Source organism: Trichomycterus rosablanca, chromosome 27 (genome assembly GCF_030014385.1).
Source record: "Trichomycterus rosablanca isolate fTriRos1 chromosome 27, fTriRos1.hap1, whole genome shotgun sequence".
NCBI classification, from domain to species: Eukaryota; Metazoa; Chordata; class Actinopteri; order Siluriformes; family Trichomycteridae; genus Trichomycterus; species Trichomycterus rosablanca.
Genome location: NC_086014.1, coordinates 15,204,269 through 15,348,447, shown reverse-complemented (window position 1 = coordinate 15,348,447; position 144,179 = coordinate 15,204,269). Strand labels below are relative to the sequence as shown.

The 144,179-nt window shown below is 42.6% G+C and overlaps 5 protein-coding genes and 1 long non-coding RNA gene across 8 annotated transcripts in view; 1 reads left to right on the top strand and 5 right to left on the bottom strand.

Moving 5' to 3' along the window:
• Nucleotides 1-4,617, bottom strand: part of cxcl12b (chemokine (C-X-C motif) ligand 12b (stromal cell-derived factor 1)) — a 7,911-nt gene extending 3,294 nt beyond the window's left edge. Inside the window, exons 1-2 of the mRNA XM_062989622.1 lie at nt 4,536-4,617; nt 202-319 (exon numbers count right to left, since the gene is read on the bottom strand). Of these exons, the coding sequence (XP_062845692.1) occupies nt 202-319; nt 4,536-4,602 (185 nt within the window). The 5' untranslated portion in view covers nt 4,603-4,617. The remainder of the gene's footprint in view (nt 1-201; nt 320-4,535) is intronic.
• A 30,503-nt stretch (nt 4,618-35,120) lies between these two features.
• On the bottom strand, nt 35,121-38,472 carry LOC134304217 (uncharacterized). Its single transcript, XR_010007783.1, has 3 exons — nt 38,153-38,472; nt 36,366-36,524; nt 35,121-36,052 (listed from the first exon to the last, which is right to left on the bottom strand). It is a non-coding gene; the product is annotated as an uncharacterized LOC134304217 (long non-coding RNA).
• A 380-nt stretch (nt 38,473-38,852) lies between these two features.
• si:dkey-246e1.3 (uncharacterized) lies at nt 38,853-40,125 on the top strand. The gene is made up of 3 exons (XM_062989559.1): nt 38,853-39,020; nt 39,462-39,558; nt 39,755-40,125. The coding sequence occupies exons 1-3, from the start codon at nt 38,930-38,932 to the stop codon at nt 40,023-40,025; spliced, it is 459 nt and encodes a 152-aa protein (XP_062845629.1). The 5' UTR covers nt 38,853-38,929; the 3' UTR covers nt 40,026-40,125.
• Nucleotides 40,126-40,127: 2 nt separating this feature from the next.
• On the bottom strand, nt 40,128-51,583 carry xpnpep1 (X-prolyl aminopeptidase (aminopeptidase P) 1, soluble). Its single transcript, XM_062989558.1, has 20 exons — nt 51,485-51,583; nt 50,032-50,156; nt 48,931-48,994; nt 48,714-48,818; nt 47,278-47,370; nt 46,565-46,708; nt 46,382-46,477; nt 46,078-46,159; nt 45,741-45,951; nt 45,558-45,647; nt 45,423-45,473; nt 44,161-44,219; nt 43,403-43,480; nt 42,984-43,055; nt 42,824-42,884; nt 42,460-42,529; nt 41,488-41,661; nt 41,333-41,409; nt 40,620-40,718; nt 40,128-40,339 (listed from the first exon to the last, which is right to left on the bottom strand). Exons 2-20 carry the CDS (start codon nt 50,146-50,148, stop codon nt 40,220-40,222), a joined length of 1,863 nt encoding a protein of 620 aa, XP_062845628.1. The 5' UTR covers nt 50,149-50,156; nt 51,485-51,583; the 3' UTR covers nt 40,128-40,219.
• A 428-nt stretch (nt 51,584-52,011) lies between these two features.
• Nucleotides 52,012-88,381, bottom strand: cusr (Copper-only SOD repeat protein). 2 transcript variants are annotated; one of them, XM_062989575.1, is made up of 14 exons: nt 88,327-88,381; nt 87,609-87,651; nt 86,733-86,838; nt 69,774-70,305; nt 68,597-68,702; nt 63,748-65,833; nt 61,798-61,897; nt 60,134-60,211; nt 59,393-59,497; nt 59,053-59,182; nt 58,144-58,258; nt 57,666-57,790; nt 55,455-55,538; nt 52,012-53,304 (listed from the first exon to the last, which is right to left on the bottom strand). In XM_062989575.1, the coding sequence occupies exons 6-14, from the start codon at nt 65,793-65,795 to the stop codon at nt 53,210-53,212; spliced, it is 2,880 nt and encodes a 959-aa protein (XP_062845645.1). In that variant the 5' UTR covers nt 65,796-65,833; nt 68,597-68,702; nt 69,774-70,305; nt 86,733-86,838; nt 87,609-87,651; nt 88,327-88,381; the 3' UTR covers nt 52,012-53,209. The 2 variants fall into 2 exon arrangements, with proteins under 2 accessions (XP_062845645.1, XP_062845646.1); XM_062989576.1 differs by lacking the exon at nt 88,327-88,381 and adding an exon at nt 87,783-87,797.
• Nucleotides 88,382-90,124: 1,743 nt separating this feature from the next.
• Nucleotides 90,125-134,164, bottom strand: tox3 (TOX high mobility group box family member 3). Of its 2 annotated transcripts, none has more exons than XM_062989615.1 (7): nt 133,661-134,164; nt 110,958-111,023; nt 105,006-105,257; nt 94,022-94,285; nt 93,455-93,679; nt 92,545-92,625; nt 90,125-92,240 (listed from the first exon to the last, which is right to left on the bottom strand). In XM_062989615.1, the coding sequence occupies exons 1-7, from the start codon at nt 133,760-133,762 to the stop codon at nt 91,524-91,526; spliced, it is 1,707 nt and encodes a 568-aa protein (XP_062845685.1). In that variant the 5' UTR covers nt 133,763-134,164; the 3' UTR covers nt 90,125-91,523. The 2 variants fall into 2 exon arrangements, with proteins under 2 accessions (XP_062845685.1, XP_062845686.1); XM_062989616.1 differs by lacking the exon at nt 133,661-134,164 and adding an exon at nt 112,076-112,147.
• Nucleotides 134,165-144,179: the final 10,015 nt, after the last annotated feature.

The following is a 144,179-nucleotide window of genomic DNA, read 5'->3' as shown; positions in this document are numbered from 1 at the left end:
TACTTTACATCATAATTTAAACCTTTATTTAAATGTTTCACATAAAAAAAAATTTATTATTTAAGTGATGATAACATGGCTGAGCACTGTGGGTTGTTCTGTGTATGATTTGATCTGATCTCTTTGATGTGATTTTGTGTGTGTGTGTGTGTGTGTGTGTGTGTGTGTGTGTGTGTGGGGTGAACGTCGGCTGGTACTCACATGACTTGGAAGGGGCAGTGGGGCGTGTGGAGGAACTTGATCTCCCGGATGCTCCTCTGAGGAACCGTGTTGAGGGTCGAGCGGCACCAGCATCTCTCCAACAGACTGATGGGCTTAGCTACAGAAACAACACACACACAGACATGTGTCTCACTCTCTCATCCAGGTACAGGGGTACAGCCAAAAGTATGTGGACGACCCTCAAAGTGTGTGTTTATGTATTTGTGTATTTTGTCTCTTTGTGGATCCATAATGAATGTAAAAGTGTGTTTCTCTACACACGTGATCGTTTTCTGCTCCCTGTAGTTTGTCTCTGTTGAGTTTATTTCTTTCTTTATAAACTCAGCAACTCTAAACACGCCCGAATACACCAGCAATCAGTTATATAAAACGTCCAAGACGTGGAGTGTAAATCTATCCTTCTGGTGATCCCTGACGGCTGCAGCAGACACCCCCCCCCCCCCCCCCCCCCCCGCCCCCCTGACCAGTCACAAACAGGTGAAACCACTAATTACTGAAGAATAAAGAAGCTCGGGGGTTATTATCATGGAGCACACGTTCCCCGTCCTGCAGGAGAAACGTTCACCCACACGCCCACGCCGCTCATTAAAAAGAGATTAGAGCGCCGCTCGTACCCCGGCGTTCCCACATCAACAAACCCGCCTTCACACCCGCCGCACCCTCGAGGACCCTCGGAGTGAGCCGGGCTCTTACTGAGGGGCCCCGCTCGGCCGTGCTCCTGGGTTTTGATTAATGGGGTGAAGTGCATTCTTCATGTTCTCCTGGTGTTCCTCACCGGTTCCTCGACATGCTTCTCAGTCTCATTCAGATCAGGACGTGAACCTGCGCCTGTGATTGATGATGTTCTGGATGTCGGGGTCTCACTGCTGTCTGAGCCTCCATTACACCCCATTACACCCCAAACTGGGTACAGAGAGCAAACACAGGGCGCACTGTGGACCCCCAGAGCAGGGGTTCCTAACCTACACACCATCGTCCACTAACGTCCACTTCTACTGATGTTACAAGCACTGCACCACATGAACAAAAGTTTGTGGACACCTCAGCTTGGGAATCTTATTAAAGAAAGAGGAACAGGCACACTGGATTATTTTATACAGCAGAAGAGTCTCTGTAACACCAGCGCATTAAACAATAACAATTGTTATGCCTCCTGATACGAACAACAACAAAATCTGATTGTTCCTCCTAAGCACCGAGAACCGAACTGCAGCTTCTGCATCAGCTCCTCTAACACACACACACACACACACACACACACACACCAGCGTCTCCACCAATCAGAACCAGCATCAGATCAAACACAAACAGAACGTTTGGTGATAATTCAGCTGCTCGAATTGAATAAATAAGGACGATCACAAAAACACCAAACCTACAGTGAAGTACGGTGGTGGGAGCATCATGATATGGAGCTTCTTCACTACAAACGATACTGGAGGATTTAACACTATCAAGGAAACAAAAGTTTAAATAATCTCAGTGGCCAAGAAACTAAACCTGGACGTTTCAGTGAGACGACGAGTCCAAACATGAAGCCAGAAGATCTCAGGACTGGATCCTACACAAGAAGATGCTGCATGATCCAGCTGATCTCCTGATCTGAATCTAATATTAAAGATGAACAAATCAGAAGGAACCAACATAAAACCTTTAGGAACTAAAGATAGAAAATTCACTCTGAGGAATCAGACTCATTATTTATCACATTAATATGGACTTTTTAAAACATGTTTATGATTTATAGGTACGACGTTAAAATAATTCTGTGTAAATGTAAAATTAATTTTGCACTGAAAGAAGAAACTCCAATAATAATAATAATAATAATAATAAGGTTATTTTATTAATGCAGAAGTTAAAATGTCATTTCTTTTCTAAATGTAATGCAGAACTGAAATCCTTCAGAATTTAAACATTTCTGGTTTCTGAGCTTTATTCTAAATAAAACTTAACTTCAGTGCTTTTATATAATATATTAATATACAAAAATATACAAAATAAAAACTCTGAATAATTATAATCTCATTCGTACAGAAGAAATCTAAATTTTTCTACAAATCTACAAATCATACATTTAGCATCTTTAGTTTGGACCTTATTTTATGTGTTTAAACGTTTTACACTCTCAGTCCAACACACGACTGTTAAAATCATCAGAACTGTGAACTGATTTATTATGTTCTGCTTTAACCTGAGCACTGTGATGGTTCTCATTCATCCCAAATAAAACTTAATACAGTCGATGCTGCTCACACAGCAGGAACCAGACTGTTTAGAGTTCTGTTCAAAACCTAAACCTACGATCTGCACCTACACACACCAGCACCGAGCTCAACACAACGTAAAACAGCAGCACCGCTCCGAGAGAGCCCCAACACCCAACCACGACTCTGAACCACGACTCTGAACCCTTCACTCACCATGTCCTTCTATAAGCTCTGATTTACAGCCGAGAGGAAACGATTCACTGCAGGAATCTTAAACTGCAGAGAGAAATGAGGTGTGATTATACACACACACACACACACACACACTGAACTAAACGTGCATCAGTGCTACTATATTACTATATTATTTTTATTACTTTTACCTACATTTACAGCTTGTTTATGTGCTTTTTTCATTATAAATCTATATAAATGTTTTATTAAAGAAAATAATTTGAAGAGCGTGATGTATTTGTTTCTTTAACACAGATTAACATAGTCTAACACAGTTTAACACAGTTTTGTAGGATCAGACAGGACACCCGAGTGCTGATGGATTATTTGTGTCTGATATCCTGAATCTGACTGAACCTGAGCCAGCGCTCCACTGGGTAGATCTGGGAAGGTCGGGGTTCACACTGAAAGTATTTTTAAGAAAATTAATTTTAAAATCTAAAAGAAAATCTAACTAAATAATATAAATAAAAAATGAAATAATAATAATAATACCTTAATTAGTAATAATATTAATAATAAAGATTAATAAAATAATAAGAATGATCAATTAATTTATTATGAAGCACGTCTGAAGATTTAAAATAAAATAGTTTTAAAAGCTTAAAGCTTAAAATTGGTTTTTTTCTATATTAAACTATAATTTAACTGTATTTAACTTTAATTGCATGAAGCAGTGCAGACACTGTTGGGCCCTGGAACGAGGCCCCTGACCCTCAGTCATTCAATCTGGATGAAAGTGTCTGACAAAGACTCTTGTATATAAAGTATATAAAGCTGGAGGTTCTGAGTCACAAAAACATCATTTAACTCACATAAGTGCAGCTTTGAGTGAATTAAATAAATAATTTAATACTTATTATTAAAAAATACACAAATAAAACCTGCAGCTTAATGATATCAGAATTAATGATGAAGCAAAAGTATTAGGACACATTAGAATTAAATCTCAATAATCCAGAAACTAAATCTGGACTAAATCTTTCAGCAAGACGATAAATCCAAACATCTTAGAGTTATATATATATATTATTATTATTATTATTATTAAAACACCTAAATATAGATTTTAATATTAACAATTTACCCAACAAAGCAAAGGAACTCAGATCAATAAAATGAGAGAAGAATCTCTAATGTTTCACTAAAAATCAGATTAGAATTTATCGAACATTTGAACTTCTACACAGAAATTCAAATCTATAAAAAATTACAGTCTTATATTGGTTATAATCAAATCTTAAAGAATTGCAAACAATATTTAGAAGCTATTTTAAATAAAAATGACCAGAGTTTAAAGTTTAGATCTACAGATGCTGCAGAACAATCCCAACAATCTCAAACACAAGAAGCCGAGACGAGAGCAGATTCAGTCGTGAATAATAATATAATAATAATAATGAATTCACTAAATTAATAAATAAATAAAATAATTTTTAAAGGAAACTGTTTGATGAAAATGAGAAGTGAGAGCAGAGACGCTCAGATCATCTTACACACACACACACACACAATGACACCAGAACAGATCAGATTCTCATCAGGATCCACAAAACAACCAGAAAAAGCTCAGAGTCTCAAACTGCTGCTGGGTTTCTCTTACAGGCTCCAAAACCAGTCCGATTCTCCTCAAAGTCCCATCAAAACCAGAACAGGAGCATCCAGAATCCAGCTCAACCAGATCACTGCATTTAACTCTCTGGGACTCCTTCCAACCTCTGATCAGAACAGCACTGGAGAACCAAAACCTGATCCAGCAAAACCCTGGAACCAAACCCTAACCCCTGATTCAAACCCAGATCTAAACTTGGATCTAAACCCCTGATCTAACCCCTGATCTAACCCCTGCAGATGAATCCCTGGTCCTACCTTCAGTCTCCGAGTCCTTCACGATGCAGATGAAGAACATCAGCAGCACCACAACTTTCACATCCATAGTGTGTATCAGGCACGGCGTGTGTGTGTGAGGCGTGTGTGTGTGGGGTAACAGTTTGAAGCTCAGTGTGGTTCCTCAGTGCTGGTGCGGTGTTAAAAGGGCCGAGCGGCAGGAAAACACTCCCACATGCTCAGGAGGAGGAGAGAGAGGGGCGAGAGACACCCACACACACCGGGAGAGAGAGAGAGAGCAGGGGAAAGTGTGTGTGTGTGTGTGTGTGTGTGTGAGAGAGGAGGGGGGTGTGACCAGCTGCTTTCTTTGGTAAAACAAACGACAAATGCCCCAATTAGAATGTTTGGGCTGAGGGTGGAAGTGCCAGTCTGGGTCCAGCTCTCTCTCTCTCTCTCTCTCTCTACTGTTCTCACTAGGTCTCTCGCCCATCTCTCTCAAAAATAATCAGCTTCATATTTACACACAACCTCCCTCGACTCTGTACCTGTACATATCAACATAAAGCAGGAACTAACATGAGACAAAAGTATCTGGACACTATTATATTTTAAGTATATACAGTGTATCACAAAAGTGAGTACACCCCTCACATTTCTGCAGATATTTAAGTATATCTTTTCATGGGACAACACTGACAAAATGACACTTTGACACAATGAAAAGTAGTCTGTGTGCAGCTTATATAACAGTGTAAATTTATTCTTCCCTCAAAATAACTCAATATACAGCCATTAATGTCTAAACCACCGGCAACAAAAGTGAGTACACCCCTAAGAGACTACACCCCTAAATGTCCAAATTGAGCACTGCTTGTCATTTTCACTCCAAAATGTCATGTGATTTGTTAGTGTTACTTGGTCTCAGGTGTGCATAGGGAGCAGGTGTGTTCAATTTAGTAGTACAGCTCTCACACTCTCTCATACTGGTCACTGAAAGTTCCAACATGGCACCTCATGGCAAAGAACTCTCTGAGGATCTTAAAAGATGAATTGTTGCGCTACATGAAGATGGCCAAGGCTACAAGAAGATTGCCAACACCCTGAAACTGAGCTGCAGCACAGTGGCCAAGATCATCCAGCGTTTTAAAAGAGCAGGGTCCACTCAGAACAGACCTCGCGTTGGTCGTCCAAAGAAGCTGAGTGCACGTGCTCAGCGTCACATCCAACTGCTGTCTTTGAAAGATAGGCGCAGGAGTGCTGTCAGCATTGCTGCAGAGCTTGAAAAGGTGGGGGGTCAGCCTGTCAGTGCTCAGACCATACGCCGCACACTACATCAAATTGGTCTGCATGGCTGTCACCCCAGAAGGAAGCCTCTTCTGAAGTCTCTACACAAGAAAGCCCGCAAACAGTTTGCTGAAGACATGTCAACAAAGGACATGGATTACTGGAACCATGTCCTATGGTCTGACGAGACCAAGATTAATTTGTTTGGTTCAGATGGTCTCAAGCATGTGTGGTGGCAATCAGGTGAGGAGTACAAAGATAAGTGTGTCATGCCTACAGTCAAGCATGGTGGTGGGAATGCCATGGTCTGGGGCTGCATGAGTGCAGCAGGTGTTGAGGAGTTACATTTCATTGAGGGACACATGAACTCCAATATGTACTGTGAAATACTGAAGCAGAGCATGATCCCCTCCCTCCGGAAACTGGGTCGCAGGGCAGTGTTCCAGCATGATAATGACCCCAAACACACCTCTAAGACGACCACTGCTTTATTGAAGAGGCTGAGGGTAAAGGTGATGGACTGGCCAAGCATGTCTCCAGACCTAAACCCAATAGAACATCTTTGGGGCATCCTCAAGCGGAAGGTGGAGGAGCGCAAAGTCTCGAATATCCGCCAGCTCCGTGATGTCGTCATGGAGGAGTGGAAAAGCATTCCAGTGGCAACCTGTGAAGCTCTGGTAAACTCCATGCCCAGGAGAATTAAGGCAGTTCTGGGAAATAATGGTGGCCACACAAAATATTGACACTTCAGGAACTTTCACTAAGGGGTGTACTCACTTTTGTTGCCGGTGGTTTAGACATTAATGGCTGTATATTGAGTTATTTTGAGGGAAGAATAAATTTACACTGTTATATAAGCTGCACACAGACTACTTTTCATTGTGTCAAAGTGTCATTTTGTCAGTGTTGTCCCATGAAAAGATATACTTAAATATCTGCAGAAATGTGAGGGGTGTACTCACTTTTGTGATACACTGTACATTTATACAAATGAATCAAGCTCTAAAGTTTAACGCTGCAAAATAAAAGAGCTTCATGGATGGAATCATGACAATCATGACGCCACAAAATGATGAAGGAACTTGAACTGAACAGGAGCTGAGAAAAAACCTGCAGTTCGACCAGGAAGCAGCAGGAACATCAGCTCTGTGGTGAAAAATAAGAAACAAACTGAATACAGCACACAGAAAAACTCGTCTGAAGCGTACACGCCAGCATTCAGACCAATCAGAACCATCAAACCCGGAGTGAAGCACGGTGGTGGGAGGATGGTGATGTGAGCCAGTCAAGGAACTAAACCTGGACGTTACAACAAGACCAAGACAGACACTCAAGATTCGGACTTAAGTGGTTGTGAAATGGAGCGCCAACACCAATCCACGCGGTGCATTTGGGTCGAGCTGCACACTGAGGCATCCTGTAACGTTTAGGACAGGACCGGTTTCATATAAGATATCATTTTCATGGACTGGCGGGAGGATTTAAAATAGAAGAACTATAGAATGGAGAATCAGTGTGAATCCTGAGCTTTTTTTTTATGTAACAAGACGCTGCTCCCACCTAGTGGTGATTAGAAACAATAACACCTGAAGTGTGTTGGAAATGTAATTTCTCCTGTAGCGTCTCTAATTATTTATTCTTTCTGTGTGACCCCGTAATTAATGACCCACAGACTGGTACTGGTCTGCAGCCTGGTGGTTGGGGACCTCTGGTTTGATAGATTGTGTATGTAAAAGGATTACATTTCATCTCAAACATTTGAAAGTTCTGCACTACAGATCATCAGCGTGACTTTTTATTAGATCCTACATGTTAAGAGCTCTAATGGAATGATGTTTAATATCGATAGAAAATGATCCGCCCGGGTCATCTTAAATAAATAATAAAGTCCTGACCGTTTCCTTTCTTGGTTGTAGTTTCTTGGCGGTTCTTTCCAGCGGGGACTGAGAGCTCAACGAGAGGAAACGTGAACGCAAAACAGCGGCTCAGAACAATAATCATCTCATACGGCCGTGTTGTGATGTCAGAGATCATCGTGTTAGATACGCATCGGCGTCTGCGCTCGCTTCAGCATGGAGGAGGTGAGGAGATACCATCTGAGCTCCGCTGAACATTTATTTATATAGAACTGAGATTCATTTCTGTGAAAGTGATGATGAAATTCATACAAATAAAAGAGGAGGTGACAAGTTCAACCAATCCTGATGTTCTGGGTGGGAGCAGGAGCAGGATGAGGAGGACGCGGGTTCTGTGGACTGTTATGACATTTCTTCATTTCTACACTTTGCGTACAGACCGAGGAACGATATTTTGGTTCGGGCCCCCCCGTAGCCTCTCGGCGGGGCCTCCTATAGATTTGGGAGCTCCTCCTGAGTGGTGAGAACCTGCTGAAGGAGGAGAAGACGTTTACTCTGCAGCATTGTGTGGCGGAGGCTGGAAATCTCTCAAAAAAGCTCTCACACACAGTACTGGACCCTTAAAGCTCTGTAGATAAGAGCAATAACACCAGCGCTGTCTCTCTCTCACCCGTCTCTCTCTCTCTCTCACACCCGTCTCTCTCTCTCTCTCACCCGTCTCTCTGTCTCTCATCTACAATCACAGTCGACTCTTCTGTTTGTTAAGAGCAAAGTTTGTGCCCTCCTCGATCACCCTGGACCCTGGCACGGGGGTGCAGGAGGCTCAGAGGGGTGTCGGGGTTCACATTCAAATGCGCTACAGCGTGCTCACTGATTAATAATAAATAATATGATAAACAAAGGTGGCAGGAGGACCAGAGAGCAGCAGGAACAAGAGTTACACAGTCAGGAATAAACAATGAACTGCAGAAGGGTGCAGGAGACTCAGGTGGGCATCGGGGCTCATACCAGTAAACAATAAATGAATCATGATGTAATTACACCCCTACCACATCAATACCAGTCCAGATCCAGTTCAGTCCAGCTCCTGTCCAGTGTTTTACCACCTTCTACCACACAGGCGCCATGTTCCCTACAGCTAAATTCCCACAGACACACTACAAAATCCACAGTTAGAGTCGTACAGACGAAAACAATCTCCATATTAAAAGGATTTGTCTAATAAGCTTGTCGTCAGGTGTCCAAATACTTTTGGCTGTATAGCGTATATTAGTATAAATCATGTTCAATCATTCAGTGCAGGACTCATGACGTAGCCGTTCTACACGAGCTGGACGTGAAATGATAAATAAACCAGCCGCTGAGCTGGAGCGCTAGATTTCGGACCTCATTCCGGGGTACCAGAGCGGGTTCAGGCTGGTGAGGGGAGGAAACGGTTTAGGGAAGGTCTGCAGGGTTTATGTTGGCGCTGCGGCTCCTCTGTGAGTGACGCGGTGAAGACAGCCGTCCACGGAGACGCCGCCGCTGACCTCATCTCTCGGCCGGCGCTCTACAGATGTTTGGATCAGCGCTCGCAGGTCCTATAGCAACCGGGCGCGAGTGGGATCTGACTTTAATAAGACGGGGGGGCAGGGTGTGTGTGTGTGTGGGGGGGGGGGAGCGGGTCCATGATCCTGAAGATTAAAAGCATGAGAACTGAAGCTGCACGAGTGAGGAGGTTCTAATCATCTCAGGAGCTTCACAACAAAAACATACAGACGTGACGCGTTCATAAGAATCTGGACGCTTCAAAATCTTCAAAGTGATTACGGTCAGGCGTCCGAATACTTTTGGCCATATAGAGAACTTTCCAGCCCCCCACCCCGGCTCTAAGGTTTTCTGGTCCTACATGTCAACCACAATTACCGTTCCCTCGGTAGGTGCTGAGCCGGGCCGCCATGTCTCCTGCAGGTTAGCAGCTTCAGTTCTGGATCAGAGGTGTGGCGCGAGTGAGCCTGACCCCGCGGTCCAGGGTTCGAGCGTTACCCCGCCGGTCGTATCGGTGCTTCGTGTCGGATCTCTTTGATAATGCCACAACATGGATCTTATTTGTGAGAGTGAGGAGCTCCGAGCAGAACTGGATGCTGGGACGCGTAACGACAGTCTGATGAATTAACCTGGTCTGCTTCTAATTCAGAACCCCCCCACCGCTAAGCTCCAGCGCCGCTCCCCAGATCATAACACAATGTGCTTTTAATGGACCTGGTTGTATCTCCCGGCTAGTTCACGAGAGGAGGGAATCCACCGGAGAACCGCCGAGGAACGTCGGTGTGAGACGCGGAGTCAGGTTTACTGGAGCCATGGTGAGGAAACATCACCTCAGATCCAAAAACTCTACAGCCAGAAGAGACGGTGGACATGCCTGAACTTACTGAGCGCTGGCTGAAGCGGTGTAGAGCACAGTGTGGTTGGACTGTGGAGACGGATGAATCTGGGTTTGGTGGACACCAGGAGAACACAACAGTTTGGGGAAGGCCCCTTTCATTTCAGCTCTTTCAGTCCAAGAGGAACTCTCATTCAACACATCTGGAATGAATCGGAACTCCAAGACTTGACATGGCCAAAAGTATGTGGACACTGAGTTTAGGTCTTCGGCACCCTGACTAGCGGGTTCCTGCCTTGTGCCTTAGTGGAACTGGACCAGCAGCAACCCTGACCAGAATAGCGTGGTTGATAAAATAGACATTGGTGGACGCTGGTAGACGCTGGTGGATGTAGGTGGACGCTGGTGGGTGAACGTTGGTTGACATTGGTGGACGTTGGTGGATGTTGTGGATGTTGTGGACGTTGGTAGACATTGGTGGATGTAGGTGGACGCTGATAGATGTTAGTGGATGTTGGTAGACGCTGGTGGACGTTGGTGGACGTTTGTAGACATTGGTGGACTTTGTTAGACCGCAGCACACGTTCCGCTTCTAATCTGGAGCAGATTCTGGGTGAGGACCAGCAGCTTCCTCAGTGTGACGGAGGAATGAGGAATTTAGTTCCTAAATGAGGAGGACCTTACGTCTGATTGGAACTGTTAGGAGGATCGATCCCAGATGAAGTCCGACTGTAAATCCAGCGCCGCCGCTTTACATCTGATCAGACTCGTCACGCGCCGCTCTAACAACCAGGGCCGACGCTAAATCGCTCTCCTGCTCGCCGGCTTCACCTCACAGGAAGTGAAATTTGGGGGGTGGGGGGTGCGAGTGTTCATATTGCACACAGATGTGGGTAACGGGGTGTGGTGGGCGTCCGGCCTTCGACCAGGTCAAATCCCAGAAGGTTCCTGCAAGACTACTGATGAGTTCTTCACAAGGACGTGTTTCATCACACACCACCAGAAGAACAGATTCGGCTCGGTTCCATCATCATCATTCAGTCCAGGAACCTCTGAGATGAGATCAGCAGCTCTCCATACAGCAGGAATAATAAAACCAGGAGGTCAGTGTGGAGCTGCACGAACACGAGAACGTGTTAAGAACTTTGCTCAGCTAATTAGGAGAACATGAAAGAACATTTAGGACAGAACCCTGGGGGGCTGTTAAGGTGTCAAGGCCAGCCAGAGCCACCCCAGCATTTAAAAACTACATCATCATCAAAACACCTTAAAATGTCCATCATTACTCTGAGAGCAACTGTTCAAACAACCGGACTCAGACACACAGCGAGTAGGACTGTTATAGAGGCAAAAATCCACAAACATTACCCAGAGTAGATCCAGGGGACTGAGATCTCTTTAGATTCCCTGAATCTTTTCACCATATCAGTTTTTTTCAAACTGACTGATCCTTTGATGAAGTTTGGAACACAGTAGTGAGCCACGCCCCATCACTGCTTGTACAGACTGATCCTTTGGTGGATCCTTTTATTAATAATTTGACTGTGATGAATTTATCAGCCCAGCAGGTAAGGTACTGGACTAGCAATCGAAATGTTGCTGGTTTAAGCCCCACCACTGCTAGGGCAGTTGCAGCCTAGTGGTAAAGGTGGACACTGGTGGAAGTTGGTGGACATTAGTGGACATTGGTGGACACAGGTAGACGTTGGTAGATGTTGCTGGATGTTGGTGGACGTTGGTAGACGTTGCTGGACGTTGGTGGACGCTGGTGGACGTTGGTAGATGTTGGTGGATGCTGGTGGGTGGCTGTACTACTGGAGTAGTAATCAGAAGGTCGCTGGTTCAAGCCCCACCACTGCCAGGTTGCCACAGTTGGGCCCTTGAGCGAGGCCCTTAACCCTCAATTGCTCAGACTGTACACTGTCACAGTACTGTAAGTCACTTTAGATAAAAGTGTCTATTAATTGCTGAACATCTAAACATAATCTGATGATGAGGGTTCGAGGGCTTGACTGATGACCGTTTAAACCCCCCCGTCAGGCACTTTAGATCAGGGTTGTCCGGGTGGGGCAGCAGGTTCTCGTATCAGCCACTCATCCTGCGTTTGAAGACCTGAGCTGAGCTCCATCAGAGCGTTCTCCTCAGATGAACTCGTTCATCATCTCCTCTCTCTCTCATTGTGAGGAGACTTTCTCCAAATCCTCGTCCCTCGCAGAGACACCCCGCCCCGCCCACTCACCGCTCTCCGAGAGAGACGGGGTCAGCCTGGTCATGTCAAGCCTTTCTTTCTCTCTTTCTTTCTTTTTTTTTGAAGTGAGAGGGGTCGCGTAGCCACGCATTGTCCGCTGACCTCTGCAGTGACCCCGCCGGCCGGGATTTAGGGTTCGGGATGGACTGAATGCTAAAGCAGATGCTTAAGTGGTGGCGTTAGTGGAAAAGCAACAAAGAGAAAGCAACAGGACAGCAGGACGGTGCGGGACACTTCCTGTCTGGGCTTTGAACCAGCGGGACGGTAAACAAGGCGAGGCGCTTGGACATGACCGCGTCTCTCAGATGAAGCTGCTTTCAGTTGTGGCGTCACGGTTGGATGTTTTCAGTATTTTCTTAGGAGGCTGAAATGCTGCTGAGATACTAAGCACTGATTTTATTTCTGCGTTTTCTCCCAGTTTAATCATAGCCGGTTCCTCTCCCTCTGCTGGAGACCCCGATGGTGTATGAGGAGGGTATGTTCTCCTGACACGCCCTCCCTCCAACGCGACCCCTTCTTATCCCCCCGAACTTCGGTGGATCGGTGCGTGAGGTCGGTCTCACTCACGGAGAGTCACGCACTGATCTCCACGTTCCTCCACTTCTGTACAGGCACCTCGGGTTACTAACCAGGTTCCTTACACTGCGTCAAAGACCCCGCCCACATTTTAGTCTCGTCTTTTTCGCACCCAGCAGACTTGTGGATGATTTTGACCGCTGCTGTCTGCACTGCTGATTCTGTGACCGTATCTTGTCTAAGTAATTGAGGGTTAAGGGCCCAACAGGTGCAACCTGGCAGTGGTGGGGTTTGAACCAGCAACCTTTCGATTACAAGTCCAGTACTTCAACTGCTTGGCTACTTCTTAAATTCCACCAGATCTAGGTTTCCATTATTTTGTCCATCACCCTGCAGATTTTCCCATGATCCCCGGCGTGTGTGTACGAGCCGACTCCGCTGAACCCGATCGATCCCCAGCGTGCTGCGCCGGTTCATTAGCCTGCCCTTATACGGCGGAGCGCAGCCGTGCCCGTCCGAGCGATGTTTCCATCACATGTTTTCCCGCGGTGGCACCCGTAGGTCAGAACATCCTGTTTACCGACGCCGGAGTCTCGTCTCAGTGAGCTGATCCTGGATCAGCTGAAGCTCCACCTACAACACTGATCTGCCATTCATCTACATCTACACTCACTCATCCACTGATCTCAGATCAGTTTAGAGCGGTACAGACTGAGGGGCACATCTGAGCTGTTCTGGAGGCATCGTTTCTGATACGGGGGACTGGAGGCACAGTGGTCATGGTCTGGGCAGCTAATCTGAAGGTCGTGAGTTCAAATCCCAGTCCCCAAGCTCACACCAGTCACATCAGTCATTGTACGACGCCCCTGAAGCAGAGAGAGTTAAGGGCCTTGCTCAAGGGCCCAACAGCGGCTCAATGGCAGAGCTGGGATTCAAACTCTCAACCTCTCGCTTGACTAGATCATTAGAAGCTGGTCCTGTTTTTACTGTTCATGGTGCACTATAGGGCCGTCTGACCATGAGACGTCCTGGAGGAATGGACCTTAGGACAAAGGAACTAAGAACCAAGAGGGCCACAAGCATCCACATACTTTTGACCAGCGGCTGGTCGTGGACGGGGGGCTGAGGGGTGTTAAGTCCGAGCTAAGCCGAGCGTTTGTTTAGCGTCTTGGCCTGAGTCAACACAACGCGGGTGGGTTTCACCATCCGCTGACAGATAGAGTCATCAGCGTGGACTAGAGAGGGGTTACAGGGGCCAGGGGGCAAGGCCAAAGTGCCCACTCTCCCAACCTCCTCACCCCCCTCCAACAAATCCCCAAAACCTCTTTTATCACCAGCCAATTTCCACTCGGCCTCCCCTGTGCATCCCCTAACCCCCGACCCCCGGGAGGGGCTATTAAACCTGTAGGAAAGGTCCTGCTGAGAGATGACAGGAGGGGTGGGCTGCAGGGGGTAGAATTTTGCGGGGTAAACCTTGGCAGATGGAGAAGCTTTCTACTCCGACACCGCAATCAGCTCTGAAGAATCCATGACCTGCCGAAGACCCGCCACTGACGCTTCAGCTCCACATTCCTGAGCCCAAACTTCCTCTGTTACGTCCACAGAGCCACTGCGGCTTTGTAGTCCGCACCCCAAATTCCTGCACCCCTGTCCTTATCTACGTCCCCCCCGAAACCTAATCCGGAGCTCCGTCATGAAAGCCGTCGTGATCCTTATCGGCTCCATCGATGCTACTATCAGCCCAGCTCGGCACTTCAATGACTTCGGTCAGTGTAGGGTTGCAGGAAAAAGTTTGTGAACCCCTCGGAGTGACCTGGAGGTTCAGTCGGAGTCGAAGGTATGGATTAGTGCAGCTCTGGTGGTGCAGCAGCAGAAGGGGGGGGGGGGGGGGGGGGGCATAAATGTCTGTAAGAGCAGCACAAATCCCCACAGTTCATCTACACGCTCCACTGTCATGATACTGCTCTTTACTTTCGTTACACAATGCACAAGTTCCCACAGACACACTCCAATCACTGACTGAACGAGACCTCAAGATCCATCTATTGACTAAACGAACACAAATTCCCACAGGCACACTTTAATTACTGCACACACAGAGGAGTGAAGCCTGTTACAGCCGCAAAGGTGAACGACTCTATATTACTGCTCATAGTCAGGCTCCTACATACACTATATGGTCAAAAGAATTTGGACACCTGAACATGAGCATGTACTTCCCATTTGTGAATGTGTGTATGGGAATTTGTGCCCATTTGGTTAAAAGATGGCAGTGTTTGTATTTATTTAGCTGGGTGCTGATTGATCAGTCAATGTTCTGATTCATCCCAGAGCTGTTGAGTGGGGCTGAGTTTAGGGCTCTGTGCAGAACACTGGAGTTTCTTGTTTTGTGCACAGGAAAGAAAAGGGCCTTCCCTAAACTATTGCTAGCGACTGTAGTGGCTGGAACACATGAATGCAGTCGTTAGAAGGGGCGTCCACATACTTTCGACCCTGTAGGTTATTATTAGAACTCTATCCTGTGAGTGTATGAGAGGAACTGGACGATGGGACGCGTCCTAACAGAAACCACCGGGATGCTTCCAATTTGTCAGCCGATTTGTCCTACAGATCCTCGGGGGTGAGATCTTCATTTATTTTTAGCGCCCGTCTCAGGGGGGTCAGGGGGGTCGAGATGGTCTCTAAATTACCCTCAAGGACACAGAGAAGCACCAACGATTGATCTGTCCAAAATAAAAGCTGACTCCAGATCAGTGCAGAGGAGGGAAATGAAAGGGCCTGGACACCCCCAGTGGTTTTGGGTGGAGGGGTGGGGGGGGTATATGGGTGTTTGGGGAGAGATAAAGGGCAGGAGCGATGAGGGACCCCCCGTGACCCCCCCCACGCTGCTGTTCCAGCTGTCTCTGAGATGGAGATGGAGCGCTTCTCGGGTCAGGTGAACGCCGGGGGTGGGGTGGGGGGGCGTCTCTGTTTGGTTTGGTTAGAGGTAAACACATTTGGGGGACGCTGGAATACCTCAGCTTCACTCGGTCACTCAGCACCCGGCGCAGGAGCAGGATCGGTCACGCTCAGGAGAGTGCTCAACCCCATCACCGGCACCCATCACCGGCACCCATCACCGCCCGACAGGGGTGCAGACGCTCAGTATGGGAGAATAAAGAGGCGCCCAGCTAATACAACATACAACATAATAATAATAGTACAACATAACTGCACCACTAGCACAGGTAACTCACCGCACGCACGGAGCTTAGCGTGGCTCTGGCACAAACCCAGCACTGCCGGGGGAATAGAAGTGGTTGCTCACTGTAGGCGTTTTGGAGGAGGCGGGTGGCGATTCGGCTTTCCATGATCAGATAGAGGGTGGTGCGATCGGCAGCAGGTTCACTGTCAGGAACTGGATGTGACTAAACTGGAAGATACAGAGGGCGTAAAAAATTTAGAGGGACTATAATAATAATAATAATAATAATAATAATAATAATAATAATAATAATAATAATAATAATAATAATAATAATAATAATAATAATAATAATAATAATAATAATAATAATAATAATAATAATAATAATAATAATAATAATAATAATAATAATAATAATAATAATAATAATAAATAAAATAATAATAATAATAAATATAATAATAATAATAAATATTAATATTAAATATAATAATAATAATATAATAATACAACTAAAAATACAAATAAATAATAATAGAAATAAAGCACAATTATAATATAATAATGACAATTTAAAAAAGTAATAATAATAAAAGTAATAAAAATAATATAATAATTGAATAAATACAAATAATAATAATAATAATATAATAACAGAAAATACAAATAAATAAAAATATAAGAAAAAAAAATTATAATATAAAATAATAATAAAGAAAAAACACATATGAATAATAATAAGAACAATGAGAAACATACATTTATAATAATAAAGAAATATTAACAAAAACTGAAAATTTAAGAATAATGATTCAAAGTAATAATAAATGCAATAACTATTAATATATTAATTTAGAAAACAATCATACAGCTGCCTGTGTGCTGCAGGAATCACATTCATAATGACGTTATGTGAGTTTATAAAAGCTAAACGAAGCTTCACGGTTCCTGATGAAGCAGATTCAGGTTCAGTCTGAGGAACGTCTGGAATGTTAAATTCATCTGCTAACACACGTCCATGATGGGATTTCAGGACAGCAGTAAAATGGGATTCCTGGCCTGGTTTTCACCCCTGACTGGCTTTTATTTGAGAAACAAACAGAGGACGAGAAGCTCGATCCTCTCGAACCCATTCAGAACACGGGACGTCCATCACACTGAGCTTCACTCAGGCTTCACTCAGAGCTTCACTCAGGTCTGGGGCTTTGAACTGCCGAGTGTGAAGAGGCTTTCAGACGCAGCCGACCTTCACGCTCCTTCTGTCAGGCAGCAGTTTACTGATGAGCAGGTTAAAGGTCAAATTCAGCCCTGGAACAAATGCAGCTCTTTGTTGATTTTTATCTCTGAGGGCGTTTCTACACTTCGTCCGGACGTTCGGATGGATTTTGTGTCTGTTGGTGATCGTTTAAACACCCTAGAGTCTGAGTCTGAGCTCATTTGAGGGCAGAACTGTTACTGTCCAAAAGTATTGAGACGCCTGACGTCCCGTTCCAGAAACAAACTCTATTAAAACAGAGCGACGTGTGTGTGATCATTTCATCTAGAACAATAGCCGCTGTATTAAAAAGCTTCTCACGAGACTTAAGTACGATAGTGTGTCTGTGTGTGGGAATTTGTGCCTGTTCAGGATGAGTGGGTGTTCCGGTTCATCCCAGAGCTGTTAAGGTCAGGGCTCTGTGTGGTTTTTAAGCCGAGCATTTAGCAGACGCTGTTATCCAAAGCTACACCAAATAAGAGGGAAAATGCATTAAAATATAACCTCTGTAATTGCGCCCTCTGGTGGCTGATCGGTGGTGCTGCGCAGAGACGAGAGATACTGGAGATTAGTGAGTAACGGTAAACCTGCTTGATGCGGATGAAAAGAAGCGGTTGGTGCTGCACACGTGTCGGAGGGGGCGTGTGTTAGTGTTAGTCTCGACCCTCCTCGGTCAGGAGTGAAGGTGAAATACAATCAGGGAATTGGATATGACTAAATTGGGAGGAAAAACAGCAAAAAAAATCCTCTGAGGACCCAAGTTCCTTGTTACAATTTTTTGTGTCTATAATTAGTTCCTACAGTACTGAGACAGTATACTGTGTGAGCAATTGAAAATTAAGGGCCTTGCTCATGGGCCCAACAGTGGTGGCAGGGCTTTAACCAGCAACCTTCTGATTACAAGTCCAGTACCTTAACATCTAGGCTAAGATAACTGGTCTGTTATTTTTCTCCTCTCGTGTCTCTCTTCAGAACTCAGACTCGTGTTTCCCCTGCACTAAGTGCTGATTGTTACAGTCAGTGCGGGTTTACCCTCCTCAGGCTGACGGCGGGTGGAGATGAATGGCGGTTTTTCGGAGGTTCTCAGGGTTAATCTGTCTGATGACACGTCCTCTGAGTGCTCTGGCGTTTATCTGCGTCTGATCTGGACTGTTTATTCCTCCCGGCTTTAACATGTCAGCTTCTCCTGCTGTAACAGAACGGGAGCAGGAACCCACACATCCACCCTCCCTCAGGAGCAACACGCCCACTTACACCCAAATAAAAGTTTCACCGGTGCCCAAAACGTACCCCAAATACCCCTGGGTGGGTCCCCTAGCAGTCTGAAGCTCGTCTCATCTGTGTGATGGTACCAGAGTTCTGATGTGCTGCACAACATGCCGTGATCAATAATCTACATTAATTCTGCTCCATCAGTCAGTAGTGCCTCAAGGGCAGCAACACGACTACGATCCAAATCTCGGCTCTGCTGCCGGTCGGCTGGGCGCCCTCTAGCGGGTACGACTGCGGGTACGATAGATCGTCTGTCAGGAAGTATATTTAATAAACATAATAAAGAAAAGTGGTTGAATCGCCTGAGCTAACGCCTCAGATCACCGCTTTAACGATAAGGAATAAACGCTAATCCCAACATTAGCGCTAAGAGTAGCGGAGTTAGCGTTAATGGCGTCTGGAGGCTAACGGCGGAGGAACAGAGCTGATCCGAGGCTATAAACGCTAGCTCAGGTCTAACAGCGTTTGAAGGGTTTATAGGGGATCGGTGCTAACTGTTTCTGATGTTCCCGTCGGGTCTCTCTAGGCTAGCTAAGCCGCGCTGATCTTCAGACCGGTGAGTCAGCCGTAAAACGGGGTGTAAAAGCCGTAGGAATGTAAGACGTTAGCCGCCCGTCACTTCTGTCCCCTTTAACGTCCATCTGGGGGGTTAGAGGACACCTCTCAGAGGGGCTTTCATCCCTACAGCATCACTGAACCACAACCGGGGGATCACAGGGTGTGACCGGCCTCTGTGTGTGAGTGTGTGTGTGTGTGTGTGTGTGAGTGTGTGTGTGTGAGTGTGTGTGTGTGTGTGTGTGTGTGTGTGACCGGCCTCTGTGTGTGTGTGTGTGTGTGTGTGTGTGTGTGTGTGTGTGTGTGTGAGTGTGTGACCGGCCTCTGTGTGTGTGTGTGTGTGTGTGTGACCGGCCTCTGTGTGTGTGTGTGTGTGTGTGTGTGTGTGAGTGTGTGTGTGTGTGTGACCGGCCTCTGTGTGTGAGTGTGTGTGTGTGTGTGTGTGTGTGTGTGTGTGACCGGCCTCTTTGTGTGAGTGTGTGTGTGTGTGAGTGTGTGTGTGAGTGTGTGTGTGTGTGAGTGTGTGTGTGAGTGAGTGTGTGTGTGTGTGTGTGTGTGACCGGCCTCTGTGTGTGTGTGTGTGTGTGTGTGTTGACCGGCCTCTGTGTGTGTGTGTGTGTGTATGTGTGTGTGTGAGTGAGTGTGTGTGTGTGTGTGTGTGACCGGCCTCTGTGTGTGTGTGTGTGTGTGTGACCGGCCTCTGTGTGTGTGTGTGTGTGTGACCGGCCTCTGTGTGTGTGTGTGTGTGTGTGTGTGTGTGTGTGTGTGACCGGCCTCTGTGTGTGTGTGTGTGTGTGTGTGTGACCGGCCTCTGTGTGTGTGTGTGTGTGTGTGTGTGTGACCGGCCTCTGTGTGTGTGTGTGTGTGTGACCGGCCTCTGTGTGTGTGTGTGTGTGTGTGTGTGTGAGTGTGTGTGTGTGTGTGACCGGCCTCTGTGTGTGAGTGTGTGTGTGTGTGTGTGTGTGTGTGACCGGCCTCTTTGTGTGAGTGTGTGTGTGTGTGAGTGTGTGTGTGAGTGTGTGTGTGTGTGAGTGTGTGTGTGAGTGAGTGTGTGTGTGTGTGTGTGTGTGACCGGCCTCTGTGTGTGTGTGTGTGTGTGTGTGTTGACCGGCCTCTGTGTGTGTGTGTGTGTGTATGTGTGTGTGTGAGTGAGTGTGTGTGTGTGTGTGTGTGACCGGCCTCTGTGTGTGTGTGTGTGTGTGTGACCGGCCTCTGTGTGTGTGTGTGTGTGTGACCGGCCTCTGTGTGTGTGTGTGTGTGTGTGTGTGTGTGTGTGACCGGCCTCTGTGTGTGTGTGTGTGTGTGTGTGTGACCGGCCTCTGTGTGTGTGTGTGTGTGTGTGTGTGTGACCGGCCTCTGTGTGTGTGTGTGTGTGTGACCGGCCTCTGTGTGTGTGTGTGTGTGTGTGTGTGTGTGACCGGCCTCTGTGTGTGTGTGTGTGTGTGTGTGTGTGTGTGACCGGCCTCTGTGTGTGTGTGTGTGTGTGACCGGCCTCTGTGTGTGTGTGTATGTGTGTGTGTGTGTGACCGGCCTCTGTGTGTGTGTGTGTGTGTGTGTGTGACCGGCCTCTGTGTGTGTGTGTGTGTGTGTGACTGGCACTAACACACTGGTTATACTGGGGCGTCTGGCATGTTTATGTGAACACCACATTTGTCACTCTGTTAGTCAAGCGTTTCAAAAACACCTCGGTGCCAACTCAGTGCCCGCTGCTCTGTGCCAAACTCCCGACTGTCCACATTAATACACATACATACACAACAAGGCCAAAAGTATGTGGACACCCATCATAATGCATGTAACACTGTGCCAACATTTTGGGGAGGTCCCCTCGCTGAGCACAAAGCAGCTGTATGATGATCTGATGTGGACTGACTGGTTGTGTATAAGAGTAAAGACTCGTTCCATTGAAAAGTTTTTTTTGGGAGGGGGGGGGGGGGGGGGGGGGTCCGGGTACTTTATGTGTGTGTGTGTGTGTGTGTGTGTGTGTGTGTGTCTTCATACCTGAGTGTAGATGCAGTGAAACAGAAAGCAGCGGGTTGCTCTCAGCACTGTTATCTCAGCGGTTGGCGGTACGTGCTGAAGTTAGCATGTGTGGTTGGAGGTTACGCGGCGAGTATGTAGCGTTACGACTCTCATATGCTACACATTTATCAGCACAGCGCGGCTGAACCCGATGTGCTGAACTCAGGAGGGTTAGAGTAACCAGAGCAGCCAGAGTAATTAAGAGTAACCACAGTTATTAAAAGTAACCAGAGTAATTACAGTGACCATGGTAACCAGAGTAATAAAGAGTAAGCACAGTAACCAGAGTAATTAAGAGTAACCACAGTAACCAGAGTAATTAAGAGTAACCACAGTAACCATGGTAACCAGAGTAATTAAGAGTAACCACAGTAACCATAGTAACCAGAGTAATTAAGAGTAACCACAGTAACCAGAGTAATTAAGAGTAACCACAGTAACCATAGTAACCAGAGTAATTAAGAGTAACCACAGTAACCAGAGTAATTAAGAGTAACCACAGTAACCAGAGTAATTACAGTGACCATGGTAACCAGAGTAATAAAGAGTAATAAAGAGTAACCACAGTAACCATAGTAACCGGAGTAATTAAGAGTAACCACAGTAACCCAGGACTGAGACGGTCCTAACCCTGTTCTGTTCGGGTGACCCGTTTCGCCAGTGCAACCAGAAGCAGATCTGATCCCATCATGAGGGAGATGAAGAACATGGAACCATCACCATCATCATCATCATCATCATCTCACCTCCATCAGACCTGCTAACATCAGGATTTTCCCTCCACACTCAGCAGATCAGATTTATACTCACAGTCCATCATCCGGTTCTCCAGGGGAACAGAGCGAGGTTCAAACAGAACGGGTCTAAACGCTCACCAAATATCCATGAGGATCAGTTCTACACCGGGGCCTCCACTCTCGGGCCCCCGACGGCTGAAATCATCGTGTGCGGTGACCCGAATCGCCTCGGGGGTCAAAAGAAGCGGGTTTCAGTGTGACGGTGAATAAAGACGATGTGACAGGTTTAGGTGTGGAGAGGAAACGTCCACACAGAGCTCTGACAGTGAGACGGGCCCTGCTGGACCGGCCCCTGCCTTTCACTCAGTGTAAGTAATAACTCCCCACAGTTTGGTGCGTAATCCGTCACTGAACCTGATTTATTCTGCGCCGTAGACAGGAAGCTTTTACAGAGCGAGAGGACGCGGCAGAGCTGCTGGATTTACACCCGACGCCTCGTTACGTTTGTTTATCTAAGCAGAACGTACAGAGTACCGGAGTACCGTGGTAAAAATACTGGGCGATACGTGATCACGACAGAAACCAGACGTACGGCGTGGAAACGGCAACTCGGCTCAGATCCGCTCGACACAACAACACCAGTAATCAGGTTCTGGAATCAGGACGTAACTGCTGTGTGCTACTGTAGCTTATCTCCAATTTTCTCTTAATTTAGTCATATCCAATTCCCTGATTGCATTAAGCTTCCTCTCTGGATCTAGAGGAGCGATGGGCTGTTGATTCCAGTCGGTTCTGAAGGTTCTCCGGTTCGGTTCTGCAGTTGAAGGCGCTGAGGGACAAGTGCTGCTCTCCACAAAATACATGCTTGCATACACACAATCACATATCTGAGCAACAGTATATATACTCATTGACACCCTCACATCTCTAACCAATAGTATTCACCCCCCCCCCCCCCACACACACACACACATACTCTACGACTACTGAGCTGCAACCACACTTCTTCAGACCTGTACAGAATCTCCCAGAAGATCAGTGAGAGTACAGAGCGCTGGTTGTGGTGTGTGATGTAATGTGTGTGTGTGTGTGTGTGTGAGTGTGAGTGTGTGTGTGTGTGTGTGTGTAACCTCATATATCTGCACCGGCGTGTTTGTTGTTTTTCGGTTCTGAGCGCACACAGTGAGGATGAGTTATACATAGGGGAGTGTGTGTGTGTGTGTGTGTGTGTGTGTGTGTGTGTGTGTGAGTGTGTGTGTGTGTGTGTGTGTGGGGTTAGCTCAGACGTGAAGCATGTACGCTAACAGATTAGCGCAGGTCCAGGTCATTCAGTGTGTGAATTACACAACTGTTATCTGGGCTCGTTAGGCCGGACTGATAACGAAGACGTGCAGTTCATCACACGGCTCTGTGTGTGTGTGTGTGTGTGTGTGTGTGTGTGTAAACCAGCGTCTGCTAACTGAAAGGTTCCATTCAGAACTCCAGTAGAACCGCAGCGTGTGGGGTCATAAGTTTACATACACACGTGCAGGAGGAGTGGGGTAAGAGCGCGCCTCCTCCTGTCTAACAGGCACTTCACAACCCTGCCAAATACATGCTTGCATACACACAATCACACATCTGAGCACACAGGCTCATACTGGATTTTCCACGTCAGTCTGATAATGATCTGATCTCGCTTTGTTTTATCCTCCTAAACACATCAGAGCCAGAAGGTGGAAAATAAATCATGTTTTTTATGGAAGAGCGTTTCTGGAGAATTCTAGCAAACAGCCGAGTGTTCGTTCTGAACGTCTCACTTTATAAAAGCAGTTCGACTTTTATTTTATTCGCATTATTAATATTTTAGTATCAGGGTGCTTATGTGGTGCACTAAAATAAAAGTACGGTAGCCACTACTGCTGAGATCTGGGAGTCCAGGGTTCGAATCTTAGTGGTGCTATCGGCTGGGCTCCATGGACATGATTGGAACGGGCAAGCTGTTGGGAGATGCGCTCTTAGTGCAGGTCCCAAGTCTGGATAGAAACATGAGGGTTGCATCAGGACGGGCATCGGGCATAAAAGCTGTGCCAGGTCTGGTATGAGGACCAGAACCGCTGTGGTGAAGCATACATACAAAATATACTTTATAAACTGCAGTTTAAACATTTTCATTAAAACAAATGAAAACACGGCAAGACAAAAATTAAAATTCCTATAAAACCCAGTAAAACCAGCACTAGCTCACCAGTACGGACATCTAAAGCTCTCAAGTTCCAATATCAGCTGCACCTACACGGACAATAATTGGCTCATTTGAGGATGGGAGTGCTAATTAAGTGCTGCAGTTACTCCCTCTGCTGGCTGGTCGAGGTGCTGCACAGAGACGGGGGATAATGGAGCTCAATGCGTGACTCTACATACGTGATCCTGATCCCTGTGATGTGTCAGAAGAAGTGGTCAGTGCTGCACACGTGTCGTATGGGATGTGTGTTAGGCACAAAGCTGCTCGGTCAGAACTGGGTCTGCAGCACTAGAGGAGAGATATAACCAGGGGATTTGGGTATGACTAGACTGGGAGAAAAAGAGTAAACTGCTTGTCTTTGTTTCCTGTCTGATTTTAAAGATTTGAAATGTGTACATGAGGATTATTTTCTCTCAGGTTCAGTTCCAGTTCTGGATTTGTGATTAAAATAATACAAATATTTATGAAACCCCGTAACTAAGCGTGAGTCCCTCACCAGCACATCTGCTTCTGTTTAACCTCGTCACCACCTGATCCAGAAGCGTTCCCGGATCAGACGTTTACAGTAGTGTCCATAACGTGTCCGTAACGCGTCCGTAACGCCCGGAGCTCCTGATGTTTAAATAAAGCTGGGAGGTGTGAACACTGATCCTGGTCCCGGGCGGCTCTGGGTTCCTTGTAATCGGATCATCACGCCGCAGTCTGAAGGGTTTTGTAACCACACCGCACCGCTGTAAGAGCTGGGTAACGTCCCTGCAGGCCTTCCACCAACACACCACCCACACCCTAAAAACAGAGTAAAAGGGAAACCCGCCCCCGCCACGGCTATTAGTGATTTATAAACCAGCCCAGCGTGTCTGAGTGTCAGCGTTAATCACAGCCAGAGGAACGTCCACAGCCTCCAGGTCTGAACCTGATGTGTGTTTCATCGCCGGGGTGCACAGGGAACCGTTTTGGGTTAAATATGGGGTAATGCCACCCTAAAGCAAGAGGGAACCAACGCAAGTGTGCTTTCACTTCAGGACTAATCAGTTCCACCTTAAGCTTTCAGATCCACCTTAAACAGTTTCTTCACGGTGATGATTCTAATGATTCCTGCAACTGTTCCTCTTCTGAGTATCTGCTGGGTCAAAAATATAAAACACACTAGCACACCAGTGCTGAAATCTTAAGCTCATGGGTTCAAAGCTCAGCTTTGCTATCGACAAACGTTGATGCTCAGTGTTCCGGTTCATCCCAGAGCTTCTTAGTGGCGTGAGGTCAGGGCTCTGTGCAGGACGCTGGAGTTTCTTGCTTTGTGCACAGGAAAGGAAAGGTCCTTCCCTAAACTGTTGCTGCAAAGCGAGAAGCATTTAATTGCACCTGTTAGCAACTGCTGTGGCTAAAACACATGAATTCAATCATTAGACGAGGTGTCTCAATGCCCAGGTGGGCTGGGCGCCCCTAGTGGGAATAATTGGCAGGAGGATATAACCTCCTCATCCACCATCAAGGTCTCCAGCAGAGGAAGAGGAACTGGCTACGACTAAACTGGAAGAAAAAGGGGGAACATGCAGAAATAAAAAGTAAAACAAAGGAAAAGAAACATGTACAACACACACACACACACACACACACACACACACACATACAGTATATATATATACTGTATAATGTACACTTTGTTAACGTGTGTTAATCTGTGATCTTTGTGTTTGGAAACAATGAACGCCCCCCTCACGTCTAAATATTTACAATGACTGACGGGCTGTGCGATGCTTCTGATAGCCGCCGTTCACAGCGGCGCCTGCTCGAATCTCTCGGCGGATAAACGCGCGGCGGGTGGACGAGCCCTGAAACGTACCAGCATGAAATCAGGAGAGATTGGGATCAGAACCCGAGCTGTGAGGGTGATGGTGGTGCATTACAGCCTTGCACTGACTCAGAGCCTCTTCTTACACAATCAACAATGTAAACTGTGCAGTCAAAAGTTCCTGGACAGCGTTTCTTATTATCGGGGCCGCTCCTGTTCCTGCTCGACGGTGCACATGTGTATTAAAAAGCAAGATGAAACGTGTGCTTGTTTACATGTGCAGCTGTTTATCCACAGTGACCTGCTCAGGGGTCCAACAGGCTTGAACTGGCAACCTTCTGATTACTAGTCCAGTAGGGCGGCACTGTGGCTGGGTGGGTAGCACTGTCACCTCACAGCACAGGGTTTGATTCCCAGGCGGGGGGTCCGGGTCCTTTCTGTGTGAGTTTGCATGTTCTCCCCGTGTCTGTGTGGGTTTCCTCCGGGAGCTCCGGTTTCCTCCCAGGTGAACTGGAGATAAAATACTAGTCCTGTACTTTAACCACTAAGCTACCACTGACCGTGGGCACAGATTTCCACACACACACTCCAAAACCCAACACCGATGCCAATGATTTTGGAATGGCATGTCCGCCAGCACATGGAACAGTCGTCCGCATACTTTTGGCCATGTAGTGTGTTCAGTCAGTCAGAAGATTCCAGAGCGAGTGTGCTGTGTTTGATAGAGCCGTTAGAATAACCGAGCGTCTCAGCCTGAGAAACAAATGAGAAAATAATCATCCATCACGAGCCGTCAACCACCGGCGACCCGGATCATCCGGGGCCCCGGGACTACACACCCACTCTAATATTAGCCGAGGAACGCTGTCGGCCTGGCAACAATTTGGGGAGAATGATGGAGCGCGGATTACGTTTCATATCAGACGGTGTAGGTGAAATCCACTTAGGAGGCCGTCTGACGGGTCTCAGCGCCCGCTGCCAAACTAAATTCCCCAATTACATACCCTGTCGTTCATGGTACAGCGGGCGCGCTCGACCGGCCGTGGAGGAGCGCTGAGAACGGCACGCCTGCGCGTCCACAGCCAGGGGCGGGGATTATTCTCTGTGTGTGTAAGGATACGGGGGGAACGTTCCGAAACCTCTGTGTTTGAACTGGCACCATGAGGAGAAAAACAAGGTCCACCAGCGTGTCCCAAAATAAAGCGCTTCAGACTTCTCACGGTTTAATTGAAGCCGACTGTGACCCCGAGGAACACACGCCATTACTGCGTCACAAACGTTTCTCCTCCAGTCTTAATAATTGATGATAAATTGTTTAACATCCCTGATCGTGTTTCATTACGACCCCAATATCATTAATACCACATGCTTCAGAAAGCACTGAGGTACACAATATACTTCTACACACTGACAGGTTTAGGGAAGGACCTTTTCTATTCCACCGTGAGCCTTCCCTTGTGGAGGAAGCATCTCTACACACGTGTTATAAAAATATACTGTACTTAACACTATTAAGGAATGCTGTATTACTGGGTTGTCCCTTTTTTTTGGTATGGGGTTGTTTTGCTTTTCGCCGTCTCTACTTTCTATCTGTCGTTTATTCTTTGGACGTCACGGTACGTTTTAGTCTGATGGAAGAAAATCTCGACATCTGTAAAGAATGAAACTCCAGCGGCCTCACAGAGACCTGACCTCACTCCTACTGAACACTTTTGGGACGAATAGGAACGTCAAATGTAAGCTGGGCCTTCTTATCCAACATCAGTGGCTGGTACAGTGTGTTTGTGTCTTTGTTTATTGGTATAACACCATGTCAACACGTGGTTCCGGCCTCAGCGGGAAGAACGACTGCATATTAAAGCACATGGTTTAGGAATGAGATGTCTAATGAGCTCGTAATCAGGTGTCCACATACTTTTGGCTGTGCAGTTTGCACAGGATGTGATTTGAACCTTAACATGATGTTAAATTGCACACAGGCGTCTATATGTCTATATACAGGCATGTTAATACATTGTGCCCAGTGATTTTGTGGAAGCCGGACCCACTGTGACCCTGACCAGGATGAAGCGATAGTAAGAGAAATTGAAAATGCAGGTGAGATTTTCTCTCAGTGAATAAAACACACGTCCACACACGTCACAAAACCTACAGAATTAATATAAATACAGAAGATGGACCACTGTTACAAAAGCAGAGCTCTATTCACTGAGACGGGCACAAATTCCCACACACAGACACACTTCAGTACTACAGTCCTGTGAGATGTATCTCAGAAGATCAGCTGTTAGTTAGTTCTAGCTGAATAGATCACAACTAGATCACTCTGTGTATTTTAATACGGTTTGTTTGGGAAACCAGGCGCCCGACACGCTCACAATCAGGCGTCCGAATACTTTTGACCACACAGTGTATCTGGAATTCACCCCGAACCACCGGGACAAAATCGTTCCCCCAAATAACGTCACACAGGACCAAACAAAAACATTAAATCCGTACCCACTCACTACGCCATGCTCGCTACGCTTTATAAACGTCAGATTTATGGCAGGAACCCCACAGCTAATCCGCTCCACTCACTCGCAGGCGTCCACAAATATCTGAATCCTCAAAAACTTACAATTTCCCACAGGCTATATTTAATCTGCTCTACTTATTTAGGTTCCAGGGTTTTGAGGGGCTCTGGTGCCGCGCTACACTCCCTAACATATACACCATATGCTCAAAAGTATTAGGACGCCCTGTCTAATGACTGAATTCATGTGTTTCAGCCACAGCAGTTCCTAACAGGTGAAACAAATCAGTCATATAACGGACATTTTTATATGATGGATACTTTGCAGCAACAGTTTAGGGAAGGACCCTTCCTGTTCCAGCATGTTCTGCACAGAGCCCTGAGCTCAGCCCAACTCAACAGCTCTGGGATGAACCGGAACATCGACTGATCAATCAGTGCCCAGCCGTACAAATACAAAACCAGGCACAAATTCCCATACACAGACACACTGCAGCACTACAGTGTTATGAGAAGCTGAAGAGCTCACACACACACGTCGCTCTGTTTTAATACGGTTTGTTCCTGAAACGGGACGTCCAGCGAGCTCACGGTCAGCGTCCGAATACTTTTGGCTGTACAGCGTAGCAGAATGTGATCAGCACTAATTCCACTGATATGAGGTACAGAGTGAGTAACGCTCACCTAATAAAACACACATGAACGGATCTGAGCAGTGAGACCCGGCGGATCTGTTACTGACACTAACGTCACAATAAATCCGGTCAGAAATGTAAATAAAAGCCATATATGGGCGTCTATAATGTTTAAAGTGCACATATAACTCATATAACTCATACAGATCATACAGCTAAATACACTGCAGAGTATCGGCTGTGCTGTACTCTATTGGACTGGACTGTACTGGCAGACACTGTACTGGACTAGGCTATACAGGACTGGACTGTATTGGTGCTTCAGCTCTGTATATGTTGGCGTCCTTTTCCCTCCTGTCCAGAGATTTCTGATGCTGCTACCGTCCAGTCAGATGTTCAATCCTACAAACAAACAAAAAACAAACAAAACATTTAATTTAACACAGATTTAATTCTGCATCGGACCACATTGTGTTCACTGTGATAAACCACTTCAATTGGGAACAGTGGGAGCCTAGTGGGTGGAGCTTTGGGCTATCAATCTGCCACGGAGCCACTGTTGGGCCCTTGAGCAAGGCTCTTAACACTGTCTGCTCCATGGGCGCCGTACACATGCTGGGATATGTGAAAAAATTATTTTATTTTACTGTACACTGTATATGTATATATGAGAAATAAAGGCATTCTTCTTCTTCAAATTTACCCAACATGCTTTGTGTATATTTTTACTCATGCATTGAATTCCTGGCTGCGTCTCAAATCACATCCTGTGTGCTACATGGTGTGTAACTACACCAGTGGACGAACTATTTGCAACACAGCCAATTCAGATGTCTCAATACAGGATGCAAAATCCAGCCGAATCAATTCTATCCAGGTTTGATCCTCCGTAATGAGTCTCCACATGAATGCTCCCCACCCACGCTTAGTTCTGATTCTCCAGACTTTAATCACCTCAGAGTAAAAGTCCGACCTCGAGGGACCTAGCGACCGCTAACAGCGCTTATAGAAGGAAGCGGGTCAGTGGAGACGGGTCAGTGGTGATGGAACTGAACCAATCTCTCTGGTGTGGAACCAAATCCTGGAGCTGTGTCGAGGTTCCTCTGTTCTCTGGAGCCACCTGAGATCAATCAGAGCTCATTCTTGGATCCTCCAGCAGATGTGGAACAATGCCGGTATTGTGTGAGCGCAGTCTGAGAGTGTGTAGACGCCCTCATGAGCAGGTTTCCAGTGTGAAGGTTTATTTAAGAGAATCGAATGGCTGATGTTATCAGCGGACGGCGAGCGAGCGCTTATGTTTCCTCCTACGACTGCATCTGGCTCCACGACAGCTACGGATGAGCGGGAGCTCGTATCGCTCACGGTACAGCGAGAGGGCCGGGGAAAACCCCCGCGTATAGTGAGAACGTATACGCATGCTAGCACTCACATGCTCATCTCTCGCGTTATACATCAGAATCAGATGGTGTGGAGTGGAGGAGCGATAATCCAGCGTCCCATCCAGAACCTCATGTCAGAGAGGAACCGGAGAGGAACACTTCAACACCCTGCAGTCACTGCATCACTCATGACTGATGAGTGGGGATGAGGACTGGACTTGAATAGGCGATACTGGACTGGGCTGAACTTGGCTGTACTGGACTGAATGGTACTGGGTTGGACTAGGCCGTACTGGGCAGTACTCTGCTGGACTGGGTGGTACTGAACTGGGCGGTACTGGGCTGGGCGATATTGGACTGGGCTTTACTGGACTGGAGTGGGCAATACTGGACTGAGTTGCACTAGACTGGAGTGGACAGTACTGTTCTGGGCTACACTGGACTATACTGGACTGGGTTGGACCGGACTGGGCTGTACTGGAGGATATAGGATACTCTATATAGGACTGGGTTGGACTTGGCTGTACTAAACTGGGCTGGGTGGTACTGGACTGGACTTGGCTATGCTGAACTGTGTTGAACTGGGCTGCATCCCAGCAAGGTTCAAGCTTTTACTGGGAGGGAAATGTATATTGGAGAAAGCAACGACCCAAAGCAACAGTGGAGAGATTTGAACTTATTACATCACTGATCTGGTCCAGTGGTCCAAATAAAGTCCTGATCTGAATACCATCAACCGACTGTTAAGAGCCTTAAGGCACCTTATAGCGAGTGAACGAGTGAGTGACAGTAATGATGTGGTGCGGCAGCCAGAGGTCACCAAAGTGCAGAGGGGACTGGAGCATTGTTAAGTACAGCACAACTGCTTTATGAATTATTCAAATGAACTGACCATTATATCACTCCAATAATTTGATAAATAACACCAGGGTAGGATATTTTTAGATCTGCTGCTTTAATATGCCTGCAGAAATCTATTTGTGAGGTCTATCACTATGGTCGTTGCTCTCTGCTACACATTTTTCACGCTACAGATTTCCCCTCAGCTCGAATATTTCACCAAGTTACTCCAGCCAATTCCATTTGCACGCCAAGTTGATGTGAAATCGCTTATTGGCGCGAATTCTACAGAAATGGACGTAAGCTTTGAACGGTGTGAGAACAGCTCAGGACTTCCAGGTTCCCTGAAGCAGGAGCAGCTCCAGCGCTGGCACCAGGTCAGTGGAAAGTACACTATAGTGAAGCTCTCTGCAGAAAGATCCATCCATCACGGACCGGCCGACAGGGGTTCTGACCGATCAAATCTCAGTGGAGGGACGCAAAAGGAAACAGTTCGCTGCATTGTGTCAAGCAGAGCCTGTTCCTCACCTCCTCAGTTCCTGCAGTTCCTCTGGAGGAACATCTACCAACCCAACAGGTGCTACTGTATTATTATTATTATTCTTTTTGGGGGGATCTGTGGTGCACATGAGTCTGTATATTTATCCACATACACATGAACTCAGAGACTGGTGTGGGTGGCTGGTCTGGACTGGAGGAGGCTCATGGGATCTTTAAAGATGGCAAACTTCCCTATACTGTTTCATCACGCCGTCACTCAGCGTATTTATCCTGAGCTAATCTGTCACCGATAACATTCATCACTGTAACGAGACGTCCTGCAGGCAACAACAGAGCTTCTACATTCAGTACCAGACCGCTCTTCACTACTGAAGACAAAATACAAACACCAGTTCCAGAAAAGTTGGGACAAATCTGTGATTTGTTAATTCTCTTGAATCCTTGACAAACAGATTTAGAATTTAATGCCTGCAGCACACAAAAAGATATGGGACAGAGGTAAAATAAGAGTAAAACGTGATTTGGTTCCACAGTGAGCAGGTGAGTTGGTACCAGGTGAGGGAATCATGATCAGGTATAAAAGGATCAGTCTGTACAAGCAATGATGGCTCAGGGATCACCACTGTGTTCCAAACTTCAGGAGCATCGTCAGTCAGTTCAAAAAGAACATTTATCAACACAAGATTTTAAATAATTTAGGTATTTCACCATCTACTGTTCATAATATTGTTAAAAGATTCAGGAAACCTGAAGAGATCTCATTCTGTGTAGGGCAGAGTCGGAAACCACTACTGAATGTTTGTGACCTTTAAGCTCTCAGACAGCATTGTTACGGTGCTACTGTGATAAATATAGCCACATGGGCACGGGAGTACTTCAGAAAACCGTTGTTACTTAACACAGTCCGCCTCTGCATCAAGAAACTAAAACTCTAGTAAACAAAGAGAAAGTCGTACATCAATTCTATACAGAAACACCTATGGTCCTGAGCTCATCTCAGATGGACCAAAAGACAGCGGACACATGCTGTGGTCAGACGTCAAGTTCTCTGTGCAAAAAGTCTTATTAACAGTAAATGTGATGGAACTCAGGGGGAAACACACCTCAGTCCTAACAAAGCTGCTGATTTCATTCACCTGTTCACAGAGGGTGTGGCTGAAACACCTGAACTCAATAATAAGTAGAGGTATCCACATACTTTGGCCATACATACAAAATTTGGATCCAAATGGACGACCGCATCCCCTGACCGCTAACATGAGGGGTCTGATATTTTTTACTCAAGGCCAGAAGTAAAGGAGACGTCGTGTGTTTATGTGAAAATGACGTTTATCTCTGGTACCATGTGCAGAGGTCACTGTGGGTCACGAAGCCCCTGAACTGGTCAGGTTTACAGGTCACAGTCCATCTGTAACCCCGACCCCAAACTATCCGCTCGGACTTTTACACGGGCCGCCGATGACAGAGCTGTAAATCAGGCGTGGAGGTTTTATTTTGGACGCCATTCAGTCCTCCAGACCCGGTGCTTTTCCAGCTGCCGTATGAACCGAGTCACGGCGCTGGGAAGATTTACTCAGTCGTGGTTTACTGACGTTTGTGTAAACACGATAAACGACGAATCGTAAACCGCTAATCGCTGATCATGTTTCTCCCGCGGTATGTCCTGTGTTCTCTATCAGGATGAAGTGAGTTATCTCATCAGCTGCTTACTAGAGTTAATTTCTCTTTCTTCTGTTTAATAATACATTTAGAATTGTTTCACTATTATAAAATAAACAAAAAGTTAAATTTTAAGGCATAATGTATAAAATAAATAACTTATATAAATGCTTCCTCATGCCAACAGTTTGGGGAATGCCCTTTCTGTTTTAGCATGACATGGTTTGATTTGATGAGTTTGGGGTGAAGGATCTCCAGTGGATCTCCAGTGACCTGTGCAGAACCAAGACCAGGACTTCATGTCATCACAATATTTCAGTGTTATATCATACTGTGTTAGTTACTGTGTTAGTACTGATGATAGAGCAGACCGTGTCGGGTTGGTATGGGCGCTGGTATACTCGCCCGTCGCTCTGCCACTCAGTGTCAATATTGACATTTTTCCTAAATCAGTTTTAAAGCCGACGCCACCGTCTAATGTAGCATGACCAAGAATTTCCATCAGTGTTGGTCTACCCTACCCCCCCCACCCCCCCCCCCACCCAGCTCATTTATGTGAACTGACCGAGTCTGACGTTTTTATGCAGCACCAGGACCAGATCTGCAAAATAAATAAATAATAAAATAAACATTCAAATAAATTCATCTATATAGTCATTTATTGTCTGTTTTACCACTGCTTTATCCTGGTCAGTGTTGCAGTGGGTTCGGTTCACTGGACAGAAGGCAGGAAACACTCCGAGCAGGTCGCCAGTCCATCACAGAACACACACACACACACACACACACAGGGTAATTTCTAGTGTCTCCAGTTATCCTGACTGCATGTCTTGGTACTATAGGAGGAAACCGGAGCACCCGGAGGAAACCCACACACACAGGGAGAACATGCAAACTCCACACAGAAAGGGCAAGGGAATCGAACCCAGAATTCTTTGGTTCTTGCTGTGAACCAACAGCACTACCCATTGCACCACCGTGCCGTAATATTTAAATAAAGAACTAAATCAACAAGTCGTTCATTGTTCAATACCCACTTTTCTTTCACTCACAAAACTGGATTCATGACTCCCACTCCACCTTCTGCATCACCAAGCCCCCTTTGAGACTCGTTTAAACATGCAAAAGGTGGATTGGCTGCTCTACATCACCACTAAGAGACTTTATAGTAAACCCTAGTGTGTGAGGTCATGAGTGGGTTTGAGGGAGTGATGCCCTGTACTAGACTGGAGTGCTTTGCAGGATGAACATATACATGAATAAGGGGAGATTAATGACATTTTCTGTATTTATAAAGGTCAGTATAGTGCTGGGAGTTCTGGGAAACTAATTTATGTTCTATATTAATAAATTCATACAAACTATACGTGATTTAATGGTAAAACTAAAACGATGATTTGAACTTGGGTTGCCAGGTCACCCTACGTTTTGGCGCATCAGGATGCAATTAAACGGTTTATTGGTACCAGAGGGGATTTATGTTCACAATATCTGGTAACCCAACCGAAAACGGTAGCACCCGAGCTATAGTTAAATGTTTATGTAAATATGTACATGTTTGTATCTTGCTGCTTATTAACAGCTCATTGTATATTAAACACACAAGTAAAATAACTCACCATTAATGCAGAAACTATTATTAAAACGATTATTTATCCAGTGTGGTGGTGTTTTCTAATGTGTCGTGTTTGAGTCACCGCCATTATTGGGTTAAACCACTGAATGTTGACATGGGGGTCAGAAAAACAACATACTGAAAGATACAGAAAGATACACCGCTGTCGGGGTTTTCTATCATGTTATTCTATTTATTATTACGTTCCTGGAAATGTAATCTCAGTACATGAGAGTTTAATAAAGCTAGAATGAAATAAGGAACAGAAATGCTACAGTGCCTGTGTGAATAGCTCAGACTCCATCAGGCCTGAAGAGACTCACACACACACAGTGACCATCACATTTATTTGTTCTGGACTGAAGCTAAATCAAAGAGAAAAATGTACACAAATCATTACATCCAGTCCTTTCATTCCTTATAAACACACAGTTCAGTCCTGAAAAGCAAACACCAGTGCTAATTTCTACCACATTGTGCATTAAAAGTGAGAAATTAGATCATATGATGATATGAGCCCTTAAAACTGATCTAGGATCAGCACTGTGTTTGGATGTAGTGAAACAAAGCAAAAAGAAATGAATTCATTTGTTTATTAATTGTTTTTCCACTGTTTCATCCTGGTCAGGCTGCGGTGGGTCTGATTCGTTAGCCGAAAGGCAGAAAACACCCCGAACAGTTCGCCAGGCCATCACAAGGGCATTAACACACTTTTTAATATCTCCAGTTGTCCTGACTGCACGTCTTTGAGCTGTGAAAGGAAACCGGAGCACCCAGAGGAAACCCACATGGACACAAGGAGAACATGCAAATTCAACACAGAAAAGACCTGGACCACCGGCTGGGGAAACATTTACATTTTCAGCATTTAGCAGACGCTTTTATTCAAAGTGCCTTACAGTACTGTGACAGTATATTGTCTAAGCAATTGAGGGTTAAGGACCTTGCTCAAGGGCCCAACAGTGGCAACCTGGCAGTGGTGGGGCTTGAACCAGCGATCTTTTGATTACTAGTCCAGTACCTTAATCACTGGGCTACAACTGCCCAAACCCAAGACCTTCTTGCTGTGAGGTGACAGCGCTACCCACTGTGCCACCGTGCTGCCCTGCAAAAAGAAATGATGTATACCTCTTTAATAATTATATATTTGTTAATATTTACCTGTTATTATTTACACCTTACAGTTTACATATCTCATCCAATGATGTTTACCGCAATGACAGTTTTTTTTATATTACATACTACATTTCTTATTCTATTTATTTAATAACAGTGTTGTACTTTAATACTTGTGTACTAATAACTGACTCTCCCTATAGGATTAATAAAGTGATCGATCTATCTTAATAATAAATATCACCTTCTTCAGTATCATTTTACTAATTCTAATATTAGTATCTAGTGCAACAGATATAAACCTCAATTCCAGTAATGTAGGGTTTCTCTGGGTACTTTGTTCACCTCCCACCTTCTAAAACATGCAGAAGATGAATTGGCTGTATGAACTTGGCTGCAGTGATCGAATGTGTGAGTGTGTGTTTCCAGTTGGCACCAGACTCATTACAACCAGATTGAAACTGTTAGTAAAAAAAAGAATGAAAACACACTCAGAATGAGAAATAATATAAAAAATTGAAATGTTATTCATATATTACATTATTAGAATGTGAATGATTTTAACCCTATAAGCACCAGTAGCTGATTTCATCACTAGCAGATCTGGCACTTCATCAATTTCAACATTATTCATTCAGATGTTATGAACCTGAACTGGCATTTATTTCATGGGAAGCTGAAATGATATGATGCTGAACTTTTTAACAGAGTACGGATTATTAAACTCTGGCCCTAGTCCCCAGTCTCAGTCCAGATTATTAATCAGTGTGGATGGATGTTTAGACGGAGCGTAACACTCCCTCATTTTTGCACACACACACACACTGCTTTCATACATCATGTCCAGTTTACGCATTCAAGTTCTTATGAACCACTAATAATCTTTTATTTTTTAACTGCCATTTAATTCTTTTATAAGCACAATTTTTTCAAGTCAGTGATCTTATTAAATATGCTTACATTTTTGGAGACACTACCACAACCCGACTCTACTGACCTCATTTTTTCCTCCAGTGCATAAATGTAAAAATGCCATTAAAGTAAAAATAAATATTGGCTCCCCAGACGCACCTCTGGAGTCTCACAGAGTACATTAGCACACAGCAGACACTCACAAATGTGACCTGAAGAACATCTTTCTTTCTGCTCATTTAGATTTTGGTATCTGATATTTAGTTTTACTGGAAGATGTGGGTGTCGAGATAAGGGCAGCAGGGCAGTTATCTTAATTTTGGGGTAAAACGTATGGCTAGCTATTTCTTACATGACCGCTAAAGATATGGCAAGTGTCCACCTGCATTATGTCGAGCTGCACGACTCCTCTGCTGTCAGGTTTGTTTGGGTTTTAGGAACAGTGAATCAAAAGGCTTCCGTCTTATAAAGCTTACACCTGATTGGCTGAAACAGTATAGGTTTCTGGGGCCTGTAGGTGACCCTCATGTCAAATCGTTAATCCAGAGGAGATTTGGGCTTCCTTCAACCTCCTACACACATGCAGAAGGTGGATTGGGTGTTCCACAGTCAGTGAATGAGTAAGTGGGTGATGCTCTACAAAGCACATGTATCCATAAAGACATGGCTGGCCAGGTTTGGTGTGGAGGATCTCCAGTGTCCTGCACAGCGCCCTGACTTAAACCCAACTGAATACCTTTGGGATGAATTAGAACATTGTCAGGTCATGCACTAAGGCCTCATGGTCAAATTCCAGGACTGATTGAGCAGACATTTCCACTAACACGCTCCAAAACTTTGTGGAAAACCTTCCCTTAAGGCATTATGTGTGTGTAGGGGACGGGTACTCCATAATAATGCTTATGATTTTGGATTGGGATGCCAAAAAGCTCATGGGAACGTGTGTGTTGGTTCAGAGTGTGAGAACCACTGATGTAGGTAAGATGTGATCCTACTCAGTGCAGTAGTTCATATGTAAACGCTGCCACCTAGTTGTTTCAGTAATGGACTACATGAGCACCGGTCCACATCTGATGTTCTGGGAGAATAAGGGCTGGATTGATTTACGAGAGAGCGTCTGAATGGCCATGTTGCTTGTGTGTGTTTTTGGGTTTGCACCCGTGGTGAGGTTACTGACCTCTCATGCCCCCCTCAGAGCTGGCTGGGCTGAATCATGTAGATCTCTGACCTGATGTGGGAAAAAACAGAACTGGACGAGTCCCCTGGGTACAGAGGGCCAGAGCCAAAAGCCTCTTTTTTATGGGCAATGCTAAATCTCTCTGTGCAATTGGGTGTCCTCTGGTCCTCTGCAAGATAGCACACACGGAGGACCACACTACTCTCTCTGTATTCTTCAGTAACGGTCGATGCTTTAGTAAGGTGGTAAATCCATATCCCACTCCCCTTCCCCTCAGAGACTACTAATCACATCTGCTACCTGAATTTAAAACTCTTCATTTACTCTGCAGTGCCACTGAGCTAAAACCTGCTAAAATTCCTGGGCCTGCAGACGGGCATCACGAGCGGAACAAGTTGCATAATCAACAGGCCTCAGGGAGTTGCACGCCAGCTTTCTTTTCTTCAGTTTGTATCCAGACGGGTCACAATTTCTACTTCATTCTAGCTAAACTCGCTCCGAATCTTTCAATATTCATATTTCCTAAACATTTATAGAAAGAAACCACTGAAGCAGAATGAAACTCTAATGTGCTCAACACAATCTGGAATACACAATGGTGCCCCTGTTAATCATTCAACTCAGCTTTCTACAAAAGCTGCCAAGAGTTGGCACAGAAGAACGGGGGAGACGGGCGGGTAAGGGGCATTATCAGGGAAACCCCGTACGGTCACGTGGTGCAGACCTGCTCAACACTTCTCTCTCGGTTGGTTAGTTTTTGTCTGGTTCATTTTCGAGATGGCACTGGAGCCTAGTGCCAACCTAAACATAGTGAGCGTTGGCCTGTCACTCAATGACACAACTGAAGTGGCCAGAGGCACCATCGACGGTGAGTAAAATAAAACGTGCCTACGTTTAGTCTTACTGTTGGTGGTGGTGCCCTGTCCCAACTTTTTTGGAGCCATCAGATTTAAAATAAGTAAATAAATAAATAAATAAATAAAGCTGATTGATTAAAACATGGAATAGTTTGTTTTTGTAAAGTTTGCAAATAATTTCTGTCTGTTTAGTTTTGTCCTCACTGTCCCATTGTTTTTAAACTGGGGTGTAATAGATGCCAAGTGTAAATAATATTATGAATTCTTAATCTTAATATTTAGGTTGTTTTTTTCCTAATTAGATACCGTTTTTGACTAAAGAAGGTTCCACAAACCTCAGCTCATGATGAAAAGTAGTTTTTTTGGTGGTGGTGGGGGGGGGGGGGGTGAATACTATTAAGGCCTTGTATTTATGGAGGTGTGATACCTGTTGGTTCTCTCTCACTGTGTAGAGTGTAAGGTGTTTAATATCTTCATGCTCTCTCTGGTCCTGTGTGTCCTCACTGTAACCACCATCCTGTACTGCGTTTCCTACTTCAACCACAGCAGGTACATCAACCATCACATCAACTACAACTGCAAGAACCATTTACAAACGCTACATGGCCAAAAGTATGTGGACGCTTATAATTCCTGAGTGCAGGCGTTTTTATCTCCCATGGCTAACAGGTGTATAAGATCAGTGGTATAAAATACACGTGAGTTTGAGCCCTACTAGAGTGCAATAACACATTTTGTCCTGCAGGAGGCAGAAGCGAGCGGGCGCTTACGAGGCCGCGGCGGCGTGTGACCCGGAGGACGCGCCGGTGGACCTGAAGTCCGTACGAAGGTCACAAAGTGTCTGTAACCCACCAAACGACGACTCCTCCATCTACTACATCTACAGCAATCCACTTCCTGAGGGATGCCATGAGGACGAGGGCTGCTGTACACACGCTATACACTCCACACTAACACTGAACCCCCCTCAGAGTGGAACAGTCCCGGAGTCACCCACATTCCACATGCAGCTGTAGAGACTGGGCCGTACCAACCTAAAGACACCAGGGGGGTGGCGTGGACGGGTAGAAATGTGGGTGGTTGGTTCCAGATAAAATAAAGCATGCTTATCGTTAATATTTCGCGCAGGGTGGTTTATTGGATCAGAAAAAAGTGGGTGTTTGTGTTTAGAATTAGGACCGGGGGTCGGTAAAAAATCAATCACATGTCTTTAGGAGATCGGCTGGGTCTCCCTGATCAGCCAATCCAGCGCCTCCTTTCTTCCCTGCCGCTCCAGCTCGGCACCGATCGTATCGCGGCACTGCTTGTGGTAATCGTTCAGCCAATCACGCTGCGGAAAAAAGGAAAAACAACGTGTTTTTACATAAAGGATAGAACTTGGTCCTGGGTCCACAAAACAAGGAAAACCAATAGGTCGTATAATCTACAGGAGGAATCGGCCATGTCTAAAAGAGAAACATCCAAATCAGACATCTCCTTACATTACATACACGATTATGTGCTAGCCTGCAATAGCAAATTAGCTACGTCTAAATATGAAAATATAATAATAATAATAGTAAAAGGAACCAACACAAGACAAAAGAGTGCTGTGTGTAAATGTGAGGTACCTCCTTCTGGGTCAGCAGGTCTGTTTTTATCATCTTGATCTGAATAGGGACGAGTGTGAGAGGTTCGAAGGTCAGGCTGCCTCTGTTCCTGTAGTTATACTGAGAGACAGAGAGAGGGGAATGAAAAGTGGAACACTGTAAAATGTCAAGTGTGTCTTCTAATTTAAATACACAAAACCATGCAGAAATGTCTAAGCTTGGGGTTGCGTCTCTTCAATATCTCAAACATGATCCAAATTTCGAGCTCTTAGCTCTGCTACCTGTTGCCTACACACAGACATGATTGGCTAACGTCTCCTGGGTGGGAGGGTAAAGGAATTCATCATTAGTGCTGCAATAGCGGCCTCTACTGGCCGCTCGAGGTGCTGCACAGAGACTGTGAGTAATGGAGAGCGGTACGTGACTCTCCGTGCGTGATACGGATGTCCGTGTGAAACCGCCTCATATTGGAGGACTGCTCAGTCAGGGTCTGCAGCAGCAGAGGAGATACAACTGGGGAATTGGATATGACTAGATTAAAAGAAAAAGGGAAAACATGCATAGAATTAAATAAATCTGAATGTAACTATGACAAAATAACACACCTCTTACACTGACAGGTAAAGAGGCCACGCCTACACCACTGGGATTAATGGGTACAGAGCCTACTGGACTGTAACTGTACTGACAACCTATTTTGGCCTGAATACAGCTGATGCTGTCTGAGCTCTCACTTTAGTCTTTGCAGGAACCACCAGCACGACGTTTTCCAGCCGGACCCCGAATGAGCCGTCCTCGTAATATCCCGGCTCTGAAACACAGCAACAAAAGGGTCACATTCAACATCTACGCCGAACTACGTCCACGTGTGTGAGAAACGAGGCTGCACCATCACTGAGGATCATCCCGGCCTCCAGGGGCTCGTCGGCGAAGGTTTTGTAGCTGATGCCGCAGGGTCCTTCGTGGACGTTGAGGAAACAGCCCACGCCGTGTCCCGTACCGTGCAGGTAATCGAGCCCAGAGTCCCACAGAGCCGCCCGGGCGAAAGAGTCCAGCAGGTGACCTACAGTAGCACAGGAGCGTTAAACAGTCGTCCACTGTTCCTCCTACCTTCATCTAATCGCGTTATTTATATAAGATTATTAGATTCAGTATATCAACAGATAGATCAAATATCTTGTGTCTGTACAGCTTTTAATTTAATGCACATAAGAGACTGTACAAATACCATTTTTATGATTTTCTTAGCATCAAAAATATATATTTCATACACTATATGGCCAAAAGTATTGGGCACCCATCCTAACAACTGAATTTAGTCGTTCCTGCCACATCCGTTGCTAACAGATGTATACAAATGATAGAAGATAAATAATATGCTTTTAACATGGAGCAACAGTTTAGGGAAGTCCCCTTTTTCTTTAAGTATCATTATGCAGCTCTATAAAGACATGGTTTGACTAGTTGTGTACAAAGGAGCTCCAATGGTTCTACACACAGCCCTGGTCTCAACCCGACTCAACACTTTTGGGTTCAATTCAGCTTGGATTGCATTCAGAACGTCTCTTCCAACATCAGTGCTGCACCTCACTGACTCTATTGACTGGAGTGTGTCTGTGGGAATTTGTGCGCATTCGAAGTCTTGCAAGAAAGCTTCGCAGAAGAGTGGATCCAACAAGAAAATGGTCAGATGTCCTAATACTTTTGACCATATATTAAACCACATACTGTAAATGTTTTTTCACTATTCTTTGGGCTGATCCTGTATGTGCTTGGGACTGGCACTATAGGTTTGATCCTTTACTGTAAATACCACATGCATAACAGAGATACCCATAATAAAAAGACAGTATGAATGTACCTTTCGTTCCATTGGGGAAAACAGCAGCACTGACAGCGATGTGGCCCTTCAGAACGTATGTAAAGCATTCCTACAACACACAAAGAGGAGGCAGCTGGTGATCACACTGAGGTGCTGTCCATTCATCGTACTGCAGATGGAGCCAGAGACACTGGAGTCTCCGGAGAGGGACCGTCTGTGCTCTTGAGATTCAGCAAATCCTCCAAAAATCATGTCCTGTAACTTTAAATGGGGTTTTCTCTGTGCCTAGATAAATAGGGCTAGTTCTAAGGATGTCCCTTATCCGTACTGCCCCTGTTAGAAGAGGGAAAATTAGCCCACCCTGTGAAGAAAAAAGCCCTGCAGATTAAGAAGTCAACGTCACCTTCTCATAGTCTGTTGGCGTTCCGAAGTGAACCGTACGAGTCACGTCCGTCGTGCCGTCCCTGTAAATAAAGAACTCAAATTCATATCAAATACAGCATTTCTGGTGTAAAGCATTTATAAATGTGTGCACAGGGTCAGTAAAGTGTGCTTGTGCGTACATGTACTGAGCTCCCGAGTCGATCAGGTAAAGTTCATTATGAGACAGGGTCCTGTTGGTCTCAGGAAGAGGCCTGGAACACAAACAGAGAATGATCCCATCACATCATTAAGCCTGGACACCTCAGATCAAACTCCAGGTTTTATTAAATTAGACAAAACATCAACTACAGGGAATTTCTGCAACTTTTAAAGAACTGAAATAATCAGAATCTTAATAAAATAAAAGATATACATACACACACACTGATCAACACGGTTAACAATTATAATTTAGGGCAGATTAATCTATCGCCTTTATATGCCATATTTAAGTCTACACGTGTAAAGTACAACAAAATGCTTCATCCACGTATCCTAGCTAGTAATTCAGTACAGGATTAGGTAAATCTGTTGGATTAGTAGAAGGTGTAACACTCACCTGTAATGAATGATGGCGCCGTTTGGCCCCACACTCGAGATGGTGGGAAAACTGAGACCCACAAAGTCTTTCTGCTGACTGTAAGGAGAGAAAGACTCTAAAGGTTTGTGTCCAGATCAGTAGCACTTCTTCTTATCTCCAGTTATTTATACCAACCACCCACAAGCAAGTGAAACAGGTGGGACACAAACCTGCACCCACGCCATCAATTAAATTTAAATATAAGTGAATAACACAGTTTTTATGTCACAGGATGTAGGAGCTAGAGAAGCGCATTTGCGGCTTTAGCGATACTCTGCTGTTGCTAGGGTATTTAAGGTGGTTGCTAGGGTACTTAAGGTGGTTGCTTTAATGTTTTATTCGATTACACTGTGTTTCCAGGCTGTTGCCATTTTATAGCTGGTGGTTACCAGGGTGTAGCTAGGTATCATCTATGGTAACTCAGTCAGTTAAGAGGGTGTTACTGTAGTGTTCCTGGTAGTTGGTAAGGTGTTCCAGGTGATTGCTATGGTAGTTGCTATGGCATATTAGGTATTTGCCAGGAGGTTGCTATGGTGTAACTGCCAGGTAATTGATGGCACGTTCCAGGTAGTTCATAATTTCTTGCAAGGTGTTTGCTATGGTGTCCTAGGTGGTCGCCAGGGTATTCCAACTGTTTGTACATCCTAATAAATGCCAGTACAGTAGATCGATTGAGTAAATGAAAGTAATTTGAGTCAGGTTCGGGTAATGGATGTGGAGGAAGGTACGACACTCACCTGCGAAACTCCTCTGCCTTATCAGCGGCCGATATCTCGGTCACGGTACCGTCCGGAATCTAAAAGATAATAAACAATAAGAGAGTAAAGCAGAACACTCAGGTCCAGCGTCCTGCACAGAGCCCTGACCTCAGCCCCACTCGATAGCTCTGAGATGAACCGGAACAGCAGCTTCCCATACACAGAAACACTTCAAAGCCTTGTGAGAAACCCTCTCAGAACCGTTTGTACTGTTTGTTTTTGAAACATGTAGTCAGACAGGTTCACAGTCAGGTGTCCGAATACATTTGGCCATATAACGAATCAGGAATCTAACAGGCAGACGTGCTTCTGAAGCGGGTTAAACGAGGCACATGCTGCATTTACGCTTCCATATAATGAAGCTTTTCAGGTCAGAACAGCTGTGTTTGACGTGCTCGATACGCGACAGACGTGACCGCGGCCTCACGCTTATTTTATTTCATTTCTACACACAAACTCTGAATTTGTGGGATCAAATTCTAACGTAAATAGCGTTTAGGTTCAAATGACTAAAATTACAGATTTAGTATCTAAATGCACGTATCAAATATGTAGTTTAAAACAGGGTTTTTTTAAAAGTGACCCACATTGTGTCCATGATTTTTATTGTGACCCAGCCAACACAAACGATGCATCAAAACAAAACACAAAACGAAATATAATTAATTAATTAATAAAACTGGTGAAAATCTGCTCCCACTGTGGTTTACAAGATGTCTCGTAAAACCTCCACAAGGGGGCATTCATGTACAAGTTTATTTCACTTTTAAGTACCTGTTAAAATTATTGTATTTAATTATTTTTATTTGCAACCCATTTTTTGGCTCACGACCGACCCAAGCTTTGAAAAACGCTGGTTTAAAACATGCAATCTGATTGGCTGAAAAATGTAGTACTACCTGGTAATTACTCCCCGTCCTGCTTGCTAAATACCAGTAATGATCCTCTGAGCTTCAGCTAATAGTTTAATCATGATTAATGGATGGATTAAACAGTAAAACCTGTCTGTCGTTGTACAGTTTGTGATTCTGTAGAAAAACGTGACATTAGGAGGTACATTTGAGATCCGTCGCTGTTCCTCATTCAGCGTTTTAGAAACCCGACACGCTGTTTTGATATATTTTTATAGTTGGAGCCCTGTTCTCCTCCCAACAACCCTGCTGCACCTGCTACACGCAAACCTATACAACAAATCGTAATGACTCAGTGACATTAGGTATATTAATATGACGAGTTGGTACCTCTTTCTCCAGCCAGGCGAAGAGCTCACACAGGGCCACGGCGTCTTTGATCTGAAACAGCGTGTTACGTGTTAAACGTGTTCACGTGACATGATCTGAGTAAACCGTGTGCCAGCGGGGTTAAATTATACCCACGTGTGCCATCTTCATGCACTGTATCTCTGTGGGGTTCTTTACTGCTTTAGCCAGGCACAACGGTGTGTATGGGATCGGAGCTCTGTGGATCTGGAAAGGAAACGACACGACGTATCACTTATCATGTCATGCATACAAACGCGTATCATACAGTGACCCTGACCGGAGTACCATCAGACTGACCTTAGGGACGGCCTGGGTGAGGGCACAGCTGGCCTTGTCGCTGATCCACACCTTGTCCTTGGGTGCGAGTCCTGCACAGACGGTCTGCAGTTCTGAGTACACGCTCTCGTAGGGTAAACACTGCACGCTCAGCTCCGGCTTACAGGGGACGTCCAGCTCCAGGTGCTGCCGGACCGCCGGGTCCTGAGCACGCTTCTCTTCCATGAACAACCTGCGGGTACAGTTCAAGAGTTACAGACAGACAGATACTTTATTAATCATGAAGAAAGTGAAGCGTTATTGGTGGATTATCTGTTATGTAGGGCTGGTTATAAATGCTGTAATGAATCAGGTTTACCGTATGCTGTTGGTTCCGATGATGGCGTACGCAAAGAACACAGGATTGTACTCGATATCTGAGCCACGCAGGTTAAAAAGCCCTGTGAACAAGGATAAGTCGTTGAATGCACCCCTTCACCTGTAGGATTTACATACGAGAGCACCAGAATACACCTGCTGTGATCTGATCACTCTGGCTGTGGTTTTTGGATATTATTACCAGTCAGCGATCATTTTGCTCATCATAAACACGACAGAAATGTATCTTAGAGTGAATTATTCTTCTTCTGTAAGGTTCACCAGTGAGATGTAGTTATACACACATGCGATCTCGTCCAGGGCGGTCACCACGAACCAGGAGACTCTCCTCTCTGCCATCTTCACCCTCAGCTGTACAATCTTATCCTGCCAGCTCAGGCCTGAGAAGCACAGCAGGGTTTTAACGTTTACTCTCAACGGTACATAAACATTTCTGTGTGTGTGTGTGTGTGTGTGTGTGTGCTGACCAGTATATCTGAGCCCCAGAACGTTGAGCTGAGTGCTGGGTCGGGCAGGACGATCCTCCCAGACGGCATCGATCAGATTTTCCTGAAGAGGAACCAGCGTGTGTCCAGCTCTGCTCAGAGCTTTAGCCATGATCTTCCACTGATCTGAAACACAATATGTTTTTGCAATTTAATATTATCAGATTATACAGAATCTAAATCTGCTTTCTGAATTTTTTAATGTTTTGAATTGTAATTTGAATGCAGATGTCAGGACTGGACGCGTATCGCCGCTCATCGCTGAATTTCACACAATACACGGCAATACACACAGCTCCCTGCTGGCGGCGCTACTGAGCCAGTAAATGAAAAGTAAATCAATCTTATTAAAGAGCTATGAAGCTGCAACCAGCTCTTCCAGGACCAGGAATCCTTTCACAGCTAACAGGAAAGTGGAATAAAACAGATTAGGGTTCAGTTCAGAATCAGTTTATCTCCACTCTGTCTGTGCTTCACTTCCGATTCCATCTCAATCGACTTTGAGTGCAGCAGCAAGCGGTAAAAGCCATGCGTCAAAGAAGCAAATCTGCACAGCGCTCAGTGTAGTGCAGCAGCAACACAAGCAGCACCGCTTCACTCCATATAGGAGCAGTTTTACAGCTCATCATGTGACCGCAGACATAAGCGTGATAATCTGACATTTTTAAAAGAAACATTTTGATTATTATGCTAACCAGCAGCGATGATCCAGGGGTCGACTCCCACTCTGGAGTTTTCTGGCAGCACGTTGATGAGCCAGTCCTCCTGTGACGGTGTCTCCTTTAGACCTACAAATAGACAAGACAAATGTTTCACGTTAAATTATTAAACATATTAACAGGACAGAATATTAGTAGGGCTGTCAAACGATTAAAATTTTTAATCGCGATTAATCTCAGAATTTCATATAGTTAATCGCGATTAATCGCATAAATCTGTGTAAATGTTATAGAAAACAAGGATTTTTAAGTGAAATGTTACAATTACAATGCTGAACACATTTTATGCTAAATGTACTGATGTTAAAAACTGCTGGGACAAGAGAAAACTGTTTTATTCACTCACATACTAGGCAGTAATACTATCCAGTGGTTTAATGGACGTTTCTACACGAACTGGGTGTGTTTTGACTAGGGTGGCCAGATTCATAGTAACAAAAAGGAGGACATTACACCCCAAAAAGCCGGACATCTTATTAGGAACAGGGGGACATGCTACTGCAACACACAGAATGAATCCAGAACCCATATAACAGAGTTTTTGACCAATTTAAGCAAGAATTATATAACAAATGACTGTTTTACTCACTAAATGTTGTGTCTTTTCATATTTAGGTCCGTTCATCGCTGCCTCAAAAGTTTACTTTTTGGCATTTTCACCGCGTTCCTGATCATGTTTACAAAACAGAGAGGGCGGGCGAAATTCAACCACCCAATCACAGACTAGCATTTAGAGGGCGGACCTTCTCCGATTGGCCAGTGGTAGCGCTGTAAGCAGTGAAATGAGGCTGTTAAACCAATGATATACAAAGCATTTGTTTTGACATGTACCTGAGCCAATGGTAAATAATATTGATCAAAAATGAAACCAGTTCACTCCAAAAGGAGGATTTTGAAGTGTCCGTCCTAGCGTTACGTGAATGGAGGACTGGCAGCTTCTTTATTATGCAAGTGCATTATTACGACACTACCACGCTCAGTTACATTATGTGGCAAGTCCGACATTAAAACGTTTGTTCTACCAGTCAAGTCTCAACATGAACTAGAATTTGCGTTAACGGCACTATTTTTTATAATCGCGTTAAATTGAGAATGCGTTAATGCGTTATTATCGCGTTAACTTCGACAGCCCTAAATATTAGCATTGTGTTGAGTACTGTTGAGTACTGGTTGAGTACTGGTTTACACGTTCATGCTCACCAGTCAAGTGTGTTATGAGAATCTGGAGAGGATTCGAGGGTTTAATATCAACACACCTTATGAACCCAAATCGTGCAGGTGAAAAGAAGCGGTGGATAATGCGCACGTGTCTGAGGGGGCGTGTGTTATGTATGACGCTGCTTGCTCAAGGCGACAAGAACAAACCCCAAACAAAAGAGCAGCACAAATACATATTTTGTCCATATCCATACCCATCTTCATCAGATTCCAGTTGTTATCCATCTGCTGGCTGGCCTGAAGGAAGTAGCGGCCGTCTGTCCACATGGCAGCATGGTGCTCGGTCACTATGGCAGTACCTACAAGCACACACACAAGTGACGATGTACGTTATGCACTCTATTTTTGTCACTGTATAATTGGAATGCATTTTTATCACATAGTTGACTGTATCTGGTCACAGAGAGGTACCTGCTGAACCGTTGAATCCACAGATGAACTCGCGCCTACAGTCACAGGGAGCGATATATTCACTCTGTAGAGAACATGAGAGCACGAGACGAGCGCAACAGGTCAAAAACATGAGAATTAGGCAGCTAACAACACTAATCATGAAAAAATCCTAACTAGCTTCAATATATTTAGAACAGTGCAGTCTGGAGTCATATCTGCACATGTTTTATTCATAAAACAATACACACAGCGCTCGGTTGTACAAGTCGCTTCACTGTAGCACGTCTTTCTTTATTTTCCATGATGGTTGCTCTGGTTTTAGCTCTGCTCTTGATATAAGTAAGCAGTATGTGTTTGTTCCATCACTGCTACGTCATGTTGTTTCCTGGGTGGTGCAGAGGTCTAAATCACTAGCACACCGACGTGTAAAACCTCAGCAGAGCTGCTGACCCGGCTGGGCATCCACACAAACACTATTAGCTGTGTTTGAGGGCGGGATGGTTGGACGGGGTCTCCGCCCCCATTGCTGCTGGGATTTCTGGGACCTGTAACAGAGAGCCTCAGCATGTATCTGAAGGACTGATGGTTGAGGAATTAATGTTGGCCTCTAGTTCCAGTATAAATACACACTGCATGTTTAACTCTGATCTTCAGCTCAGATAATTCAGCAGTAATTCCATTTACAAAGCTTTAAATCTTCACTGAGGTCGGCCACAACCATGGGTGTAATAAATAAATAAATATGTGAGGATCGTGACGCCTCAGTGCCGAAGTACGAGCCACAACTCATGAGCAATCAGGACTAATTACTGATAATCCCAGACATGAAGAGGATGAGGTTCACCTGCTCTCATAGGTCACACACTGTCAGATAATCAGAGCTGATTTTATCATCACACACACACACACACACACACACACACACACACACACACACAGTGTAATGAGCGTGTTTTATTAATGTGTGTTTTAACTGCCAAAGGTTGTAAATAAAAAGAAAGAAACAGAAAAAAACAAATGAATGAAAGAAAGACATTTATAAACCCAGTGATCCGGCTCGTGTTTAACTCTATTTTAAACAAAACCAGTCAGCGGTGTTAATGGTGTAATGGTTCTGACCTGATGTGCGTCTCCTGAGGGGATGATGTAAGCGTGGATGGGCTCGGCAAAGTGTTTCCCATTCTTCATGGTCTGCCTCAGCTTCCTAAGCAGCTCCACCGTGATTTTCGGAGACATACTGATATCTACACACACAACACACACTTACTATAAACACAACTCATACTTAGAATAAATATGGACACCCGTACGGGCACCATGCACATCAGGACACATTAGAACGGCAGCAGTATAAAATAGAATTCGGTGTAAAGGATTACCGGAGCTCATGGTTCCTTCTCTGATGTTCAAGATGATTTTTGGTCGAGAAGCTCAAAGTCTAACTGAGCTCAGATCTTAAGCATTAAAGTGTCATAAAACTGCCACCTCTGACCAGCATGTAGTTAATGATTCATTTACTGTAGGTCCTCAGTACCAGTGGTGTATGATGATCTCAGGCCTGATTGCTTTCTATCTGCATAACTGTACAGCCAAACAACTCTGTGTGAGCCAGAAGTCCAGAAGGTGCCTCGGCTATCAGGGTTTGGTTCGTTCCTGCCCAGTGGACACGTTAATGAAGCGAAACAAAGTAAAAAATAATTTCTGTCTTTCTCTGCTCATCATGTTTTATTTATTTTTGACTGGTACTGGTGGGACGTCATCAGCAGATTCATCAGTTCAACACAGTCATGGACTATTTAGTGTCTCCAGTTCACCTCACTTGCACGTCTTTGGACTGTGGGAGGAAACCGGAGCACCCGGAGGAAACCCACGCAGACACGCGGAGAACATGCAAACTCCACACAGAGAGGACCCGGACCGCCCCGGCCTGGGGATCGAACCCAGGACCTTCTCGCTGTGAGGTGACAGTGCTACCCACCGTGCATGACGCTGGAGTTTCTTGCTCTGTGCACAGGGGGCCTTCCCTAAACTGTTCCATTGTTTTGTTAGTGGCGTCACTGTGCTTCGCTACGCTTTGCCCAATGACATGCCTGGAACTACAGTCGCGCGTTCTGATTGGCAGGATTCGATGACGACACTGACAGCAAGAAAACAAAACCCGTCCAGCAGAGCTTTCATTAGTTTATAACCGTTACAGTAACACACCACAGTAATGTACAACTCCTATAATACACCTACATACACTATATACCGTCCATTTACTCGAAAATCCACAAAGTCTTCACTTCACAGTACTCACCGCTGTATTTAGACAACACTAATGTGCCTAAAAACGCTCAATATTCGAAGAAATATCACATTTATGCAACATTTACGTGGTTTACATGTTAAGTTTATTATTAGCGGTTACTCTGACAGGCTGCTCGCTATAACCGCCTCTCTGAGGTAAACGTGCACGCGCATCGCACGCGCCACATCATTCGCTTCAAACTCCGTAGTTCTTTTGTGTATCTTCTCACCATAAATGACTTCTTTAAATCATTAACATTACAGGTGATTATAGGTGAGTTACCTGTAAAAAATAGTTGTCCTCCAAAACCCGAAATCGGCTCCTGTAAACCTTTCCGAGCCTAGACTTTATTTAGAAAACAGGAGGCCGCCATGTACAGCGCTGACGCGCGGTCACGTGATGCGCTCACCCAGTTGGGCTCCGGCGCACCAGTCTCACTTCCTTTCCTACAGCTCCGACCAGTTGCACAAACATAGACGTTCATTCAATATTACTTACTGTATTGCATACACCACGTCCTGATCAGGGTCGCGGTGGGTCCAGAACACACTCTGGACAAGGAGCCAGTCGATCCCAGGGCAGATAGGAAGAACCTAGCGGTTAAGGTACTGAACTAGTAAGCAGAAGGTTGCTGGTTCAAACCCCTCTACTGCCAGGTCGCTACTGTTGGGCCCTTGAGCAAGGCCCTTAATCGTCAATTGCTTGGACTGTATACTGTAAGTCGCACTGAATAAAAACTGCTAAATGCCAAAAATGTAAACGTTCCATCGGGCGAGTAAACAAATGAACCTGAAATGAACAGAAGTGTATTATATTTCTTATTATTTATTTCACATTGAATAAAACAGAAACTTTATTTTTGGTTTACATAATAAAACAAACAAATATGGCATGGACAAAATATTAGTACCCTTAACCTTTTGTGGCACAGCCGTTGGAGGCACCAACTGTAATTCACAATAAGCAACTTCCAGCTGCAGGTTTTGTGACATTATTAATTGTATAAGTAAAATCATTAATTGTATAATGTGTATGAAATGATTAAATGTACCATGTATCTCTGATTATGATATTGTGAAACTGAGAGCCAGGGCAGGAGATAAGCCAGGTCATTGTGAACTGAAGCAGATAGCTAGTAGGCAAAACAGAAAACAGTCACAAGTGTACACATGATAGCGAACATGTTTTTCGGACAGTAAGCTGACCAGATGAAACCAGTTTAAGAACAAAATAGGGATGTATATTCTTACGCACCCGAGGGAGATATAAGAAGGTGTGTGAGGGTTATCGGGGCTCGCTACTTTTCGTTTTGCATGAGCCTGAGGTTAGTTTTTACGAGCCCTCAGCTGAGTGACTGGTACTGTTGACTTTTACACAGTTTGTAATAAATCATTTTGTTGATTCGTAACTGAGCAGAGTGATCTTTCCAATTAATGAACACGATAAATCCAGGTCTGTCTACAAGGTTTAATAAGAATCAGATCAGAATCTATAGCGGGTCACTTCAGAATGGTCTTCATTAAATCCCGGGTGCTTTTAGATGAGGCTGGACACTGCTTCAAAATGTCTTGATAGTCTTCTGACTTTGCTGTGCCCGGCACAGATTTGAAGCAGCCAAGCAACCCCAAAACATCACTGAGCCTCAACCATGGTTCATAAGTACGGTACTATTTTCTTGAAAGGTTCATTTTCCTCCTGAAAAACCTACCAAAAATTTAGTTTCATCTGTCCAAAGCACGTTCTCCCAGAAGAGCTGTGGTTGGTCGACATGCATGTAGGCGAAGTACAATCTGACCTTTTTGTGTGGTCCATATCTAAATAAAATGCAAGTGTACCAATATATATATATACACAAAACAATAAAGTTACGTTATACTTTGTTTTTGTACTCTTTCCAGTGTAAAATCAATGCTGTCTGTTTTTATTTACATGTTCCCTACTCTCCTGAAGCTGGGTTTGTTTGTACCCCCCTCTTACATCATGATTCGGGTGATTTCACGGTCATGTTCACTGCAAAAGAAGAAAGTGGAGAAGATAAATTACAGCCAGAGAGACACTGTAAACTCGTCCACTGCAGAACGAGAGAAGATCAGAAGCACCACCTGAAAAAGAAGATGGAGAAGCGTCAGTCAGCAGCTTTTCACTTGTAGGGTCACAGTCAGTTATTTTACTAAATAATTAAATTTCATATCCACGCAGTTTATGTACAGTGCCTTGCAAAAGTATTCAGCCCCCTTAAACTTTTCAACCTTTTGCCACATTTCAGGCTTCAAACATAACGATATGAAATTGTAATTTTTTGTGAAGAATCAACAACAAGTGGGACACAATCGTGAAGTGGAACGAAATTTATTGGATATTTTAAACTTTTTTTAGAAATAAAAAACTGAAAAGTGGGGCGTGCAATATTATTCAGCCCCCTTGCGTTAATACTTTGTAGCGCCACCTTTTGCTGCGATTACAGCTGCAAGTCGCTTGGGGTATGTCTCTATCAGTTTTGCACATCGAGAGACAGAAATTTTTGCCCATTCTTCCTTGCAAAACAGCTCGAGCTCAGTGAGGTTGGATGGAGAGCGTTTGTGAACAGCAGTTTTCAGCTCTTTCCACAGATTCTCGATGGGATTCAGGTCTGGACTTTGACTTGGCCATTCTAACACCTGGATACGTTTATTTGTGAACCATTCCATTGTAGATTTTGCTTTATGTTTTGGATCATTGTCTTGTTGGAAGATAAATCTCCGTCCCAGTCTCAGGTCTTTTGCAGACTGCAACAGGTTTTCTTCCAGAATGGTCCTGTATTTGGCTCCATCCATCTTCCCATTAATTTTAACCATCTTCCCTGTCCCTGCTGAAGAAAAGCAGGCCCAAACCATGATGCTGCCACCACCATGTTTGACAGTGGGGATGGTGTGTTCAGGGTGATGAGCTGTGTTGCTTTTACGCCAAACATAACGTTTTGCGTTGTGGCCAAAAAGTTCGATTTTGGTTTCATCTGACCAGAGCACCTTCTTCCACATGTTTGGTGTGTCTCCCAGGTGACTTTTTATAGATATCTTTGAGAAATGGCTTTCTTCTTGCCACTCTTCCATAAAGGCCAGATTTGTGCAGTGTACGACTGATTGTGTCCTATGAACAGAGTCTCCCACCTCAGCTGTAGATCTCTGCAGTTCATTCAGAGTGATCATGGGCCTCTTGGCTGCATCTCTGATCAGTCTTCTCCTTGTTTGAGCTGAAAGTTTAGAGGGACGGCCGGGTCTTGGTAGATTTGCAGTGGTCTGATACTCCTTCCATTTCAATATGATCGCTTGCACAGTGCTCCTTGAGATGTTTAAAGCTTGGGAAATCTTTTTGTATCCAAATCCGGCTTTAAACTTCTCCACAACAGTATCTCGGACCTGCCTGGTGTGTTCCTTGGTCTTCATGATGCTCTCTGCGCTTTAAACAGAACTCTGAGACTATCACAGAGCAGGTGCATTTATACGGAGACTTGATTACACACAGGTGGATTCTATTTATCACCATCAGTCATTTAGGTCAACATTGGATCATTCAGAGATCCTCACTGAACTTCTGGAGTGAGTTTGCTGCACTGAAAGTAAAGGGGCTGAATAATATTGCACGCCCCACTTTTTAGTTTTTTATTTCTAAAAAAAGTTTAAAATATCCAATAAATTTCGTTCCACTTCACGATTGTGTCGCACTTGTTATTGATTCTTCACAAAAAATTACAATTTCATATCGTTATGTTTGAAGCCTGAAATGTGGCAAAAGGTTGAAAAGTTCAAGGGGGCTGAATACTTTTGCAAGGCACTGTATCATTTATATAAAATAGAGCCAGAGGACATGGACCAGTGACATCATTGTGTCTTGAGTTCCCTCACACCTGACCTAAATCTCCTTGTGTAGAAACCATAGGTCATAACTGTTCTGTTAAAGTAAATATACGCTAAAGTATGTGGACAACTGACCATGAATTCCAGTTCCTTGGCTTTTATATGAAGAACATTAGGCAGGTAAACCTGACCTGCAGTCACTGTTCTAATTCATCCCAGAGGTGTTCAGTGGGATTGAGGTTAGCGTTCTGTGCAAACTGAGTCTCATTTTGTGCACAGGGGAACAATCATGATAGAACAGGAAAGACTCTTCCCCAAACTACTGCCACAAGCACAAGCTGAAGCATATTATTTTTAACATAAGTGAAGAAGGCATGTCTATGTAATGTGTGTGTGTGGTTTGTTCTGATGAAGCTTACTGGTCGTGCACTCTTTAGTCTGCTTGTACGGACCCATCTTCTCGCTGTTCTTCACAGATGCCAGTTTAGTCAGATCTACCTCACCTGTGGTTCAGACATTTAAGATTGTTATAAAGTCCAGGGGTTTCCTCCGGCTGCTCTGTTCTCTTCCTACCTCTCAGAAACATGCGAAAGTTGGATTGGCTGCTCTAAATTACCCAGAGGTGTGAGTAATCGCCACCCTGTATAGGGTGTGTCCACTACCCAGTGATTCCGGGTGGCAGCTGACCTACTGTTACCCCCCACTAAAGAATAAAACAGTTAATAATAATAAAATGTACTCTTGTAAGGTGGCACGGTGGTGGAGCTGGTAGTAAAGGGGTCTGACATGAATTTAGGGCAGCTGAAACATGGGTGACATTTTAATGGGACTTAACTGCAATTAGAAATTAAAAAGCCATCCCAAATAAGGTTAAATAGTGGACTAGTAATCAAATGATTGCCAGGCCCTTAACCCTGGGGCCTTCAAAGCTTCTGCTAAATGCCCCCCCTCTGTCCTAAGGGTCAATAATGACCTGCGTGCACTAAACCCTAATTACATTTTAAACCCCAAATCTATTTACATAAAGAAACAACCTGTCATTTATCACAGATGTTGTGAATATCTGGGGAAACTCTAGGAAAAGTAATAAAATTCAGGTTGAAATAAAATTAAACATGAAATAATCATGTTAGTGGGTCATTTTTGACCCTGAAGCCAGTACAAGGGTTAATCATATCATATTTAAGTTGCTGCTTATATAGTTTTATCCCAGCATTTGTCTTCAGAAAACCTACAAGAAACGTATAAAGGAACACAAATTCATGATTTTCTTTTAAGTAAAGTACATGTTCCTAAAAAAGAACATTTAGAAATCACTGTAATACTCAGAAGGCCATGAAATACTCGTAGTCACTTACAAGCGTATGTGAACTTTTCCCTCAACTATTCCCCCTAAAAAGACTACACAGTTAGCTCTCCACGGTACGAGCCTCTCCTGTTTGTGAGCGAGCGATGAAGCGAGACTCTCACACCCACTGGAGCCAGGACTCGGATTACAGCGTAATTTTCTCTTTTCTCTTTTTTTGTTGCAAGTGAGACATGAATTGTTCATTGTACAGAACAGTGAGATCACAATGCAGCCGTAATGAAATAATTATGATAACCTCTGTGGGTTAGGAAATCTGAGTATACCCATGAGAACCCTCGTATTAATACTGAGAGAGGGAAATGCTGAGTCACGTCAGGTTTAAGGAGTTCAGCGCTACTTGTTGGGTAGTTACAGAACCACCGAGCGAGATGAAATTCACCCTGACTGACGATGTGTGTCCACTTACTCTTTTACTGCTCACTGATGATGGGTGTGTCTAAGGTTTGTCTGGGTTTGCTTCTGGCACCTGTTAATTGTTTATAAGCAGAAGTAATGGTGTGACATCCTTCATAAGTATAAGGTGACCATATTTTGGTTTTCAACAAAGAGGGGTGGTTCATTTGGCAAAATAATTTCATGTAATTGGTGGCACCAGGGCAATGTGTATAAAGTCGGGGTTTAAATATTTAACAAATGCATCAATAACCATGTAACTCTTATTGAACTTTAATAAATAAGCAGCTACCGTTTAACAAGACGACTAACAAATACTTTATGCTCAGATAATCGTATTACTTTTAATTCAGCGTTTAGCCCTAAATAATAAAAACAACAAATAAAATAGTTCATCAGTGGAGCTATTCTCGACAGAATGTGGCGCTATAAGGCAACAATAGGGAAGTAATTAAAGAAATGAATCCTTTCAGATGGTTATGCACTCACTCACTTAGACTGAAATAGAAAGACCACAGTGTGTGTGTGTGTGTGTGTGTGTGTGTAGGTAGGTAGGAGCCCCTAAAATGGTTTCACAGTCTAAATCAGGAGTTCTTGTAGACCATTGTGCTGGGGTGGAGCACAAGTTCCAAAGGATTAAAACAGCTAATCTAGATTCATATCTACATTATGATTAAAAGTGTTAGGAGGTCTAAAGACTTTCCTGAATCCACTGTATGTCTTGGGATTAAAGTGATTTAGTTCGTTTACTGAATTATTACTGAATTAATAATGTGAACTTCCTTGTTCACAAAAACAAACAAACGATAAATATTAACGTGGAAGATAAAGTGTGAGGATTTTTGCTGATCGATGAAGAATGAGTTACCTGATACTAGAAAGGTGACCTGCTGGCATTTTCCTTCAGGCATGGGCGTGAGGGTACCAGGTAGGATTGAAACCCTAGACAGGTGAACCTGTAGGACATCTGCAACCCTCTTACGGAAATCATACCTAGCAAATAAAAACATGATATATTACAGTTTTTCTATCTGAATCTTTTATTCAAAATAAGTGTTTTATGGTGTTGGATATCTCAAACTCTCAATCTCAAATTATAACCAATGTTACTGATTTAATCATTTGAACTTTGAACAACATTTTATGCCTGAAATAATACATAAATGTTAATGCTTGTTAAGAGCATTTAAAAGAAAAAGCCTAAAATTAAAAATTCCTAAAAGAAAAAAACTTAAAATAGTGGACAAAAGTCCTGTTTATGACCTTTGTACCCCTAAACAGTACTAAATGGTTCATCTCCTGCTGATCTTTTAAAGCAGTATAGTACAGGACTCTTAACGACAAACCTGCTGAAGGACGAGACGACTGGGAAGATCTGCTGAGCGGATGGTGATACTGGAAGGATTCCTGCACAGGCGATCGCTTTAGTCCCTGCTCTAAGAACCAGGGATCTGTAAACAACTGAACATAATAAAGTAAAAATAATGTGAAAACGTTGTTTTTTGTTACATCGTTCATGTTAATCCTCTAATAAATGATGGACTTTATTCTTAATACATGCTAGAGATACTTCATTTATTATTTCTATTATTGCTATGGAAAATAATCCAAACAAAACATGACTAACGACTCTGCAACCACTAATTGTGCAACAGTGCTTTTACCTCCACGTCAGACCTGATTAGATTTATCCTCATGCAGCAGCACTGAGTTAGGTGCTAAAGTAGAAAAAACATTCTAAAAGTATGTGCACCTTTAAGCCCCGAAACTCAGCTACAACAACATCAACAACAACGTCCACACCCAGACATGCATTTCCTGGCTTGGGATTGTCATGACTCCTGCAAACGTTCTTTACTTGTCAGTATAATTAAAATACGTATTTATACTGTAAGCATTTCTTAAAAACATGCAGATGATTAATACGAAGGTGAGGAAAGTCCTATAATGTCATATACGTTTGTGGCCTGGCCTCCTAATTCCTCATTATTGATGGCCGAGTCTGGTTGGTGACTTCTGTGCCCATGTAAGCGGGACAGTTCGATTAGCCTGAGCTACAAAGATTCAAATGGAAAAGTCTGTGCGTCTCAGTACAGATCTCAGGAAGGTCCGTGTCCATTTCTAAGCATTTTCAGGTCAGAGTGGGATCAGTATTAAATAAATCTATTTATTTATTGTGCTAAACCATCCTGATCTATACAGGTAACAAACACAGTGTTGAGCTTGTAGCAGAAAATGAAGATGTGCTGGTGTACCGGTGAAGTCTCCAGCTAGCTGAAGGTTTGTATCTGTGTAGAGCTGTCTCTCTGTTACACTGATGGATCCGTGCTTACTGGTTAGATCTCCAACCTCACAGGCCAGATGAGAAAAAGAACAGCTAGGGTTCTGAATAAAGAGAGGAACATGATTTATTAATAATAATAATAATAATAATATGTCAAATCTATTGCTTTCTAAAAATGTCGTGGTGTAATCTCTGTCTAAATAATCTGATTATGAGTCCATGTGTTATTAGAATCCTCTCTACTGAGGGAGCTGATCAGGTAGGTGGTAGGAAGTAGGGCAGGTCGTTGTGGACCGTTGTGTTTATCTGACCTGAGCAGACATGTTGAATGGGTTATAGGTTCCTCCCGTTCCTGAACACCCCACACTAGATCCATCTGCAGGGTCTTCTGTTATGTACCAGGACACTTTGGAGACCTGCACAACATGGACAATGGTGTGGAATGTTATGAAGGTTATCTGGATTATTAAATAACAAAGACTTGATAGTGAAAGTTTCAGAAATAGGCTTAGCATTTGATTCAGTTATTTTGATGCACTGCTGTACTTTTTCACATCATTTCTCATGCATAACAGCACTGTGTTTACCTGCATTACAAAAAACCCTTTAAAGTTTTACTCATATTAAATTAGAATGACCCTACTGATGCCTGCTGTGGACAGTCCCACTTCAAAACGCCCTTCAGACTGGACTGAAGTCTCTCTAAATTCTCAACACTCTCAACAGACCAAAATTTGACCCTACAAGATTACCAAACTGGAACCATTCTAGTCTTCAGCACAGACCGTTAACTATTTACACTTACGGCATTTAGCAGACGCCTTCACCCAAAGTGACTCACAGTTGGGTTACAGTATACAATCTAAGCAAATGAGACTTAAGGGTCTCGCTCAAGGGGCCAACAGTGGCAACCAGGCAGTGGTGGTGGGGCTTGAACTTTAACCGTTAGGCTACAGCTGCCCCGACCAGTTAACCACTGACCTACCAGTTCATCGTAACTCTTTCTCAGTGATTTATAAACTATATATAGTATAATAGAGATGAATACTCACATTAAGCTGTTTATTAGCATTAATATCCACCAGCAGGGTCACGTCACTGTAGCTGCCATCAGGAAAACTCTGCTGGAACTGATTACAACAAAAACACTGGGTCCAATTTCTTTTATCAGGCTAGTTTAATAGATTGAATGTAATAAACCTACATTTTTTTATTCCATTCCACAAGTAATTTTTTATCGAATTAATTCAATGAAATTTGATAAATGGAATAGATCAGAATGATTTCTTACTGATTGTCATGTTTGAACACATATTACAAAATAGGCGTATTTTTAACGATGCGTTTTGTACAAAATCACACAACGTCGTGTATACATGTGAAGTGAATAGAGGCGGCTCAGTCCTACACTTGTCTGTCCTGCACTGTATTCCAACAATCCTCCACCCATTTACTCTTCTCCTCACGTTTCACTCTACAAGCAGGAGAGAACACAGAGAGTGTCATGTTTTTTTGGCAGATTTAAAGAGACACCCTCTCTGTATGTTCAACACTGCACGGGTGAGCACGTGTGCTGGCTGGATGTTTAACAGCAGCTCTCTCTCTGGAACCTAAAGCCTACACATACGGTCATACATCATGTTCAGATTTATCTATACTGTCTCAATCATCTTACTGTATTATGTCTTTTATAATAAATAGAAAACGGATTATAAGAAGTTTGGATTTATAAGAAGAACCTTCATTTCTAGCTTCCACCTGATTCAGCTTGTGATTAATTCATTAATAGCAGTCAAATCTTTAAGGACGTCTAATTCCTCCACATTTGCTCCCTCACATCTGGATTAATATGTGAGTGATTACACAGGATCAGATCTATCAGCTCTTCATCATGCTCTTCATTCCATGTTATATTAATGTGACGTCTCATTTATCAGATACGCTCAGCCTTAATTCCTGTGTCCTTGTTTCCTTTCCTCACGTCCTTCCCTCGTATTCTAGAAAGGAGTCAGGAACCCAGGGAAAGAAGTGGCCTGTACAGAGCCCAGTCCATAACAACCATAGTCAACTGTTTTGGGATGAATCGGGACGCTGAATGCAAACCAGGCCTCACAAATTGTGACCTCACGAATGCTCCAGTGACCGAACGCACACGAAATCTTTTGAAATGCTGAGTGGAAGAGTGGACGCGGTTATGGTCTATGCATATCATTTTGGAATTGGATGTCTGACAATCTCTAGGCCACGTGTCCACATAAATTCAGCCGTGCAGTGTTTAAATACATATCTGAAATAATATAAAGGTTTTGGAGTGTACGCAGGCATTAGTGTCCATTTAGAAGTTTAGAAGCCCTGGCTCACGATCAGTGTTCCGATTCATGTCTCCACACTGAACTTGCCACCAAAAAAAATCATGTCTTGATGGACCGACCTGTTCATGCTGGAACGGGGTCCTTCCCCAAACTTTTTCCATATTTTTTCCATATTTATTTCTTGTGAGCAACTTTTCAGCTTACAGCAGCCTTGACGTCTGGGTACAGGGCACCTCCGAGATCCGGGGTTCGAACGTCTGAGGAGGGCGTGGCCGAACGGCCCAGCCTTTGGGAGGTTTGTGTTTGGAAGGTCACCCTGGCTGCCCCGCCCGGTCCCGGCACTAAATAAAAGGTCTTTGTGTTTCTTTGGTGCGGTATTAAGTGTAATATAAATAATACATTACCAGAGTTACCGTGCCCTTCACGCTGCTGGTAAACACGGCCCTGGCGGTGATCCCGTACCCGTCAGAGGGCTTAACTGCACTTATATTGGCACACTGCATCCTGCACGACAGTAAAACACACAGGTCTGGTTCAGTGCCCTGCGCTTACTCCTACGTTACAATAAATTCAGAACACTGGACACCCAGATTGTACCGGCGCTTACCGGTGCTTCAACCAGACAGCGGGCATCACTGTTCATCTGGTTATTTATTAATTTTATTAACATCATGTTTACACTTTGGTTCCATCCATGACAGGGCAGGTAGTTACTGCTTACACAAGATTCATCAGTTCAGGTTTAAGATCAAACACACTCATGGACTATTTTGCATCTCCAGTTCACCTCACTTACACGCCTTTGTACTGTGGGAGGAAACCCACACAGACATGGGGAGAACATGCAAACTCCACACAGAAAGAGCTCAGACTGCTCCACCTGGGGATCGAACCCTTCTTGCTGTGAGGTTACAGTGCTACCTTTGTTCCCCTGGTCATAATGATTTCACCTTTTGTCAAAGTCTTTGTGCTACACTTTTCGTGGTGGTCTTAATGTTTTGGCTCATCATGATACATTTTCTTTATAAATGTGCTTCTGCAAACGTCTTTACAATTTACATTAGATTAAATCTCACTTTCACTCAGCTCAGGAAAAAGGAAGTGAGACACAATGAACTGAAGCAGGTTTCTGGTAATACTGTAATAATGATGGTGATGATGATGATAAGAATCAATCTGCACTAATACAAAGTTCTGCTTTTGGAGTTTCACGTGAACGCGCTGATGTGGAGACGCTTGGTTTTAATGTTTTACAGGCTGCACGTGTATTTGCTTTTCATTACTACAGTAATCAAAATCATTTTCAGAAGGATTAATAAAACAGTCTTGGTCTCGTCCCCTTTAGTTCCTCTAGATTAGAACTGTCTCTAGTACTTACTGTACTGTTTCTACACTCACTGTCCATTTTATCAGCTCCACTTACCATATAGAAGCACTTTGTAGTTCTACAATTACTGACTGTAGTCCATCTGTTTCTCTACATGCTTTGTTCCCCCCTTTCACCCTGTTCTTCAATGGTCAGGACCCCCACAGGACCCCCACAGAGCAGGTATTATTTAGGTGGTGGATGATTCTCAGCACTGCAGTGACACTGACATGGTGGTGGTGGTGTGTTAGTGTGTGTTGTGCTGGTATGAGTGGATCAGACACAGCAGCACTGCTGGAGTTTTTAAACACCTCACTGTCACTGCTGGACTGAGAATAGTCCATTAACCAAAAATATCCAGCTGACAGCGCCCCGTGGGCAGCGTCCTGTGACCACTGATGAAGGTCTAGAAGATGAGCGACTCAAACAGCAGCAATAGATGAGCGATCGTCTCTGACTTTACATCTACAAGGTGGACCGACTAGGTAGGAGTGTCTAATAGAGTGGACAGTGAGTGGACACGGTGTTTAAAAACTCCACTCATACCAGCACAACACACACTAACACACCACCACCATGTCAGTGTCACTGCAGTGCTGAGAATCATCCACCACCTAAATAATACCTGCTCTGTGGGGGTCCTGACCATTGAAGAACAGCATGAAAGGGGGGAACAAAGCATGTAGAGAAACAGATGGACTACAGTCAGTAATTGTAGAACTACAAAGTGCTTCTATATGGTAAGTGGAGCTGGTTTTAATGTTATGGCTGATCGGTGTATATTGTGTTGTGTGTTGCATATGTACTTATATTTAGCTGAAATGACCGTAAAGCCGTAAAACTCTTGACCTCTTAAACTCGCTCACTAGCAGATTTCGGGAAGTGCAGGGAGCATCATGATACACATTCAAATATTGTAAATACGATAAACTTCCCACTTTTCCCCCAGTACCCACCACTGTTATTAAATATAATCATTTTCTCTAACCTTGTGCCATCCTTGTAGTGGATAACCAGAGAGCGTCCGACGATACTGTTGGCTCCGCTCAGGGGCATGTTACCGTCCACGTAACGGCCCTCAAACTGGTCCTGATCCTTCAGCGTTCCGAACTTGCCGCTGATATCTCCGACCTCGTACTGGTCCACAGTGCCGGCCCCTGGGAGAGGAGACGCCGAGGCGTTCACGCCGTGCGGGTTGAAGTGACCCATGACGTTGTCGTTGGAGCAAGCAAGTACTCCAGACTTCACTGGGAGCACATGGACGTGATATCCACCAGCTCTGGCATCCAGCCCACCCAGAGAGACGTGAACGTTAGTCGGACCCTGGGGAGAAGTCTGAAAGAAGTGGACGTGTCCCCTGGACGACCCCGGTCCCTCCCAGGATCCCGACTGAGCGGCGGGGAGGCGGAGGAGGCTGACGTTGGCACAGGCGATTCGCAGGCCGGCCTCGTCGGGACCGTGGATCACGACGGATCGGCCTAGCATGCCGTCCGGTCCGGTCACCCAAGACGTCGTGTCCGTGAAGAAGCTCTTGCTGGGTAGCTTCCCTAAGTTCGGTGCCAAATTGAGGGGCTTGTGTTTTGTGGACAGGTCTCCGATCTCACAGGCGAAAGGACTCTCGGGTCTGCAGTCCTGCTTATAGCTGCTGGCGCTGTTGTTGATCATGTAGGGATTCCAGTGTCCACCGGTGGAGCCACAACGAGTCTCGTCGCTGTCCGTCTCCGTGCTGATGGGGTAGGTGTGGATGTGCCAGTGGTGCTTCTGAGTCGCCGGCATATTCGGGCGTCCGTAAGACAGATCCAGGAACACGGACACGTCCGAGTCAGGGTTTGCTTTTAGCTGGGTGAAAAGGATGAACCCTACGACTGGGGTCTGAAAGACGGCCCGGGCTACAACCACCTCACCAGGGTAGCCGATGCTTGCACAGGCAAACATGGTTCCATCGGGCTCGTGGAGAACCACAGAACGACCCACGATGCTGTTCTGCCCGAACAGGGGCAGGTTATAGTCAAACGTTGAGAGATGAAGGTCTGATTTACCTTGTAAAGATCCATGCTTGCCACTAAGGTCTCCTACTTCGTACATATCGTCAGTAGATCCCTCAGGCGGTGGATATTTGGGAGCTTGGGTGTCCACCCCAAAAGGGTTCCAGTGACCCCCGACGTTGTCTTTGCTGCAAGTGCTCTGAGGGGGCGACTGTAACTCCGGGGTGGGAAACTGATGAACGTGGTAATGTCCAACGCTTAAGTTATGATTGGTTAAATTCACCGTCAGAAGTGTGGGGTGGAAGGGAGACTTCTGATAAAAGGCCAGGTAACCTTTCTCCCCCCTCACGTTTATCCCAGCGCTCACCGACTTCGCTTCCAAGATCCGAAACTTGGCACACGAATACCCCGAGCTAAATCCGAACAGAGCGAAGTGAGACTCATCGACGTGGGACGGGACCTTCAGACGGGATTTGACCGGCCTCTGGGGGGCGCCGATTTTCAACCGTCCCATATATTTAAGGCTGTTTGGGTTTAAGCTGGTCAGCAGTGCTTGACAGTCTGGAGCAGAACTTTGATACGAATAAACATCAGCAACAGACGAGTCGGTCCGATTCAGATCAACCAGGTCTGCCAGGAGAGTGGCGTCCGGTTCCCCTGATACCCGCCGGACGTAGACGTTGCCGGCCAGATTACCGAAGAACCGAGCCTGCAACGTGGTGACGTCTGAGATGGGTAGTATTCCCGCACAAGCCTTTGCACCACTACACGTCTCCACCAGTAAAGAGTAAGCATCCAAACTGGACATATTGGCGAGCGTAGCAGAGATGTCCATGTTGAAAAAGGTACTTTTTGAGGCAACAGGGAAGGACAGGACACGATCGCCTATGTGGGCATTCTCACAGGGCTGGGCGACATGCCCGTACATGACAGGAAACTCAGTGATGGACAGGTTAAAGGAACCACAGGTTGCGATGTTGATACCCATGAGGTTAAAGGTGGCGTTCTTCTGCAGCAGGTCAAAGTCGACCCAACCTGTAACTCCGGCCATGCTGAAACTGGCCTCATATTGAACACAGGTAACAGAACCTGGGGTATAAAGAAATTATAAGAGTTTATAAGATATAGTCCAAAACCTTTATACAGTGACCCACCCTGCTCGTACTACTACTGATCAGCTCCTCAGTAGAGAGGATTCTTATAAGACCTGGAACTCAAACAGTCTCAAACAGGAAATGGATGATGGGAAATGCGTCTGTGTAGAGAGAGAGCTGAGCTTACACAGACCGTCCGTGTTTCCAACATTCAATGGTGCCACGTTTATCAAAAGAATCTCAGACACCAGATTTGCATCCGAAGAGAGCACGCCGCTGCCCACGCCTTCTTTACTCGTGTACAGCCCTCCTCTTCTCATCCTGCCAATCAGGGTCCTTACACAGCGTATGAAGACCCCACCCACCCACATATAGTCCGGTCCCCACCCTGCAGACACGGTGGCCAATTAGTATCTGCTGCAGGCACTGCCAGTTATGCGGGAATATCCCGCTGTGCCACCTGGGCGCAAGAAACTCTTAGTTTGGGGATTAAATGGTTGAAGATGAAGGGCTGATCTTTACTCTCCGCCGCTGAAGGGTGCTGCTCACTTACGCTATAAAAGGAAGAAGTTGTGAGTCGGGAACGTGGGATTAAAGGTGCTGAATTTGGCAAAACAAGAATTTTAGACCCTCGTGAGTGGTGTCTCAGTGGTTAAGGTACTGGACTAGTAATCGGACGGTCGCTGGTTCAACCCCCACCACCAATTCAGCCCTGAATGAGGCCCTTAACCCCTTAATTACGGCACTATAATTAGCTATAATTGTAAGTCGTTTGGGAAAAATCATCTGTTAAATGCCATAATGCTCCTTACTTACACATGTTGAGTCTCCGCCTGTTATTTTACTTTTACACTTTTTTGTTGAGGTCAGAGCTCCTGCTGTACACAAAAAGCTCCGTTTTAATACCAATAATTAATTATAAACCTTAATAAACTTGATGATTTTAGGGTTGCCCACCTATAATCAAAGACTGACCCACAAATTAAGATAAAATTTGATTCACTCAAAGTACGGCTGCAGTTTCAGTTTTTTTAAATCTTTGCTAGTGCAAGCTATACCCTTCCGAAAAGTAGATTTATTCCACTCACACATGAGACTTATGTACCAAACGTAATCTAAGGTACCAGAGAGCCGAACATGATTGTGCTGCCCTATGGACAGCCATTAAAATATATTTACATTAACATATTTAACTGTACATAAATACATAACTGTTATACATGAAGGAGGATTATATATTACTAGAGTAAGCAGCTTTTACCTGTAAACATAACAACATCTCAGATTTCATCAGATTACTGAGTAAGAGTCCACCCATACTGGCCTTACGTGTTAGGTTCACTGCTTAATGAGCTACATCTACTATGATGATGAACTTTGCAGGTTTATAATAACTGACTGTGGCCCTGTGCCTGCAGGGGACTTGTGCTCGGCCCATTGTTTCCCCATGGACCCAGATCCGCCTGGACCCTGACCAGGGCAAGACAGTTAATGAAATGAAATAGTTATATAAAGGAACCTCGATCTAACAGACAAAATCTGCGTATCGAGACCGGTGGTTCAGTAATCGTGAGTAATGAGTGAGAGGCTTTATTTTGCCGGGAGGCTCGCTCTGTTCTCGCCTTTATTTTCAGTGTTTCAAGCTTCATTTTTGCAAGTTCTTGTGATTAGTTGTGACTTTGAAAGACAAGAGAAGTGTGAAGTGAAAGAGGACCAGCTAGGTATTGCTTAAAAAAAATACAACTCATTAAGTGGAAAGTGGAACGGCGTGATTCTGTGGCTCGTGTATGTATGAAATATGAAACTTTCCCCCAGTAGTACAGAACACTAATTTTAATGTTTATTTACATGTTTTACATGATAAATTTACATTTCTATTTACGTTGTTCGTTTTACTGGTGATCATATGTGCATGTTCAGCACTTAGACCTGCTGTGTTTTTGAATAATTATGCACCCCCCTGGAAAAAAAACTTTAGCATTTTACAGACCAGCGCTTCCCCCTTTAAGTCTGTTAAATCCAGGTTCCTCTGTGTATTTGTATATTACACAATATATAGCACAGTAGAGGAGTTAAAAATACATTTAAGTCAGAAAGTCAAATGATTTACTCAGCAATGCTAAAGTGAACAAAGTCCATTTTCACTGAACGGCAAATACAAGAAATAAAAAAAAAGTTGCAGCACTAATGATAACAATTCCGTATATAGGATCAAATATATACATTGTTTATATATTGTGCAATTAAAGCTTAAGTTGTTCACGTCCTTTGGTTTAGATCTAATCAATCTGTTATTATATTTACACCAGCTGGTTTAAAACCTTCCCTCATGTTAAATTTCTACCCATTAAAGCTTCCAGTTTAGAATCTGTACTGTAGAGGAGATGTAAATGTGATCCTGCCGTCCCCTGCTGTGACCAGACTGGATACGTTCACAGCTCAATACACCTACCGTACACATGATCTTCACATCCAGCACCTTCACACAAACTCATCCCAGTCAATTACAATAAAAACACAATTAAAATTCTACATTATAAAGAATAAAACTCTACACTGCTGCACTCCACTGACAGAACAGAAGTAAATAGGAACTCACCACATAGACTCAGCAGGAGCAGAGCTGCTGAGAGGCACATGTTGGCAGCTGTGTGTGTGAGAGAGTGTGTGTGTGTTTGTGTGTGTGTGTGTGTGTGTGTGTGATGACAATAGAGAAAGGTAAACTCAGAATTTGCGTGTAGCAGGGAAGCCCCCTCACCTCGTCCTGTGTGTACGATCGGGCCAGTTCCTCAATTTCTGGTAACTAATGTAGATTAACATGGTGTCTGGTGTGAGGGGGGCAGGTCCAAATTACCCCAGTGCTCCTGTTTAACCACACACACACACACACACACACACACACACACACACGTTAGCAGGTTTTTACTCACGACACACATTTTTGTCACCCAATCCAGGATCAAACTGCTGCACAATTAAAGCAACTCAGCTCAGGAAAACAAATAAATAATGCACATTTTACTATATTTAATATAATATTTACATTTACATTTAGATAATGAAGCTGTTTATAGCCTAGCAGTCCTATTTTGGGTAAGAAACCTCTTCTCTGAGGCTCTTGAGGAGAGCTATTTCAGTCTCTGATTGCACCCTCAAGAGCCAGTGACCACCAAAAGAGGAAAAATAGTGCTGTAATGAAGAACAGCTAAACAATAAGGACACAAGCGTGATTACTGAAGCTGATAAATGTGGAACTGTAATCCATGAAACCAAAACATTACATGCACATCGTAGCCCCTAAAACTCCTCACATTTAAACTTTACCACCCAAAATTACACAAACAATTCTTAACCAGATAGTAAAAGTGATTCTATAATAAAACATTATACATAAACATTTTTTTAAATGTATAGATGTGAAACTACCTCTGTGTTTTTCTGAACATGAGACAATATGCATGTTGCCCTGTATTCATGTTCTTACTGTGTCCATGCAGAAGATGGGTTGTGATTGTGTGAGTCACATGGTCCTACTTTATTAAATGTAATTTATCTTTTAAATCAATCTCAGTTCTTATTAATAAAGATAGATGTATAAGATCCAGATATGGAACCTTTAGAACTAGAACATTCTCCACACATAATAGTTATTGAGTCTTTCTTTTGTTATTTATTGAAACGGGAGCCTCGGTATACCTACATATACCTGTATAAATATTACGATGCTTGTGCGCCCTCTGGTGGACCCTTTAAAATGACATGCAATTACAATTACAGACCACCAGATGGAGACATCTTATAACTGTTCTATTTAACAAAACGAATAACCAAATAAAAGCAGTAAATTGCAACAATACTAGTCCTTATAATATTTATTATAAAACCATTTTATTAATAATATTTAACTAATTAATTCATATTATTAATTAACTTACTGTGAGACAGCATTCACATTGGGTCCTGTGCCGCCCAGAGCACATCTCTTGAACAAGGATCCAATTCATCACATGGCCAGAGAATTCTGCTTAGAGAAGCCAATCCACCCTCTGCATGCTTCTGGGATGTGGGAGGAAACCAGAGTACCTAGAGGAAACCTCAAAATACAGGCTTCAGAGGTGAAGATCTAATCCAGGTACAACACATGGAAGCTGTAAGTGCATTATTATTATCTTTATTTATTTATTATCTTATTATTATTGTGAATGTTCTGGATGTAGATGTATCAGTTCTGGAATTTTACTACTTTAAATATGAGTTTATTGTTTAAATGTTTATTTTTAATTTATTCTTATAATTATTATATAGTTTTATTAGTAAGTAGGATAATGTATTATATTATATAACCCTTAAATAGAAATACATGCAGGTAAATGTGTAAGTTATTAGTGTTTTTAAGACGTACTCACACTGTTTGACCAGCAGACGGCGCCACAGTGTTGTAAAAAATCGTGAATCATGGCGTCCCATCTAATAAAGAGTGTAATTCACTAAAATAAACATTTATATGAAGCCCGAGCTGCATGAATGTAATTTTAAATTATATTATTATCTGGGTGCAGTTAGTAAGTTTAAGTGACGTGCTGCTATGTAATGAACTGACATTCAGAACATGAATAATTCCTGCCTTGTGCACAATGATAACTAAAACAGCCTTTATTATATTAAAAGTATATTTTAATAAAGTCATATATTACTGTACTCATATCGTAGAACTTTTATTTTATAATGTAGTTGTAGTAGTAAATGTGATTGGCTAACTACTACAACTTAATATATCAAAATTTTACTTATTTTTTTAGTGTTTAACACGATACAGGCCTTACTTATTACAGTACTCATACTGTAGGACTTTTATTCTGTAATACCGATATAGTACCTGTCACTAGGCCACTACAACCTTTATTACATTAAAATTTACATTACTATACGCCTTATTTATTACTGTGATTATACTATAGGGCTTTTATTCTGTAACACAGGTGTAGTACATGTCACTAGACGACTACTACAACCTTTATTATAGTAAAATTGACATGCATTAACTTTTAATGTTTTTTTACATTATTACTTTTACTGTACCTATACTGCAGGACTTTTATTCTGTAATACAGGTGTCACTAGGTAACTACAAGCTTTAATACATTTTAAACAGTTGCTCTCTATGCACATTGCCTGTGTGGTAGTAAATGTTACTGCACCCCCCCAGATGAAATACATGTAATAGCATGTTGCAGTCCATGTTAACCTTGATCAGAATTTTAAATATGAAAGGACTGGTCCAGTGTTCCCAGTAAAAGAGCCCCTGAGTGAACAGGCTCTCTCTCTTTTGTCATCGCTGTTCCAATTAAATTCAGCTCAGTATTAAAGGCAGGAGAAGCTTTTAAACTTCAGAGCGGGGAACATGGTACCCTGTCAGTGTCGGGGTTGTGTGTGTAAAGAGGCTCAGAGAGGAAACGACAGCAGCAGCAGCAGCAGCAGCAGCAGCACTGAGATGATTGGAAATAAAAGCCCTCAATTCTTATCGACAGGAACACGCAACATTATTTCAACTAACACAAATTGTGTGCATACGACATCATTTGCATAGGTTAATTAAAAGCGCTGTCCTACTTTCAGATTCCACTGACGGCTACAGGACGAATACTAATGAAGACACGATTCATTTACATTCAAATCCGAGAGTGTTCGGGTGTTCGGGGCCTTTCCTGAGCAACTCCTCCAGATACTCACTAACTAAAACACTTCCACCCTTTAACCTGTAACACATTACACACACACAGCTGTATCGTTCACACACAACAGCATGATGCTTTTTAATGAAATGCCAGCAGTTCACAGTAATTCATGGTAAATATTCAATTTGATTTAAAAAAATGTTAATGATAAAACGAGTCCTACCACCATCTTACTCACCCAAGTGTTTATCTAGGGTTAGTGTCTATTTTAGTGGGGGGGTTTTCCCATAATATGGGTATGATCTAGGATATCTATTACTGTACTTATCATGCAGGACTTTTATTCTGTAATACAGGTGTCACCAGGTAACTACTACATGCCATGTACAATAATTTATTTAGTGTTTTTACACAATACAGGCCTGATTTATTACTGCGCTCACACCGCGGGACTTTTATTCTGTAATACAGGTATAATGTTAACTAGTACAACCTTTATTATATTAAAATGACATTATGTTTAGTGTTTAACATGATATAAGCCTTATTTATTAACTGGGAATCCGGCCGGGGGTAGCTCGGTGGGTAGCGCTGTCGCCTCACCGCAAGACGGTCCTGTGGTCTGGTTGAGTTTTGCATGTTCTCCCTGTCTGTGTGGGTTTCCTCCGGGTGCTCCGATTTACCACCGCAGTCCAGGATTATTCAAGCAAATGGACATGGTCTTTATCCAAAGCAACCTACAATTGAGAGTATGCATTGCAAGCAATTGAGGGTTGAGGGCCTTGCTCAAGGGCCCGACAGTGGCAAACTGGCAGAAGTGGGGCTTGAACCAGCAACCTTATGATTACTGGTCCTGTACCGTAACCGCTGAGCTCCACCGCCCCTGTAATGTACAGAATAATGAATAAAGGGAGCTGAATGCTTTTCTCTGTACTGTATTTGCTTTAATAGCTTATATTTCTATACCTGCTTTAATGTGGATCTTTCACATGAATGTGTGATTGAGTCTCTTGACCTTATTAAGAATCATCTCTGTAACCGTGGAGAGAAACAACCGGCGTCAGGGTTCATCTATTAAACTAAAGCACTGCGAGCAGGCTGCTGATTGTACTTTTAATGTGCTCCAACATAAAGGGCATGAAGAGGAGTGTGTACAGTGTATAGTCCCTCATCCAGAGCGTCCCCCAGACGGCCCATTTAAACGCCATGTGTAACGTGCTGCTGCCGCGCCCGTCCTTTATTAAAGCGGGTTGTAATTGTAATGGACCAGCTGCTCCGAACACATGCCTGTGTGAAACTGTAAAGCCGTAAAGCCGTACGTGCACATTAAAGCTACAGAACACGCCTCGTTACAGCCACGCGGGGACATTTTAGAGTAATACACATAATGTTTATATTTTATACATGAGGTATCTTTATTATAACCTGTCAACACTTTATTAGAACTAACACGACTGTGTAAAAACTGGAATTATTATACAAACGTATTGATTTTTCTTCATGAGCTGCGGGTTTGGTATTCATTGACCGACATAAGGCAGCTAATAAAACCAAACAGATCAGAGTCGCATGGGTCCGGCACCACCCTAAAACACTGCGTGCAATGCAGGAGAAACCCAGGGGCAGAAATGCTGAGGTGGGGGGTAACATTTCTCAAGCACATTCCCTGAGAGGGGCGAGTTGTAGCCTAATATCGCTGTAAAAATAATAACCTTTATTGTTAAAGACGCTATAGTGTGCCATCTACAGGCCGTCCTTGGTATTTAAAACAAGTTCTAGGGTCTGGGGGGTGGGGCGCTGGAGCCTATTCCAGCTTTTCAATGGGCGCAAGGCACACAGTAACACCCTGGACGGGGCGCCAGTCCATCGCAGGGCACACACACACACACACACACACATATTCACCTATAGGGCAATTCAGTGTCTCCAATTGACCTGACTGCACGTCTTTGGACTGTGGGAGGAAACCGGAGCGCCCGGAGGAAACCCACACAGACACGGGGAGAACATGCAAACTCAGCACAGAAAGGACCCGGACCGCCCCGCCTGGGCATCGAACCCAGGACCTTCTTGCTGTGAGGCGACAGCGTTACCTACTTAGCCACCGTGATGAATTATTAACTGTGTTGATGATAAATATTAATAAATAAAACCCCGTGACGTGCGTCTGTGTCTCTATAACAGAGTCCTGATATTTCAGTGGAGTTTAAATCATCTGAGCGAGAGAGAGAGAGAGAGAGAGAGAGAGAGAGAGAGAGAGGATTCCTAAACAGGCCTCCATTATTGATCTGTTGTCTCTCTGGCTGTCTCCGACTCTCCGTCTTTAACTTCAGACACGTCGTTTCATCTAAAAACGGTCCATCAGCCCAAATGGAGCAGATGAAAGATTTGAACCACACACTCTTTAGCGTGGAACAGCACACACTGGTTAAAATGGACTCTTGATGTGCAGCCATCCAGATTGCACTTTTCATCACGCTGATAGACGACGATAGGAGGAACGCCGACTCTCGATTGCTTCTTCACTCGGGTTTTTCTGCTCCCTACAGCCGGGAGTATCATTAAACACCATCTCTTTGTGCTTTTTCCAGTCCGTCTTGCTCTTTCTGTTTCGGGAGTTCTCACCCCCCCCCCCCAGCCTGACAGTTTCATATAGTCTAGGATTCATGACCTCATCAGAAATGCGAAATTGATTTAACCTGCGCTCTCCCGCCTGAATAGCGTGTGCAGCCGAGGGAATCGGTGGATGTGCTGCATTTTTACAGCGGACCCAGCCGGCGTTTAAACAAAATAGAAAAATAAAGCAATATATATTAATGCAGCAGTAATAAAAAACTGAGAATGATGAAGGACTGAAACAATGTGATAATGGTTTGTGTCTATAAATAATGAATGTTGACTTGATATGAGCTGAATATATTTCAGCCTGATGTGTATTTTGTTATCGTATTAAATCTGTTTAAAAAATACACAAACACACTGTATGGCCAAAAGTATTTGGACACCAGACCATGACCTAGTATAATAAACCAACAGTATTAAAACAGAGCGTCCTCTGTGTGATCCCAGGAGCTTCTCGCAAGACTTTAATACGGTCGTTTGTCTGTGTACGGGAATTTGTGCCCGCTCTGTAGTACAAATAAGCATTTGAGGATCAGTCAGTGTTCCAATTCATCCCAGAGCTGCCGAGTGAGGCTCTGTGCAGGAGACGTCTTTATAGAGCTCGCTTATGCTGGAACAGGAAAGGTCCTTCCCTAAACTGTTGGAAGCATATCAATTCCTTCATTCATGAATTTACGTTTTCAGCATCTAGCGGACGCCTTTATCCAAAGCGACTTACATTACTGTAAGGGGAAAGCCGTAGCCTAGCGGTTAAGGTACTGGACTAGTAATCAGAAGGTCGCTGGTTCAAGCCCCACCACTGCCAGGTTGCTGCTGTTGGGCCCTTAAGCGAGGCCCTTAACCCTCAATTGCTCAGACTGTACACTATCACAGCACTGTAAGTCGCTTTGGATAAAAGCATCCGCTAAATGCCGTAAATGTAAATGTACTGTGAGCAATTGAGGGTCAAGGGCCTCGCTTAAGGGCCCAACAGTAGCAACCTGGCAGTGGTGGGGCTTGAACCAGCGACCTTCTGATTACTAGTCCAGTACCTTAACCACTAGGCTACATCATTAAGTTATTGATTTATTACACCTGTTAGGAACTCTTGTGGTTGATACACATGAATCCAGTAATTAGAAGTGAGGGGGGCGTCCCAATACTTTCCACCACACAGTGCAGCCTTTATGCCAAAATTCAGACATGAAAAAGCAGATATAAAGACCAATCAGCAGAGATAACTACCATATATTGACAGTTCTAAACAAGATTCGATCCAAGCCCATACAGAAAGATGCTAATCAGTAAGTTACAGTCAGTACAGGACACACTGGCTGCACTGCCACCACACACGATGAACGAAAGATTGATTTCACGCTGGCAAAGGATTTAATTATCACCAGCGCTAAAAGCAACATCGATCATGTGGATAAGAACAATTTCAGTGAAATACTGGGACCTACTGGGACCTACTGGGACCTACCTAAACCTATTTCTTTAACCACTCGTTGGTAGAACAGCGTGTGTGATTAGGGTCGTTGTCCTGCTGCATGATCCACATTCTCTCGAGATGCAGCTCAGAATTCTTTGTTCCATCAATGATGGAAGGCCGTCCTGGCCCAGATGCAGCAAAATCAGGCCCAAACCATGAAACTACCACCACCGTGTTTCAGAGGTGGGATAAGGTTCTGATGCTGGAATGCAGTGTCCTCCTTTCTCCAAACATAATGCTTCCGATTTAAACCAGAAAGATCTACTTTATCTAGCTCTCTACATAGACAGCATTTTGCGTGGGAATCCGAACCTCATCACCTCTGTGACCAAAAAATGACTGAAGTGATAGATGGACTTCCTGAAAACGCTCAAGTACCCAACCCAACACTTGTGAAAACCATCTCCTGAACACCTAAAGCTGTTGATAAGTGGCTTCATCCCAGATTTCGCTTCACATCTGTACTGAACAGGCCTCCGGTATCGCGGCAGTGGGCTGAACTCTGACGCAGCAGAGCCCCGGAGGAATGTTCTGTCTCAAAGCGTTTTAAAGTGCCATCCTTCATGTGGCCCTATCTCAAAGTATGTCAGCTCCGGGGCCCGAGGAGCACATTAACTCACGCTAATCACAGCTATCAAAAAACGCTTCTTCAAGCAAAAGACACAACAAGCTACATCCATCTCACTTCTTCTCTCCGGCTTCACTGCACTTTGATAAACCGAGCGACAATTACAGACACGCTTTCCTGCCAGTGTATCGTATTCAACTTTAAGTGGGACTGCAGTAACAGCAGGGCAGCTCATCGCGTTCTGGTGATTGATTAAGACCTGCGTTCACTACAAGAGTCTATTCACTATTTTACGTTTGTTCCATTCCAGCAGGACAGCTATGATTCCACCTGAAGAGTTTAAAATACTCGACGTTTGTGTGACCGTCACTTTGTTCAGCTCTCAGCTTGAGCGGTAAAACATCATCAGCGTGTGAATCTGATCTGAATCTGCATCAGTGTGGAATAAGGTGCAGATCCAGGGTTACAGCTCCACATGTATCTGTGTTCATCTGGATTCTCCTCCCTGTTTCACTTTTAAACTTGTGTTACAGCTCCAGCTTCTGAGAAATGGTGAGAATCAGAATCAGCTTCTCCCAGAGTCTAAAACGCTTCTGGTTGAAAATAAAGCTTAACGTGGTTTAATGTAGTAAAAGAAGGAGACAGGAGCACTAAACTTCTCTTCATTATTACTGCTCATAAGTTCCTCCACTAATCACGTTCCTCACTCGCTGTTTTACTACAATAAGTCACGCTGAGTTTTGTGCAAAAGTGGTTTTGTCACTTCTCATGTGAATGCGCCGGTGCTGAAGGGAATACGGTATTCCAACATCGAGCATCTCCACCATTAAGAAGCGTCAGGAAACAATAAAGAAGTAAAACTAAAGTGCAGCTTTTATTGTATTGTTATTGATGTGTAACTGTTAGTAATTGTATTTCAGTGTGTTTATATTATATTTGTGTTATTTTCAGTGTTTAAGAGTCAAAAACAACCTCATTATTTTACATGAGACTAAAATATCTGCAGCTCCACGGGACCATGGACGCATTAACAGGTTTCACAAACATCCTTATGGGGAAAAATACCTCGAAACTCAACGTCTTTAAAACTCAACACCACTCCCAGAACCGACTGAGCTCCAGTACAAGGTACCGCTTTATCCCTGAAGTTCATAAGTATTAACCTTCGTATTTTCATATTTCTGCTTTGTGATTCATTCTTTTCACGATGACTTTAAAACAGTAACAATCAAGTTCACGACACAAGCAAATAGAATGCAAATCCCTAAAGTCTTTAGTTAACACGCCAAGAAGCTACCGTTCAGAAGAAACAAAGAGCGTCCCCAGCGCAGGCCACCTGCTTCCTACTGAACAATAACAGCCAGCGCATCTGCAGGTCAGACAGGGAGCAGATTAAACAGGTTTGGTGTAACAAACACTGCAGCGTGAGGCCCCACAGCTTAACAAAGCACAGTCTCCACCAGAATTAATCATGTAAGGTGGTAAAAGATCAAACAACTGGCTGCTTCTGGGTCTGATTCATACCTGTGGTTACAGTGGGAGAGAAAAGATTATAGAGGAGAAATTATAGTCTCATATCTGTACTGAATTGGTACTTTAGACTCACACGACTTTTCAGGTACTAGAGAAAGAGAAAAGTTTTAATGCACTGCTGTTTGGTAAAATGTACATTTAGTAAAATGTTTATCATATTATACAATAATAAAATAAATAAAAAATACATACATATATATATAAAATATATGCAATTTTTTATTATTATAAAAAATAAAATATAAAAAAATATATTATTATTTATTATTAAGTATGTTTATTCTTATTATTCATTATAAATTATATTTACTCTCATAACTTATTATTAATTATATGTATTCTTCATATTATTATTTATTAAGTACAGCTTTAATTTGTATTAATAATGCTTGCAGAGTATATATCTTATTATTTATTATTAATTATATTTTTTCCTATTATTATTTATATTTATTATTTTTTATTATCATTTATTAAATCTATTTAATTTTACTTCTTAAGTATATTATTCTTGCTATTTATTAAGTAGTTTTTATTGTTTTTATTATTATTATTATTGTTTTTCAAGTATGTTTCTTCCTATTATTATTAATTATATTTATTCTTTTTATTACTTATTATTAAGTATATTTTATTACTTATTATTAAGTACAGTTCTCATTATTATTGCTTGTCAAGTATATTTCGTATTATTTATTATTAATTAAATTTTTTCCGGTTATTATTTATTATTAATTATATTCTTATTTATATTAATATTATTATTGTATTTAGTATATTTACTCTTATTTTTTATTACTAGATATATTTTTTTAATGTATTTTTAACTTGAGTATTACCATATTAAATAAAATTGTGAGAATTCACCGCAGTATATGGGTCAGTGTCACCATGCTGCCTGTCACATCTGTGTTCCTGATTTTAACTCTGAGAAGCCTCACGTGTGTAATTCTTTCCCTCCAGTGTTTAATCTTGATAGGATTGATCAAATGATCAGAGTCTTCTTGGCTACCCAGAGACGATGGGTTTATTTTGGTTTTTTCCTCACCCCAGACTTCCATATGTGTGGATGTGGAGCTGTATAAGGAGACGGTTGTACCTAATAAAAGGCTCGGTGAGCGTATTGTTCCCCTCTTGTTTGGGGGGGAACATGAGAAAGCAGCTGGTCTCTGGGTAAGATGAAGCGCTGCTGATTACCTGTAGGCTCTCCAAGCACGGTCCTTCAGCTCCAGCTAATAATTGAATGCATTAGCTCTGAATGGAAAACCATTGCGAGTGGCTCTCTCACAAACAAGCCCATTCATGCTATTATCTCTCTCTCTATAGCTGCCTCACAGACATCTACACAACACACAAGTGAAGTTCTTTTTTTTTCCTTATTGGATGAAACTTTGGACAGATCTGTGTATATTCGGAGTCATGGCGTATCTCACGGCTCCCCTGCGAGATCTATTTCCTCGTAAAACGGACGATATGTGAGTTTCATTTGATGTGAGAATGAACTATCGGTGGCCTTCTAGATTAAACACACCCAAAGGAAACTTTTACACTTAAAGTTACACACAAACACTCGCTCATGATATCAGCTTATTAAAATGCAAGCTTCAATTTTCTGCATTCTATTTTTCTTTCTGAAGTGAGTCTACAGGAAACTTTCTGGATTCTCTTAGTGTCATTAGAAGGAAATAAATTCATTTCTGAAGAGCTGTTAATGTTTATGATCTCTCACTACAGCTTCAGCAGCTCGAGATTAGAATGCAGTCTTGGAGGAGCACAAAACTGTTCAGACTTTTAAGTGTTGAACAAATTACTTGGTGCTTCCAGGGCAGAATGAGGAGCACCGGAGCATGGAAAACGGCTCGTGCAACATCGTGCCACACAAGAACTGTAGCTGCAGCTCCTAATGTCACAATAAAGGTAATTATACACATTTGTATTCACAATAAAACACAACGGTGTATTACTGTACATCTCTGGTACACAAAATAAATACCTCAGTACACTCTATCTCTCTATGGATGTATACACTGATCAGCCATAACATTAAAACCACCTCCTTGTTTCTACACTCACTGTCGTCCATTTTATCAGCTCCACTTACCATATAGAAGCACTTTGTAGTTCTACAATTACTGACTGTAGTCCAAATATATCCGGCCAACAGCGCCCCGTGGGCGGCGTCCTGTGACCACTGATGAAGGTCTAGAAGATGACCGACTCAAACAGCAGCAATAGATGAGCGATCGTCTCTGACTCTGACATCTACGAGGTGGACCGACTAGGTAGGAGTGTCTAATAGAGTGGACAGTGAGTGGACACGGTGTTTAAAAACTCCAGCAGCGCTGCTGTGTCTTTAACTGCTTTACACTTCCACATCGTGGATGTTTTGACTAAGCGATTGCTAACTGAATTGGCGTAGGATTGCTAGGACGCCTCATAGTGCAGATTCACCAGTAAACGTGAGGCACTTAAACACTACATGAATGAGAAACGTTAAATTGCTAAACACAAGCCTTACAGTTTAAATTTGACGGCCCGTGAATCAGGTAGGACCTTAATAGTAGGGTGATGTGACACACTTAATACAAATTCATGCCTAGGAACTGAATCTAGTATCGTGTCTGGCTGTATTATTTGTCATTTTCATCACAGTATTTAAAATCAACTGAATCTGAAGTCTTATTTTGTCTGATATTGTTCTTACATACAGAAGAAAAATAAAATGCATGTTTATGAGTGCATGTTTCTTCTCAGCCAGGGCTTTTTCCTCCTGCCATCTCATACACTCTCAATTCAGTGTGTCGCCATTTGTGCTGCAATTGGGTGTGGTCACTGGGGAGGACAGGCTTGATCCATGGCAACTCAACCCATATTATATGATATTATCTGTCGAACACAGACACTCTCTTTAATATGTGAATAATATGTGAATCTGCTCCTGCAGCTGCGCTCATGTTGGAGCCGAGTGACTGATCTGCTGAGAGACGTGTTAATAAAAACGTTCTGGTGTCGGACATGTAAACCAGAACTGTCAGGTACGGTTCACACCACAAGGTCTCTAGGGTCAGAACAGGAGGCTTTACCTCTGTGTTAGTGGCATTCCGATCTGCTAAAACTGTTCATACGTGTTTCATCTAATCACTGCTCTGTTCTACAGCGAGTGAGGAATGTGATCAGTGGAGGAACTTATGAGCAGTAATAATGAAGAGAAGTTTAGTGCTCCTGTCTCCTTCTTTTACTACATTAAACCACGTTAAGCTTTATTTAGGACTCTAAGAGAAGCTGATTCTGATTCTCACCGTTTCTCAGAAGCTGGAGCTGTAACACAAGTTTAAAAGTGAAACAGGGAGGAGAATCCAGATAAACACAGATACACGTGGAGCTGTAACCCTGGATCTGCACCTTATTCCACACTGATGCAGATTCAGATCAGATTCACACGCTGATGATGTCTTACCGCTCAAGCCGAGCGCTCAACAAGGCGGCGAGTTTGCGCCGAGGCTCGTGGTGAATGCAGCCTCACAGTATGTAAAACTTAAAGAGAATAAGCATAACATGACCCTCAATGCAGGAATGTGCCCAAATTACACTAATATCACCTTTTGCCAAACCCATCAATACCCTAACCCAGAAACAACGGTTAATATAAATAAAGGAATAAATAAATAAAGCAATGCTAAAGCTACTTATATGTGAATTATAGCTATACTAATATTATAAACAGATCAAATGATTAAAATGCCTTTGTTACTCTTCATTATCTAGCATGAATACACAATGATAAAGAAGCTGGGTTTGTTTAGGAGGCTCTTCGTGCAGGTTGCTTTAGATTACATTGTTAATATCACAGTGGCAGCGTCAGTCTGTTCTCTGCAAAAGACTTGATTGTTGAACCACATTTAAATCGTGTTGCGCCAACATTTTACATTGTTGCATAGCAACAGTGAGCCGAAACGGCTCTGAATCATTGCCCTGCTTCCACTGTGTTAGTGTTCATCTCTCTCTCTCTCTCTCTCTCGAATAAAACGCTACTGACAAACCCCCGGAGGGATGAAGAAAGTAAAATCATGAGTAATGATCCCAGTGCAAACAAAGACAGCTTTATACCGGCAACCAGATGGAAAATTTTTACTGCGCCAGAGATAAAAAAATAACAATGCAATGATGTAAAATTGCATTTAAAGTGCGTGCACCTGGTAGTGAGAGGAGAACAGCTATTTGGCTTGAAACCATTCCCGGCAAATGTAAAAATGTTTGGGTTTATTTTCTCTATTCTCTATTCGTGCCACTACACATATCATTTATGCCTGGAGACAGATGCAGAGCGAGTATGACAATGAAAACGTGCACATTAAAAATGTATCCAGGCAGTCTGTGCAGTGTTTGTTTAATCTGTGATTTATTCAGCCAGCCTTTACACATTCTAACGATGCTGAAATAAAAATCAGTACTAGGGTATCTAAACTATGAGGAGGCTCTTAAGAGGAGGCATTAGGGACTTATAGTACTGCCATTGTTGGTCTCTACCTAGACACTACATAGTCGTATAGTGCCACCTTTCAAAAGCTTTTGTGAATGTTTGCACTAACACACTGCAAAATAACTCCAAGTGCAATGTAGTAAATCACATCACCATTAGACTCTGGAGCAGTGAAAATCTATATTTAAGTCCCTACCCAATTCACAGAGCGTAAAACAAGCCTTTCCCATGTGAAATGCTTCAAGGTCTGTGTTTAGCGGTTTCATGTTTTTCATTCCCGTGCCTCACGTTTACTGGTGAATCTGCACCATGAGGCGTCCTAGCAATCCTACGGCAATTCGGTTAGCAATCGCTTGGTCAAAACATCCAAGATCTCGACATGTAAGGCAGCTAAAAACACAAACCAAAACTAACAACCAATTCTGTGAAACAAGGAGGAGTTTTTTGGTATTAGAGACAGGACTTGAAGCCTCGCACTGTCACTGGATGTTCTAGGTTTACATTCATCTATTAAGGTAGCTGTGCTGTGTATCGTAGCTTCTATTTATTCTATCATAGCATAATTAGTCGTAAAATGTGGCACTTTTCTTTAAAAATTCCTGATTTAGTAGCGTGCTGGTTATAAAATATAGAATGATGAATGAGGATTAATTCTTATGGAAGTTAGAACTTTGGATTCCTCATTTACTTAACAGATCAAAAGTTCTAGGCCGTCATAATGGGTCAGCAACGATGACCACGATCGCTTTGCAGGCATACATGACTGTTAGAAAGATAGACGTGCACTCTACTGCAAACTGATTTCTGCAGGATGTATCATCCATTAAAATAATTTTTAATAACCATCAGGATGAACCCCTCTCTAGTAGGTGGGATGTAAACAGGACATCTTTATTATATTGAGGTTTTATCACATACTCTAGATATTTCCATCTTATTAGCAATAGAAGGAATGAAATATTGAAGTAAATATCGTCTTCTATGCTTTTAACAGTTAAATACAAATACCCGAAGGCAGACAGACCAGCAGGAAGCACGCTTTGGAAACACGTACCCACATACCACAGAGAATAGGCACTCTAAAAAGAAAATCTGCGCCCACACAAACGTACAGGCGCATGCACCCACATTCAAATAAATGCTTGATTATAACGTATAAAATGTTTCTGAGCAGTCAGCTGAAAAACTAATTTCATTTTCTCATTAGAGGCCCGAGCGCGGCGCCCATTCTGCTGTCAACGTTTATTACTCCGCAAACAGAAAATCAAAATCACCAGCTTGTTCTAAACCGCTGCACTATCACTGCGCTTTCATATACATACAAAAAAAAAAACAGGAAAGCAAATAAGAAATCGCTCGTGTGATCAGCAGAAAGAGAAAACATTCCGCTGTGTTTTTATTTCTTCTTTTTTTTCCTCATGGAGATGATAATAGGAAAGCAGCTCATTCGAAGCCAAGTAATAAACGTATAGCTACAGTGACCTTTTTCTTTGCCCGGGAGATTTGCTGCTATGCCTGCTCGAAATTTGTCCAACGTGGAGTAGTAGAAGCTGACAAAATACTCAGCACGTGATTGCGTGGTTATTAGAAGATTCAGAAAATGGTCAGAATATCGTTAACTGATGGATACTTAACGCTGTAATGGTCTCACCAGGAAAATAATGTTTATAAAATGATTTTCTTTGCATTTCTTAGTTTCTTGGGGCTATACCAACAACAAACAATGAATATTTGTTTACTAGTGCACACAGTATTTTTTAATGAGCCTGTAATAAGCAGTTGAGATGATCACACTTGACATAAAGGTTAGAAAAGCTGTTTTCTTAAAACCACAGGGTCGTCTACCAATATTTTTCAGTTTAACACACAACAACCAAGCAGCAGATACGACCCAAACAAGGTTATTTAAGTACAGCTTATTTTTACCCAAGTATTTAGACTCAAATAAGCCCAACAGACCATTAGAGGGTTAAAACACAAATTCGATTCATTAAAATACACGCAAAACAACAGATCTGTAGTTTAAAGTCCCAAACCAACCAATTAAACAAGAGGAGTCTGGTGTTGTTAAGGATTAGTTGGTACAGCCTGCAGCCTGTGTCCTGACCTTTGTTATTTATTTAATTATTAGGATTTTAACGGCATGTTTTACACTTTGGTTCCATTCATGACAGGACGGGTCGTTACTGCTTACACAAGATTCATCAGTTCAAGTTTAATATCAATTCACCTCACTTACACGCCTTTGTACTGTGGGAGGAAACCGGAGCACCCGGAGGAAACCCACACAGACACGGGGAGAACATGCAAACTCCACACGGAAAGGACCGCTGCACCTGGAAATCTAACCCAGGAGCTTCTTGCTGTGAGGCGACAGTGACCTTCGCAGTTCAAGATATGTCAAGTAATGAGCTGAATAATTATTCATTTGTGTTAATATCATTCAATCAGCGTGCACATGAAGTGATGGACACATTTAAACTGCTTGTATTTATGTGTGTTAATAGTGATTCTCACTCCTTTAATGGTCTGCTGAACCATTCGGTTGAGCTTACTTTGAGTCTAAATATAAGCTGTATTTAAATAACCTTGTTTGGGTTGTATATACTGCTTGGTTGACGTGAAATATTGCTAGATGACCCTGTGGTTTTAAGAAGACAGCCGTTTTAATCTGCATGTCAACTTGAAGCAGCAGCTGAAAAATCATCCATGAAAGTCGCATCATTTTTGTGATCATCTCAACCATTTGGAGGCTCATTAAAAATACTGTGTGCACTAGTACAAAAGAAACTAAGAAATGCAAATAAATTATTTTAAAACATAATTTTTTTGGGTTAAGGTGTGTTAATGATGTTAGAAGAAAACACTGTCACCTCCTCACATACACGCTCCAAGGTAATAAAGAGTAAACAGCGTTCGGATAGCACGCCCGTTTCTAAGAATACACGACCATCAGTTATTCCAAACATGAACATTTGTTCAACAGACGAACACGGAGAGGTCTCGTACGCCATTCTCATTTATCACGCCTGGCAGATTTAGCCAATTTGGGTTGATGGAGCGATCGCGGGTAATTCAGGCCACGGCTGCAGAAACAGAGAAAAAGAGGTCGTTATGCATACGGACAGCTTATGGAGGTGAGAGGTGGGGGGCCGTCAATCTAGCGTCGACTGACAAACCTGCTAAAGATCACCAACCGAGAATTAGTGCAGAAGGGATCGTATGATGAACGGAGTCGTCACAGCAAGCTTTAAATGCATATAGTAAAAAATACTGAAGCAGACTGACCGCACCAATCCGTGCCATTTCTGTTCCCAGGACGTTATATGTATAAATTTATATACAAATTAACTTTATAATGCATTTCTCAATTAAGCTAAGCGTCCTGCACGTTGATCTAATTACAAATGTAGGATATATCATTTAAAACGTTCATAAAAACCTCCCATAAGACTGAAAAATACTATCTGTTCACGTCCCCTCCCTAACACGACACTTCACACTGAAATATAAGAGTAAAATCTGTCAGAAATCCTTTTTTCCTGCAGTGTTTGGTGACTCCAGATGGTCCTTTAGCATGTTCTCCATGCTGCTATATTTCATGTATTTACTAATTCTAGGTTAAAATTAAAACTCTCAGTCCTGTTACATATACACTCATCTTCCACTTAGAAACCTTGTACAAATGAAACAAGGGAGCCTGAGATTCGACCCAAACACATTCTGAGGAGTTAAGTGTGTGTGTTACTAGATTCAGTGTTGAACAAAGATAAAAAATGTTCAGCCAGTTACTACACGCAAATGATATTAGCTACAAGGTTTGCTAAAACCAGAGAACCTGTTCTTTCCTCGTGTTGCCTCTACATGATGTAAATTTAGCCTTTGGCATAAAGACTCGATTTATTTATCCAGCGCTGCAAAAATGACCGTCTGTCCAATATGTTTTCCAATCTCTGCACAGCACTTTTAAAGTGCCCGGTGGCCACACGGCCTAGAAGAGCCTCGGTCAGAGAGGTAAGAAAGAAAGAACCCAATTTGGCCGGACAGCCAAACTCTAAAAAGGTTCAAGGTTGTGCCGAGCTTCTTCCATTTCAAAATTATTGAGGTCACCAAAGGTCGTGGAAACACTCAGAGCCTTAGATTAGGGCCGAGGATATGAAACAATTAATGTTCATAGAAAATCGATCAACTCTAACCGTCGCCTCTAGGAGAGCTTTCTAATACTCTAAGTTGACTTGTGGTATCCGCCTGGGGGGTCGGGGGATGCTAATCGCAGAGCTGGTTCTGCCGAGTTCTATTTTCCATTAGAAAATAAAGAAAGTATATTTGAGGCGTGGTAAATACACGTGTGTCCCAAATTTGTGCGTAACCTTGGTGTGCCCCTATTATTTGGTAACAGCTGTTGTGCTCTCATTCTATTTTCATACTGTTTTTTTTTTTAAACAGGACGACCAACAAGCTCATGGTCAGGTGTCCAAATACTATATGTGTGTGTGTGTGTGTGTGTGTGTGTGTGTGTGTGTACAAATCAGTATAAAATGGTACCTTGTCTTCATGCCCCAAGCAGAGTCCTGAGACCCACCTTCCACAAGGCTCAATTACTCCTTTCTTGCACTTCTTTCTTCTCCTCATGGTCCGTGTTCCGGTTTACCTGTAAATGTTAGTCTTTGTTAACTGGATGGAAAGACAATGTGAAATTACAAACGTCATTAGACTTTAATTCTAACAAACTGAACAGAATTCACTGCTCATAGGTGAGCAAACCTTTCATACAGCAGCTTCCTCTTGCTTATTCCTGTAGTAACACCTTAGAATATGTGACTTGTGTGCATAGAACAGGTAAACAAAACAGATCTTACAAACATAAGGCAAAAAAAAAAACAGATATTCTTATGAAACACTTATAAAATCAGCACTATACACACACAACATTTAAATACTGGTCGGTCAATAAATCAAGACCAGTACCATTGCAGGGTCAAGGACATTTTCATTACTAATATTAAAAATACTAATACTTATATTAGTTTGTACTATATTAGAAGATGTTAAAACATCTCAGTTATTTCCAATTTTGTGTAGAGAAATGATCTTGATTGAGACTGACATTTCTCTCTTGAAGTTTGGCAAAAAGGGTTTAAAGGTAATTCACTAGCACTGTCTGTCACGCGGTAATTTAATTTTAATTTTGGCCAACAACTGACCTGTCCACAGACTTAAGCTTTGATAAACAACTCAAGTCAAATTTCCCAGTGATCCCAATGGTCAGTCTGGGCTGGGTTGATGCACACATTTTATTGTTGTTCTTCTAGAGCAAATTTCTCTATAGAAATACAATCTTTGTACGGTTTGATATTTTCTCTGGTACCGTATGGAAAGCATTAATCTGGTATTGTGACAACAACACTATTCTGTTCTTACCTATAACAGTGCTGTAAGGAGTGCTGGCTTCTTTCTGCTTATCCTGTAAAGGAAACAAAAGTCAGCTCAGGTAAATGGGTGTTTAAATTATAATATAAGCCAAATGTACCATTTTAGTAAGATTTAACTAGATTAATTGACTAGATTACATTATGAATACAGATCTTGTCCTACCTTCAATACTATTCTACTTGGTGACTTGAAATACCTTGAGTACAATCAATAGCTTCCATAATCATAAATTATATAAATCATTTAATGACATATTTTTAAAAAGTTATTTTACAAGTTCAACTTGGATTAAAACAATGTCTAAAAAACAAGAAAATGTCTCACAGTGGTCATAAAAATGTACTATGTTGTGTTCTTGATAAGGTCCAGTCTTTGACAGTAGTGTCATCAGTTGTTTTATACTCAGAGAGCAGAATGTGTTTATTAATTTAATTATTTATTAATTTATTGATTCATAACTACACAGTTCAATGTTTTCGGTTTATTTTGTATTTATTTTAATTATACTTTACACGTAAACTGGACACGTCAAAAATCTGAGGTAAAACTGAGGTAAAACAAACTAGCAAAGAAAAGATACATTTATCGTAATAATGACAATAAAACTTCGTCAAATATTGTTGGCAGGCATGTTATATGTTAACTCTGGTCGTCTTAATTCGTTTTAATTGTATTTTTAATAATAAAACAATAAAATTAGATTTACCTCAGAGACGAACAATGACAGAAAGTTTGACGTGTTCGAGAGACCATTGTGCTCGTGCACTGAATCAGAGTGCAACTCACTGACTCGTGAATCGTGATTCGTGAATGAATCGTTTACTTGTGAAATTACCTTAAATTCGATGAATCGGTTGAGTCGGTTCACAAGCTACAGTCAAACATTTCTTAAGGATTTTTAATAACAGTGTTTAATAAATGTCGTTAAACTAAATAAAATTTTTAAATAAGATAAAACTACTAGTGGTTGAAAATAGTGCGAAGAGCAGTATTCTAAATCCAGACTAGTCTAAAATGACTGAATCGACTCGTTTAGAACCGACAGTTCCAAACATAATCATAATCAATATAATTATAATAAATCATAATAAATCAATCAATAAATAAAAAGTGGGTTCTTTTAGTGTTTGTTTACTTCTAAGTACTTATAAGTTACAATCATATTGCATTAAAATTAATCCAATACAGTTACATTTACTTTTACTATTTTCCTTTGGTTATAATTTTATTTTTGTTATTATATTTTTATTTTAAACTATTATATGACAAAGTGATTATTTTCTGTAATATAATGCAGTGAGCACAGAAAAAATGGGACACTGTACAGAAGGTGTTCTGTGGGCAAAACACAGACATTACTTGAAGGTTAATTACTCTATTAAACAAATTTCAGGATTAAAATATGTATAAGAATTATGTGGTTTGTTTTCAGTCACCTCAGTTAATGTATTAAAGTATATACTACACAAACAACTGGTCCATATAGAACACCTCATGCACATCAGTAAACTGTGCAGACAACCTTGGAACACTCCAGCTAATAATAAATAAAGCTTCTCTCCTCACAAACACAGAAAATGGTTCCAGTGACGATGCAGCAACTTAATAAATGTTTCCCTCTTTCTTTAAAACCACAATGTCTTCACGAGGGAGAAATTCTACCATTACATCTTTGGAAAGAGCAGCTAACTGAATAGCCTGCAGAACAAATGATGTTAAGTGCTCGCCAATATAACATCTTGATTACATTGTTTTATTTTTTCTAATGTTAACAAATGGTTGCAAACCTAAAAGGCTATTAAGCAATGCCAGATTTCTCTGTACATAATACCTTGTGAGTATTAAATCTGTTCAATTTCATATATGTAGATATGCAGAGAAAAAATAAAGAACTGTGAGATTTTGTTCCTGACAATTGAATTCTTTGAATAAAGGATTTGCTCAACATTGCTTATAATATTTCTTAAACAGTGAAGTCATTATGATCTGTATTAAGTTTGGTAAGACCGTCCTTAAGACCTTGATGTGCATAAACACTTGAAAAACGACCGTTCTGCTCCTTGATTTGTTTGTATTGCTAGTCTAGAGACATGTAAGATAGTTTGCATTGAATGAAAACATTGCTGGAAATGTAGTGGGTTTGTACTTTCTTCAGTAAAGACCTATGGGTTAAAGCGGACGCCTGAGCAGTGAGTGTATGATTATTATTCTGTACATGTAGCTCCCGATCTGAACTCTGCCCTTCATCAAGATTATTGCTCCTCATTGTAATAACAATCACTATTAAATTATTTCACTCGGTGGTCTGGCTTCTGTGATTGCTAAAGATAAAAGTGATTTTATAGTTCATTCGCTCCACATCAGTCAGTCCATATGAGCAGTTCTACACTTCCACAGCATCATATTCAACCACCACATTATACACACACACACACACACACACACACACACACACACGCACGCACACTACACAAATAAACCAATCCGTTTCCTTTTAGGTAAATATTTGTGATTGTTGTTTTAATTTTAAACACACAGAATTGTAATACTTTATACAAAAGTATGGCTAGTTATCATATTAATGATGGAATGTCTGTTCTCTGCAGTTCTTCTTCTGTGTAAGCAAACACAACGCTGTTTTAAATTAATTCCTACTCATGGTTTAATTTATGGACCAACGATTCGATCCGTAAGCAAACAATACAAACAAATTAACTTCTGCTACAGGCACACAAAGTAAAAAACGAAAGAAAAACAAAACAATAAAGCGGAAATGCACAACGTGATGTTAAAAATCCACAGGTCAGCTTATCAACTTCTGAATTTAAAGCCTTATTAAACTTATTAAAACTTCAACAGGTCTTATGAAAAATGTACACCTTCTTTGTTTTTCCTAGTATTTTACAACTGGCAAAAATACGTTCATAATTTTTTAATTTTTCATGTCCTTGTTTTAGTCCTTGTCTACATTTGCATTTACATATTTAGTAAAGAAAAAAATACATGAATCGTTAGAACACTGGCATGAGTTCGTAACTTTTACAATTTCCTCTTAAAATAGCCTTAAAATAAGCAGTTTCATTACACAAAATGAATACGAACTTAACAGAAACATAAGTTAAAGTTCTGAGGTAAAGACAAGTACATTTTGGAGTGCTATTTATACACACGTTTGAGGGGTTTTTTTGCGGAACGTTAAAACTCGGACGTCTCCTCAGCTCATGTGCAGCAGGATCTTACGGATCTGGAGTCTTGAACCAGAAACCACTCCGGTGCCATGCTCAGCGTTCTTTTCTTCAACAAACAAATGTACATTCTTCATGTTTATGATCTTTCTGGAGGTACCACAGACTCCGGCTTCAGAATCTCGTATACAAGGGTTTTAAACGTTAATGTAGGTAGCATTAATGTAAGCAGGTTCGGGTCTCCCTTCACAGCTCCACGACGCTCCAACGTCGTCTCCATTAAGACGGAATCCAAAGTTTATCCATTTAGTTTTGTGACGTTGCCAAGTTCTAAACCACAAGCATTGGCCTTGTGAATAAAGCTTTGCTCTTTAAAACATTTCAGAATCGGCTGTGGGTATTTCAACCCTCCCTCTGCCACTGATGTGCCCAGAAACAGATTAAAACATATTGAGCACACAGAATGATCAGCCAGGCACTGTGTAAGTTCATAGTTCTGCCTATTTTATAGACAAACTTTAGACAACACCGCTCTGCTCCTTCTCTAGTTTAAAAAACGTCCGTGTATCCATCTAAAACAAAGGACAGTTCTTCGTAAACCATTCTTAACATTCTCACACACTTCTTAAGTGCAACTTTAAGAGAAAGCACACTGAAACGGTGCTTTTTTATTTCTTCCTTTCTCCGGGTTGGCAGAGAACGCAGGGTGCAGTAGGTTTCAGTAGATGCTGACTTGCGAGAGGACTTGAATCTGCGCGGGCGGCGGCGGGTGCGGACTCCCGATGGGCGCCGAATGTGGCGTGCCGGGCGAGTGCTGCACGGGCGAATGCGCCTGCTGCTGGTGCATCGGGTGCATCTGTTGCATGTGCATGTGCTGCATTTGCATCTGCTGCTGATGCTGCATTTGCTGCTGCTGCTGCTGTTGTTGTTGCATTTGCTGCTGCTGCTGCTGCTGCTGCTGTTGCATGTGGTGCTGCTGGAGCTGCTGTTGCAGGTGATGCTGGAAATGCTGGTGCTGCATCTGCTGCTGAATCTGCTGGTGGTGCAGCTGCTGCCGTTGCATCTGATGGTGCTGCAGATGCGTCTGCTGCGAGTGCTGCATGGCCGCGTGCATGGGCGGGCTCATCTGCGACGCTGACGCCGGCATCTGGCCCATCATCTGTGAGGCCGGGACACCACCGGGGCCCATGTTTTGGTGTGACACGGCGGCCGAGGTTACCAGGTGGCTGTTCCCGGCACGCATCTGTAGGGGTTTGGGGGCGATGGCTCGTGGAAGAGCTTGCTGCAGGGCCTGGGAGGCGGACGGCATGGAGGGGTGCTGGGAGAGCGGGGAGGACAGTGGAGGTGGTAAAGCCAGACCGGGAGAGAGGCTGGTGGAGGCCAGAGTCTGCTGCACTGATCGGATGGTCTGAGCCTCGGCCGACTCCGCCGCAGCCTGAAGAGGAGAAAACACGTGGTTTAGAACTTCTGAAGCTTTAAATGTGTGGGATTATTGGCATAAATGATTCTGCAACCATAAAATAGCTATAAACGTGGATAAGAGCATTTAGAATCTGTTTGCAAAGTTCTTTAGGTCAAGCAGCTTTTTATACAAGTTTTATTTTGGAGTATCACCTTTGCTATGGTTGCTTAAATAAGTTTATTTTATTCTTTTGCCCTCCTGCTTTCACTGCTCTTGCAGAACCAATAGAAAAACACAATTCTAACAAATATATTAATCTGTTACAGGCTGATCTCACCTTGGACACCAGGCTGGCACGGTAAGCAGCCAGAGCTTTCAGGTACTCCTTCTTCGCTGCCTCTGTTTTGCTTTTGTAAACCTGCAAAAATCCAAAACAGCCGCAGGTTAGAAACACAGAACAAATAAACCTCATGTTTAACTGGAGTTCTAGACTAAGCTGCTGGAGAGAACGATGATGTGGAGCTTTTAATGTTCCTGACGTTCAGTTTCACTGCTGCAATCAGGAAGGAACTCTCTTACAATACTACTATAAAGGGACACAAGATAATTACTAATTTTATTTCATTTTTTTCTAATTGCATGTAATAGTTGCTATTTGAAGTGTTTTTTTACTGTCTTTAATTAAATTCCATAGATAATATATCTCAGATTTGCCATACAGGTGTTACAAGGGTTTTTGCTATGATTTTAAGAAAATAATGTAGATGATAATGATTTTGTACCAAGGCGGGTTGCACCTCGCTACTAAAACACCAAGTGAAGCACTGTATCAGCAAGAATGAAACAGAAAACAAGGCAGGATGCTTTACCCAAAATTAGAAAAGCACTGCGGCTGAAAAAGTACAAACAAAAAGGGGACGATGGCTAAATAAACACTGTGGCCAAAATAACGGAAACAATAGAACAAATGAAAGACACAAAAACATCTGCAGCGGTGACGGAGAAAGTGGACAGAACAGGCACAGAGCTGAACTGGGAACTGGCTGTGACAAAATGCCTGCTCTGGGTGTCTGCGACAACCCAAATTCCTACAGACACACTTCAAAGTATGGATGAGAGAGAGTGATTCAGTATAAATGCACACAAGGTCAGAACAGTTTGTCCAACCAGCTCACGCTCAGGCGTCCCAATACTTTTGCTCGTATACAGTTCCTACACATATAAACACGTTCCTGCTCATTCTTTACCTGTTTCTGCTCCTCTCCCAGACCGTCCCACATGGAGGCTACGATCTTGGAGACCTCCCCGAACGTGGCGTTGGGGTTTTGGCCCTTGATGGCCGCCTGGGTGTCGCGGAAGAAGAGGGCGTAGGCAGACACGGGTTTCTGCGGCTCGTTCGGGTCTTTCTTCTTCTTCTTTTTGGGCGTCTTGGGCTTCTTGCCGCTATCTGGGGCCGGCCGCTTCTCACCGATCTGTCAGGAAAGAGATTGGTTATGTACAAACTGCTTATCGTACCATTTTTTGGTTTAAATAAGAGCCAGTGGATATTTAAGAATATTTTGTAAGTGTGAAACAATACGATTCTGTTAATTTCGTCAAAATAAATGTGTGAACTATAGAAGCATCATCAGGGGTTCCTTCATGCTTAAGTAACGTTACTTTCTACTGTTTAGTCGTTTATTTTGTGTAATAAAGGAAAAGAGGCAAACGAGCTGATGAATTTGGCATCATCAGGGATGAATGAAAGCTTACTGATCATGTGATGAATCTGAAATTGCTATGGAGACGACGTACGTACAGTACGTAATACTTACTTTAAATCCGTCGTCCTGATCGTCGTCGTTTATAGAGCTGGAGGGCGAGGGCGTGGCCGACTTGCTGGCCGGTGGAGAGGGCGAGGTGTGGGCGACATGCGGCCCCGTCATGTTGAGACCCAGTTGGGCGTTCAGCTGCGATTGGTTGATGGTGGTCAGTTGGTTGAGGGGCATCATAGCATTGGGGTGGTTCATGTTGATGATTGAGCGCATGACCATGGCGGGGTTCGGCGGGTATTGACGCAGCTGAGACTGAGACACGCCCTAAAACACACCAGACAAACAAAATAGTTCCTGTTAAAATTGTAATGGATTCATTTTTATATCATTCCTGCATTCTGAGGATCAATAATTCTTAATTAAAGCAATAAGCCACGAGAGGCCGTACGTTACTGTGATTTTAGCATGGGGATGACGTTTTTGGCACGACGCGAAGCGGAGTGCCTAAAACTTCTTTCCCCGTGCTAAAATCGTAACAGTAACGTACGGTCTCGAGTGGCTTATTGCTTTAATAAAACGGCGGTCAACATAAAATATAATAAATACAACAATGTTTAATCATAAATGTATTTATTGTGTATAAACTTACAATAAAGCATTCTTCCGCGACGCAAGGTAATCCGATTAACAGTGTTGCTAGGCAACGTGAGGGCGAAAATAACATTAACTTTCTCTATTCAGTGGCGTATTAATATGGAATGATGTGAGGTGGTCCTAGGTGTTTATCGGGGATTTTACAACGGCTTCGGACGCGGCTCAGCCAATCAGATTTTAGGACCGGAACTATCCATTTTATAATAAGTGTTTGTTTATGGTGCAGAATATTTTTTGTGCTGAATTATGAGCAAACCAGCTGATCCCAAAACAAAAAAGCACTCAGATGATCTTTAAAAGTGAAACTAAATGAAGTGATGCATTTACAGTGTAAGAGATGTCCGTCAGAGGGATTTAGAACTAATCTGGGATGTAAACAGCACATAAATAAGCTGAAATTAGGTTTCTAAAAGCAGAACGTTTGTCTTTTATCAGCGGTACAGATGCCAGAATGAACTAGTGAGATGTTTCCTGTTCCGAGAGGAACGCTGGAGCCACTGGAGCTGCTCAAGCCACAAAATCACATTATGAGGAAAAACTATTCCAGTCGAGTCACTCAGCGTTTGAACAGCAGCTATTTAAAAACTGCTCACATTTTAGTGCAGCGCCGGTGATCACAACCATACGGCTCTTCGTTTGGGCTGAAAATCTATCAAGATCCCACACTGCCCAAAAAAAAGGGTGAAAAAATTGTGCAGGCTGTAATACGTCCATAAATCACTGAGCTGGGATTAGATCTGAGATTGCGACTGGATTCTCTTCTATTTTCTATTTTCTTTTCAGTGCCGGTCCCTCCACTCACTGCTTTTATCTCTGTAGGTCTATCCAGAGGAAACAATGCCACCGTGAGTACCAACTTATTTTCATTAGCGCAGCCTGGTAAATGAATGTCACGGCCTTCGTTTTACACACCGACGTCTCCCAGGCTTTTATTCTCTTCATTTATCCACGTCGATGGATTGAATTCTTTTCATTAAACATGTTAGTTGGGGCTGCAGGCACACGTAGGAAATACAGCCTGTACAGGGTGCCAATCCATCTCAGGAAAAACACACGTACCCACTCACACCCAGACGTTACATACATAATACTGGGGTGGTCACATGACTCCTGATTTTATCAGTGACGATATATACAGGTCAGTCAAATGACTCCTGATTTTATCAATGACGATATATACAGGTGGGTCACATGACTCAGTGATGATATATACAGGTGGGTCACATGACTCCTGATTTTATCAGTGACAATATATACAGGTGGGTCACATGACTATTATTACAGATTCTTTTTATTTTAGTGTCGTGTGACGTCACAGTGCAGGATCGTTTCTGTTCCTCTCTGTCAGTAAAGTGATGAAAATGATGGAAAAAGAAAAAATAACATCAGAATTGTATAAAATCCTCATGAAAATGAGTCGCTTGTTTAATAAACATTCAGTTTCAGCTCTATTAGTAGGAGTGAAGTGTAGGACACCCAGACTCAGGCATCCTGCAGCTCACGCAGCGTCAATGAGCAAATTAATTAACATGATTGATCGTCACTATTTTTAATAGGCGAGACAGAAACGCTCGTCCCTCCCGCCCGCAGCACAGCGGTGATTCTGCCCTCCTAAGCTTAAACCCATTATCCCCGGATGATGCTTTTTATTTTCAGCCGTCGTTGAGACACGATCATCAGAACGGAAGCGTGGAGGTTTTATAATTGTGTTTTAATCGCTGCGGGTCGAATTTGTCTTAGTGCTAATAAACGTGCATCTACATCAGAGTGAAGTGAAAGAGATTATGTGTGAACAAAGAAAGTGTGTGTGTGTGTGAGCGGTCAGATCTGCAGATAGTCCTACACTGAATGAACCGCAGGAGAAATGACATGGACTGTCGATCTGATACTGCGCCACGATTAAAGGGCACAAAAATACCCACACAAAACCAAAGCAAACAGACACGACGGAGAACGAGCCGCCGCTATTCTTCTATTCTTTCATATTTCCTCTCTCTCTCTCTATCTCTCTCTCTCACATACACACACACACTCTCTCTCTTTTCATTTGCTTTGCCTTGTTGCGGAGACGGCGAGTCAATCTCACCCCTGTGTCAACACATCAGAGCGTCTTGCACTTGGCCTTATTGCTGGGATCTGTGAAAGCTCCTCTGACAGAAACACATTCTCACACACAGATTGGATCGTGCCTTTTATTCCCTCTGAAAATTCTCATAACAGACTGAAACACTTGCTCGTGTTGGTTAAAATAATGTAGAACCTTTACGTTAAAAGAAATTCAATTATCACATCACCAGTACTGCAGTATGTAAGAATATATACATGTACATTTATATATTGGATCGATCAGCAGTGCCTGCAGCCGACAAAATCAGCCAGTAGTCTGCCGGGTGGGAAAAGACGGGACTAAAAGTGGGCGTGGTCTCAGATGCTGTGTAAGGACCCTGGTTAGTAGGCTGAGGCGCCTGTACAGAAGTGCGAGACCGACCTCACGCACCGATCCACCAAAGTACGGGGGGATAAGAAGGGGTCGCATCGGAGGGAGGGCGTGTCAGCAGAATATACCCTCCTCAGTACGCCATCGGGGTCTCCAGCAGAGGAAGAGGAACTGGCTACGACTAAACTGGGAGTAAAAGGAGAACACAACTCAACAACTCAACAACAACTCAAAAGAGGCACAATAAAAAGGTGGGCAGTGATAAAATGCTAGCACACCAGAGCTGATGTCTTAAACGCCTGGGTTTGAATCTCAGGTCTGCTACCGACCGACCGGGCGCCTGTACAGACAACGATCGGCTCGTCTGAGAGTCGGATGTCAGAGGGGATTCATCATAACTGCTGCAATGACGAACTCAGAAGTGAAGAACATTCACTTTCTGATGAACTGGAAGAGTTCTGTAAACACAACTGGGTCACACGTAGCATCCAGACGTACTGCATTAGCCGCTAGATGAGCTTCCAGGTCAGAAATATAAAAAATGAACTTAATTCTTTATAAAGTTACAGTGAGATGAGTTTTAGATACTGAGATATATCATTGGAAGCTGAATGTTTTTCCAAACACACTCCGATCAAGTGCACTCGCTTAAGCACCCTACAGTGAATCCTGGGATGTAAACCCACAACCTTCCGGTGTGAAGCACAGCCGAGGTTCCCTGTGCTGTTAGGAAGCCGGACGGTTTAGTTTCACGGCGAGCGAGTCGATAACCGATGTGTTTATTCCCGTCCCGGCTGCACTGCTGTTATTTGCATTTTGATTGGAAGTGTGTCTGCGGCGTGGAGCTCGGATCTTCAGAGATGCTTCTGATAGACTTCATAAATCTGCAAATAACTTCTTATCTGTGGAGCAAAGAGCCCAGATGTGTCCTGCACCCCCCCGCCATGTGTGTGTGACCTAAATAATCAGCCAGCCCTGCCTGTAGACCTGTCTACATTTCTCTGTGTTAACAACGTGTGTGTGTGTGTGTGTGTGTTTATATTAAATATTATATAAACAAATCTCATTTTCATCACTGCTTTATCCTGGTCAGGGTCGCGGCGGGTCCAGGTCCAACGGGAAACACTACACATCTGGAACGTCCACTATTATACTCTATTATTTTATTTATTTATTTATTTATTAGGATTTTAATGTCATGTTTTACACACTTTAAGTTTTTAATATCAAACAAAGTCATGGACGATTTAGTATCTCCAGTTCACCTCGCTGCACGTGTTTGTACTGTAACCCACACAGACACATTGAGAACATGCCAAACTCCACACAGAAAGGACCCACACCGCTTTACCTGGGATTCGAACCCTTGCAGTGAGCCCCCAAGCCGCCAGCTATAAGCTCTATTATGATATAAACGACGTCTAAAGTGTTTATTTGTATTAATTAAGCTTTGTAACGTCTGGCTCGTTATTAGAGTTAATGATGATGAGGGTTAAACGACCAGAATTATTCAGCACATTCCACCATCCTACGATTTATTTTATTTTACAAATGCACCATTAACTATAAATAACTTTTCTTTATTTTATTTAATGACTTTGACTGGAAATAATCATTAAAATACAACAGACATATTGTTAAAATGTGAATAATGTAATTAACTTTAATTATTTGTGGGCCTGTCAGATAAAAACTCACAATTACAACACAGACAGGCTTCTGTTCTGCATTATAAGGTGTTACATGTGTGTTACGTGACTTATTTATAAAATAAATGCATTTTTTTATTCATTACGAATTAAACCATTCTAGGGGTGGCACGTTCACGGTGGGAGAACTACTTAAAATTTCACAATCACTGTTTATATGAGCATCTTTACACCTTCAAATAATAATAATAACACGTCGCTGTGTGTATATTTTTCACCCTGTGTAATTATGCAATATATACTGTATATAAAGAATTGGTTTATAATAAACATTAATGTCATCAGTCGTGGTTCAGCTGAAACACACAGAATTCACACCTATTCACATAATTACATTAAAAATAATCAAATCAAGTTACTCAAATAAAATAAGAGTGCAGAACAGTTAAAGGAAAATATTCACATGCATTTTAAGCAGACTGAGTGTTTCATATCACTCTGAACAGACTGAAACTCTCAGACTCCTGTTTATTATGGTAACACACGTCATAATTCCATGATTACCAGTACAGATGTTGGTTTCTGCTCCAAACACACGCGGCGTTCCGAAGAACCCCGACATCACACAACACTCGACGAGGTTCACGTCAAACACAGAGTCACCTCTGATCGATGAGTGTTTGTGCTTCTACTTCAAACACCGAGCGATCCTCCTCTATCAAAGACCTAACCAGCACCAGAGGGGCGGCCAGGGCCCCGAAAATAACACGCCTCGGTCCTCCACCCTCACCCTCGTACACACACCAGATCACCTCCGAATACGAGAGAGGAGCTTTACAGAGCCACGGCACTCCAGAGTCATTCAGTAATAAAACATACAGAGGAGGAATCAGTGCAGGGTGAGAACAGGGCCGCAGATATACGGTACGAAACTGTTCCACCCTGAAAATAATGTGAACACAATTATCTAAAATCATCTATATGGTAATTATAATGACGATTGTGTCGGTGGGTTTGGACAGTGTGAAAAGGTCAGATCTGTTACACACAGTTTATCAGCTCCACACACACACACACACACAATAATGTGTGTGTAATTATTATTATTATTACTATTTTTACCCCCACCACTATTAATATAATTTTATTATCCTTATTATTATTATTTATTTTATCCCTATTATTTTTATATTAATATATTATTAATATTACTATTATTATTTTTATTATCATCATAATCATTATTTTATTATTATTGTTATTACTTATATTATTATTACAATCTTTTATTATTATTTTTCTATTATCTTTAATAACATTATTGTTATTAATTATTATTAATAAATATTAATTATTGTTATTATTAATTTTATTTTCTTATCTTTATTATTGACATTATTAAATATTAATAATTATTTTTGTATTATTTTCTTTATTATAATAATAATTATTACTACTATTATTTTTATTATACATATTACTATTATTACCATTAATATATTTTATCATATTATTTTATTATTATTATTTTAATTAAAGCTATTATTATCAGTATTATTGTATCATTATTATTATGTATATGTTGTATATAATGTTTTTTATTATAATAAGATGAAGAATTACTTATATCAGGTGACTAAGCCAAACTTTGATAAAGTAAAATTAATTATTTAGGATAAATATAAGATTTATAGGGAAATATTGAATTGCTGCTGGTTTGTTGTTCTCAGGTTGGAGGTGTAACGCCGTGTATCGGGGTCTGTAGTGTTTATAGTTAAATATCTCTAATAACAGATGCAGTGATTGTATACCCACTGTTATTTTAGTTCTAAATGAGACGCCGCTCTGGTTCGTCACACTTATTTACCCTGAACACACACACACACACACACACACACACTGCGCTCTCATTATCTCTCTATACATTCATTATACATTCCTGAGTAAATTCCACATGAATCCTACCGCCCCCATCCCCCCAAATTTATTCATTCATACCCAGCTACACATCCCACCTTCCCCCAAACACCCCCCACTTAATAAATAAAAAATAAATAAATGCATGAAACCCTCGGCTCCTGCTCCCCTGGTTGCATGAGTATTTAAAACGTGTTCAACGTGATTTCATTTTATTTCCAGCACCGGCTGAGCAAACCAAATTACAGAATCAATCCAGCAGAAGGTCAGGGCCGGACTTCATTACAGGTATTACATGCCTGCATCAATATCTTTCATTTACAACCGAGCCGGGACGTCACAGCGGCGGGAGGGAGGACGGGAATAAAAATAATAATAATAAGTGTGGGACATAAAACGTGAAGGTGGGAGAGGAAAAAAAATCTACTTAAAGAAATTGATGTACAACTGAAGTCAGAACTACTCGGCTCTAAAAAATGATAACAAAGAGAAGAGAGAGATGAGAGGAGAGATACTGTACTAACAGAGAGAGAGTGCATGATCGTACAGATTATTAAAAACCAGAAACAGAGTAGCCCTAATACAGTACAGACTGAGTGATGATAACCTGGTTATAAAACAGGGTTTTAATGTTATGGCTGATCGGTGTATGGGATAAACAAAGCTGCTCTACTGTATAAGTTGATGAATGATTGAGTCTTTACGCATGTTGTGTTTTGATAGTTTGCTGTAAGAACAGTTCAGCTCGACTCGAGCCTGAGAGCAGAGTAATGGAGACGTGGTGCGCCGGTGAGAGAAAGTCAATTAAATAAATAATGACTTCATGTTCGGAGCCCCCGCCAGCACGACCAGGAGCGCGTTCTGCTGAGCCGGGCTAAGTGAGGAATTTACTGAGTAAAGCTCACTTTAAAATACGGATTCAGAACCAAACAGCACAGAAAGAGGAGCTAAAAATATTCATCTGTTTTCTTTTAAACCCTTTAAAACTAAAGAAGGAGAAGAAGCAGCGTGATGTGAATGACTTTGTTGTAGTAGATTAAAGTATCTGGATGGAAATGAGACTCTAAAATGAGTCTGTGTTAGGACCTGTGAGCTAAAAGGACCTGATTTTGGCAGGAAAAACAATCTGCTGCTGTAAAAAATAAAAAACAACCTCATAAAAAGCTAAATAAATGAAAAACAGGAGCCGTTAGAGCTGTACTTCCAACATAAAAGCATTAAATGTCCATGAAGAGAATGAGATTTGGAACTAAACTGCTGGGATTTTGTTCTGAGTGGTTATACAATCACTAATGTTAGAAAATAGTCAATAACAGCTGCAGTACATGTTCGTTACATAAGTACGTTACAATATCCATCAATCACTGACCTACTGCAGATCGTTTTGGAGCTTATGATTGGTCAGATTAGATTGTAAGGATGGTGAGAGTCTAGTGGGTGGAGCTATCAATTGAAAGGTTGACAGGTCAAATCCCAGCTCTGCCAAGCAGCCGCTGTTGGTCCTTTAAGCAAGGCACTTAACCCTGTCAGCTCCAGGGGTCCATACAATGACTGACTCTGTGATCAGACCCCAGTTTCCGGGGCGGCACGGTGGCAAGAAGGTCCCGGGTTCGATTCCCAGACAAAGTGGTCCGGGTCCTTTCTGTGTGGAGTTTTGCATGTTCTCCCCATGTCTGTGTGGGTTTCCTCCAGGAGTTTGTTTGGGTTAGAACAGCGGTGCTTTGTCTAAATGAGTTTGTACGCCTATATAACAGTGATACTGGTTGGTTATTAGGTTACCGGTTAATCATTACCATTCCCAGTACATTCCTGATGGATCAGTGAGTGATGTGCTGTAACATCAGTCTGATAAGTGTGATAGACTGTAATTGGTCTGCAGAACATCCTTTATTTATTCATTATTAATACCTACCATGTTTACTGTAGGTGTTTATTTTACTTCCCTAATGTGTTTATTCGTGTGCAGCACTGAGACGTGCAGCTAATCACCAGCAGCTCTCCAGGATCTGGATCAGATTCCATTAAGAGCAGCTGTGCATCATTCAGCACTAAAACCACTGCAATAAGAGGACGAGGATTAAAACAACCCACGGACTGTGTAAGGGGGCAGGGGAGGGGTGGAGGGTTAGGGTGGGGGTGTGTGTGTGTTTTGGGGGGTACGTTTTACCCCAGTCAGTCTAAATATGCAAATATGATATAAATATATCAAGAGGAACAGACAGATCGAATCCTGTCTGAGTGGTGTGAACACGATGATTCTGATAATGATACCAGAGTTCATTCATTCATTCATTCACCTGATCATGAGCTTGTTGGACATCCCGACCTAAAACACTGAGCCTGACTCATTCATCTTCTGCTTAACCACCAACTTACCCTGGTCAGGGTCACAGTGGGTCTGATTCAATTGGGAAAAAGCAGGAAACATCCCAGACTGGTCGCCAGTCCATCACACACACACACACACACACACACACACACACTCTGTCTTATCCTGACTGCATGTCTTTGTACTGTGGGAGGAAACCGGAGCTTCTGGAGGAAGCCCACACAGACACGGGGTGAACATGCAAAACTCCACATAGAAAGGGGAATCAAACCCAGACCCTTGTGGCTGTGAGGCGACAGTGCTGCTCACCGAGCCACCGTGCCGTCCTGCATTAGAGAGCTGTTTTTATTTTATGTAGACTAGTTGAACTGAGCACAATATGAAATTTTATAATAATAATAATTTTTTTTTTTTGCCTGTGGTCGGTGTGTGACAGAGATCATTTCATAATTTACATTTTATGTGTCTGAGGCAGAAGGACGTACAATAAAAGTGAAACCACGAGGTTTTACACTGCTGGTGGATTTGGAAACACAAACAGACGTTTCACGTGAATTGATATAAAGATCAGTTTAAATAAAGTGCAGCCGTTAATGCTCAGGGTCAAACAGCACCGGGATTATAATAATAATAATAATAATAATAATAATAAAGAATAAAAACCTGCACGTCATCTCCAGTCTTTTGACCTTTTGTGCTTTTCTTTATATTTTCATATTCCAGCGGAGCAGGTTTCATTTCTGTAACAGCGGTTTCATCTAAATGGTCCCGGCGTGACATTTCCTTCTTCTGCTCCACAATGCATTTATATTACACTGGCATTTAGGGAGCTCTCATCTTTCTTTATTTTATTTATTTATTTATTTATTTAATATTATTTTGAATTAGCCGTCCTCACGACTCGATCGTAAACCATCCACATCATGTGGAAGCGATACGTCCATATACAATTCTGACCTTTATGAGCCGCTCTTGATTCTGTGTGTTATAGATAATGTTATAAAATATACATAAAATTATTCTTTTACACCCCAGTAAAATGTGCTCAGTGTGATTTGTTTACGCATCGTGGACTGAGCACCACCCAGACACACAGAGTCTGAATATAAACATCAATTATAAAGAGATTTATTTATTTATTTTTATTTATTTATTCTTTTTTTTATGCATTTTCTCCCGATTTTTGGTGCATCCAATTTGTACTCGATTCCATTATGCTTCCTCTCTACTGGTGCTGACCCCCGCCCCTGATTGAGGAGAGCAAACTGACACACCCCCTCCGACACGTGAGCAGTACCGACTGCATCTTTTCACCTGCACGAGGCGAGTTCATAAGCAGATCAGCTTTGTGCACAGACAGCCACAACCTGATTGCATTATTCCTCGACTCTGTGCAGCACCATCAACCAGTCAGCAGAGGTCATAAATGCATCAGTTATGAGGTCCCTATCCGGCTCCCTTCCCTGGATGAACAACAGCCAATTGCTGTTCATGTAGCCGCCCAGTCCAGCCGGATGGCGGAACTGAGATTTGATAAGGTGTATTCAAGATCCCAGCTCTGGTGTGCTAGTGTATTTTACCGCTGTGCCACCTGAGCGGCCTATAAAGAGATTTATTAACATATACTTCTTATTAGCACACTAGTCCATCTAGGTTCCAATCTCAACCGTGCCATCAGCCGGTTTGAAGTCTATACTGACCTGATTGGTTATATCTAAGGGCAGGAAGGTGGCTGAAACCTTGGGATGAACTGGCACAGGATTAAATGAAGTGCTTAAATGACTCCATCTGCTGGCTGGTCGATGGCACTGCACAGAGACGGGGGATAATGGAGATTAGTGTGCGCGACTCTCCATGCACAATACAGATCTCTGCAGGTGAAAAGAAGTGGCCCTCGGTCAGGAGTGGAGGTGAATTAAATACGACTTAAAGATAAGAGTATTAAAACTAAAATAAAACACTAAGTATTTAAGCTAGATAGAACAGTGTGTGTGACAGACGTGCTTTCCTTTCTAAACCCGAACCCGTCGGTCGATACGCTGCTGATGTTACACTCACCACAGGGAGTCCGTTGTTGATGCCCGCTGCTTCCAGGTCCATCATGTTCCTGGAGATGGTTATGGAGGGCAGATCCAGGCTCTGAGGGGGGAACTGAGGGATGAAGGGACCCCGCTGGAGGTTGGCGTGCTCGGGGAGCCTGGGGTACTGAGGGCCCCCTTCGTGGAGGCCGAGGCCGGACTCCGTCTCCGGGGGAGGAGTGATGGGAGGGATCTCGAACTCCTCGTCGCCCAGGCTGGGCGTGTGGAACGTCTGAAAGACAGAAAGCAGCGACGGGATCATGATCAGGATCGTTCAGTACATGAGTGGTGTTTACATCCTGTAAATTCTGCTCCTTCAAAACACTCCATCATTCACTCCACAGAACCATTAACTCTAACTGGGAGTGAATTACAGAGATGATCCGGGGCCCCGCTCAATAACACCACTGCAACTTCTGACCCCCATCACGTCTGGTGAGTGGCTGTGGGTGGGAGAACCAAACCCGGTCATTTAAATCATACAAAAGCTATTACTGCTGCACACATGCAGCCCATTCCACCCCCCAGACCCCCACCCCTTCCCCAGTCAGCCCTGACACTCTGCACCAGTCATACCAGCAAATATAGAAACAAATCATCAGCACCCCAACACAACCCTGACCACTCAGGTAACAACACCACACCAACACACCTCTCCCCATCAGTCCATCATGTCACTGGGTTCATGTTACTGTGTCTCACCCACTTTACCTGCTATGATGGACAGAACATCATTACATCTCAGGTCCTCAGACCCCCCCATCCTTATTTCTCAGACATAACCAATCATGTCTGCATGTAGATGCCTGATATCACCACTGGGGATTCGAACCCTGGAACCCAGCTGTAAGTGAGTAACGTCATTTACTGCCCTGCCACCTGATCACCTCATTATTATTTATTATTATTATTTATTATTATTACAATTTTTTATTATTATTACTATTATTATCATATTATAATTTGTTACAATTATTTTTATTATACACTGTTATTATTATTACTATTATTATTGTTATATATTATTATATAATTATATAATTTTTAACAATTATTTATATTTATTATTATAAATTATTATTATTTTTATGATTAATGTCATTATTATTTTCATTATTCTTATGATATTAGTACTATTTTTTATTACTTTTTTTTTTGCGAACACTTATATGTATTATAATGAATTATAATTATTATTTAGTTAATATATCAATATTATAAATTATTATTATTATTATATTTATTTTATAAAACCATTATTAGTATTCTTTTATAATTCTAATTATCCTTGTTATTATTATTATTATTAAATATCATTATTGTTATTATTCTTATTTTACAATTATTCATATGTATTATTATAAATTATTATTGTTATTATTATTAGATTACTATTTTATTATTATATTCATTATTATTAATGATTATTATTTTATTATTATATTATTAGCAGTATTTTTATTTTTTATTGTTATTATTATTTTTATAATTATTTACATTTATTATTTTAATTATTATTACTAATACCACTATTTTATTATTATTATTATTATTATTATTATTAAATATAATACTAATTTTGATATTGCTATTACTTTTCTTAACTTATTTATATTTATTATTATCAATTATTATTATTATTATTAGTAGTAGTAGTAGTAGTATTTTATTATTGCTATTATTATAATTATTATTATAATTATTAATTATAATGTATTAAATATTAATGTATTCAGTCATTAATGATATTAAAATAATGACATAATTCAGATTTATTTGCTCAGTAAAGTTTCTGTGTCTCAGAGAATCCATAGGGGGTCTCGACCCCGGGGTTAAGAAGCACTGAATAATCTAATGAAGCACACTGTTTCCATAGCAACCTAAATCATCTAAAAACAGCCGGTTCTGCAGAAACGATGGGATTATTAGTGCGAGTGTGGACGCACTAACTGTCTCAGCTCGCAGAAGATCCTGGAGTGATCACTGGTGTGTCTGGGCTTTATGATTTATAATGTATAAGATTTAAGAGTAAATAAAAGCTGGTTTAGACTCGTGGGTGATTAAAATCATCTGTTAGTGAGTGATCAGGACGTGAAACAACACACAGCTGTAACAGAGTCAGTGAGAGAGAATTAAAGGAGCGAATGCCAGGCTAAAACAATGGAGCGAGAGGAGAGGAGAGCTGGTGAGGGGGAGAGAGAGGAAACAGGGGGGTTCATTTACTCTGACCTCTGACCTTTCACTATGAATACAAGCTGCAGTGCCAGCATGTTTTCACAATAACAACCAGGACGAGAAACACAAAGAAATATAAAGAGAGAGAGAGAATGTGAGAGAGAGAGAGAGAGAGAGAGAGAGAGAGAATGTGAGAGAGAGAGAGAGAGAGAGAGAGAGAGAGAGAGAGAGAGAGAGAGAGAGAATGTGAGAGAGAGAGAGAGAGAGAATGTGAGAGAGAGAGAGAGAGAGAGAGAGAGAGAGAGAGAGAGAGAGAGAGAGAGAGAGAGAGAGAGAGAGAGAATGTGAGAGAGAGAGAGGGGCGATGAGGGGGTGGTGGTGCTGCCCCCTGACCTAAATCTGTCTCAAACACAACAAATACAAAAATATAAACGTTTCTGACCTTTTCGAATAAAGTACAGAGTCATGGAGCAGAAAGGAGGAGGAGAAGGGCGTGGCACGGGAGGGGGGGGGGGGTGATCGAAAAAAAAATGCAAGAGGGTGAGAGACATGAATACAAAGATCATAACGTCTACACTGATCCAAATTAGGATCTGTAACCATACACAGTGTGTGTGTGTGTGTGTGTGTGTGTGTGTGTGTGTGTGTGTGTGACCTAGACTTTACTTGACTTTTAGCATATTCCTTTTTTGTATGGTGTGTTTGGTGTCGGGGTGAAGTGAAGTGGGTGAGGAACATCAGGAGATGTAAACGAGTTCCAATATGCAGGTAAATAACAGAAACTGCTGCATGCAAATCTCAACCACATCGCTTCCACTCATCTAGAACCAGAGCTAAACACCAAACACTTCACAAGAGAACCAAGATCAAAGCACGCCTCGATAACCTGAACATTTCATTATGGGTAATGAAGTGTGACAATATATATTAGAGTACTTACATTTCACAATCCATCCATCCATATATACCTCCACCATCCATCCATCCATCCATCCATCCAATTACTCAATACTCCATCCACCACACTATCCCTTCATCTATACCTCCACCATCCATCCATCTATACCTCCACCATCCATCCATCTATACCTCCACCATCCCTTCATCTATACCTCCACCATCCATCCATCCATCCAATTACTCAATACTCCATCCACCAACCTATCCCTTCATCTATACCTCCACCATCCATCCATCTATACATCCACCATCCATCCATCTATACCTCCACCATCCCTTCATCTATACCCCCACCATCCATCCATCCATCCAATTACTCAATACTCCATCCACCACACTATCCCTTCATCTATACCTCCACCATCCATCCATCTATACATCCATTTACCAGTCAATCCATTTATCTATCTATACCTCCACCATCTATTCATCTATTCATCCATACATCCATAACTGCACTCATTCATTTATCCATCATCCATTAATATATACCTACACCATCCATCCATCCAATACTCCAACTCTTCATCTATCCATAACCACACCCATCCATCCATTCATTCATTCATTCATCCAATCATATATTTACACCTACACCATCTATCCATCCAGTTCCCCATCTTTTCATTCATCCATCCATAACTGCACCCATCTATTCATCTGTCCATCGCTTAATCCTTCCCTCTATACCTTCATTCATCCATTCACTACTGCACCCATCTATTCATCCATCCATCCATCCAACCAGCAGAACCTACACAAAAGTCATTTCATTTCATCTGAGGAGGAAAAACACGTCTTAATAAATATTTGTATTTAATAATGATAAAATCAGGAGTCGTGTCACACACTCGTATAGTCTGTTTGTGTTTTGCTCTATAAAATACGTCTCTCTATTTTATTTTCTTATTTTTCTTTCGTTATTTTTTACAGTGACATTTTAGCTCAGCAGGAGCTCGTCAACCTGTCAGATTACACAGCACAGACGAGTGAAGTCTCTCAATTTCTCTTCAGGTCAGATTTCAGGAAACCAGATCCACACAAACACAGGATTATATTTTTATCTTGGAGCTGCTGCGTCTCTACACTCAGTCCTTCTGATTACACACAAAATAAAAGCTGCGGTTCTGATTCAGAGAGCCGAACCACGCTCAGATCTTCAGCTGGGTCGCTCGATGTGCCAAACGAGCACCTGAACACGTATATAAACACACGTACACACACACGTACACACACACAGTATCGGTGCAGTATAATCAGATAACTGAAGCATCTTCTCACTCCAGTACAGCAGAAACACACTGGAGAGCTGATGGGGCGGTGTGTGTGTGTGTGTGTGTGTGTGTGTGAGGGGGTGTAATACAGTGTGTGTAGCGCAGTGTGTTACTGAGTGTAATACATGAGAAACATTTGCTCAGGCTGGAAGCTATAAAGCAGCTCAGCGTCTCATATATCAGCAGCTCACAATGCAATCACACAGCAAGATGAACCTGCTGCACTGGGAATACACACACACACACACACACACACACACACATCATATTTAAAACCAGTATTTCAGTCTTAAAAGCAATCTGAGGCACAACGAACGCACCAAAGAAGAAGTATAAATAATATATAAATGAATATATTTGGTTATTTGGTGCTTGAACAGAATCTAAGACTCACAATTCACTGGGTTCTGAACTAAACTGCTCTATGTTTGGAGGGTCTAGACCAGATATATCCAGACGTATATTTATGTTTACATTATATTTACATTTACAGCATTTATAAGATGCTTTTATCCAAAACGACATACAATTGTGACCGGATACAACACAAGCAATTGAGAGTTAAGGGCCTCGCTAATCAGAGGCAACTTGGCAGTAGTGTGGCTTGAACCAGCAACCCTCTGATTACAGGTCCAGCACCTTAACCACTTAGCTACCACCACCCCAAATTACATCCCATCGCCCATTTGCATCTTATTACCATTACTGAAATGGCTCGTGAGGTATTATAGAAATAAAATTTTTAAAAAAGTTGTTAACTAGCCCTATTTATATAGACACAGAGAAACAGAAGTCCTGTGGAAAGCTTCCATATCACACCCATGGTAAGAACAAAACAAAACAATAGGGTTTGGGTTTAGTTCCTAAGCTTGGCGAGACCTCACTGTCCTGTGTATTTCTAATAATCGCAGTCAAACTAGAGACACAGTGAAATTCCCTCAGAAACAGTCAGAATTCCCATAATACACCCATGGCGATGAACTAAACTGGGCGTCTACAAATCTCATGATGAGGTGTCCTAATACTTTTGACCACAGTGTGTAAACTTCGAACCCGACTTCTTATATCACTCTATAATCCCAAACATCAGGAAGAACAGGATCTATACAGAAATAAACACTATACTGGATGAATGGATTTGTTTGAATTCTGCGAGTGTAAATCATCTTTCACACCTTATGGTGAGCACTCGTCACGTCTGTGTGTAGATGAAATGAGTTCTCCACACTTTAATAAATATATATATATGTTATTTTCATGCCAGTGCAGTAGAACGGGTGCAGAGCACAGAAATAAAGAACAGAAACTGAAATAATAGTGAGTGAATATGAGAGAGAAATCAATACATGAATCCTCTGTGGTAACGGGGGGGGGGGGGGGGGGGGGTATCTGGAGTAGCGGTGCAGTAACAGAGATGGAATTATTACTGAACGTGATCTTCAGCTGATGAAAAACAATAGAATTACATCTAGAGATGAACACATGAATGAAGTGGTGATGTGGAGCTCGGTGCAGGTACTCACATCTCCTCCAGCCAGCAGAGAGCCGTTCACATCCGCCATGTTCATGTAGTTATTGTTGTTCCCAAACTGCAACAGAAACAGAAGAGAGGAGCAGAATTAGAATAAAACCTTCTTCACTTCACGTCCCACACAGCCGAGTGACACTATAAATCTATAAACAAACCCAAAAACTCAGAGACAAACTAGCCCTGTTTATACACGCAGAGAAATTCCCACAGAAACAGTCCAAATTCCTGTGGAAAGCCTCCTCAGAAGAGCACACGCAATATTACGTCCATGCCGATCAACTGAACTGTGCGTCTAAAAAGCGTATAGCTGTCTCAGACTCATTTCCCATCATCCTACACTCCTGAGAAGAGGGCGTGTCTAAATCCCTTATTTTAGGTCCCTTCAAATGCTCCTACTGAGGCGCCTCAATTCTGAGTGATGATCTAACTGAATAACGAGGGAGCGTCCGACGCCTCCTCAGCGCTGAAGATCAATCCCAGCATTCAGTGCGGCACGACTTTTCTCACAAAAAACTACAAACATGGCGGACGAATATAAATTCGGAGCAACCAACAGAGTTCTTTCCACATGTAATAATGTAAATTCTGGTTGATGTGTAATCTGTATGAAGGTGTAATTATACGAGTGGGTTTATTAGTAAATTGGGGCGTCAGGGACAGTTGAAGCGTTTTCTGTACACGGAGGGAGACGTTAGCTGGCGTGCTAGCACTAACTGTGTTAGCTTAGTAAGCTAAAACTGTGGTGATGTAATGGGTGTATCTCTGTATAAGTAGAGCGTCTAAATAATCTGATTATGAGCTCCAGGTCTTATTAGAATCCTCTCTACTGAGGAGCTGATGTGCTCAGAGTACTTCGGAATGCAGTTGTTACATAACACAGTCCGCCGCTGCATCAAGAAATGCAACCAATAACTTTATAACACAAACATAAAGCTGTACATCAATTCTATACAGGTCTCTGGGCCCGAGCTCATCTCAGCCTCCACTGCTCGGATTGTATACTCTCATAACTGGAAGTCGCTTTGGATAAAAGATTCAGATTTAAAAATCCTAACAACACTGCTGCACCTGCTACACCTGCTTCGTTCCGTTCCAGTGCATTTCACTTACCGCTGGAACTGTCTGTGCCACCCGGTTGTGACTCAGCTCTCTGGGCCCGAGCTCATCTCAGATGGACCAAAAGACAGTGGACACACGCTGTGCTGTGGTCAGATGAGTCCACGGTTCAGCTTGTTTCTGGGAACAACAGACATCCTGTCCTCTGTGCCAAGAACTAAAAGGACCATCCAGACTGTTATCAGTGAAAGATGAAGCCAACATGAATCACATGGGTACCAGTAACCGCACAGCAGCAAATATGAAATATTTATCTTTAGAAGCAGCAGTATTTATTGATGCTCTTTTATAAACACATGTCGAGAATCGGTCCTCATGTGCTGAGTGGAATCACGTCCAGTGTAAGTGATGATAAATTCATCAGCACGTCTGAGTGTATTTCAGTACAGGAACATTCAGACCGGCGGCTCTTAACGTGAAGCATCTATTGTACAGAATCAAATCTTTTTGTAAACGCCAAGCGACAGCAGAAAGAGAATTGAGATCAGAAGCGAGAGCGACGCGCCCTCATTCATCCCTCGTTCCTTCTTCTGAGTGCTTAGTACGCCAATGTAATTACCGAAGGAACTGTAGCTAATCAACTGCAAATGGTATCCATTAATTAGTTTATGCCCTGGAGAGAGAGAGAGAGAGAGAGAGAGAGAGAGAGAGAGAATGTGAGAGAGAGTGAGAGAGCGCGAGAGTGAGAGAACCGGCTTAAGCGTTAATGTCAAAATGCGGCGACAATCTGCAGGAACACACGTGTTCCTCCGAGCATCTGCAGGAGCAGGTGGTTTCATCTGATCACCGGCACCACGGAGAATCAGAAGGCGTCGGTGCGCACCCGTCCTCTCCCCAAAAATCACACAAAACCCTCAATCAGACCAACATCTGTCCTAAACAAAAGAGAATGAAGGTGTTCTGTGTTTCTCTGCGTTCGCTCTGCAGCGTTCTGTTATTACTGAAGTGCTGCCAGGCTCTCAAAATAAAATAATAATATAATAATAATAATAAAAGCCAAGAGATCAGTGATACAGGGCCGCGCAGGATAGGCCGAAAGTTACTGAAAGAGATGCTAAGAGAGGGAAAGATCTCGCCGTGCATTATGGGAGGACGGTGGGGGAAGTGCAGGACTCGGCGCATTAGTAATGAGAGCGCAGCTGCAACACGAGGCCGCGTGCTCGCACGTACGAGATCTACTCGAACGTTAGCTTTCACGTCACTATGCATTATCCGCCGCGCATGGGCACACACGTCCATCTCCGTGGACGCCAGGTCCAGGACTACATGTGTTTCAGCCACGACGGTCGCCAACAGGTGCAATAAATCAATCCTATAAAGGAAACTATATGGTTCTGACTTTGCAGCAACAGTTTAGGGAAGGTCCAGGGGTTTTCCAAAAAAGAGCTGGAATGCTAATTCATCTGACCACAATACACGTTTCCACTGTGTGATGGTCCATCCTAGATGCCCCCGAGCCCAGAGAAGTCGACGCCGCTTCTGGACATGGTTAACATAAGGCTTCTTTTTTACACAGTAAAGTGTTAAGTATGATTAGTGCAGTAACTCTGTATTGTAGAGCTGATAAAGGTTTGATAAACTAATCCCTCACCCATGTGGTTATATCAGCTAGTGTTGAGTGGAGGTTCTTGATGCGTCTGAGGGATGGAAGATCACGAGCGTTCAGATTAAACTTTACACACTGAAATTCCTCCTGATTCCTTGAATGGTTTAATGATATTCTGCACTGTAGAGGGAGAACATGCAAATCCCTTCCAATCTTTCTTTGAGGTTCATTGTTTTTGAACATTTGAATCATTTTCTCACACATTTGTGGACAAACTGGATCCTCTGATCATCTTTACTCATCAGAGACTCTCAGCCTTTCCTGGTGCTGCTTTTGTACCAAACCATGATCACAATCACCTGTTTATTTCACCTCATTATTAACACAAATTGCCCCCGTCCCAACTTGTTTTGGAATGTGCTGCAGGTCTGAAATGCAGGAATGGATGTTTATTAATAAATGTATTGAAGTTGAGCAGATAAAAGATGAAATATCTCAGCTTCATCCTGTCTGACATCAAATAAAAGTCAAATTCAATGTAAGAAACTGTGTTTTTGTTTTATTATTTGCATTTTCCATACTGTCCCAACTTTTTCTGATTTGGGGTTGTACATACAGGTGTAAGATTGACATCTAATAAGTGTTGTGTGTATTTTATAAGTCCCATAAATAAATTATGCATGAATAAAGCGGCGCTTTAGGCATGATCGCCCGGCTTTGTGTAAATATTTAGTAAAAGTAAAAACACACTCTGTCCTCGTCCTGACGTCCTATTTTCCGAGCTGAAGGTGCGGATTTGCATAGAGCTGCCTCACATTGTCCCGCGTCTAAAGATAAACATTAACAGAACGAAGCTAGTTTGCATTTTCTCTCCTGCGCTCGCAACTTATTTTTCCAGCCTGACGCGGCAGATTTGCATAAAACTGCCCGAACCCGAGAACCAGTACAAGAATGGAGGGGCAGAGGGGCGGAAAGAGGGCAGCTGGTGGACGGGAATCAAACAAAATCACACTCAATCCAAGTCTCATTAAGAATTAGTATTTATTTATTTTGATTTGACGTGATGAACTGCGCGTCCTCGGCGGGAAATAAGCGCACCTGCGACATCGTGCATCAGACGCGATACGAGAGAAAGAGGACGACGGAGAGGAGAAGAGCAAAGTGGGTCAGATCACACAATGAGGCCTCTGTAATTAATTGGACATGGAGGGCATGTAGAGTGCACCGTTAGTGCGCAGTAACAAGAATGACCCCCCCCCCTCAGCTTCCCTCCCGAAATCCCTCCAGCATGAATAATGAGCCGACTGGTCAGGATCTCGTATTTTCATCTTACTTCAGTCTTGAATTTTCACATTTTTAATGCGATGATTGAAACGGACGCACTGACGCGGGAAAATCACCGCATTAAAAATTGGAAAATTCAGAATCTAAAATCCAAATATCACCCCGTGAATTCAGACCCCTCTCTCATAACCTGAGCTCTCTCTCTCTCTCTCTCTCTCTCTCTCTCTTTCTCTCTGTATATTTTATTGTTTGCACGTCCGGGGGGAAATAAGAATATCTGGCATCTATTATCACACCCCGAATTATTTACACCCTCCGGGCGGGAACGGTATTATTGCACCCTCTTTAACTACAAGCACTGAAATGGTTCTGTCGGAGGACGGGGTGGAGTGTGTGTGTGTGTGTGTGGGGGGGGGGGGGTGTTTATTATTATTATTAATAAATAATAAACATTCAGACTTAAATAAGATCAAAGTATGTTAAAATTTAGTAACCCCTGTGTGATCTCACAAGACTGGAGTACTGAAGTGTGTGGGAATTTGTGCCTATAAATGCATAAATAGATAGACAGAGAAGGGTACTGGAGGGCCTAGTGATTAGGGTACTGGACTAGTAATCAAAAGGTCGCTGGTTCAAGCCCCACCACTGCCAGGTTGCTGCTGTTGGGCCCTTGAGCAAGGCCCTAAACCCTCAATTGCTCAGATTGTCACAGTACTGTAAGTGGCTTTGGATAACGGTGTCTGTTAAATGCCGGAAATGCCACTGTAACACAGATATATAGATAGACAGACAGATATATAGACAGACAGATAGATAGACAGACAGATATACATAGACAGACAGATAGATATATAGACAGAAAGATATATAGACAGACAGATAGATATATAGACAGACAGATATATATAGACAGACAGACAGACATATAGACAGACAGATATATAGACAGACAGACAAATACATAGACAGACAGATATATAGACAGACAGATAGATATATAGACACAGGCAGACAGATAGATAGATACACAGACAAACAGATAGACTATATGTATATATATTATATATATATATATATATATATATACAGTGTATCACAAAAGTGAGTACACCCCTCACATTTCTGCAGATATTTAAGTATATCTTTTCATGGGACAACACTGACAAAATGACACTTTGACACAATGAAAAGTAGTCTGTGTGCAGCTTATATAACAGTGTAAATTTATTCTTTCCTCAAAATAACTCAATATACAGCCATTAATGTCTAAACCACCGGCAACAAAAGTGAGTACACCCCTAAGAGACTACACCTCTAAATGTCCAAATTGAGCACTGCTTGTCATTTTCCCTCCAAAATGTCATGTGATTTGTTAGTGTTACTAGGTCTCAGGTGTGCATAGGGAGCAGGTGTGTTCAATTTAGTAGTACAGCTCTCACACTCTCTCATACTGGTCACTGAAAGTTCCAACATGGCACCTCATGGCAAAGAACTCTCTGAGGATCCTAAAAGACGAATTGTTGCGCTACATGAAGATGGCCAAGGCTACAAGAAGATTGCCAACACCCTGAAACTGGGCTGCAGCACAGTGGCCAAGATCATCCAGCGTTTTAAAAGAGCAGGGTCCACTCAGAACAGACCTTGAGTTGGTCGTCCAAAGAAGCTGAGTGCACGTGCTCAGCGTCACATCCAACTGCTGTCTTTGAAAGATAGGCGCAGGAGTGCTGTCAGCATTGCTGCAGAGATTGAAGAGGTGGGGGGTCAGCCTGTCAGTGCTCAGACCATACGCCGCACACTACATCAAATTGGTCTGCATGGCTGTCACCCCAGAAGGAAGCCTCTTCTGAAGTCTCTACACAAGAAAGCCCGCAAACAGTTTGCTGAAGACATGTCAACAAAGGACATGGATTACTGGAACCATGTCCTATGGTCTGATGAGACCAAGATTAATTTGTTTGGTTCAGATGGTCTCAAGCATGTGTGGCGGCAATCAGGTGAGGAGTACAAAGATAAGTGTGTCATGCCTACAGTCAAGCATGGTGGTGGGAATGCCATGGTCTGGGGCTGCATGAGTGCAGCAGGTGTTGGGGAGTTACATTTCATTGAGGGACACATGAACTCCAATATGTACTGTGAAATACTGAAGCAGAGCATGATCCCCTCCCTCCGGAAACTGGGTCGCAGGGCAGTGTTCCAGCATGATAATGACCCCAAACACACCTCTAAGACGACCACTGCTTTATTGAAGAGGCTGAGGGTAAAGGTGATGGACTGGCCAAGCATGTCTCCAGACCTAAACCCAATAGAACATCTTTGGGGCATCCTCAAGCGGAAGGTGGAGGAGCGCAAAGTCTCGAATATCCGCCAGCTCCGTGATGTCGTCATGGAGGAGTGGAAAAGCATTCCAGTGGCAACCTGTGAAGCTCTGGTAAACTCCATGCCCAGGAGAGTTAAGGCAGTTCTGGGAAATAATGATGGCCACACAAAATATTGACACTTCAGGAACTTTCACTAAGGGGTGTACTCACTTTTGTTGCCGGTGGTTTAGACATTAATGGCTGTATATTGAGTTATTTTGAGGGAAGAATAAATTTACACTGTTATATAAGCTGCACACAGACTACTTTTCATTGTGTCAAAGTGTCATTTTGTCAGTGTTGTCCCATGAAAAGATATACTTAAATATCTGCAGAAATGTGAGGGGTGTACTCACTTTTGTGATACACTGTATATATATATAGACAGACAGACGGATAGACAGATTTTTAATACAAATCCCAACAACACTGCTGCACCTGATACACTCGACACAAAACAACACACACTAGCTCCTCACTGCAGAGCTATGATGAATCCTCCCTTCAAATAATAACAATAAATCTGGTTTATAAGAATCCGATCAGGGTCCCTGTTCACTAATAAACAGTACGGGGGGAGGGGGGTGTACAAAATGAGAAACAGATGAGCTACAGTCAGTAATTGTCTATCTAAACAGTATTTTTCATTATTATTTTATGTACATTTGAGTGAAACTGGTCTCTGAGCAGCGTAAATGCATTTACACACACACACACACACACCATACACACACACACACACCATACACACACACACACACACACACACCATACACACACACACACACACACACACCATACACACACACACACACACCATACACACACACACCATACACTCTCTCTCTCTCTCTCTCTCGCCCACTCAGCCGTTTGCTTTATTATCTTGCTTTAAGATTTGGCAGATGGCCAGCGCGGGGCCCCTCGGCGGTTGGGGCGGAGGTGGTGGGTAATGCAGAGGCATTGTGGGTAGAGAGAGGCTCGGTGGGGGTTGGCTTTGATTTCGGAGCTTGTTCTGCACTCGGGTCTCTTTTCCACCGCACGCTGCCCGACAGGACGACACGGGTACGATACCAGATCTGGAGCTACCTGCGCCCTACCTGATGCACCGCTGCCCGTCTCTGACCGCATGAGGGTGCAGGAGCAGGTGCTGAAGGTTCTCCTAAAACGACCGGGCGCTTTTCGGCGTGCACCTTTGTGGATCATGTGGTGACCGACCGGTTATTTCCTGCAGTTTGGTTCTAAATTGGTGCTTGGAGCCCGCTTCAGTACACCCGCTCCCTAAGTCAGGGGGGTAACTAAAATTTATCATGTAGTACTTTTTTTTTTTTGTGGTGGGGGGGGGGGGGGGGGGGATTAGGGGGGTTAGCTGGCAATGTAAACAAGCACTAAATGTGGGCTCACAGAGAAACAAGGGTGTATATGTACCTTTATTTACAGAGCAGTTCTGCTGGACCTAACACACACACACACACACACACACACACTAATACTCACCCTCATACACACAAACACACATACTCTCACACACACATATATACACACACACACACACACACACTTAAACACACACACACTAATACACACAAACTTTTACACACAAGTATACAGTACACGCACTCACACACACACAGTGAATGTTGAGTTGTTTTGATCAGCAGGAGAAATCGATCACACCTCTCCTCAACTCAGAGAGAGCACAGAGCACTTTAAAGTCACTCCTCACACTCATGACACTCCTCACACTCCTCCTCACACTCCTCCTCACACTCCTCCTCACATTTTCAACATCAAAACTCAACTAGGGAGAGACCTGATCAGCTCCTCAGTAGAGTGGATTCTAATAAGATCTGAACTCATAATGGGAGTAATGGGAAATGAGTCTGTGTAGAGAGAGAGCTAGGTTTCACACAGACCCAGAGAGAGAGAGAAAGTGAGAATGTGAGCTGATGTTTATATAAACCTGAATTCAGTAGTTGACAGTTCTATTCAAAAGTCGTTTCACCTCCTTTGAGACTGTTCATGTGTTTCATCCACAACAGTCACTAACAGGTGTAATAAATAAATCATTTGCAGCAACAGTTTAGGGAAGGCCCTGAGCCCCTGTGCACAAAGCAAGAAATTCCAGTGTCCTGCACAGAGTCCTGAGCTCAGTCCCGCTCAACAGCTCTGGGATGAACCGGAACACCAACCGATCAATCAGTGCAAATACAAACTGAACGGGCACAAATTCCCATACACAGACACACTTCAGAGTTAGTGTGCAGCCCTCCTCGTTCAACGTGGAGGTGTTGAAGGTGGAAACTGGGAGAGACCAATCAAAAAAAAAACTAAAAATAAATAAATAAAGTGCAGGTTTATCTTTGTGGTAAAATGCAGAACCCTCCTGGAGCTCTAATTATACATATCTGGCAACCCCAGAGGTCAGAACTGCACACGAGTGGCCTTCATGCAGAAAGACAAACTAATTATTATATTTTATATATAATTCAGTATGAAATAATCCTACTGTAATAATTAAGCTCTCAGTTCCACTCGGTTAATCCGACAGCGTGACCCACGCCGAGGGCAGCAGTGCCAGGCTGAATGTGATGCCCCGACTTGGCACCCGCTGCCCCTGCATCTGGTGCTCTGGTGTAACAGACCCGTTTCTAACAGCGAGGCCACTTAGTCACTTCTAAACACCTCAGATTAACGAGAACCCCCACTGGTTCTACAGAACGGCCCTTTTCGACCCATGTGGAACCGGTTCTGTTCCAGTTCCTGGATCTAATTCTCATTAAACATAAACTGGTTCTGAACCAGGACCAGAGATCTGACGGTTGTTCAGCAGGAACCGTGATGAGTAGGGATGTAATGATACACTCTACCCATGATGTGATGCCATTCACTATACGTTTTTTTTTTAAACAAAATGAAGTTTCCTTTAATTATTTCTTAAAAAAATAATAATAATAAATCCCCGTATTTGTGCTTATCTTTTATTTATCTAAATAATGAATGTTCTTTTATTTCTGAGGTAGGTAAAAATTATGCTGCACATTTCAAATGACAAAGTATCCTCACATATATGAATTTGGCTGGAAAATTCTGAACCTGGCAACCCTGTAGTGACGTCAACCAGGCAAGGTGAATAGCACCAGCGCCCTTTGCTGTTTAAAGTGAGTATTGATTCACGTGTCACATGTTTTTAACCGTCTTGTGGTGCATCGTTGCATCCCTAGTGATGATGTGGACGTGTCAGGCTGGAGAGAAGATCTGTTCTTGCTTTCTGGATCAAAACAAACATCTGTAACAGCAGCACAAATTCCTGCAGGTAATCTCCGTGCTCCGGCTGCTTTTTACTACTGTTTACAGGCAGGTTCTCTGACCAGCACCAAGGTTCTAAGAAGCACATTAGAACATCAGAACATTAAAACACCGTTGTGGCGCTCTGTTCGCGTGTAGCGTGTGTGTAATAACCCAGAGTGGCGGTGGTGGCGGCGGCAGCGGTGGTGGCGCTGCAGAACCAGGTGTAATACGTCCATAAATCTGTGCAGCACAAACGTCGGTGAGCTGAACGCTACACAAGTCCATTATTCAGCCTGTTCAGTGTATTAAACAAACACAGGAGAGTACAGCTGCACACACGAGGCTCGGGGAGGGGTGTGTGAGTGTGTGTGTGTGTGTGTGAGTGTGTGAGTGTGTGTGTGTGTGTGAGTGTGAGTGTGAGTGTGAGTGTGTGTGTGTGTGTGTAGAGAATAGGGGGTAAAGGTTATTGTCTAATTTAAATCTTGGCTGCTCTCCCAGGCCTGTGCCACATTCCAATTTGTGGCGGTGTAGCTCTGCGCTGCTGACAGTAGCGCCCGCTGAACATGGAACCAGGGCCAGAAACTCGCCCAAAAATGAAGAGATCAAAGAGTCGGGCGGGGTGCGACTGGAGCTAATTAGTGTACATTATAAACGCGGGGACGAGGGGCTTTAATTTAGGATCGATGCACCACGTTAGATTATCATTTACTTACAGAGACAACAACCAGGATTCAATAAAACTCTAATAACAAAATCTATTTCAATAAAATCCAAATACCAATTTAGTCGTATCCAATTCCCTAGCTGTATCTCTTCTACCGCTTCTTTTCACCTGCAGGAGTCACGCACTGCTGTCCATTATTCACCGTCTCTGTGCAGCACCTCGACCAGCCAGCAGAGGCCGCAACTGCAGCAGCAGAAATGAGGAATCCCTAGCATGACTGTGTGGGTGCCCGACAGGCCGATGCATTTTTAACACACCCTACTAGGAAGACTTTCCACAAGATTTCGTACAGCGTCTGTGGGAATTCATGCCCAATTCCCTGATGGTATTTGACCTCCACTTCTGACTCTTTGACATGTGTGCAGTACCAATTGCTTCTTGTCTCCTGCACTGTGGTTCTTACGGAGAGCCGTATCGCGCACGGAGAGTCACACAACGATCCCTGTTATCCTTCGTCTCTGTGCAGCGCCATCGATCAGCCAGCAGAGGGCGTAACTGCAGCACTTATGAGTAACCCCCTCCGGCGGAGCTGCAGTTACGCCCTCTGCTGGCTGATCGATGGCGCTGCACAGAGACTTTAATCAAGAATGTTCCTGAGCATAAAGAGCTTCGGTCTCACATACAGCCTCCACCTCACCACAGATCACCCGGATAAACACCATCACAGGTCATAAGAGGACATGTCCCGGCCATAGTGGACGACCTTCACACTTTCTAACATCAGTTTATTTAAATACATTCCATGCTTCCAAATTTGTGGGACCAAGGACGACGGCTTTGGAACGGGACGTCCGGTAAGCTCACAATGGGGTGTGAAAATCAGAGCCTGAAGATCAAGCACAGCTTCGCTTTTCTGGGTTCAAACCAAACCCCGAGTCTGTGGTTCCTCTGCAGCCGGGGGGCGCTGTGCTCAGCACAGGTGCGGGATGCCGTCAGATCAGATCAGAGTCGTCACAAATAACAAAGCATGTTCAGGATATAATTAGGGCCAGATGGCAGATCTCAATGCCAGGCGAGACGGGCGGCCCGTGTGCCCGTCTGTGGCACGTCTGCAGCAGCGTAAAGCTCCAGCGCTCTCACAAGTGTCAGTCATTCTCGTCTCCGCCGCTCTGATCACACGCCACGCCCCTGTAAGAATGCCTGCTGGTAAAAACAAGTTGGGGGGGCAAACTTGTTGGCTCAAGGGCCACTCTGGGTTTTAAAATTTGAGCGTATAATTCAGCTCTGGTGATGTACGGTTATAGCACACAGTTTATTTTTATAACCCCGAGAAATGAAAACGTTTATAAATAGATTCATAAAATCAATTCAGCTCACGTAACCACGTCCGGGTCATTCTGAAATACACGAGCTGGGTCACCAGTAACAGTTTTAACCTCTCATAGCACGGTAACGTCGCCACACTGCTTCATAAACAACTTAAGAAAACACACAGAACGTCCTGACGTCACGAAACACATCGCTGGAGTCACGGGGCAAAAAGCTTGATCATCTGACACTTAAAACAGGATCCTTCTAAATTCTAATTAGGGTCCCGAGGGTCCCGGGCCGCCACCATGGCAAAGCACTCGGATTTATATAGCGCTTAGCTCTTAGCACTTGCGGGATCATGACCTTCGCCAACGAGCCAGTGATGAGCGCATACATGGGGCAACTTCTCTTATTTGTTAATGAACTCCTACTAACCGTGCTTAACTCTGCGTGGTAATGAATGTTGTAGCCTAGAGGTTAAAGAAATGGACTAGTAATCAAAAGGTCACTGATTCAAGTCACATCACTGCCAGGTTGTCACTGTTGGGCCCTTGAGCAAGGTCCTTAACCCTGAACGGGCACAACTTCCCACACAGACACTCTACATTACTACAGGCTTGTACATGAGTATCATCAGAAGAAGAACAATCCAAGTTGTAGCCTAGTGGTTAAGATACTGGACTAGTAATCAGAAGGTTGCTGGTTCAAGTTGCATCACTGCCAGGTTTCTTATGTTGGGCCCTCAATTGTTTAGACTGTATACTGTCACTGTACTATAAGTCACTTAGAATAAAAGCATCTGATAAATGCTTGAATGTAAATGTGTAATTATGTAGATCTGAGTTCTTTCATGTCATGACATCATGTTTTGGGACGGTGGGCGGGTGCTGCAGATCTCATCATGTTTTGGGACGGTGGGTGGGTGTGCGGGCGGACGCCCATTCAGCCCGAATGTCCACGTCACCCCGGGTCACCAGATGTAGGCGACCAGCTGCTGTGGTGGGCAGCGAGTCCCTCCATCCAGAATTTGTCTCCGCCCGCTTCCTTCACTCATGTGTCCAAAGACTGTGAACTGTAGGGTGGCTGGAAATAGGAGGTGGGGGTCTGTAGGTGTGTGTGTGTGTGTGTGGGGGGGGGGTTCTTGAGGGGGGGGGGGGGGGGGTTTGTGGGCTAGCGTATTTTATATTGTTTAAATAATAATGTTCAGATTTGAAGCTGTACACAGAGCTTCTCGTTAATCACGTCTTGAGTCAGAAGTCCTACAAACGAGTCCTATTAATTACCCAGAAGTGCAGCCGTGCTCAGTAAATGCGTTGTTTTGTTTGCAAATGAAATGTGGACGCTGGTAAATCTGAGCGTCCGGATGAATCCAGCAGGTTCGACTCACTCATAATCACTCGTAAAATCTGTAACACTTCATTTCATTTCAGCAGAAGATCAGACGCGTCTGTTCTAAATGCCACCCCGAGACGGTACTTAACCAGAGAGCCGGCGGGTACGCGTGCCCACCGCCGCGCGCCTCCTCCTCGAGTCCATGCCCTCTCCTCGAGCTCCAGATGTGAACCAGCTGCTCGGCGTCTCTAACAGAACTTTATTAGAACCTGAACACAACATTCAGGTCGAATATACAAATCAACACCACAAAATACAAAAAACAGGTTTATCTAAAATACCCCCCAAATGTAAATTGTAAAATGTAAATGTAACGGTATAATGCAGTGTAAAGTTGACAGTACATCAGTGCTGGGAGGTTGGATCAGGAGAACTTCAGTGCTGGGAGGTTGGATCAGGAGAACTTCAGTGCTGGGAGGTTGGATCAGGAGAACTTCAGTGCTGGGAGGTTGGATCAGGAGAACTTCAGTGCTGGGAGGTTGGATCAGGAGAACTTCAGTGCTGGGAGGTTGGATCAGAAGAACTTCAGTGCTGGGAGGATGGATCAGGAGAACTTCAGTGCTGGGAGGTTGGATCAGGAGAACTTCAGTGCTGGGAGGATGGATCAGGAGAACTTCAGTGCTGGGAGGTTGGATCAGAAGAACTTCAGTGCTGGGAGGTTGGATCAGGAGAACTTCAGTGCTGGGAGGATGGATCAGGAGAACTTCAGTGCTGGGAGGTTGGATCAGTATTAACTGAGCTGCTCGGTGCCGCTTCACTCCTGCTCTGTTTGCACATGTAAACCAGGCCTTTATTTACTCTCCTCTCACTCCTGTTTGCACACCTGCTGTTTTTGTCAGGCCGAGCTGAGCGATTAGGAGCTGCAAGGCATTGTGGGTACGCAGGGCACAACACGGCGCGGCAACGAGCGGCCAGACAAAAGAACAAGGAGAGAATCTCATCGTGTAGTGCACACCGTCAGAGTCCCGATTCAGGTAACACACGGGGTAAATAACGAGGTGCAGCAGCAGCAGCTCTCTGGATTAATAATCCTGTAATTATTGACGACTCTGTTTTCTTTAGAAGCTCGTAGAAACTCCGCTGCACTAATTAGTCTCGTTAGAATCCCATAAATAACGGTGACGAGTAGCGGCGCGGGAAACACCGCCGCTCATTCCCGATCGGGCCCCTGATGGAGGTGAGGTATGTACAGCGGCGTCCCGGGACACACCGGACTGAATAATTAACCTCTTTAATAAAAGACCTGCTGGATGTAGCAAACAAGCGAAAGGTAAAAACCTCGTAGTACGTGGGCAGAGCTACAGAGGTGGGGGGGGTTCCTCTGGGTGCTCTGGTTTCCTCCCACAGTACAAACAGCATACACTCCTGAAGCTGGAGCTACTAGGAATTGTTCCAAGTGTGTGTGTGTACATTTCACCCACTGTTTCAGACCCACTGTGATCCTGACCAGGATAAAACGGTGGTAAAACTGACAATGAATGAATTAAGTTAATCAACATTATCAAACCCCGCCCACCCTTGATCAGTGGCACAAGAGTACCAGACATGGGGTTTGATCCAAAAACCTTCTGATTACTAGTCCAGCACCCTAACCTCTGAGCTACCACTCCTACATTAGGAGACGCTTTTTTATCCTAACCGACTGACAGTACTGTGACAGTATACAGTCTAAGCAATTGAGAGTTAAGGGCCTTGCTCAGGGACCCAACAGTGGCAACCTGGTAATAGTGGGGCTTGAACCAGCGACCTTTCGATTACTAGCCCTATATACAATCTAACCTACAAATAAAAATAGCAGGAAGTAAAACTATTGCTACACGTTCCGGTTGGGCTCTGAGGTTCAGGTGTAGGTGTTGCTGTTTGTGGTAGATTGTTTATAGAGGTTCGAACCATGTTAGACAGCAGCTGTGTATATACACACCGTATATACATATATAAGAGCAATGGAGGCTGTGTTAACCCCTGCATGCCTGCTGTTATACACACACACACACACACACCACACAATACAAAGTGCTGCAGCCTCAGGGTGTGTGTGTGTGTGTGTGTGTGTGTGTGTGTGTGTGTCGGGGGTCAGAGCACATCTGAATGGCTGTTTTTGTTTGCCTTTGTGCCGGAGTAACAATGCGCGAGTGTGTGTGTGTGTGTGTGTGTGTGTGTAGGGAGGATCTGTTAACGTAAACAGCTCTCTGTAATTTAGCCTTTCTGATGCTTGTCACTTCATTTCCTCTTTCTCCTTTTGTTTCGAGCCTCCGAACCTCACAAGCGGGCTTTTGTTCCGAGCTCCTCTCACATCAGCTTAATAAACTCCGCGCCGTCCCATCATGCACCCCGCTCGTCCGAAAGGAGCCCGGAGCTGCGAACCGAACCGAACCGAACCGACTCGACTGTTTATGATTCTGTTTGGACGGTTTGGTCCAAATGAAAGTGAGAGAGAGAAACCAGAGAGAGCGAAAGGCAATTTCCGAGGCAATTTGTCACCGGTGTGTGTACACATTCGCCATCTGTTAGTACCCAAACCCGCTCTCTCGATCCGCGCACACACACTTCCTGACACAAAGTCCAGCCAGGTTGCCATGGCGAAAGAACAGCACAAAGAGAATCGACCATTCTTGCATAAGTGAATGAAGCTTTTCATCGGACCCCGAGGCGGGGGGGCGGCAGGGGGGTGGTAGGGGGGGATGTGAGTGTCGGAGAGAGAACCGAAAGGCCCGAGACAAAGAGAATGAGAGAGGAGAAAAGTAACGCGCAGGGAAAACGCTGCATCATTATTTACATCGCTCTGTCTTACTGGGACACACTCTGGGGTCTGTCCCAAAACACAGTGACCCACCCTGATCCCTACCTGCTGCCTACCTGATCAGCTCCCTCAGTACAGAGGATTAGGATACTAGGATATTAGGGTACTATGATATTAGGACACAAGTGTATTAGAGTAATAAAATACTAGGATATTAGAGTATTGGGGTATTAGGGTACTATGGCATTAGTGCACAAATGTATTAGGATACTATGGTATTGGGGTACTAGGATACTAGGATGTTAGGGTACTAGAATACTAGGGTTTTATGGTACAATGGTATTTGGATACAAAAGTGCTAGGGTTTTAGGGTATTAGGATACTAAGGTATTAAGGTAGTACAGAATTAGGACAGAAGTGTATTAGGCTACTAAAATACTATGGTACTAGGATATTAGTATACCAGAATGTTAGAGTACTAGGATCCTAGGGTATTAGTGATCTATGGTATTAGGATACTATGGTGTTTGGACACAAGTGTATTAGGCTACTAGAATACTAGAGTATTAGTGTTTTAGAATACTTAGGAATTAGGGTACTAGCACACTTAGGTATTAGCCTACTATGGTATTAGGATACCAGGGTACTAGGGTATTAGATTATAGGGATACTAGACTAATAAGGTACTATAGTATTAGGACACAAGTGTATAAGGCTCCTAGAATACTATGGTATTAGGATACCAGAATGTTAGGGTATTAGGGTAATACAGCATTAGGACACGAGTGTATTAGGCTACTAGGGTACTAGGGTCGGTTTAGCTGGTTGGTGTGAGGTACTCAAACAAACAGCACATAAACCCTCGAGCTCTGAGGATCTGCCCAGTTTATTATGATGGAACATTTCTACCCTGATGGGAGTGGGATCCTCAAGGATGACTACGTTTCCATCTGTAGTAGCCAACGCTTCATGTAAATAAAGTATAATAATAATATACATTATACGCTGACATCCTCCAACCAATCAAACTGTTCACGACAGCAGCAGCAGCAGTGCGCTGAACACTGTGGACGCGTGTTGGTCTGAGTCCCTCAGAAATGAGGCCCATAATTCTCCTAAATTCCCCCTGACTGCTACCACATGTGCATCCTGTCTGAACTGTACGCTCCAGATCCAGAGAATCCACCAATCAGGAGCCGGCTGTCAGACCCAGTCCCGCAGAACAACCTAATCCGTGCTGAACGCTGAACATTTTACAGTAGCGCAGAACGCTAACAGAGAGAACCGCTAACAGCCCCGGAGCGCTAACCAAACGCTCGGCACGAACACGCACCGGATTACACATGCTAACACCTTTTACACATGCTAACATGCTTCCTGCTGGAGTTTTAATCATAAACGGCTTTAATGTACGCTGTTAATAACATCAAAATATCAACAAGAACAAGCGGCAAATTCTAATGTGGCTAAAACACATGAATCCAGTCATTAGAAGGGGCGTCCACATACTTTTGTCCATGTAGTGTGTGTTACAGTGTGTGTAGATTTAGGACTTTTTTAGGAATTTGCACCCCCCCCCCCCCCCCCCCCCCCAAACCTAACCCCCATCCCCTAATATAAAAAAAAAAATCTGTGGTTCCAGTTCCTTTCTAATCACCACATTCCAACAAACCAGTTTCTGTTTTTAATGTCTGAGCTCATTTCACAAAAGACCTAAAAACGTTTCCTCAGCTCTTTCATCTCCAGCTTCAGTTTTCCCATCCAGAAGTCCAGCATCGTCCACAGCTTCATCATCTACAGCTTCATCATTCAGAGCTTTATTATCCAGAGCTTTATTAGTCCAGAGCTTCATCATCCAGAGCTTCATCAGTCCAGAGCTTCATTGGTTAAATACATCAGTCCAGAGCTTCATTAGTCCAGGGCTTCATCATCCAGAGCTTCATTAGTCCAGAGCTTCATCAGTCTAGAGCTTCAATAGTCCAGCGCTTCATCAGTACAAAACTTTATTAGTTCAGATCTGTCCAGAGCTTCATCATCTACAGCTTCATCATTTAGAGCTTTATTAGTCCAGAGCTTCATCATCCAGAACTTCATCAGTCCAGAGCTTCATTGGTTAAATACATCAGTCCAGAGCTTCATTAGTCCAGGGCTTCATCATCCAGAGCTTCATTAGTCCAGAGCTTCATCAGTCTAGAGCTTCAATAGTCCAGCGCTTCATCAGTACAAAACTTTATTAGTTCAGATCTGTCCAGAGCTTCATCATCTACAGCTTCATCATTTAGAGCTTTATTAGTCCAGAGCTTCATCATCCAGAACTTCATCAGTCCAGAGCTTCATCATCTACAGCTTCATCATCTACAGCTTAATCATTCAGAGCTTCATCATCCAGAACTTCATCAGTCCAGAGCTTCATCATCCAGAGCTTCATCATCTACAGCTTAATCATTCAGAGCTTTATTAGTCCAGAGCTTCATCATCTACAGCTTCATCATTTAGAGCTTTATTAGTCCAGAGCTTCATCATCCAGAACTTCATCAGTCCAGAGCTTCATCATCTACAGCTTCATCATCTACAGCTTAATCATTCAGAGCTTTATTAGTCCAGAGCTTCATCATCCAGAACTTCATCAGTCCAGAGCTTCATTGGTTCAATACATCAGTCCAGAGCTTCATTAGTCCAGGGCTTCATCATCCAGAGCTTCATTAGCCCAAAGCTTCATCAGTCTAGAGCTTCAATAGTCCAGCGCGTCATCAGTACAAAACTTTATTCGTTCAGAACATCAGTCCAGAGCTTCATCATCCAGAGCTTGATTAGTCTAGAGCTTTATCATCCAGAGCTTGATTAGTCTAGAGCTTCATCAGTCTAGAGCTTCATCAGTCTAGAGCTTCATTAGTCCAGAGCTTCATCAGTCCAGGGCTTGATCATCCAGAGCTTCATTAGTTCAGAGCTTAATTAGTTCAGAGTTCTATCGTCCAGAGCTTTATCATTCAGAGCTTCATCATCTAGAGCTTCATTAGTTCAATATTAGTTAGTTCAATACATCAGTCCAGAGCTTCATAATCCAGAGCTTCACCATTCCAGAGCTTCATCCAGAGCTTCATTAATCCAGAGCTTCATTATCCAGAACTTCATCAGTAAAGAGCTTCATCAGTCCAGGGCTTCATCAGTCCAGAGCTTCATCATCCAGTGCTTCACCATTCCAGAGCTTCATCCAGAGCTTCATTAATCCAGAGCTTCATTATCCAGAACTTCATCAGTAAAGAGCTTCATCAGTCCAGGGCTTCATCATCCAGAGCTTCACCATTCCAGAGCTTCATCCAGAGCTTCATTAATCCAGAGCTTCATCATTCAGGGCTTCATCAGACCAGATCAGTGAAAGATTGGAATTAAATAAAGACTGAACAGAATGAAGCACATCACACATTCTTCTTATTACTGCTTTTTACTAAGCGTCCCAACTTTTCTGGAAACGTGTTTTTTGTATAAATAACAGAATGTGTGATTAGAATAAAAGTCTTTGTGTCTGTGACTGTAGAAACGACTCTTCAGTCAGTCAGAACCCTCACATGAAGTTCTCCTGACCTACACATCAGATTTAACTGAAAGCACATGGAGCCGCAGCACCGGCGCTTTCATATTCTTCACATTTCTGGAATCGTGCGGCACTAAAACATCTTATTACGGCGTTTAGAGTAAAAAGGGACGTTATTATGTCTTGTGCGATGTCTGTAATGATACGGTAGAGCTGACCCGAGGGTTCTGGTGGGATTCTGTACTGATTGTTTGGGATCCTCGAAAAATAAATAGATTTAATAGTTTAATTCTGTTAGATGAGTTTTAACCTGCTGGTGTTAAATAAATGAGCTGCACACAGTTACTGACCTACTGAACAGCATTATGATCACATGAGTGTCAGATCACAGGTTTAATCTCATATAAAATCATGTTTTATATAAATATAAGGACGTCCAAGTCCTGCAGAATCAATCTAACCATGGACGTAAATATAATTAGATAATTATCACGTTTTATTCATTATTCACTTAAACTGTGTTAAAGCTTGAACTGAGAATCAGGGTTTGTTGTTTTATTATATTTAATATTAATATTTACTGAGATTAAAACTCAGTTCCTGCTGTTAAACACACTTTATTATTACACATTTATTTATTTTAGTTTTTTGTTTTTGCTTGTTTTGCATGTTTAGACAGTGAGGCGGAAGTGTATTAGTCCTTCACTAACACAACTACTGGGAATTCAAACGCTGATGGGAACAGAGCCAAATCCACGTGGTCTGATGGAAGTGGTGCTAGGTGTTTAAAACTAATTTTAGGGCTTTTAGTGGACTAAAATTCATGTGTAATCGAGGTCCAGCCAGCTCACGTTTCAAGAAAAATTGGGACGTTTCTCTTGAACCTTTAATTACTCACAAAGTAAATTAAAGTAAGTTAAAATTAGTAAGTTAAAATTTTGTTTATGCATTTTCGATGTATTCCAGGTCCAGCTCTGGTTCCAGCGTGTGTTTTTACCACTGTACCACCTGAGCGGCTGCCAAAGAAATGACTTTTAATCTTAGACTAAGTTTTAACTTCTATTGTTAACATTTTAACATATTATAGAAATATTTCTATAATATTGACGTTACAGTGATAAAGGACCCATCAAATATTCTTTGCAACCAAGGTGGGTCATTTCTCACCACTGTGTTCCAAACTTGGTAAAAACAACATTTCTAATTGCCATACTTGAAATAATTTCTATCTTTCACCATCTACAGTACATGATATTGTTAAAAGATTCAAGGAATCAGGAGAGATCTGTGTCTGTGAGGTGTGAAATGTATTTATCATGTATTTAAATATGAATGTGTGTTATTGCTGTGCTGTCACGCCGTCAAATCAAGAGTTTAATTATTATTATGATTCAATTTCAGCTGAAATGTTATTTTTAGAGCCTCAATTTAATGGTTACGTGAACAAATGTGCAAATACGTTAGTAAAACTGAACCTCCTCCATGCAGAAGTGTTTATACAAGTCTGTCATGACGTCGTCCGCTTATGGTAAAATAATTAAAAAGTAAGTCAGATATTGAGCTGATCGATCATTTTTTATCTTTTAAAGATGGTCTGGAGGTCTTCAAGAGCCCAAACACGATGTCAGAGCTGAACACTAATCAATATTAATCATTAAATCAATCAGATTCATTGAATTCAAGTGTTATAAGCAGGAATAACACACAGACACACTCGACGTTTACGTATAGTGGACGCTTTTATCCAAAGTGACTTACAATTATATCTAAATACAGTCTGAGCAAGTGAGGGTTAAGGGCCTTGCTCAGGGGCCCAACAGTGGCAACTTGAAAGTGAGTGGTGGGGTTTTGAACCTGCGACCTTCTGATAACTAGTCCAGCATCTTAACCACTGAGCTACCACTGTCCACTCTTAAGTGCTTAAGTGCTAGGGCCAGTGATAGCTCAGTGGTTAAGGTACTGGACTAGTAAGCAGAAGGTTGCCGGTTCAAGCCCCGCCACCACCAAGTTACCACTGTTGGGTCCCTGAGCAAGGCCCTTAACCCTCAATTGCTCATCGTGTTCAGCTCATTGTGTAAGTCGCTTTGGATAAAAGCGTCTGCTAAATGCTGAAAATGTAAATGTAATACATCCCACACTGTGAAGAAGTGAGTAGGACTATGGGAATTCGGTCCCTGGCTGAGAGAAATCCTCACAGTAAAGAGCCCCAAATCACACGAGAGCTGCTAAGCAAAACATTCCAATCATATGGACGGCAGTGTGGAAGAGCGGCGGTAGCAGCAGTAGCAGCGGCGGCCGGCGTAGCACAATCCGCTCATTGTTTGCCGGCTTTTGTTTGAGAGTCTCACTTAACAACTGGGGTAATGCTGGGTAATGCTCTTCTGAATGACTGATCGAGCTTTAATCCGACGTGACACTTTTAATTATGGGTTTAGTGTGTTTCAGCTGGCAGCTTCAACTCGACACCCAAAGCACCAGATTATAAGGGGGGGGGGATATTAAATAAATAAAAGCTTGGATATGAGTGATATGTTTATGTAAGTTTGTCCTCTGTTGGTTTGTTTACAGTGCATCAATAAATAAAGATCAGCGAATAAATGAATAAAGTTTTAAACAATGAGGACTGAGTGTATTTAATCATGTATTGTGATAAAGTGATGATGTCTTCCATTTGTGTACACTTCTACTCTTGGTTAATGTAGGATTCTTGTTTAAGTATACTTCCTGTTTTAACCTGCATAAAAACAGAGTAAACAAACCATGGAGTAAAACTACAATGCTGTTCTTAGGAACAACTCTTCCATCAAGGTCCTAAAATTAGCCTGGATTATAATAACACACTTCTATAATCACAGGCTTGACAAAACAACAAACCAATCCTTTAACATGAAGCATAACTACAGGAAACAGACAAAACAGACACACAAACACACAACTTCTAACCAGCTCACAATAAATAAATAAATCAATTAATAAATAAATTAAAATAAAGCAACAAGTGGCTGCAGTTTGTTTATGCGGGGGGAAATCACAGACCTGGCAACCTTGGAGCACTGTAGGAAAAACATCTGCTCTTTGTAGAGGAAGTGTGTTCTATACTTATATACTTCTATATTTTATACAAACAAATACAAGAATCATAAAGTATTCATACCAAACTCATCTTAAAGCAAGCGCATTATTATTAGGATTATTATTAATATTATTACTAATTAGCATTTCTGATCCCAGTATTCACTAACTCTGTTCTCACTGATGCAAAAATTAAAAAATACTTTTATTTTCGTATGCAAGTGCATTAAAACAAGATGCATTTTGCATGCAGAGTGTATTTTAAATGCATTTATTACCGTTTACGCGCAATTTGCGCACCTCGGACCATCAATCACTCAAACTTAATCCAGTCCCGCTGCTGCACAAGGATGAATAGATGAATAGTGAATGAATAAATAAATAAATTACCTTGTTGTAATTATAATAGCCAGAGCAGTGGGAGAAATCCAGGTTCTGACTCTCTCCAGGAATCGTCGTCCCGCCGGAGGACGGATAAAATCTTACATCCATGTTCTCCCCCCGAACAGACGCACAGCGAGCACTTTGTTTGCGCCTCCTCTTCTTCTTTTACAATCCACACAGGAGGAGAAACAAAGCAAAAAAAAACGAGTGCGATTACTACAGAAGAAGTTCCAGCTAGTAATCCAGCTCCGTGGCTCCGGGAGGGACGCGGTAATGTCCAAGAAGAGCGCGGGACAGCGGAGGTGCGCTCCGGAGAAACCGAGCCGCCGAACAGCCTCCCGAAGTCCGTCTATTGTGCACCGAATTAAAGCTCACCACACACCAGATCGGATTCCTTCTCTGTGATCGGACTATCCATCAGCACACACAGGGGAAAGAGGAGAGGAGGAGAAGATCAGGATTAATTAGACCGCTGGGGTTCGGGATGGTCGATAATCCTGGTTAACATCAGTCCGCATCAAGCTGTGTTTAAGCGCAATGAACAACAGAAGCGTGCGCTCAGCCGAGGCCACGCCCCGCCCCGCCAGAGACACGCCCACTATGTGATAGCCACGCCCATGTGGCATATAACACACACACACACACACACACACACATTTATTCTTAGTACTGTTTACATTCAGTATCATTACTGTCACTTGTTTATATTGTTTTCACTACTTGTACTGTTACTCTTACATCTCTACATGTATATCTGTAACTATGTTTATATACTGTATTATATATGTTTTATATATTATATATTCCCACATCAGTAACAGACCCCGCCCCTCTCCTCTCCCTACACTACATGAACAAAAGTATTGGGACGCCCATTTTAATCAGTGTATTCATGTGTGACAGGATTTTATCTAATGCAAAACCTGCATGCAAATCTGCAGCACTCTGCAGTATAATATGCAGTTTATGTGCAGTAGTATTAGGTGCAGTATAATGTCAGTATAAAATGCAGTAATAAGTACAGTAGTATAATATGCAATAGTATTAGGTGCAGTTTTATGTGCAGTATTAGGTGCAGTATTATGAGCAGTAGTAATAGGTGCAGTATAATATGCAGTAGTAGATGCAGTATTAGATGCAATATGATGTGCAGTATTAAATGCAGTATAACATGCAGTATTAGATGCAGTATTAGGTGCAGAGTTAGATGCAATATGATGTGCAGTATAATGTGCAGTATTAGGTGCAGTATTGGATCGACAGCTCCAACAGTAAATTGTGAAGCCTGGTAGTAAAGGAATCCAGAAGGTCTGGACTGTTCCTCTATACGTGTTTAGGTTATCTGTTAAGGAGGATTTATAAATGTTGGCTTTACTCTGTCGGCAACGTACCTGCAGCAGCGGACACGAGAGCAATGGGGAATTGGAAATGACTAAATTGGCCAAACAAGGGGGTAAATGAGAGAAAAAAGTCCACTCTGGGAGGCAAGTTATATAGCAAGAAACCAAGCCAAAGTCACCACGCTTTAACACGTTAAAACAAAGACGAAAGAGAAGAATTAAATCCAAGTGGATTAATAAAAAATACATTAACAAAAAATAAATTAATAAAAAATAAATGTTAAATAAATAAATACATTTAAACAATATATAAACAATTTAGAAAATAAATTAATCATTCTGTTTAAGAATAAATACATTAATTAAAAAAATTGAAAAATAAAGAAATAAAAAATATTTTAATAAATAAAAATTTAAATTTAATTTAAATAAAAATGTAAATATTAAATAAACAAATAAACAAATAAATACATTTAAACAATAAACATGTATTCATATTAAAATAAACAAAAAAAATAAAAACATATTTTTAAACAAATAAACAAATTTGTGACTCCACCAGGTACTGAATAAGGGACGGATGCTTCAGCTGAGGACACTGTGGTTTTTATTTTTTTATTTTATTTTATTAAAGTAAATAAATGTATTTTGTGTAGACACACACACAGACCCACACGAGCACAAATCAGAGCTAGAAATATTCATTCTGGGGTTAATAGTCCGTGCTGTGTCTCTGTATTTGATGAGTTTGGTTATGAAATTCATGTCGCTGTTGAACAAATGAGTTGCTCTGATTCAGGGGGGTTATTTATTTCACTCATATTGTTGGGGGTGCGGGGGGGTGGTAGTGGAGGAGGAGGAGGGCGGCTGTGCTGAATTAATTTCCTCTCAGAGGGTTTTGTGTTGGAGCTGGACTGAATTATGCTGTACACACACACACACACACACACAACGTGTCATTTCCTCTCCACCGAGCAACACCGGCACCGTTCGGTTACCTAACACAAACCATCACGGCCTGGCCAGGGTCCAGGTTCAATCAGAGCAGCGGCCGGCTGTAATTACACGCAGGAATAAAAGAATCATACATTCTAAATCATTATTAACCTGATCATCTTTATTTATACACCTCGTGGGTCATGTGATCTCTCCATCACAGAGAGGATCACGAAATTTATCAGCGGCGTAAAGAGAATGGGTCAGAAATCAAACCCTAAACAACAACAAAACAACATTTATCTCTTAATCTAGTCATATCCAATTCCCCAACTGTATTTCTGTTCCAGCACGAGAAGCTCTATGAAGCTATCAGCCAGCCGGGCACCCACACAGACACCCGATCGGCTGTGTTGGGAAGCAGCGAAGAGAGAAAGACAGATAAGCTCCAACCGGTCATGACTGGATTAGGTGCAAAAAAAAAAAAGGGTAAATAAATAAATACTTTTAAAAATCAGTAAATAAATGTAATAAATAAATAAATAAAAAAATTCTAAAAAAATAAACAATAAATAAATACATTTAAATGTGAAAATAAAATAAATTTACTAAATAAATAAATTGTAAAAATATTTTTTAAAATGAATTTAAACAATAAACAAATACATTTAAATGTAATGTAAATTAAAAGAAAAAAATAGAAATAAATAAAAAACATATATTTTGACTGAACAGGCACAAATTCCCATACACAGATAACCTATAAATACAATATTTTATGAGTTTAGACATGCCAAACTGTTTCTGTAGGGTAACCGACCAGACCAGGGCACCACTGATACCTGGGGTTAAAGAAGGGTGGTGGACTAGTGTGATAGACGATGAATGAGAAATGAGAATGAGAAATGATGAATCATAAAGAGTGTCTCCGTGCCCCGTCTGCCAGCCAAACTGGGCGGTGCAGAAGAGCCCAACTCCTAACGTTACACACTGCTGTTGCCACCTGAACGTCCATGAATGTTTGAACCCAAGTGTTTTGCATAAAGAAGTGCGTGTTTATTCATTCAGGCACAGTAAATGAACAGGTGCAGAAATCCCAGCATTCAGATCCGTCAGACGGAGAGTAAAATTTACCTCACGCTCGTTTACACGCATCAGAAACGTCATTTTATTTCATCTAACAGAAACAAAAGTACTCTGCTCTACAGGGGCAGTTCTCCTGCAAATAATGATGTTTCTGTAGAGCCATTACACACGCTCTCTCTCTCTCTCTAACTCTCTCACACACACACTCTCTCTCTCTCACACTCTCTCTCTCGCTGCAGCAGATAGAACCTAAACACCCCGTCCATGTATTTAATGTTGTGTTGTGAGAATCCACCACCCTGTTACAGCATCCGTTTCACCTCACACACAAACATTTAGATAACGTTAGATTATATATCAGTGTATATATCATATAAACACTCGCACCCCTGCACTTACACCCACGCATTCACTATCCCCCCCCCAGCCCCCCCCCCGAACACACGAGTTCATGCGGGACACAGTAAATTATTCATCACGTACATAAAAGCTCCATGTTTGTACGAGTCGGTACAAAACAGAGTCAGCACAGCGGTTAAACGTTACACGATCACGATCATAAACCTTCCACTGAACAAGCGGAGATCAATCCTGAGATCTGCAGCTCCAATCTCAGCTCTGCTATCAGCCGGCCGGGCACCCACACAGACACCCAATCAGCTACAGAGTAAGGGATAAGCTTCAATTTATTTATTTACCCTCCTTTTGAACCCAGTATAGTCGTGCCCAGACTATACTGGGTTCAAAAAGAGGGTAAATAAATAAATTGAAAAATCAATAATAAATGAATGAATAAATGTAAAAAAAAAAAATTTTTTGAATTTGAACAATAAATAAATACATTTAAATGTAAAAATAAAAAATAAAATGATTTAATTAATTTAAAAATAAATAAATGAAATAAAAAAACCTTACATTTTAAAAATTAAAAAAATGAATTGAAACAATAAATAATTACATTTAAATGTAAAACATCACAATAAAAAAAAAAAATTAAAAAAAATTAAAATAAATAAACAATTAATAATAAATAAAAAATAAATAATTACATTTTAAAATAAATAAATACATTTAATAAAAGAAAAACAAATTGCAAAAAAAATTTAAATAAATAAACAAACTAATAAATAAAAAAACTACATTTAAAAAATTTGAAAATAAATTTAAACAATAAATAAATACATTTAAATGTAAAATTAAAAATATCAAAATTATACAAATAAATAAATCCATTAAAAAAGGTCCTCGTTTAGTCTTTCGTCTGTTCACTTTGTTTGGCTCGTTCATTTATCCGCGCACCTGATTGTGGAGGAATCGTTTTTACACCTGAACTCGGCGGCAGCGTCAGTCTGCAGAGTAATTAGCGCTGAGCTCTGATGAATCTGTGCACTACTGCATTATATTACTCTCAATTAAGAGCTGTTTTCCACAGCATCAGTCATTTTAATGCTCCTCATTCATACTAATTAGCGCGGGCCCTTTGGAGCCGAGCGCGATCTTTCAGCAGCACGCTAAGCGATGCACAGATATGGCCGTGATTGGCATGCTGTGAAACACGCGGCGTAATTACATTATATGGCTCGATGTGTTCTTTATTCTCAGTGTAACGACATATTTCATCACCGCACGACCCTCGTTCATCCCGTCTCTGTCTTTATATGATCCTCTGTCTCTTATTATCTCCAGAATCACAAACGTAAACATTTCGACAGGGCTACGAGCACCAGTGATGTAAACGGGTTCTGTATGTAGACCTGTAACATGTAGAGGCTTCAGCTCTAGTTAAACACCGAGGTTTCCAGATTTTTTCTGAAGTTTAGTCTGAGCTGTGTTTTATACTCACTAGTCCTCACTGTAACGCCTGGTGAACAGGTAACTAGATCACTGGGTAAACAGAGACACACGGTGTGGCTGAGAGATCCAGTGGGACCAGTCATGACACAGAACCTCGTACAGGACCAAATGTAGGATATGACAGGGCTGCAGGGATCAAGTGTGGGTGTGTGATTTCTAAATGAAGCCAATTTTAAATTCTAAATGGTTTAGTATAATTATTATAAATTTTATTACAATTATTATTATTAATTATTATCATTATGATGATGATGATTATTATTACTATTATATTTATTATTATTGTTTATTAGTATTATCACTTATTTATTATTATTATTAATTATTATTAATTATTATTAATTATTATTAATTATTATTAATTATTATTAATTATTATTATTATTATTAATTATTTATTATTATTATTATTATTATTATTATTTATTTATTTAAATTAAAAAATAAAAAGCTCGCGGCGTCGGTCCGTCCTTCCACTCGGTCGTGGTTGGTGTTTTTGTTGTGGAGCCGCTCTGTGGACGGAGGAAGGATCTGTAGGTGCTTGTAACCCAGCGGATCTAAGTTTTGGAAATCCCATCAGATAACGCTCGCTCACTCGGCCTGAGAGCTGAAAACTGTAAACAAAGGCCGAGCGAGTGAGGAGGAACTGAGGACGCCTCGTCAATTCTACACAACGATCGCGTGTTTACTTTAGAGCTCCGACGCTGAGTAAACGTTTCAGCTGCTCTTTCTTTCTGACATGCACTACACACTCATCATAAAATCATAAAAGTCTGGACGCTCTCCAAACCAGTTGTTCAATCACTGCTTGATAAGCTGCGACGCTGGGACAAAACACACAGAAACACATACACACACACACAACCACACACACACACACACACACACAAGCACACACACACACACACAACCACACACACACACACACACACACAACCACACACACACACACAAACACACACACAACCACACACACACACACACAACCACACACACACACAACCACACACACACACACACACACAACCACACACACAACCACACACACATAAACACACACTGACACACACATACACACACAGACACACACACACACACACAGACACACACACACACACACACACACACACACACACACACACACAGACAGAGTTATGAGTATTTCCACCAGTACTGCTGAGGTAAGAACATAAATAAGATGAAGGCAGAACTCAGCTCCTCTCTCTCTCTCTCTCTCTCTTTTGGTTTCTACCCCTCTTTGTTTGCCCCCTCGTCCCCCCCTCCACCCTGTATTGTCTTGTGCACCTGCCAACCATGTTTGGGGGTCACAGTCAGTGATGGTACGATGAGGAGGGCCTGTGTGGGGGTCACGTGGGCGTGTTTCTGTGCACTGTGCGTGTTTCATGCTAGCATAGCGATACTGTTGTATTTCAAATCTGTACCACTGTCTACTATGAACTTACTGAAAGCATGTAGGTTAACCATCACAGAGACCGAATTTTCAACTAGTAGCAGAACCACCTGTCATGGTTGAGTACGGTGGCCTGCTGAGTCACATCACAACAACATTTACAGAGCAAATAAACACTGAGCACAACAGCATTAAGGAAAACGCAAACATATCACCAGGAATACAGCACTTAAAAAAAACACCTGAAATGCTCCTGGCCACTAGGGGGCACTTTATAATTTTAGCTTTTGACGTTGCAACAAGACCACAAGCAAAGCAGGACGCAGACCGTTAAGATGAAGAATTAAAACTAAAGCTGTTCAGCTCTACAGCAGCTTTCTTTGTTTTGCAAATTAAACATGCAAATGAACAATCCACTGTGGCGCCACCTAGTGTACAGGAGCAACCACATTCTGATCGTTCTAGGTTGAATCGATGTGGAATTGACGTCCATTGTGGTGCAACTATTAACCAGATTCTAACGATCGACCCTCATTAATCTGTTCAGAATAACATGGACATTATCAAATCAGATCCAGTAAAAGGCTAAAAAAGCTGCTGGTCTGCAGTCGGAGAGAGAGAGAGAACTAAGGAGAGTGAATGAAGATAGATAAGAGAGAGCGAGCGAGAAAGAGAGAGAGAGAGAGAGAGAGAGAGGTGATATTTCAGCCCATCAGTGTGTAGAGCAGAAACACCGCAGTGCTTTATAATGGAAGAAATTCAATGTGACACGTGGAGAATGAATTGCTCAGTGGAGCAGAAATGCTTCTTGTTCTAATGGCTCCAGACACCCAATCGTGTGTTTTTCTCCGTCTCACTCGTCTCACTCCGAGGTTTTTCTCCTCTATTTTAAACCCTAAACAATCTAAACAACCTCAGAAACTTAAAACCAGCTCTTATTGATTTTATACCATCTGTAGAAGCTGAGAAACAAACAGAACGCTGTTTAAGAGAGAGAACGAAACTCAATCTGAAATCTGAATGTTTTAACACGACGCCCTACACGCTACATCCATCATGGAAACGATGCACCTCTGCAGCACAGACACACTCGCACATTATAGACGTAAATGTATATTAAAGGTATATATCTTACTGTACAGCTATAATCTATACTATATTGCTATTCTGTGACTGAACTTATTCGTTATACACACACACTACACAGTCAAAAGTATTTGGACGCCTGATTATGTATTGAAATAGAGCAATGTCTGTGTGATCTATTCAGCTAAAATGGGACTTAAAGTGTGTCTGTGTGTGGGAATTTGTGCCTGATCATTGTATGGTCAGGCACTGATGTTTAGTCTGTGTTCCGGTTCGTCCCAGAGCTGTTGAGTGGGGCTGAGATCAGGGAGTATCTGGATTGTTAAACTGAGTTTTTGTTCACGTCTTTATATTTACAGAGCTTGTACGGCGCGCACCAGGGGGCACAGTCATGTCTGAATGTTTAAGGGCCTTCCCTAAACTGTTGCTGCAAAGTTAGAAGCACTATAATGATGATAATAATACAATATTATCCATTATATGATTGATTTATCACTCCTGTTAGCGACCGTCGTGGCTGAAACACAGATTCGATAATGAGAACTGGCGTCCCAATACTTTGGCCCCCCTGTGCCCGTTTTACTCATCAGCAGTCGGAGCACGAGCGGTCCGGACTCTTCCCTCCTCTCGAACGACGGGCGTTGTAAAAACAAGCGCGCACATAAAATGAAATTGGACTGAATGTTTTAATAAAAGCGAGCTGATATGATGATAGATGGCGCTTCATTTTCCTCCGTACTGCAGGAGTGTGTGTGTGTGTGTGTGTGTGTGTGTGCAGCAGAAGTAATTTCGTTACAGATGAGATTTATTCGGTACGGGCTGCAGAACTGCTCCTGTACCCCGTAACCCCTCCGCGCGTAGAAAATGAAAGTGTGATAAAATGTAATGCACTTCGCCTCCGGGGCTACACAGAAACACACCGAGAGCCACAACACAATAAATCCAATGGATTTTTACTGCACCTCGGCCATTCTACACACGCGCTACAGAAGGCGCGGCTATGTTTCTGTGCCTTTATACGCTGCGATACACGATAGCAGACTAGTGGGCAATAGGGGGCGCCCTGCCAATCGGTAGCAGACCAGAGAGACGGAGAGTCATCCTGTCTCTGTGCAGCACCGTCAATCAGCCAGCAGAGGGCGTAACTGCTGCAGTTCTGAGGAATCCCCGCTGCCGGAGCCTATCCCAGCTTTTCAATGGGCGCAAGGCACACAGTAACACCCTGGATGCCAGTCCATCACAGGGCAGAGACACACACACAGGAAACCCACACAGACACGGGGAGAACATGCAAACTCCACACAGAAAGGATCCGGACCGCCCCGCCTGGGGATCGAACCCAGGACCTTCTTGCTGTGAGGCGACAGTGTGACCCACCGAGCCATGTGCCGCCTGAATAAATACACACACACATAAATACACACTTACATAAATACACAAACATGCATAAATACACACACACACACACACACACACACACACACATATATATACGTATACATACACGCATGCATAAATACATACACACACATAAATACATATATACACACACATAAACGTAAATACATATATACACACACATGCATAAATATACACATAGATACACACAAACAAATACACACGCACACAAACACACAAATACATGCAAACATATACACACACAAACATTTGGATTATTGACTAGTACTATGGGGACTGCAACAGCGGCGTCTGCTGGCTGTCGAGGTGCTGCACATAGATGCTGAATAATGGACAGTGCGTGACTCTCAGTACTGTATGGAATAAATGTGTATAACAGGGATGAATGTGTATAAGATGTGTATAACAGGAATAAATGTGTATAACAGGGATGAATGTGTATAAGATGTGTATAACAGGAATAAATGTGTATAACAGGGATGAATGTGTATAAGATGTGTATAACAGGAATAAATGTGTATAACAGGGATGAATGTGTATAAGATGTGTATAACAGGAATGAATGTGTATAACAGGAATGAATGTGTATAACAGGAATGAATGTGTATAACAGGAATGAATGTGTATAAGATGTGTATAACAGGAATGGATGTGTATAAGATGCGTATAACAGGAATGAATGTGTATAACAGGAATGAATGTGTATAACAGGAATGAATGTGTATAAGATGTGTATAACAGGAATGAATGTGTATAAGATGTGTATAACAGGAATTAATGTGTATAACAGGAATGAATGTGTATAAGATGTGTATAACAGGAATGAATGTGTATAAGATGTGTATAACAGGAATGAATGTGTATAACAGGAATGAATGTGTATAACAGGAATGAATGTGTATAAGATGTGTATAACAGGAATGAATGTGTATAAGATGTGTATAACAGGGATGAATGTGTATAAGATGTGTATAACAGGAATGAATGTGTATAACAGGAATGAATGTGTATAACAGGAATGAATGTGTATAAGATGTGTATAACAGGAATGAATGTGTATAAGATGTGTATAACAGGAATGAATGTGTATAACAGGAATGAATGTGTATAAGATGTGTATAACAGGAATGAATGTGTATAAGATGCGTATAACAGGGATGAATGTGTATAAGATGTGTATAACAGGAATGAATGTGTATAACAGGAATGAATGTGTATAAGATGTGTATAACAGGAATGAATGTGTATAACAGGAATGAATGTGTATAACAGGAATGAATGTGTATAAGATGTGTATAACAGGGATGAATGTGTATAAGATGTGTATAACAGGGATGAATGTGTATAAGATGTGTATAACAGGAATGAATGTGTATAACAGGAATGAATGTGT

Coding starts and splice junctions, on each gene's coding strand:
- cusr (XM_062989575.1), bottom strand. CDS start 65,795: ATGGCCGGAGTTACAGGTTGGGTCGACTTTGACCTGCTGCAGAAGAAC. Junction 59,498..60,133: donor ATGCTAATAAACAGCTTAAT/GTGAGTATTCAT, acceptor CATGTTGTGCAG/GTCTCCAAAGTGTCCTGGTA. Junction 57,791..58,143: donor GTCGTCTCGTCCTTCAGCAG/GTTTGTCGTTAA, acceptor TTTATTTGCTAG/GTATGATTTCCGTAAGAGGG.
- si:dkey-246e1.3 (XM_062989559.1), top strand. CDS start 38,930: ATGGCACTGGAGCCTAGTGCCAACCTAAACATAGTGAGCGTTGGCCTG. Junction 39,021..39,461: donor GGCCAGAGGCACCATCGACG/GTGAGTAAAATA, acceptor CTCACTGTGTAG/AGTGTAAGGTGTTTAATATC. Junction 39,559..39,754: donor TCCTACTTCAACCACAGCAG/GTACATCAACCA, acceptor TTTGTCCTGCAG/GAGGCAGAAGCGAGCGGGCG.
- xpnpep1 (XM_062989558.1), bottom strand. CDS start 50,148: ATGTCTCCGAAAATCACGGTGGAGCTGCTTAGGAAGCTGAGGCAGACC. Junction 44,220..45,422: donor TCGCCTGGCTGGAGAAAGAG/GTACCAACTCGT, acceptor ATTATCTTTTAG/ATTCCGGACGGTACCGTGAC. Junction 43,481..44,160: donor AAGGCAGAGGAGTTTCGCAG/GTGAGTGTCGTA, acceptor CTCTCCTTACAG/TCAGCAGAAAGACTTTGTGG.
- tox3 (XM_062989615.1), bottom strand. CDS start 133,762: ATGGATGTAAGATTTTATCCGTCCTCCGGCGGGACGACGATTCCTGGA. Junction 105,258..110,957: donor CTCTGCTGGCTGGAGGAGAT/GTGAGTACCTGC, acceptor TCTGTCTTTCAG/ACGTTCCACACGCCCAGCCT. Junction 94,286..105,005: donor TCAACAACGGACTCCCTGTG/GTGAGTGTAACA, acceptor GGTGTGTTTTAG/GGCGTGTCTCAGTCTCAGCT.